The sequence below is a fragment of the Xiphias gladius genome, chromosome 13 (genome assembly GCF_016859285.1).
Source record: "Xiphias gladius isolate SHS-SW01 ecotype Sanya breed wild chromosome 13, ASM1685928v1, whole genome shotgun sequence".
Lineage (NCBI taxonomy): Eukaryota > Metazoa > Chordata > Actinopteri > Istiophoriformes > Xiphiidae > Xiphias > Xiphias gladius.
The window spans coordinates 5,326,059-5,454,144 of NC_053412.1; the positions used below are offsets into that span (position 1 = coordinate 5,326,059).

Here is a 128,086-nt window from a genome sequence, read left to right on the forward strand (position 1 = left end):
AAGCAGGCTTATTTTCTCCCTCCTCCATCTCCTCCATCTTTGTTCCTTATTTCCCCTTTTCATGCCTCTTCCACTATCTTCCTCTTGTTCTAAGCTTTTTTACTCCCTCTCCTCTCTCAGCACTCAACGTTGTTCCCTCCACTCGGCCTCCCCCCCGCTCCTTCCCTCTCCCTCCCCCCTTTTTGTCCCCCTGACTGCGAACCCAAAGGTCACCTCTCCCCTGAGAGCCCTGTGTACCTGAGCTGCTCCCCTCTTTTTGACATTCACCTACTTGGAGATGGAAGGAGAAAAAGGAAGACCGAATTTAGCTACTCCTAGCTTGGAGGTCAGTTCCTGTACAAAGCTGTTACAGGCACAGAAAAACAAAATGTCAGTTTTCTGCAGAAAGCTTTAATCAGTGGCATGTGGCAATTGCACAATGGATCTTAAAATCCTTTCCAAAGTGGCAACTTCTTTTTTGTGCAACAAGTTCAAGTTATTGTTGTCAAAAAGCAGTCAGGGAAATGCAAGAAATTGAGGACCCTTTTTGTCCCTTGAACTTATCGGATATGTGGGCCCAAAACCGATAGCAATTACAAACATGAAATAAACAAAGACAACAAAAAGATCTCAATGCTTTGAACATAAATGAGGTTGAAATTGACTAGTCCTTGAAATGCATGCACCACTCAATAACTGACGCTCCATTTACACATAAGGATTTACATTCTGTGAAACAGTTAACACATGACGCATTTAGCTCCTTGAAAGCCCTTTGCTCTCTTCACTTCCAAAGGGCTTTGCGGTTTTAAGAGGCATGCCATGAAAAAACAAGTGGCCACTTTAAAAAGGATCCAGCCTTGGACAAGAGCATTCAGAGCTACCTACTAGAATGTCATGTGGGTACAGTACGCATCTGCACCTGTGTCCGTCACCATTTTATCGATGAAATGACACTTTAAAGGTCCAACAAGCTTCTTTTTCTAAGAAGTGCTTTTGGCCAAGTGGTTTTATTCTTTTTCTTTGAATACTCAGCAGATATGAACAAATGCATGTATTGGGTGTATGAAAAATGTCATATGATATACTGTAACATAGATGTTTTTAACAGCAGCTTGGAAAAAAACCCAATAATCACAATACTACTCCTCTCTCTCCATCTTTGAAGCTATTTTAATATTGCAGTGTGTGTGATGTTGGCCTCCGTGCTTTCGCTGTCACTTACGCAGCTAACAGTGTGTGTTTATGTTGAGTGTTATGCATGCTGATGGTGACCCAGACACCCACAGGGCCTCCCACCCCTCAGGCCCTCCCTTCCCAGGGTGAGGGCAGCAGGATGGGGTCAAACAGACAAATCTACCCCCCCGCTCCATGGAGGCCTGCCCATGGCCATTAGTATCCATTACCAGGAGGCATGGACACACCACAGCCTGTGGTGCTTGTCCGCACACACACACTCTTGCTTGGGCAGACTTGCAGGAAAAACCAAAGTCCACACACAGTACGTATGCAATAAGACCAAAAGCATAAAAATACAATAAAATCTCTAATTACATATTTACACACGTGGCTACATAAGAAATGCAGGTAATTAACCACTAAAACATTAATTAATATAAAAAACACACATGCACACATTTGCATGCATAGGTATGTAAAAATCCTCACACAGACAAACACACCTGACAGTGAGTCAGGCCTCCAGCAGCTTGCGACAGAGGTCCATACTTCAAACAGACATTCCCAGAGGGGGTGACCTTCCGGGAGTCTGTGGGGTGTGTGTGCATGTGTGTGTGTGTCTGTGTGTGAGTGTGTGTGTGTGGGGGGACATGAGGGCGATGAAGGTCTGAGTTCAATTCAGTACAGTCGGCTCCTTCTGACACTGAGTCACACGCAAATCATGTACCTCTCTACCAAACAGGTGCGAGGTAAATGGTTACGAATGGGCTGCTGGACAATCCAAAGCAAGCTTTTTACGGCATTTTGATAGAAACAAGACATTAATGTCATTTTGATAGAAGAATCTGGAGCAGCAGGCCGACCCATCTGTCTGAGAGAGACACAGAAGTGATAGAGACAGAAAAAATGTAAAAGAGGGATGAGAAGATTCAGAGAAAGGGATCAAATGCCAGAAAAGAAGGAAGAAATAAAGAAAGAGTCAGAGGAAAGAAGATTGAGTCATCATGGCATCCTTATTTGTTCTCCATTCAGTTCTTGGCTCATGCAAACAGTGTGTGTGTGTGTGTGTGTGTGTGTGTGTGTGTGTGTGTGTGTGTGTGTGTGTGTGTGTGTGTGTGTGTGTGTGTGTGTGTGTGCGTGCGTGTCTGGCATGTCAGCTGTAACTGGCTAACAAGCTGCACCCTCAACAGCTTATTATCTAGAGCATGGCAACTGGCCCATACCTGCAAGGTGTGTGTGTGTCTGTGTCTGCATGTGTGTGTGATTCAGAGCGTGGCAGCTGTGTCATACCTACGAGCATCTTTGGGGCGCTCTCCTTGTCTGTAATGGAGCAGAAGGGGAGAATTGTGGGAGCGATGAAGGACAAAACTGATATCTTTTGCCTCCCTCTAGTCTTTTTCTCTCCCTGTCTCCTCCCCCCATGTGAGGAAGGGCGGCGTGGACGTTTCCTTTCTCCTCCTTGGAGGACAGAGAGGAGACGGTGCCAGAGGCCAGAAACACACACATACACACATTCAGAGCACAAACACACATTCACTCGGACAATACACGCATGGTTACATGGATTAATTCGTACAGTTTGCATGAATTAATCCATATGTCAAGGACATTATCACCCCCACAAGCCTTCATGATGCTTTATCAAATAACACATGAAAAACAATCAATCCACAGTGTATACTGTTGATTGACCACAGTGTATACAACAGTGATGAGTGTATACTATACTGTATACTGTAAACTGTATGTTGTATACTAAATAGCAGACAGACGCAGGTAGAGAGCAGCTGGTGAACGTAGTGGAGCTTTTAGCAGCTAAAGAGCCAGATATTTCCCTCGGGATTTGGTAGAGACCAAAAACAAAGATAAAAGAGGATGAATATTGGACTGACGTTTGCCAGGTTAACAAAACACGAATCCAAATGAATGTTGCTCCGTAACTACTGGATGTATAAATACACAACTCTTTGCTAACTAGTTTGCTGTATCAAAGTAAAAGGAGATGATATCGTAATGCTGTCTTCACAACTTGTTTCTGCTCCCCTTCAAGTGGCCAAGAAAATTACGATAGGTTTAAAGTTGCAATACCAAACCTCATTTTTGATACTATTTTCGAATGGCATTTTTCAGCAACAGCAACTGAATGTATTTTCATTTTGAAATGACCACTATGAAGTCATTTTTACAGTTACTGGCGGAGTCCGCCATTCCCAAAAGAATTCAGATTGCTTACTTGCACAGAAGGGGTGGAGGTGCAAATTTCATGTAATTTGCTTGACAAAATTCACTCACGGGTTCACTAGTGTTCCTACTGAAACAACATCATGCGATGAATCCTCTCAGTTCATAGTTTGTTTGGCTCGTAAATGGATACATGAGCTGCTCTTCTTCTGTTGCTTTTCTGACACAGCAGTTGCTCGAGATTTGTTTGCTGGCCCCATTGGTCAATACATGTTTGTTTTTTTAACAGAACTGTTGGACATGTATTATTAAAATACACTCCTCATTACCAGCAGTAATCGCAGGAGTTGCTAAAGTCAACCAAGACTGAAATCTTAAGTTTTATAACTTTTAAGTTAGAGAAAGATTCTGCTTGTATGTCGTAAATAAATTATTATGATGGTATGGCTGGTGTTAACATCAAACTGTTGGTTCAGAAAAGATTGCCAACATAGTTTAAGCAAAAAAAAGAAAAAAGAAAAAACTCAGTTATCATTTATCCTTATTTTGGAGAATGTAATCGATACAAGCCTTGCGCTACAAACTACCAACAACATGCCACATGTAGTTTTGAAGAACCTCAGAGTAAAGTAATGAGAGAAACAAATTATGTAAAACGGTAAATCATTTGTGAGTCATTTGCACAAACATTTAAGAGTCACTGAACCAGACATAGTGTCAAAAAGAATCAAAGTATACGTCATCAAGTAGGTTAGATCTGCTACCGGCAAAAGAACGACCAAAATGTTTGTGAATAATAATTCGAGTGGTGATATTCAGGATAAAAAACACCAAGGTAAAGACAGGTAGCACTTCTCGCCATTCAGCCGTGTTGGATTCATCTACACATTCTCTGTCTCCATCCCTGCTTTCCTTCTCTCTTTTCCCTCCTCCCCTCTTCTCTCACCGTGACCAGAAGAAGTTCTTCTGCACTGGTGCCCCTCCATCCAACCTTCGAAGCAGAAAACCTGCACACACACACACAAACACACAGACGGACACTTCTCCCATCTACCCACACATACCTCCAGCGCACGTACACACACACACACACACACACACACACACACACACACACACACACGCACACACACCCCATGCATACGCACTCAGCACCGGCCACACCAGCGGAGGCCTTAGGGCTCAGCCATCTGCTGCCCACCCAGCCCATCTCCCCCCTCTGTAGTGCCCACCTTCCCAACATATGCAGCCCTTGCCCTGGGTAAGGTGGCAGGGGCACTGGCCCTGGCCCCAGCCAAGAGATAGTGGTGAAGGAGCACATATGTAGCCCAGACGGTGTGTGCGAGAGAGAGGAGGGGGAGAAAAGACACAGAGACAAATTAAGGATTAGATGGCTCTCTCCTTGTACCTCTACATCCATTTCTCGCTCTGTCTCACCCATATGGCCTGTTTCTTGCATGTTCACACCAGCTCAGTGACCACCAAGGTTGCACCCTGCAAAGGGCTACTTAGGCCTCAAGCAAGGCAGTGGAGAGCAGAGCAAAGAGTGGGTGACATGGAGGGAATGAGAGGGGGGGGTGTTGATGGTGGGATTGGCATCATCACTGAGACACCTCCTTTTTTTTTTGCTTCCTTTTTTTCTATCCTTCACTTCCTCTCTCTATCTCTTCCCTCTGTTAAATCTTGCCTCAGGGCATTCCCTGCCACAAAAGGCAGAAAAAAAACGAGTGTGGCACTTTCATCCTCAAATCATCCTTTCCATCCATCTACCCGACCCTCTGTCTCTTCCGGATAAGTTGTGTGTGTGTGTGTGTGTGTGTGTGTGTGTGTGTGTGAAACGAGTGATATGACAGCAGCGGTGGATGTTTTGTTTCAGCGCTTACATTAATTACATTGACTATTCCAAAGTCTTCCATATTTCATGAGTGTTCTTTTGCATGCACAGGCGATGCACCACTCTCCTATTCTCTTTCGTCTTCCTGTGCCTCTTTACACGTTCCAGAAAACCTGGCGCTCATGTCAGTATCAGGTTAGGTTAGAAAGCCAACAGGGAATTTGGCCAGATACACTGGAAAGTTCAGAAAATACAGCTGTAGTAACAATAGTGGTTACTGGTTTGTGCAGCAACTGAGTTCACATCAGTAAAGCCTAGTTTGGTAAACATCTAAAAGAACAAATAAAAAATTGTAAGCGAAACTATAGCCCAGAAAAACAATATTGGTAGCAATATTAATAGGAAAACCTGACTTATCTTTGGATGAACATAGTAAAAACAATATTTGCGCTGGGATGTCCAAAATGTCCTGAATATGTCAGTAAGTGGACAACAAAAGTAGCTGAAGCACACCGTTGGCTGCCAAGCAAACAATAGCAATGTCCTCATTATTCCTTTGCCAAAACAACAAGACTTGTCAAAATTCAAATGTGATGACAATTCCCATAATCCCCACATCCCAGTAAATAAAGAAAATAGTGCTGACAAAGTGTTAGGGGGCCTTCTTTCCACAAATTTCATCTTAATTTGAGGTTATAGTATCTATAAACTACCATTTGTGTTTGAGTGTAACCTATAGTAATGTAATAATACCAACACAGCATATACTCATATTTTTGGGAAGCAAACAATATAAATGCAAATGCTAGAAAATTCATCATAAACGGCATGTAAAATTTCACCAGTCCAGCTGACTGTACTCTAACGCAAACGTGTGATGGACACAACAGTGCTTTGAGCTAAATGCTGAGATCAGCATGCTAATGTGCGCACAAAGTTTCAGTTCTTCATCAGGTTATACTCCCATTACTGAACTGATAAACTCCGTACTCGGCTTCGGCAGGACAAGCTGGCAGTTCCGAGACAAAAATCAATCTCGTGTCTCCTTCATCTTCAGTTTTTTTGTTTTTTTTTATCTGACAGAAGATTAAGCTGTTACGCACGTGTACGTGGGAGAAAAAAAGGTAAGCGGGAGATAATAAGTGTGTGTATGTGAGAGAGAATTTGTGTTTGTGTGTGTGCGCGTGCAGCGTCTGATGGATCAGTGATTAAATAAATCATGCTAACCTTTCCTGTAACCTTTCCCCCCCTCCCCAGCCCCTTTCTGACCTTAGAAGACCCACGTACATTAAAGACTCCTCTCTTCTCCTTCATCTCTCCCCTCTTCCTCACTCCCCTCTCCTTTTTCTTCATCTCTTTTGCATAACTGTAATTCTTTCCGTCCTCCTCCCTTTTCTTCCTCCAGCTTGGAGCCCCACGAGAGGGTAAAAATTCAATCGTTCCGAATTGATTGCAATAAATATTGCAGAAAAAAATGATGAATAAAAATGAATAAAAAATAAGAGATGATTGCCCGAGTAACAGAATTTGGTAAAACACGATTCAATAAAACTGGTGTGTTTTCTGTAATACTTGCCATACTGCTTACAGCGAACATTACCTGAGTACAGAGGAGGCTAGACTACCCGAAATTCTGCTCAAGTAAAAGAATTACTGCTCTATAATAGCAAGTACTCAAATAAAAAGTACTCAAGAAAATACTTACTTGAGTAAAGATATGACAAAGTCTGCTGTATCTACTGTTAAAACTACTGAACTGAGCAACTTCATGGGCAAAAAAGCTAAAACAATGGCAACAAACTTGTTTTTTTTTCACTAAAAATCATCACCGTTATTCCGACTTTCCCTTTTATTTGAACGTGACAGTTCATTCTTGGCGATGGAAACAGCCTGGTCTCAAGCTTTTGGCCATATCACATGGTCCTCGTCAGCAGATGGAGTTTGCTAAGCTGCCGTTTCAAACCTTTGGAAAGCTGCACTGAAAAAAAACAGAATCAACTCACGGCCCGCTTGCTTACATTTCCTCACTTGCTTGTTCCCTGGTTTTGTTCTGCATTAGACCAGGGAGACGTCTCTTTTTGGTTTCCTTTGTCTGAGGAAATGTGGCGATGTAACACCAGTTTTTTAAGGGTAAGAGGGCATGATTGCTCATTTTTTAGATGAACAAAAAAGGAATATAACACGTTTGCAGGGAGAAATAGATAAAGTTATAAAATATTTTCCACATTGAGTCACAAGTCGTTCTTCATTGGCCCAGTACTTTATGGGCCAAGCGCTGGTCAGTATCTTCATTTTTCCTCTTTCCAACCACTGCTCACTATTTTTTTCCATCTTCATCACAGGTGTTAAAACAGCTTGCTCACTTCCTACGGGTCTGTACTTATGTTTTCTCTCGCTTCCCTTCCATCAGGGCAACCTCTGAACCCCACGAGCCTAAAACACGTTCAACTGTTCCCTTCTTCTCGCATTAATCTGTGTGTGTGTGTGTGTGTGGTTGTCAGTGTGTGTGTGTGTGATCTTTAAGATCTGCAGGTTCAAACGACTACGCCCACCACGCCTTGCCACTGAACTCCCCGAGAGGTCGCCGAGACACCACAATGTGCGCACAAGCGTGAATGTATTTGCGATTGTGTGCGTACGCGTGTGTGTGTGCTGAGTCCCTGATCTCCTGCTTTAATACCCTGAGGACCTTTGGTTCCTTAACTATAGGAGGTCCTAAGCAACCAACCCACACACCCACATACAGACACACACATTATTACACACATGCACACACACATCTTCAGAGGATATCAAAGATTCGACATCAATCGCTCTCACCTCTTGAAGTCTTAAAGAACGAGCACCTCATATGAAAGGTCAGCGCACGCCCGGAGAGCTACGACGAAATCAATATGCAATGATGAAGGTGACGATGAGGATGAATAAAAGAAGGTAGAGGATGGTGAAGATGATCAAAACAAAGGGGCGGAGGATAATGATCATAAATATAAGCAGAGGGAAGAGCAGAGCTCGTGATTCCTCCGTAATCTTGCAAAGAGAGATCAATACCTGTTATTTAACCTTCAACGCAAAATAAGACTTTTTTCAATAAATTGGTATCAAGGAAAAAGGACCTCTACTGGCAAACTGGAGGAATTGCAACAATATTGGCACGACTCACTCACACCTTATCCCTTCAGCCCCTTTGGCTATGGTGGCCTGTGACTGACACAATAGTAAAGTGTTTACAGCATAGAAAAAGTACTCAACTATTCTAAAGATCCATCTGAATGTCTTTTTAAGATGCAAGATATCGCAATGCAAAATAACTGGAACAGTACTCATGTTGAACTGATTGTTTGTTTCTAGCTTTATAGCAAAGTTTTCCCGTCTCCGTGCTTTATACGTCATGCCATACTGCTGACTTGTTGCGATGAAAATAATTTCTTTCTTTCTCTGGATCATCTAAATCCATGCATGTAATGTGTTGCAAGCAGATGCGCGATGTCCAATGGGAAGAGCTTTGTGCTTTGTCCTTTCTTGTGGACGAAGCCAAAAATAGCTTTCGGTTGGGTTTGGGTCTCAAATTTGGCAGTAGCACTTTGGTTCAGCAGTGTCAGGTTTTAAAGATGTAGCGCCAGGTTTGGGTCAGTTTTAGGCCTGTTCTGAACTCTTTCCACACAAATCTTAAGACGCATTGTGCTACAGGACAGTAAAAATTTTACTTATTGTCTCTGTTTTCTCCAAGGCCACAAATAACTTTTTTAAATTTGCAGGTGCAAGAATAATTGAGCATTTTCTGAGCTGCTGGTTGGAACCTCCGAGCATTTCAGTTGTGCTGAAGTTTGCTTGGCCCGGAGTGCTGAGTAACTGATTGAGATAGGAGCAGGGAGGCTTATCTCTGAGCGCTTGGTGTTTGGATACGTATGATGTCAGACCAGTTCTCATAATGCTTTCTAGGCTGCGTGCACAGATAAGCTTCGGGATCTGGAGAAGGTAGAGACATATGCAGGTAGCAAACAAGACACAATTGAAATTGGAGCAAGAGAAAGGGTCTGTTTCTGTTTTTTGTTCAAGTGTGTGGTTGTGTTCGTGCAAGTGTGTGTGTGTGTGTGCGTGTGTGTGTGAGTGTGTGATGTGATGTTCTTCTACGCTGAGCTCACTTTAGCTCATCGTACTCCCTGAGCAGTGACTGGAGCAGTGAGCACCCGTCCAAGCACTTGCAATCTGGAACGAGGCGAGGAGAAAGAGAGGATGGATGTGAAAGAAAGAGAGCGATGCGATGGGGGAGAAAAAGGATGGAGCGCAAAGAAAGGGTGGACAGGAGAAGAGTGGAGGCAGAGACAGACAGACAGAGCAGCAGCACATGGAACGGCACAAAACGGAAAGAACTGACGAACGAATGGAACAAAACGAAAGGAGGAGAAGTGTTGGATTGAGGGATGAGAGGGAAGGCAAGGCCACCTCTTCTTCTCCCTCTCCTCCTCTCAGCCCGCCTCTTCCCCCCGTGAGAATGCCGCGCGCGTGTCTATTTTCCTCCTCGTCAGATCTGCCGCGCTTTCATTCGCACACAAAGACGGGGCGTAGACGTACCTGGCACAGGGGGACGTGAAGGAGCTGGCAGAGGTGTGTGCGTGAGAGTGTGTGTGCGTGTGCGTGTGTGTGTGTGTGTGTGTGTGTGTGTGTGTGTGTGTGTGTGTGTGTGTGTGTGTGTGTGTGTGTGTGTGTGTGTGTGTGTGGGTGTGTGTGCGAGAGAGGGAGACCGATAAAGAGACACTGGCTCACCTGCCTGGCAGACAAGGATGGCCTGTCTGTCTGAGATGTCCCACTTAACACTGACTCACACACACTTAACCCGCTCGACACAAGCATGGGCTCACTTTCTTCTTGCTTCCTCTCTCTTTCGCAGCCTGTTTCACACACTCACACATTCAAATACATACTGCCTCTGCTTGACATTGTGTGATTGTGGATATTTAATATTTCAATATTTCATGGAAGAACGGTTGCAATTCAAAGATGAGGTGTAATACCAGACCATTTTTTGACCTACCCTGCCAGTGTGCTTGTGCACACACATTTTTCCTGTGCAATGAGGGATTATTATTGCTGATATGGGTGCTCAGCTTTGGTTTCATCATCTTTTAAAATTACTTAAAAGGTCAGTTCAACCAAATCGTACATATTTTCGGAAAAAACATGACATTTTTCTTCCTCATTAAGTTTTTTTATCGAGCTGGAAGCAAGTCGGCCCACCAGCCCGACATATCTCCAAAACTATTGCATGGCTTGCCAAGAATTTTTTTTACAGACATTCATGTTCTCAAGACGATGAAGCCTACTGACTTTGGTGATCACAGAGCTGCTAGCGTGGCTATAAACTCTTGTTGTCAATGCTGTGAGCATCTACACGGCTGGATGCTACTTCAGTCTTTTCTTTGGAGTTTGGTTGAATTAACCCTTTGACGAGTGATCAGAGGGTCAAATTAAGTAATGCGTGTTGTCGACAGTGATTGCTTGTGCCTGTGGAGTTGCTGCAGTATTATCAAGTATACTTTAATAGTTCATTGCAAGAAAAATACTAGAAATCACTATGGAGTGAATAATTGTAGTATTTAAAGACGAGTACTTTTTTTTCTTATTCAATAACAATTGAGTGTAAAAAGAGTTAATGTATCATTTTCATTGGTAGAGATTTTTTTTTCTTTTTGTTATACAATTCATGTGTAGATAATTTCCTTCCCTTTTTGTTGAGCAGTAGTTTATCTTTGAAAAAAAATGGCTAAAAAGTCAAAATTGCTCTCCAACAGCTGCAGCAGAATGAGTTTTGACGCCGATGTGAAAATGTGTCCATGCTATAGAAATTGGAGGGGTCTGCAATACGACACAAACAAACAATAAACAAGGAAGCAAACAAACTGACACACACACACCCACACACACACACACACACTTACATACACACACAGCAATCCTCTATGCTGCAATTAGCTTGTTTTAAAGGAAACAAATAACTGTAATTTCAACAGAACAGCATCCATAACAATTCACCCCTGGAGGGGATCAGCTATTTGAACACGTGAAACACACACACACACACACACACACACACACACACACACACACACACACACACACACACACACACACACACACACACACAAAGAAAAGGGATACAGATATGCACAAGGACATACACAGTCACATAGTTGGGTATGTGGAAGCAGTCATATTCAAATTCAACAGACAGACACACACACACACAAAGACTGCAAATACATGCTAACACACACACACACGCACACACACACACACACACACACACACACACACACACACACACACACACACACACACACACATCCATTAAGTGTACTTGAGAGCAGCAGAGAGGGTCAGCTCAGTGTCTGAGTTATTATGCTACTTTGTTCTGCATCAGTGGGAAGGCTGCACCCTGCACACACACACACACACACACACACACACACACAAATAGACTGACACAAAGAATTATTATAACCAATCAACACTCAAGGTGCAAATATAAAAGGGTTGGTTTGATAATGGATTGAGAGAGATGAATAAAAGAATAGGTAAAAAGATGGACAGATAAATGGACTGAGAAAGTCTCTGGTCATTGTTTCTTTGCTTGTGTGTAGAAGTTTGCAGCTGGCTGCGAGAACCAGCCTCTGTCTCTCCCCCCTCTTTATATCTCCCCCACCTCTCCGTCCATCTATCCATCCCTTCCTCTCCGTCTGGTTGTTCAACAATGGTGTGAAACATCTGCAGCTACCAGGTAATTATGGTGCAGCCAAAACAGTGCGCAGTGCAGCAACGATGAGCTCCGGCACCCCACAATTAGCCCTGCATCTCCCCCTCCCCCCTCGCTCTGTCGCTCCCCCGATGACCAGCGTATTATCTCTCTGAAGAGTCCTGGGAGATAGAGGAGAGTGGAGAGGGAAAATGGACAGGTGAGTGATCTCAGAGGGACACGAGTGGCGGGAGATGAGGACATTCACTTCGCCAAAACTGTCCATCTGAACAAGTCATGATGTCTTTTCTCATTTTGGATTTCTCTTTAAGCGGTAATTTCACGCAAATTAAACTTTATTTTACTGCTCTTCAACATGTGCCCTGTTCACAGATGTCTGTGAACACCTGGAAGTGCACAGGAAGTGATGTTTCAGGGTTGTGGCAGCAGAAACAGTGCTAGCAATAATGCCTGGATAGTCATGGAAGAGAGGGCCGTATACAGAAACCCCCCATTCATTTTAATTAAGGGGGTGAGATTTGGTAAAACATGGAGTGTTCAGTCCGATTTAACCGTGACACATGAAATTACAAGGTTCTACAATGTCCAGCCAGTTGGAGAGAGGGGATGGGATTGACGATGGTTGGGATTTAAAACTACGGGTTTGATAATTAAAATAATCTGGATGATGTGGATGAGGAGTAAGATACCAGATCTCTGAAACGCGCTCCTCGTCTCTGCTTGACGCTACATTAGCCCCTACTGCCATAAAGACACCCAAATCTCTGATCAAACTGTCAGCGGTTGAGTTGCATTGTTGGTAATGTAGGCGGCAGGTTTTGACAAGGAAGAAGAATGCGCGGAATAAAAAAGACGATGTCTCTGGTTCTGCGGCATCGACTTTTTTTGATCCAGGTGTTTTCATGTGCACTTTGAATTTGATCATAAAAAAGCCTGGGAGTCCTTTTTAAAGGAAGAAGTCACAGCTCCTCCCACGTAGTTTAGTTGACAAGCGACCTATGGAAAGTGCGGTGCTGAAGCGACTGATGATTGTCCGCTTTGCGCTGAAGATAGTTCCACAAGACAAGCGTGGGTTACCACTTGGAGACAAATGCATGGAAACATACGCAAATGCTATTTCTCCCATTTCAGAGAAATTTCTCTAATCACACACTTGTTCTTGGGTAGAGACGGTTGTTTTTAGTTTGCAGAGACTCTCAAAGCCCCCAAGGAAAGATCACATTCCTGGGAGATTCAAAGAAAAACACATTTGAGACCGCAATTTACTGTGTACTATAACCAAATCTGCTTTAATGAGCATAGCAATTAGAGTCTTCTCAAATTGACGTGTGAATTTAAAAATTTTATTCTTTACATTTTCAAAATCATGGAGGGAACTTCAAATGGGTTGTGTGGGCAGGATGTAAGGATTTAGATTTTTATTTCTCACAGTTAACCTACAGAATTTTATACTCAGCTCCATCTTTATACTAAATGCTAGCACTTTTGTGAATGATGAAAGTTACGTTTGGGGCTTTGGAACAAAACAGACTTGATTCATGTTTGACAAGTCAGACGCAGATGTCTGTCTCGTTGTATCAGATTGCATCATCCAGATTTATTCTTGTATCAGTCCCATATCTGATATCTGATCAGCATAGAAAGCTGTCGTAAGTAAAGTTGTGATAGTAAGGAGGACAGGGAGTGCAGCCAGCTGGGCGTTTTGAAGCTCGAAAGTTTAGCAATTCAAATTCAAATCCCAGTTTATTTACTGTTTTCCAAACTTTTCCGTGGGGGCAGCTTCCCTCGCCTTCTCACATTTACCATCTACTGTGTCTTCGTTACATGTGTTTGATTGGTAGGTGCATGAGTGTTTGTGCGCACTCACATCTCCGTGTGTCAGTATGTGTCTATGTAAGCTCTCCTCTGTTTGTGCAATTGTTTACTTATGCATGCGCACCCCGAGAGCGTATGTGTGTTTTCTGACTGCGGGTGCAATTTATGATGTGTACTTTTTTTCTCTTCCTAGTCCAGGAGTCCCCGTCAGGACCCCTAGGCGTCCCTGTGCCTGCCTGCCAAAAACGTCTGCATCTCCTGGACCCCCTCGAGGCAGGGGACAGCCAAATGTCACTTGGACCCTCTACAGAGTGGTGAGAGGAGGACAGGAAGAGGCGAAATGGAGGGAGGGGGGGTAGGGCGGTGGAGGAGGAAGGAGGAGAGGGGGAGGAGACGGGGAATTGAATGAGAGGGAGACCAAAGTTAAAGAGAAGATACAAGGGTATGAGTGGGAAAAGGGTTTGAAACGACAGGTGGATGAAGGAGTGTGAAACTAAATCACATAGAAAATGTTCACAGTCCTGTAGCAAATGTAACCCTGACAAATAATAGTCACTCAGTTTTTCCTTGGCAAGAACTAACATATCTTTCTTTCAATCATCACTTTTTGGCCCAAATCTTGAAGCAAAATTTTACAGTGTATGCTGTTTATTCTTATATTTTATTCCAGCGTTATTGATCCTCAGCTCCTGAAACTTTCCTAGACCTTCTTGTTGGATCCTTGTTCCAGTATATTCCTTCATGCCACTTTTATCACCAAAAGAGATGGATAAAAGTGGTTGTAGACTACTTCAAAGATCATATTGGTGGTCATTTGGGTGCACGATAGTCCCCTAACTACAAATTCATATACTGAACGTTGCTGCTGATCAGTTTCCATAGGTTCTTAGATTGGTTTCCTTCTTCTCGGGCAACCAGAGGATTTGGCAGTCTGTTACAGGCACTACAGTATGAAAATGCACAGACTTCCAACTTGTATGCATAAATGAATCATTACCATTTGAAGCACTTATTTCTTACCAAAACAGTGTTAATGTCGCATAATTGCTAGTGCAAGTGCAATAAGCCGTTTTTGAAGCACTTTTGTCACTGTGCTCAAGGAAGCTCTAAAATCTACAGTAAAATTTGATAATTGGCTCCTAAACATAAAGTAAGTTAATGGAAAAAGCTCCAAAATTAATGTTGTCATTTTTATTTGTTTCTTGTAATTCAGGCTTGATTTTCAGGCATTAATTGACCACTTTGAGACACCGGAGCAAATTAAAAATCACTGCAAGTTGATACCTACTTCATTCTTCTGTTCATTGAAAGGAGTGGCAGCCTGGCAGGTAGGAAGTCCATCTAAAAAAATGATGGTATACCTTGGAAAATGGTTAATAGTAATGTAAATTATAGCCTACTATAACCTTCTGAATCGCCAGGATGGTACTCAGATGAGAAATGTAGAGTTGTTTGTGCTGTTTTTTTGGATGGTACAGTATAGAAAATTGAATCCATAGTAATTCAAATAAGGATTTCAGCACTTCTGCACATTTTCACACTGACTGTTTTGTGGTGAGTAGTCGCTCTTAGACAATGGTTTCCACCGTTTGCTCTACTTTGTTTGGTGTGTAAGGGAAGTCAATGTTAAATGCCGTGTAACATTACATGGGGTAAACACTTGCATCTGTATTACTTTCAGTAATTTTTCTCTGGAAGTCAGTCAGCCATACAAAACCAAAAAAGCCCTCTCACATCATTATAAATGTCTCATGTTTGTTTGTTTTTTATTACCTATTACTTTCTTTGACTCTTTTTTCTCTTGTCCACCTCCCCCATTCATCTCTTCCAGTCCAACTGTGTGTATTAGCGCACTTTGTATGTAAATGTATGTGTGTGTCCCTTGCTCCATGTCCTTACATGGAGGACAAATGGGAGACAAGGCCAAGACATCTCCCTCACAAATGGAACATTTATTCATACAGCAGATGGAGAAAGATATAAATTTAGTCATTTTTAATAGGAAACACTCAGTTCAAGTGTGTGTATGTGCGTGTGTGTGTGTGTGTTTGTGTGTAAGGGGTACATGAGGTAGATAAAGGAATATGAAGGGATAAAAACATGTCTTATTCTGGGTCACAGCTGCTGAGATGAAAACACACGCACACACACACACACACACACGCACACTTGTAACCTTCTGCTTAACCCTAATTCCCAAGAGACCCGCACCCACACACCCAGTGTCTACTTTACAAGTCCCCTGAGTATCCTGGGCACTAGGGGATATACAGTATCGAACATGGACACGCACATGAATAGAAACAATAGAGTGGCCTTCATACTTTTATTCCTGCCTGAAAAAGACTTCAATTGAGAAAGAATTCAAAATGACGAAAACATTCCATTTCACTGTGAAATAATATGAATATTTATTATAGAAAAAACAAAACCTTTTATCGAAATCAAATTGTAAAGAGAGCTTTATCATCGCATGCAGGCAAATGATGTTAACTGCTATGTATTTGTATGTTTTTGTTTCAGTTATTTAAATCACGTTTAGTCCCAGATTGGAGTGTCTTCAGTAGCTAAAGTATGTCTGTTAAAATGCTGGAATAATGCTGCATTCGAAAGGCAGGTAACTTAGAATTAGCAGTAAGACGCGGTGTGTAATTAGACGAGTTGTCACTCGTTTACAGTCCAAAGTATAATTCAAGCAGCCGTGCACATGAGAAAAGAATTAACTGGCTTTAACTAGTAGCTAGCTCCCAAAACAGCACCTACACTGCAATTATGGATGAGAGATAGGTGTGTGTGTGTGTGTGTGTGTGTGTGTGTGTGTGTGTGTGTGTGTGTGTGTGTGTGTGTGTGTGTGTGTGTGTATACATCCACTAAGTTAATGGCCCTGTGGATGTGACGGTCTAAGTGTGTTCATTTGTAACATTTTATCCTGGTTCACTTCACTCAGCCACTGTCGCGCAGCAAGTACACACTCAAACGAACACACACACACACACATACACACACACACACACACACACACACACACACACACAAGCTCACAAAGCAGGAAAGAAGAGAAATGACAGATGGGGAAAAGACGATGCAACACAGAGAGAAATGAGTCCATTTTCCACAGCAGGTAGTTTTCCCAAAACCCCCAAACTTTTTTTTTCAAGATTTCAGGGATTTTTTATTTTTTATTTTTTTCACTTTTTTGACTGTTCTTTGGTCAGGGTACTGTCTTAAAACAAAAAATCAAAAAATGAATGGCCTGCTAACAACTCAGCTGATGTTTGAACTATTGGTGTGGAGCTGGAAAGACTGAACCATGCAGATTGATAAAGACAACATTTCTCTAATCTTATACACGGGTCATTTTCAAGTACAGGCAAGCAGTTAGTTGACTTCACAATGATATTAATAATTGTACTTTATATTTCATTTTTTTCACTTTTTATAATTTATTTTTTTTATACCTCTCCTTCTAATTTAACTTATCTTCCCAGGCTTTAAGGTGTACTCAAGGAAGCCCCTGAAAACTTGGTCTCAAGTCTATACTATTAAATAATCGACAATCAAAATTAGAAGTTTCAAAAAGATCCATAAGTATTATTTATTAATAGTTAAAACAGTAGTATGAACGGATTTTAATTCAAATATAGCTAAATCCTGATTGTTGCACAGGAGTATGTGACATGACCTTTTTTCCAACTGATCCCTCCCCACTAAATATAAGTGAGAAGAGCACAGAGAAAAACACAGAGAGATCTCTCAGGTGAAATAAGTAAAATTGTCAAAACAAAAAAAACAAGAAGTGTGTTCATGTAAGACCCTAGTGATATAGTGAGAAGCTGATTGAGAAAATATTTATTCAAGGCCTCTAAGTTCCGATTTCATTTATTTTTGTTTTGTGGAAAAGGGTCCAACGGCCAAACATGGAAAATAAGGACAATTTTCCAATTGAGCGTCTGCACATTAACCTTGTTCACGCAGACAGATGAATAAACCCAATACAAGCATGCGCTGTAGGGGGGATGCAAGGAACCCACCAGTTCGCCTGACTCCTTTTAAGGGACCACCGATGTGTGGTGCTCGAGCGTGGCCAGTGACCAGGACTGCACAGGAGAAACATGACTTTTAAGTGTATATAATAATTTGATATTTAGAGATCCTCATTAGGCAACTTTTTTCTCGCGACCCCTAAACAGGAGGTCACGGTTTTAAGCTGCAAACTGAAATTCATTCTCTAATACAGATGAGTCGTTCATCTGACGCTTTCTAGTGCCATTTTCCCTCCAGAGTGCCTCATAAAGGCCTTCCTGTAAATACCAACAATGCAGCGATGCAGTACTGAACAACACTGAAAATGAGAGGAATTTTCCCCTTCGGTGTCAGTAAAACCGGATAAAATAAGCTATTTGTGTAGCTATGTAAGGCTGTGACTGAAGATTGACTTGAATCCTTATTCAGTGCAAAATATGTGGGTGTGCTAATGAAGGCTTTAGTGGTGCTCTGCAATTTAATCAATCGGCATTTAGAATATTCTTAAAATTTGAAGAAAAAAAAAACATGCACAGTTAACTAAAAAGGTCCAAAAAAAAGTGCCCATTTTCAACAAGTTTATCAGCTACTAATACTTCATTTATTAAGAAACGGGAGAGCCAGGATTATTATTGGATGTTCTCTTATCGCCACCTTGTGGTCGTTCACTGCCATTACGCCTCAGTCCCAGTTCACGTTGGTTGGTTGCTTTTAAAGGGAAACCCCCTCCGGAAGATGCGATCCCGACCAGTCTTGGACAAGTTGACACCGGATCATGGGGGCCGACCCCGTAGACTTGCAGGGTTCGGTAGAGACATTATAGCCGTTCATTTCTGTGTGCCAATGAAATCACGACGGCTGCTTCGCATTGAGAGAGAGAGAGAGAGAGAGAGAGAGAGAGAGAGAAAGGAAAAGAAGAAAGAAGGAAATCCTCTTTGGAGGTGAAGAAATATGCTTCTCGTGAACTTTGTTTATTGTATACAGAAGTTCAGCGTGCATCTTAAAACGTGATGTTGGTTCGTTACAGCGCAACTAAATACCTGTCTGTTCGAGCAAAATCCGAAAAATCATTAACCTGAGAAGTAAAATAAGTAAATACTAAGTAAATGTATGATTATAATTAAATAAAAAGTAAAATAAACGTTAGGTATAACGTGTCTTTTTTACTTAAAATGCCTTATTACATTAGCAGTTTTACTGCTAATGTATCTTCAATTCCAATTTATTCTAAGTGCTTCAAATGCAGAAGAAAAATCCATAAATTTTTATCCTCACTTAAATCCTCATTGTTAACAAATTATTAAACCTTTTCTTCCTGCAGTAATTCACAAGAACAATAAACTAGGAACTGAAATGGAACGCGACCGGTGTTGGGCTCAGTTCCATTTCGTGTTGCAGGGACCTCAGAAGGACACTACGCAGAGCAGGTGAGAAACTTTCATCAAGTTGCGCTAGACTTTCAGTATAGAATAAGTACTCTTGTGCTACGAAAAAAGCTTAACATTTTGAAATGTAATTACTGTGTAAAGTCAGATGAGATACTGCATTTTGGTTTAGTTTAGAGGTTAATCGGCGGGGATGTGGAATTTGGCGCTGATCGGTTTCGTTGCGTCACACCAAAACAGGAAGTTTTCAGAGTTTGCAGGCTAGTTTGCTATCCTGCGAGATAGCTAGGGAAATTGTCATGGTTTAGCAAACGTTTTAACCGTGTGGACAACCCGTCGCTGCCACTGGTGTCAAAGGATTTACTCAGTTGCAATTGTGAGTAAATATGTTCATCGGTGTATGTTTGTGATATGTAATTTATACGGGCACCTGTGAAGTCTGTGGATTAGCCGACGAGCTAGCTGGCGAGCTAACGTTGGCTGGGTCACGAAGCACACCTGGTAATTTCCGTCCGGATATTGTTTCTGCAGGTTTAGCTACAGGACTTTGGTTCAGAGTTACAGTGCTGACTGTTGTGCCCGGTGTCAGCTTTTCGTGTTTCGCCGTCTAGCTCGCTAGCCAGACAGCACCGTAACATGAAGTTATGGAGGAGCGAAAGCTAAAGAGAAAGAGTCCCAGGACCTCCACCAACTCGGCGGCTCCGACCGGGGGCTCTGGCCGGAAGAGCAGTGCTTCTGCCGGGGGGCGGCACGTCGGATACAGCTACAACATGGGGACTCACTCCAGTCAAAAGAGTAAGAACAGGAGGTAGGAACTGTACAACCACTATTATTTTTTTACTAATAATAGCTTTATATCATCTTGTAATCTTTCCCAGAAACAAAGGATTTGAGGATGCAGTCCCTCATTTCTGACTGTTCTGTGTTGTTGATCTGTTTTCCAGGGGAGTCAGGGATAAACCCAGGTATCAGGTGGGTTTGGGTGGTAAAGCTAATCAGAACCAGGGCCAGGCAGCACCGATCATCCAGCACTCCTTTCTGACCGATGTTTCAGATGTACAGGAGATGGAGAATGGCCTGCTCAGTCTCCTCAACGACTTCCACTCAGGGAAACTACAAGCATTTGGTAATTTAGACAATAGAATAACACTTTACTAGAGCGCACATTGTCTGACAAATGTCTTGAGATTCAAATAAACCCTGTATAACTTAAGATAGACTAGATCCAGATGTGACTTAAACATCTGATATAAATGTCTAATCATGTCTTATTCTTAAACTGAAGAATTTTTGCAACACGTAGAAAAGATTAATCAACGCGGGTTGATTGTGTAGATGAAAGAAGTGAAGGAATCGTATAAAGTATAGCAGATGATTGACAGATTGTAAGGCAAGCAGTGTTTCAAACAATGTAATAGTAAAAAAAAACATCAGCTGAAGCCGACTCTACATGTTTTCTTTCTGTCAGGCAATGAGTGCTCCATTGGCCAGATGGAGCATGTGAGGGAGATGCAGGAGAAGCTGGCCCGTCTGCACTTTGACCTCTATGGTGAGGTGGACGAAATGCCTGAGGACCAGAGGAAAATGGCCTGTGACACCAACATGGACAAGTTACTACTTAATGTAAGACAGCAATAGTATTTGTAAAATTTTCTGACTTTATCCTTGTTTTATTTTTAATTGTGTTTATGTAGTAGCATTCTTTTAAGATACCCAAACTTCATTATGGTATTTTGTCAGACATGACAACAATTTTGCTGAATAACTCTACAAGATAAAAAACAGACTGGGAACAGTTTAGCTCCAGAAATGTTTTTCAAGCAGCACGTTGAGCTCATTATGTTGTATCATCCTGGATAAAGCCGTTCATTGATGGGGTGTAACTATTTAGGATTCCAGCAAGGATTTAGCTGCTCACTTCCCTCACAAGTGCTAAACTCTTAAAGAGTTTAGTTGGCTGCTTGTTGCATGTCTAACAGGATAAAGTCTGTAAAAGGTCCTTTAAAGTGATTTAAGTTTGCCGTACAAAGTGCTGCCATATGTAATAAGACCAAACTATTATTTTTCTTCACAGCTTGAGGAGCTGAGTTCTTCGATGTATCCTTTTGATATTTAACATTCACCAGTCCTCAGGCATCCTATAAGCCCTTAGATGCTTTTTAAAGACTTGAAAGTCAAAGTAAAACTTCTTCCCCTTGAAGTTTTCCTCTCTGTCCAGCACTGATCTTGTTTAAAAACTTGAGATTTTTTCCTGTTTTTTTTTTTTGTTTTTTTTCCTTGACCTTGCTCTTCCAGTCAGAAACTGAATCTAGCTGACACCCAAGAGATCCCGAGGACTGCCAGCATGTGATTTTTCCTTCTCTTTTTTTTTTTTAATTCAACCTCATCTGACCCGACAATTTGCCACCTAGGGATGCTTCAACAGATAAGGTGGAGTTGAAGCAAGCTTGAGTATTATGCCAGAAATGGCAACAAAGCCGTTCATCAGTGTTCCCTTTCTGCACAGGGGGGTGGATGTATTGTAAAATGCCCTAATAAGGATGCCCCAACAGCCTTACTTTTCATTGTTCACAGTATACCAACAGTGAGTGCTAAATACAGTGGCTAACATCAAGTAGAAAATAGCTGTAATCTTATTTTACTAAACAGTAAGATGAAATACTGAGCTACGATTGAATTTCAACACATCCTCTAATAAATCAGATACAGTATCTTTTGTCTCGTAGTCAGAGTTATATAGAGAGAGAGGTACAGTATATTTTACATATTGGCACTGGTGCATCCCTATCATGGCCTGTTTTAAAGTCAAGTTGTAGTCAGTTCACTCATTTCAAAACAGTCTAGATTTGCAATACATTGCTAATCACAGTGATATTGACGTATAGAACTCACCTGGTTTTGTCCAGCAAACGATGAAAGAATATCCTCAGTGTTTGTTCATCAGCTTTGTTGAAAGTGAACTGACTGCAAACTTGCTCCTTTAGGAATTTTCTGGATTTATTTAAACTCATTCTGTTGCACTTTGTCGTATCTATCTAGCTGAATCAGTGCCACAAACTACATCCAGAGCTAGACATTTCAACATATAGATAGAGAAATATGTTTAGAATTGTTTCTCAACATTGAGCTTTAAACACAAGCTTAGACCTTATCTGTGAGACGATAAAACCTAGAAAGTATTTCCTGATTTGATTAAATTATAGTTAGATTCAGTAAATCAGCCAAAAATAACATTAAAACATACAGTAGATTATGACCATAGAAACTGCACTGTATGTTATGAGTGGAGAAAAAAAAAATCAGCGACTCCAGTTTGTAGTTTTTGCATAAATTTTCTTGCTACGTGTAAGTGGCCTGATATCACCTCCAACACATTGTTCAGTGTTGAATAGATTTGCACATATCCATGCAGCATGCAGAACACACTCCCGATCACTGGTGTGTTGCTTTGATGCTGGAAAAGACCGAATAATCCAAATGTTGACATCACAACCATGCCTTAATTTTTTCATTTCATCCTTTTTGCCTTATCGTTTCTAACCTTTCCAATGACTTTCATAGCACACGTTGATTTTAGGTTTGGATTCTGTGTTTAATATATAATCATTTGATGCTGCTTTGATTGTAAATTCTACTTTATTGTCTCCCTTTTTATTTTATTTTAACCAGTGTTGCTGGGGGGATGTGGGATTATTTTGAAGTGTTTTACTGTTTTAAGTTTTGGTGATTTTATTTTTATTGACTTATTAATAAATATGTTGTCTGACTATATTGGCTGCTTTTTTTTTCTTTAAACCTTTTAAGAAAGGAAGAGTTCTGCCGAAATGTAGAAGTTAGAGGGAGAAAGTGTGAGAGAAAAAACAGGAAAGTAGAGCACTGTAAACTAAATTTAACTCACTTATCCTCTTCAGGTTCTCCATTAGATGAAGTGGTAACTCTTCTCGTGCATCACAAGTCCAACCCAAAGTTGTTAACATCATTTTGGAGCATCTCGCTGCGTTCATTTGCTTATTCTTTTCTCTTGAAACTAAAGAGCGATGTAGTGATATATCTTGTGTTTCAGAGGTTTTCTCTCTATCTTTTGTTTTCCTTAAACTGATATTGTGTCTTATTGTGGGCAGCAGGTGTTGGGGGATCGGCTGACAATCCCACAAAAATGTCGGTCCTAGAAAAATATCCATCTATTAATTAAATACAATTGATGAATGGTATTTAAACATTATTGAGAGGTTATTTACATCATGCTTGTTTATGATGACAACCTGCTGTCTGTTTCATGATCACAGACCTTAGCCCTTCTTGTTATTTATGCGCAGGAGGGATGGGATAAGCTGTGCGAAGGAATGCGCTCATCCTTTTTGTTGATGCGTCTCTAAGGTTACTGGGAGCAGAGCAGCACAATGGCAGCCTGTCAGCGGGTATTTCCTTAGAGGAGCGGGAAATCTGACGGTAAAGTAGGAGTTCACTGATTTAAACGGAGCTCCGGGCGTTTTCCCCCAAGTGAGGCGTCGCTCGGTGTGAATGTACATGGAGACGAACCTGAGATCAGGTCTTCACTCGGTGACGCGGTGGCAGCCGAGCCGGGCGGACCGCGAACCGCAGCAAGCGCGCAGCCTGCGGTCCGACACCCGCTTCAGCGCCTGGACTCCCCTGAACAACAAGCAGAGCAACCTGCAGGTCAGAGGAACAAATACCGACAGAACCGGGGGGGTTACAGAATGAACTTTGAGATGATATTAGGTTGCTTTTTTAATAATCGCCACCAGGTGGCAGGGATGGCCAGATCATAGCCCTGTGCGCCACACGAAAACCCGCCGCCCTCTGATACTTCTTTTTAAAAGCCGTATTGTGGTGATGATGTTGTAGATTGCATAAAAAGCCTTAAAACCTTAACACGACGGCCTAATGTTCTGGGTTTTGTATGTGTTGTCAATATTCCTAACGCGCAACAACACTTTGGTCAACTTTGGTTTGGTTAACTGGCCGATTTGGAAGAGGTGCGCAAACTGGCGTCCCTTCTTTGCCTCCAGTCGACCTTGCGCAATTAAAGACATATGGGAAATTAAATTTGTTGATTTATAATTTAACCGACACTGTACCTTACTGTTTGCCTCGAAGTAGTACAAAAAAAAAGACTCTGAGCATGCAGGCCGAAGTCCCTTAATTTGCCTTTATTTGAATACAGATGAAGTAAATGATAATGCCCCTTATTATAGCCACTGTAGCATTTTATGTAAGTGAATGAAGAAAAAAAAAAAATGCAGACCTTCGACGCACAGTCAGGGCTTTATTGTTTATTCCCCTTTGAAAAATGACTCACACAAGCTGTTTACTCAAAAACTATCCTCAAAGTAGATTAACACCATTTGAATGTCAGCAAAAAAAAAAAAAAAAAGATTAACAGCATAAACTAATGCACACAGTGGGGGGACAGAGGCCTTTATCATTTCTTTTTATTTAACTCCTACCCTGCTGCACAAAATATCACTAACATTAACCTTTCAGCGTTATTTGTGTGAGGAAAAGCCATAAGAGGTAGGAGCCAATATTTACCTCAATCTGTAAGAAATAAATGTGAATAAATTGAGATAATGGGGGGGGGGGTTCAGAAAGGCTAACATAAATGGTTTGCAATTCATTACACATGTGTATTGAAAAAGTAAAGCAAGACTTGACTCAGCTCTAGGTTGGTTTTAGTCATGGTCTCATCAGACTAACATTTTTCAGCCGTGATCACACCATTAGTCTTTTTTTTGTTTGTTTTTAATAAGTATCTGGACTTTTGCCTGTCCCATGGTCTTCACCAGTGTTTTTTCGAAAGCCAGTTTGTAGCTTTTGGCAAAGCGGGCCGACTCCTATGCAGCGAGGTGCAGCTTCCTTAAGTTGTCTTAGGCTTGTTGCTGTCACGTCTCCATTTACTCCCAGTTATTTGAGGACAGGATGAACCTTCTGCTCCACTGGTTTGATCTGTGGACTGACAAGCAGAGGAAACACCTGCTGCATTCTCTGCTCACACGCTGCACCAAGTCACAGCTCAAGTAAGGTCATTCCTAACCACTTTCTTTTTTTATGTGTATTTATATCATTACCATTACATGTTATTAATCTCTTGCCACCCTTCACACCTCTTTTTGTTGAGAATTTCTCTGATTACTGTTTTGTTGTGTTTTTTCTCAGCTTCAAACAAAACTTGGTTAATTAAATTAGATTTACGGGCTTTAAAATGAAAATCCTCTGACTATCTGAGCAGGTACTGTAGGGATTTACTGATCGGGATGGTTCCTGTGATTAAAGTGGACTTCACGGTGGTGCTGCCTCGGTTTCTGTCGCTGTATGTGATGTCATTCCTGTCCCCTCGTGATCTCTGCTCCGCTGCCCAAGTCAGCTGGCACTGGAGGGTCCTGGCTGAACAGGTGAGAAGCCCACAAAAAGAGGTATTTGAAATTTAGTTGTGGGCCACTGATCAGGTCTTAATAAAAAGGAATAAACCTTCTGGTCCGTCCTTTCTTCAGGACTGTATCTGGGCAGGTCGATGCATCCGAAGAGGCTGGTTCCTTCCCTACGCCCCTGGAGAAAAAGAGTTTGGAGCATGGAAGAGCCACTATGTCTCCTGCGTCTCCACACTGGACTGGCTCACTCCCCGAGAGGCGGCAGAGCAGTACGGGACCCTCAACCAGCAAAGCACAGGGATGACGGAGGAGGAGGAAGAGAGGAGGCAGGAGAGGAGGATCAGGCAGATGATCAGAGAAAAAATTCAGGAGGAGAAGAGTGAGTGGGAAAGAAAGAAATCAAACGAATCAGCAAGGTCTTAAAATAAACCTAACAAGTTTTTGAAGTGTTATCAAAGTTGTGGGTTTATCTCAAGAACTTTTAAATTACTCATGTTTTGTTTTTACTGCTCTTCTCTTTGTGGTAAGTAAAGCCGAAGTAGCTTATATCTGTGATATTTGCAGGGCTATCTATGAGAACCAGGAGAGCATGGGGCAGCTACACAAAGCAAGAAGGAGTCAGAGGTGGAAGTACCCTCACAGGGAGGAGGCCTAGCTCTGGGATAACATTCAGCTCTTGGCCCTCCCTCTCCTGGCCTCCGAGGACTGTTGGCTCTTCCAGCCTCTGTCTTAACCTGGGCGGGGGACAGTCCATGAGGGAAGCTCAGAGGGTGGAGAGAGTCCAGGCCTCCAGTTCGTTCGGGTGATCGTCTGAAACTGTTTTAGTGATATAACCTTCTATTCAGAACAGATACCTGTGTTTTCAGATACAGTGACCTACACATTTATGAGACAATACAAAACAAGAGCTCTGCAATGATTCCTATCCTTGTGAAGCTGTCAGTTAACCGGACATTTGCCAGGAGAAGCGGGTCATTTTCAAACCTCCATGATTCTGTAAACCAGTGGTAGGCAAACGGCAGCCGTGAGCCAATGGGGCCCTCCAACAAAAATATTTGGCCCCTGAACTTTTCACTTTCATACTTTACATCAAAACCTTTATATTATTTTCCACAAATCTACTATCAGTAGATACAGTCAGTCAATAGTAAATCTCTTATAAATTACATCTCTAGTCTGGTGGTGCAACACAGAGCAAACATTTTCATGTTGAGTTATTTTTTGCAAAATGAGTATTAATATAGATCGCTCTAATTCTGTTTCAGTCCTCTCTCACTAATGGGAAAAATGACACCTGCTGTTTTTATGAATGTTGAACGAGCTAAAAGAAGCAAACCATCGAAACACGTCGAAAGCATACCGTGTATAAGCCTGTGTTTCCACTGCGGCTGTAAAATGGCGACCCCACCACTGAACAGTTATGGCCCATGATGGAACCTATTTCCTCGCCCCTGTTGTAAACTCTTTCTCAGAAAGTGTCTCGGAAATGGCAAGCTTCACAAGACACGCTAATGTATTAAGGTGTGATTTATATTTGAAATCAAACCATATATCCTCTTCTAGCGAAAGACTGAACAAAGCCAGTGCTGCGCTGTCCTCCTTCACCTACGGACCTGCACCACAAAAGACAGTCTCGCCCATCCATCGCACGACTCCTGCCCTCTTATTGCTGATCTCCAACAGAATTCCTGCCTATGAGGTAAGAGGAAAATTTAGGAGTCGTCCCGTCTCTCGGCCTAATCCTCAATCTCTTTTGTACTATGGAATAGAGAGGAAGATAACATTGTAGATGTGGAATTGAACGTTTTTTAAAAATGCATTGGGAAGATTAAAAAAAAAAAAAATTCTCCCTGTCTGCTGTTTCTCTCTTTCCCCATGCTCAATCCAGTTGGTGCTGAGTGGTGTGAAGGCAGGAGTGACTGTGGTTGTGTACGACCACAGAGGGACTCTCTCAGCTCTGTTAACCCAGGTGGAGAGGGCTGTTTTTGGGCAGAGAGCGCAGAGGCTGGGCCTGCTAGCTCCAGGAGGAACGGAAGAAATCCATCTGCTTCACAGTGAGAATTAATAATCCTGTATCCTTAATGCTTGGAAACACTGCCAGGCCTCATTCCAGTCCAACTGGAGCCTACAGTGCTAAAAGTTTATCTCTGAGGATACTGTGAAACACATCTGCTTAAACCATTTCATGGCTTATTCTATTAGGATAGCACCTTTTTTTTCCATGTCCATGGCTATCCTCATCTTTTGGCTAAGTGCTGGCCCAAGACTAATTATCATAAATATTACATTAAAGTTGAATTTTAGTTTACGTAGGGCTCACCTTCTCATCTAAATTTAAAATACCAGATACATACAAAGTACCTTGTGGATTCAACAACATAACTCTGTAGCACGCTGATTAATTTACTTAGTCAGAGTTATCCTTTTTGCCCATGAGGTCATCGTTTGGAAAGCTGATTTTACTGGAACACAAGGTGTATTTTTAGCGTTACTTCATGCCATGAGACTTTCAAGTTTGTCATCTAATGACATCACCTCAACTGGTTACTAATAACAGATCGGAAAAAATAACCAAAACTTGAACCTTAATGTCATGTTTTAAGTTAAATTTAAGGGTAATCTGGTTGTCTGTGGTTTGGGAAAATGCTCTGATCCCTTGGTTTACGAAATCCCCTTCAAACCTGATTGGTTAAAGATGGAAATGCAGGTTCTTTAAACTGAAAACAGTTTCAAGTCTTCGTTTCTGAAAAGTTGACATTTAAAGGAACCTTATTTTCAGACCTTTTTTCAGTTTAATAATCGTCATTGTTTTTTATCTTTGACCCTTCAGGTAGCAGCTTGTCAGAGAGGACTTTACTGACCCCCAACCACAGAGAATTCTGGGAAAAACTGTGTGGCTGGGTGGCACCGACTGAGGACGGAGGAGGGATTGACATCTTCTCCCCACTGGCTGCATCTGGTAGGTAGATGTGGACACACACACGCTTCTCTGTGTTCCTGTCAGTGTTTCTGCTTCTGTGTCACTAACTCCCATTCCCTGTCTCTCTGTCTCTCTCACTTGCTCTCATTCCCACAGCATCAGGAGTGGCTCTCATCCAGACTCTCTCTACTTTGACTGGTCTGGAGGTTTGGGCACCGATGGGTCTTGTCAGCGGAAGTTTCCAGAACAGTGAGTCTCCCATGCACAAGACTTTAACTCAGCTGTGAAACTTCAACTGAAAAATGTTTGCCAAGAGCCCAAAGTTTAGCAATATAGTCATTGTGTCCTCAAAACTACCACTAACACCTCCGAAAATATCCAAGCCAGCAGGCGCCCAATGTGATTCTTGGGCCATTGGGTTATCTTGACTTTCTTGAAATACTTAAAGTTCAAAGTTTTCATGAAATCAAACCCCATTTCTGATACTATTTATGGTTGACATTTTGTTCTGCAAATCTGTGCAATGTATTTACATTCAGTAATTCCTTCTCTGTAGTATAGTATAGTACAGTACTTTTCATTGTTAGTGTCGGGGTCCGCCGTTCCCACGTTGGATCCAAAATGTCTTCACGTGTGTGCATCAGCATAGTTTACTGTTCACTCTCTTTACAATGTATCAGGGCTGCATTAAGTTACTGCTCAGGAAATAAAGGATGGCTTTTATTGTGAAGAAGCAATAGGAAACACATTATATATATTTGGCGCTGTGGTTGGCGCTGGCCTCAATCCGTTATCAAAAACATCTATACAAAACAAGAAGACTCTCATTTTTTGCATTTTTTTGGACAAAGCAGCCTTTCAACCCCTGTTAGCTTTAGTATTAAAACGCCCTTGCTGTCACTATTGTAACCACTATTGTCTCCAAATTAAGCAAGACTGCGTCATGTTAAAGCCACAAGTAACGTGTTTTTGTTTTTTGTGGGGTTTTTTTGTTTTGTTTTTTTTTTCTTTTAATCAACACTTACCCTCTCCCAGTCCTGAGTGAGTGGTCTGACAGCAGTGTGTGCACCGGGCCACCGAACCAGCAACCAGCAGCCCCGGCATTCCAGTACGTGTGTGAGAGTATATTGCAGGGCTGGTGCAGACAGGCCAAGTGGATGGAGGAGGCTCTGGGGGAGCTGAGGAGCTGCCCGGGGCCACAACTACAGCAAGTCAGTCTCCTGGCCAGGGGCCGAGCTCTGGGTGGGTCTCACACACATGTAGATTCAAATACAGGCACACGCAGCACCAATAGCAAGTTGAAACACATGTGTGCATACTCCGTGTCCTGTAAACTTGCTGAAGAATCTCTTAATATATTTATAGGTCATTTTCTGGGGGAGAAAATCTGCCTTGAGGAGCTTTCTGTGTCTAAAGATGTGAGTGAGGCTCTGACTGAGGGACTCACTGCTCTCACCAGACAGGAAGAGGTGGGAATGACTGTACAGGAGTTTTGTAATACGCAATTACCATAAGCCCATGGCAAAAAATATTAGCCATGGATAGCATCCTGTCAGTCCAATTGTCTAATTCCTAATTTCTGCTCTTGCTTCTTCAGACCAGACCGCTGCAGTTTCTTGCCATCTTCCTGTCAAGATGGAGTGAGGAGAAGGAGGGAGAAGACCGTAGTCCAGAGGACAAGGGGAGAACCAAAGAAGCAGATGACTTCTCGTTGGCACCACATAGCTCACAGAGATCCCTACCTGAGCTACCACAAGTGTGTGCACTTTGAATTTGTCCATCCAGAGAAGATGAAAGGAGCACGCTTCATCTTTATGGGTCGTTGTTTTGCCTTTAGGCGGTGTTCGATTGGAGAGGTGTAGTTGCCAGAGAGCTGCACCACAGCGAGTGTCTTTATCTGGGGAGACTGGGCGCTGTGCTGAAGGTATACCTTCCATTTTTTAGCTTGATGATTCGCAGAGTGTAACGTTTCAGGAAATTCGGTGACATTATCACACGTTTAGTTGCCGAGAGGCTATCGCTTGGTGCAGGTGCAGTCCCACTGGACATGACGTTTAATCAGACTTAGAACCATTTCCCCTGAAACTGAATGGATATTAGATAATGCTGTCTAGTCAAGTTCAGAAAACGGATGCAAACTTATAGGAACTCATCCCTTCAGTAAACTGTGGGGAGTATATATAATGCAATTTTAAACGAGGTGTTTCAGATATGAAACAAATCATGGTTCTGCAGCTGCATGGCCTATATATTGTCCCACTTTTTTTTATTAGTCTCCGACATGGGCAGGATAACGTATGTGTTTTCAGAGCCATCACCCACCCAGAAGGTGTTGTGTTTGTTCATTTAGGTGGAGGTGAGAGCAGAAGAGAACAGTCAGTGTTAGAAAACCGAGGTATTTAATTGATACATGTCCATGCTCTGTGGTGAAGGTGTACCAGGAGCCTCTTACAGCAGCTCTGAACTCCAACCGAGCCATTCTCAGCTATGCAGACATCCAGATTATCTTCAACCCTGTCACACAAATACTGGGGCTCAACAGGTACGCTTACACACACACCGAAATATTTGTATGATACTGTCTTGTTTGCATCCGTCTGTCTGGACGTGGCATGATAAGTGTATCTGCGTGTGTGTGTGTGTGTTTGTTGCAGAGTGTTTCAGGTAGATTTACATGCAAGGCTGCAGCAGTGGGGTCCAGAGCAGCGTATTGGAGATGTGTTTGTAAAACTGTGCTCAGGCCTCAGAGTCTACACCAACTACCTTAACAACTACACCACTGCCCTGTGCACCATCGACAAGGTAAAGGCAAACAATGTGTTCGTTGCCACCCATTCATATCAGAGGCACCTCAAGATAGCTAGTTCAACTAGTTCTATTTAAGTTTTAGTTTTGTACAGCACCTTGAGAGAGCCTTTGCCTCTGTCTGATCTCTGCACTGCTTTTATTCTGCATTTGGTCAGTGGTTTTATGAGCTGGAGCTTGTGAAGACAGTTTGAGAGACATCAGCTTTGTGGGTTTTTATAAGATTATAATAATCAAATACACAGTATCTCTGGCTAATTCGGTTAAAGGTATAATATATTATAATTTTATGAACAGCCAGTTCAACAGTTTTGTTATATGATATGTAAGCAAAGAATGGTGTGTGGTTGTGCGTGTGTGTGTGTGTGTGTGTGTGTGTGTGTGTGTGTGTGTGTGTGTGTGTGTGTGTGTGTGTGTGTGTGTGTGTGTGTGTGTGTCAGTGCAGGGAGACAAAACCTGCATTTCGGGCTTTCCTGAAAAGAGCAGACAGAACTCTTGCAACACACATGCTGAGGTAACAGCACACACATATACACTTATATGTTGTGTTTTCCAATCAATATCCATATTTGACCAAAAACAACATGTATACATCAAACCACAGTGTGTGAAAACACGTCTGTATATGTGTGTGTGCGAAGCCTACAGGAGCTGCTGCTGTGCCCAGTGTGGAGAACAGAGGAGTATGTGACTCTGCTTCAAGCTCTGTCTTTACACACACACCCTGGTCACCCTGACCACACACACCTGTCCTCTGCCCTCAGCACAATGCTACGCTACAGAGAATTCATACAAAAGGTATGGCAGCTGAACACGGGATACAGATACTGTACATGCGACTCTAACAATGATTTGAAAATCCACCTGTCATCTTTTAAAAAAATCATTTTTAATCTGTATATAATTTTGTTTTTTGTTTTTTTTTGTTTTGATCATTTAGTGTAAGCTACAAAACTGTTAAAACATTTTTAATGTGTTTAGTTATTTTCACTGTATTGTGTTTATATACCGTAGAAACCATGAGACCCATTGATATTTGCTGTTGATATTTGTTTTATGTCACAACCATCATCACGAGCAGACAACACGAACACCTAACACATGCCGGGTGTGCCAGCTTATAGCCCACTTGAATATGACTCTACTCCACTCTTTTATACAAATACTATAGTTTGTATTAAATGTGCAAAACTGCAATAATTACATAAATGTTTTGGGTTTTTTTTCTTCCCGTTTCAGTTGAAGCGTAACTCAGAGAGAGACAGACTGATGGAGGAAACACAGCAGCTGATTCAAGGCTGTCCGGTAAAAAACACAGCTCCTTACCTCCGTTTTATTCCCTTCCACTCGCTCTTGAAACGCATGCTACTACTGCTGTACTCATAAATAAAAGTTGTAGCATTTTGTTATGACCGTGTTGTGTGTTGCGTATGTGTGTGTAGAAGCTCAATGAGGGAAACCGGCAGCTGATAATAACTCAGGACGCTGCTTTGCTCAGGAGTCCTGATGAACAGATTCCAGACTCTCTCAGGTAGTAGCACGTTCACAGGAAACGCTGCATAACCACACTGAAAATAATGCAAGCCTGCGTGTCTAACTAAATCATAACCTACATTCCTACGTCCATCCTGCGTGTTTGTGTGTACGTGCATGATTAGGACCTACGAGCAGGTGTCTGAGGTGGGCCTCTTCCTGTTTAACGACGCTTTGGTGCTGACACGGCGAAACGTGCATCACACACCTTTCACGTTGGCTCAGAGGAGCACACACACTTTCCTGGCCTCTGTGGCCCTCACCAGCCTGGCTGTCAGAGAGATCACTCACACACGCTGTAAGTTAGGTACCCTATGAAGAATATAGTCAATAACGTTAGCATTTTGGTATTTTTCAGTAATCTCCAGTATATGATTATATAATCTTGGGCCTTCTTCTTGATAAATCCTGAAAGTTCCAGTAACATTAATGTGTCTGTCTGCCTAGATGTGTGCCATGCCTTTGTCCTGGAGGGCCCTTGTCGTTCCTGGGTCTGTGCCACACAAAGAGGTGAGGAGAGAGATCACTTCCTGTCTGTGCTGCGTTCAGCCATCGACTCTGCTCTGACAGGACATCAGTGACGGTGCAGAGGCGACACACCAGCAAGACACCAGGAGGTTTGGACACACTGTTGGTGTTTTGTTTTGTTTTCAGATTACAGAGGTCAGAAGATCTCAAGAGAAAATCTTTTCTACGCAATGACATGATATAAAGACGCAGCACTCCTGCCGCCGTTTACATAGCATTCTGGATGTCTCACTTTCACCTTAAAAGTATTTCCAGACATAATATCTGAGCAGAAAGATTTGTTTTACAAGTTAAAATATTTCTGTCCAACTCTATGTCTTAACTTGGCTTTCACTAAGTGTGCATGTCTTTCTTATTAATGTATGCAGCTTCATAGTATCACTGTGAATTATTCGGGTTTGTCACTTTGTTGCTCTGTTGCGAGTGGTTTTTTTATAATCAGATCAGAGACATTCTCTTGTTCAAGGTATAAAAAGTCTTTATTGATAACCAAAAATAACACAAATGTCACATTTGAGAGATTATCGCTGTCAAGGAGCTGCATTACAACACATCAGTTATACACTTATGTACATTATTGCCGCTTATTTTAAAAATATCTGTGTTCCATCCCTAGAAATGGATAAATGGTTGTTTCATTGTCTGCATCAACTGCAACAGATAAATACATCAAAGATGAACACAAATACTCACAACACAAATAAACATTGATTTTCATTCCACAACATGACAATCTAACACACTTTGTGTTCTAAAATTACTCTTCAGTTCCATTTATTTTGATCACAGTGACATCCTCACACAAATCTGTGTCTGTAAATAATTTACTCTCATTTATTAAATGAATCTACATTGGAACTACTCTCTAAAAATGTTTTTTTAATTTTTTTTTTTTTAAAGTCTGTACACATTGAACATAATATTGACACAACAAACAGTAGCCTTTTGCAGTTTTCAGACCACCGTAGATAAGGATTAGGTTATAGCGGAACAGTTCTTATCTTAAAAGATTAAAAAAGAATAAAGCGGTACTGACAGTTTTCATTTTACTGTTAATTTTCTATTGCATGTAGTCTTTATGCAAAAAAAGACACTAAGAAAATCCCTTGTTTTAGATGTCTAGGAACCATGAGGATGATTTTAGAGTGGGTGAGATATACTGTAAGATGACCTTCTACCTCAAAAGATTAAAAAGAAAAAAAAAAGAATCTTGTTACCAAAAGATGAACAAATTAACAAGTATCACTGATGTCACAGTCTGCGGTTCACTAGATTTGGGTTGTTGTTGTGTGCTCCAGGCACGTGGGCGTGCTGCTCTTTTCCCGTGGTTAGATGCGCCTGTGGCGGCTGATTCTTGTTCTGCAGTGCCAGGTTTGCTGCCGTGCCGTTTGTCCCTTTCTGGGAGCCGTAGCTTTTCGGTTTGGGGATTCTGGTAGGTCCCGGTCGTCGGAATGCTTCTAGAGGTATCTGTGGAAAAACGCAGATAGATAATGAAATAGAGTCTGACATAGAGTGGGGATACTGTTGTTTTAAAGGCTGAGCTTTCAATTATTTGTTTTTAAAATACAACAGAGTAAATGAGGAAGAAGTGGGGAGGAAATGGGGTATACATTATGCAGGAAAGGGTTATAGACACAAAAGGTAGGTTTGCAGTTTTGACCAGACGATGGCGGTGACTTGATCCACGGGCTGAATTGTTTCCAGTAGTTCAGTCAAGATCTGATGCAATACTGATAATGACCACTAGATGATATCAAATCAAACTTTATGAACAGTAAACGACCACAGTGCCAAGCTTTTACTGCATGACTGCTGCACTTTGGCTTTGTCCCTAAAAGAACTCTGTTAGGGACAAAGCCAAAGAAAATAAACTTTGGGGTTTTTTTTTTTTTGGATGATCAAAACAACTATCTCATAGTAACTGGATGAGAGAGTATAATTGTCTCTATATTTTATTGTCTATATATTACAGTTCCACTGTGTAATATTAAAATTGTAACCAGTGTTCCCAGTGACTAGGTGGCTATGGAAATGCATAACATCCTTTTGAGAATGTTGCATATGGTTACATGTTCAGAGTTACATGATTTTACATTGTTGGTTACAATAATTTCTTTTTCAGTTAATGCATCTTTTGTACACTGTTCAGTGTCCTGTAAGTGTGCTTTTCCGGAGAAAAATTCAAATAAGGTAAAATGTGTAAAGCTGCAGCAATTACTCGATGAATCGACGAAAAGAAAATTAATCTGAGACTATTCTGATCATTTATAAAATATAGAGGGAATTTTTCACTATTTTCTGACACTTTATAGACAAAATGAGTGATGGATAAATCAGTAACTCATAATGAAAATAATCATTACTCTCAGCCCTAGAAATGTGTGGGGTTTTTTGTGTAGTTTTTTTTTGTTTAGAATGATTAACCTCCTACACTGCATGGAAAACAACTAATAACCTAGCCCCAGTTGATTCTTATAATAATAACAGTGTGAGTATGTTGCTTAATGTTTGGCCGTTTTTGCGGTACAATCTACAAACAGGAGAAGGAAATATCACGGGAAACATCGCATTTCTCAGATTCTTAAACAACTCACTGCTTTGCTTAGTGTGCAGTCAGGTTTTAATCAGTGTGTTTACATGCGCAGCAGCGTGCCAGGATACTGAGGTACATCACTTTTGGATTGGTGCTTGTACAGTAGAAAACATATCCTGTTTACATTAACTCTGATAAGATGTTTCCACAGTTATGAGAAGACTTCAGCAACAGTTAGCATATTGAGCTCATTCAATTGTTGTATGTTTTGTTTACTTCTTGCAAATTCAGGACCAGGATGCAGTGATTTATATAAACAGCTCATACATTAACTGATACAAGCAATAGTCCAAAGTGCTTTGCACATGTAAACCACACTGGCTATCATCTTCATGTTTCTAGGATTTTGGCCTTTTTCAGAAAATGCTCTTTTTTCTTCCATCAAATTTCATGTTTTTATATGGTAATTGTGTCTCTGTGTGTCTAAATTAGCTATATAATTCATACATCTGACAACTGAACATCCAAACAAATCCAGGCAAATGAACAGTCGGATGTCTGGGTCTTTCTGTTTGCTCCAGAGACTAGATTGGTTAACAAGGGATGCAGTTGGCACATAATGTAATTTTCAATCACATTGTCACAGCTTGGGTCTTCGTTTTTCTCAGCACCTACTTTTGGAAAAGGTAATTATATTCCTAATGCTCTTGTATGCCACCTCAAATAATCCGCTTGAATAGCATTTTAGATATCTGTATGCCTCCTTCCTGTTTGAAACCAAAAAAAAAAACCATTTTGCGACTTTTGAGGCTTATTTAAGATTTCAGGCATGGGGTTTTAGTTACAGTCTCTCTCTTTGACAAGGTATCATCGATCTGATCTAGATTTCTGCATCTGAGTGAAACTGAACGTTTTCGGTATTTCCATGAGTTTCATCATACTTTGTTCCCAAGCAACGCAGGCAACAACAAACCTAACCCGAGAAAAGCACTTGGATATGTTCATGCGTGGCTTGAGGTTTTGAGAATTAACAAAAATCTGCAGTGACCTATATCCTTAAATATTGATACAGGGTATGCATTTCAGAATAAGTAGGGCCTGTGCCTCAACAGAGCCAATGGGCCAAAAAATCTGTACGGGCTCCACGTCATGGGAATGTTGTTGATTTTACATGGAAAGAGACCTTAATGTGCGGCTTTGTTCTCTCGTATATCAGTGGTGCAGCAGGAGTTCAGCTAAGTACTTCCTCTAGCCAGCGCCCTGGAATACCGGCGCGGCTGTTTCCATAGCAACCAAACATGAGGTCTGTTTTGGTGCTTATGATGCAGTGGGAGAGAGGCTACTTTCACAGTGTCTACGCTCTCACACTCGGTATGAAGCCTTTTGTTTAGAGAATGCCCCCACACTGCTGTTTATTGTCCTTCCCCAGTTTTATTGTGCCTGTCGCTCAAGGTGAGCAAATTCCTCAGCGATTATTATCATTGTGGGCTAAAACGAGGAAATCCGCTCTCGCCTGCAGTGTGATACACACCTTGTCTTTCTGGCATGCACGGTGGTAATTTGGCTTTCTTGGCTGCACTTGTCTCAGATCAGTGGCGGGTTGTTTGAAATTACATTAGTATGTTTGTTGTTTTTCGATGTCTTATTATTACGCCAATAATGCCGCCGTTTATCAGCAGTATCACTGTGTGTTTAGTGTGATTACGGCCTCGGTTTCAGCCAACAGAAGCAAGCATCTCTGTAGGCTTTTCAATGAAATACCATTTGGCTTCCAGTGTGTCACTTGATACTCATTTTATCAGTCTGGCCGGGATACCGTGCACAGATCTGTCTTCCTTGGCTGAACCAGATGAGCACAGTTTATGAATCGACTAAGTCTAAAGTGAGTCAGGGGGTAATTGAGGTCGCAGACAGCAATCCCAGCTGCTGGATGCTTTCTCAAGTAGTGGTCTAATGAATAGCATCTTGTTTAGCCCCTGCATCATTTCATCGTGCCCAGACTGATTTGGATCCAGTTTCTCCAGCTGCGCTCCTTCCCACTCATTCAATTTAATGCTTGATTTAATCACCTCCTAGCTGTCACACAGGGTTGTTTGTGTATGTGTGTGTGTGTTTGGGCTGGGTTTGCCACTTTCCTGCAACAGTTGTCTTGCTCCATCTAAATGACACTGATGATTTGGTACTATTTTATAGTATTTTTGGAGATTTTATCAAATCTCAGCTCTGTCCACCACGAACTTACCTGTCTACTTGTCGTCCGTTAGAGAGTATTGTTACATCTAATTCATCCTCCTCTGATTTTGTTAATATGGTTTTTGGAAAATTGAAGAATTTAGGAAAAGAGGAGAGTTGGATGGACCTGGATGGACCAATCAGGATGGACCTAGTTGGTAAGAAGAGGAGTGGATTATCTCAATTCTGTTTTTTACCCTGGAGTACAAGTGAAGTTTTTTTGGATAGTTATACTCAAATGTGTTCTTCTTCACCATGGTGAACTGAGCTTGAAGGCAGTCGTCTTCACTATATAGCCTTGATCCTGAGCTAACTAAGCTTTCTGCATGACTATGAAGCAAAGAATACCAGCTCTTGTTGATCTGTTGATCCGTACCAGCAAGATTTAGGCCTGCAGCCAGTGTCTGTAAATGCACACACATAATCCCAAAATAGACATGCATACGAAGCACCAGTATGGTACATATTAAAACCTCTCGGTGGCTTTAAGCTATCATAGTTACTGTGCAAATTAGATATTCCTATGTTCACTTTACTCTTATTAAGACTTATTAAGACATTCTTACTTTTATTCACATATACAAAAAACTACTGAAAGAAAGGCCTTTTTTATTTGGTAATTCTTCTCTCTGTAAGATGTTTTTTTGCAGTAGCTCTGTTTGGAGACATGACATTAATGAGTGTACCACAACAGATAAAATCATCCCACATCCTCTCCATTTTATCCTCTCTCCCTCATCCCCTTCGCTCCTGTCTTTAAATCTCCATCCGCTCATCATCTTGTTCTGACCTTCAGTACAGATTTTTTTTTAAACAAATCGTGCGTATGCGGTACAATTTCCTCTGTGCAAACATAAAACCACATGTAGAAGAATGCATATACATGGAGGAACATTCATAAGATTTACTGGTGACTCATTTCAAAGCACTTGATTCATGGGAGAAAGAAAAATAAAACAGACGTTTTGGGTTACTTGCCAATGAACAGCAAGCTAAGTGAGACTTTCTGCTAAAAGCCTTCTAAGGTTACGCTATCAACAAATACAGTATAGTTTCAGATCCAAACATCGTATCAGATTTTTGGAAGGGTCTTTTTCGATGTTTACTGGGGTGCTGTGATCTAATCTAATGAACACCCTTTACATTTTCTGGTGCATTCAATCAAGAAGATAATTAAAAGTTTTAAATGTCTTGAATGTTTTCATGGTACACTGAATTGTAACCAAGTTTTACTAATACTGTATATGAAAGTCCACTGGAGAAAAGCAACTGTAATTTTACAAATCTTGCATCGCTTCAAATACAAGATTAAACTCCAACAGCAGCCTTATGGAGCGCCGCTCTAAGGTTTAAAGGTTTTAAGCAGAGTTTCCATTGTATCATTTAAAAGAACTCGAAGTTCACATCACACTGGTTTTCATTCTCGGTCACTGGGTTTCCTTAGCTCTGCATGCAAGAAGAAACTATGACATCAGCCTATGATTTTTACACAAGCAAGCAAACACATGTGAGAATCCCAGAAGGTTTTTTGTCTTGTAATCGGGTAAAGTATGAGTACAAAGGTTTTTCAGACAACTCTTCCACTTGGGTATTATTTAATTGGGTCTAACAAAGTGTTGACAGTTTTCATGCTAAAATCTGAGAAAGTAAATTGCAAGCTTTTGACTACACACTTTGTAACACAAACACATTGGATTTAAAGTGTTAAAAAGTTACTGTGCATGCACCAAAAAATTAAAATCAAACAACTGATTTCAATCTAATTGCATTTTCCTCAGATTATTTTTAATCTTACACAATCAAAACATGCTGAATTTAGTGAATAAATGAAATTGGTAAGCAATGATGACAAACTAAAAGATAACACTTCTTTTTGCACACTTTAATTTTCAGAAAATCAAACAACTTTACCATAATGCACTATGTGTAATATGAAGTATAAAAACTGGTATGATACATCAGTGTGAATAGTCTTACTATATGGCAAATTTGCCATTGAGTACAATACAGTAAGTGCACATAAGTTAAAACCTGGTGTTATGTCAAATTAAAGCAAAATTGCTAGTGCTTTCAAATGGTATTGTTTTCTCATGCAAGCAAACAGTTGTTTGAACTTAATCACACAAAACCAAGCAAACCAACCAAAATATAAAAGGAAAACATTCAAACCTCAGTTTAAGCTCATAAATCAAGTAAAACAGACATGTAAATGTATCAGGGTATAGAGTTGGGGTATGAGAGTCTAAGCTTGTATTGGATCTCATGGGCGGGATTCACTAACAAAGGATGGGATGGAGGGTTTTGGGGGTTATCAGGTCAGTCATAGGCATTACTTACTGTAATTTGTGATGGCCTTTGGATTGGGGTGGAGGTGGGCTTAATCATGATGCTACTTGTGATTTTGCTGTTGCCTTTGACAGTAGGAGTACTGCAATTTGCAAGCACCTGAGTCCTTTGCTCCTGGAGTCCAGGCGTGTGGCATGGACTCAGAGTTTGTGATGGAGTGCTGATGCTCTGAATGAAGGGGCTGCCTAAGTGGATGTGGATTTTGTTGTCCTCTGTGGTGATGACGTTTGGTCCCGAGCTGTTAGACCTCTGGACCTGCCAGTTGCTCTGCCTTTCCGGGGTCACACGGAAGATGGCGTGCCCTCCAACAACCTCCACTGGCTCAGAGGAAAGGGAGCGGTCAGGGGTGCCAGTTGTGACCGACACAATCTGTATAGGTGATATGGCTCTGTCTGGTGTTACAGAGCCACAAGAGTCTGGGGTCATTGCTCTTGAGTATGTAGCCATAGTGAAAGGTGATAGGGCCCTATCTGGCGAACATGGCTCATCAGACATAGGGGAACCTTTAGATTTTGTTGTTGGGGAAATGGATTTTGCTGTAGGAGATATGGAAGCATTCTGGATGATGGTAATTCTCTGTTTGGGTGGACCGCCACTTGTGGGTATGACAGCAGTGCTGGTGAATGACTGGGTGTTTTCTGTGGTTGGGCTGGTGATCTCTAGCATTGCTGTGTTGTGTCCGTGGTCAGGAGTCACTTTAATGTGCAGGGGCTGCCCAGGACTGTGAGTCAACACAACATCTCCAGGCTGGACGAGGTTGCCATTCTGCCGTGACTGCACTTTGCCATTCACCTGAGGAGGGGTGTCTTTGTTTTTAAGGAACGGGACTCGTGCTCTTCTCATGTTGTTGTTTAGGTTATTTACATTATTGATAAGTGAGGGGCTGCATTTGTTGAGCTGAAGCTCGTTGCTGTAATTTGCATTATCTTCAGGTTCACTCTCATCATACAGCTTGCCATTCACCACAGCACGTTCCAGTGGTGCCACTGTCTTGCAGTTTGGAGACATGAGGTCAAGAGGCTCTGTCTGAACTTCCTTTGTGGAAACATGAAGGTCTGAAAAGCGTCTTCCATTCATGCCAGGGCGAAGACTTTTGCTAAATCGTCTGTATCTTTCAAGCTCTCGAGTGAGTGTCTCCATTTCTCTGCCAAGTTCCTTGTTTCTGACCTCCTGCTGGGTCAGTTTTCTTTGCAGTGTAGAGTGGTCAGTTTTCACGCGGCAAATGGATTCTTCTGTTCCCATGTATTCATGAATCTTCTCTTTCAGAGCTGCAACCTCTCTGGTCAAATGACTAGACTTTGCCTCCTCTTCCTTCAAGCGCTTATAAAGAAAATGCTCTTGGTTGCACTCTTTCTTTTCAGCCAGTTGATACTTTGAAAGTTCTTTTCTGGATATTTCCAGCTCTTCCATCAAGGCTTTAGCTTTTTCTTGTTCATTGGTGAATCTTTTCTCCAGTGATTCAAACTCCTCTGTTTTTAATAAATCACTTTCTACCACCTTCATGTCCTTTAATTTACGTCTGAGACGTTCAACCTCCTGCGTCAAATCCTTTACTTTGTTGTCCTCCTGTTGGAAGCGGTTAGCAATAGGTGTTTTGATGTGCTCCTCTTTTGCTTTGTTTCTCAGGTGTTCCCTTTCTATGGTCTCCAGAGATTGCAGCCTTTTCTTCATCATATTGATCTTTGACTCCAAATCATTGCTCTTTTCCTCCTCATCCCTCAACTTAGCCTTCAAGTCATCCCTTTCCTTTGTAGCGCTGCACATTTTCTCCTCCAGCTCAGCCTTTGACCTCAGTGCTTTCTTGCTCTCCTCAATTAGCTTCTCTGTGACAGACGTAACTTTGTCCTGCTCAGCCTGAAGTTTGCCAGTGCTGTTCTGGACCTTGTTCTCCATTTGCTTTAGCTTCTCTGCCATTGCCTTCCTCTCATCCACCAGCATGACTGTCAGAGTCTTTAACTTGGTTAGATCTTCCTTCAATCCCAGTTCTGTCTTTCCCAGTTGGGTTTCAGCTGCCTCCAGTTCCTTGACCCTGACTTTCAAGACTTCCAGCTCACTGGTCAGAACCTTTGACACTGTCCTCTCCTTCTCCAGGTTACTTTTGAGTGAGCTGCATTCTTGTTTGCTCTTGCTGAATGCATCCTCTAATTTTTCTAAGTCCATAATTCTGTGGTTCAGCTTATCGACTTCAGCCTTCAGGCTTCGGCTTTGATTGGCCTCTTTCTCCAGTTTCTTGTTGAGGTCCCTGCAGTGGTCCTCCATTCTGATCAACTCTTCATCCTTTCCCTCCATTTCAAGTACCCTTTTCCGTAACTCTTCAAGCTCAGACATGAGGCTAGAGTTTCCACACTCACCACGGCTAATTTTGTCCCTCAGCTCCTGCAGTTCTTCCTCAGCTCTACGCAAGGTCTTGTTGGTCTCCTCCAGCTCGTCAAGCTGCCTGCTGAGAGTTGACAGTTTCTGGCGCAGCTGCCTGCTTTGGGCATCCTCGCTGGTCAGTTTGGCGGTCATGGTCTCTTGTTCCTGATGGTATCGACAGGCCTGGTCACGCAGCTCAGACTCCAAGCGAAAGACCTTTTGCTCCTCTTCCTGCAGACGGGCATTAGCTGAGCTCAGCTCCTCCTGGGCTTGTGAAGCACTGGCACTCAGTTCTTGGACCTTAGCTGTTTGTTGATTCAGCTGCTCAGTGAGACGCTGCTGTTCATCTACAACCATCAACGCAAATGACTTGAGTTTTGTCAGCTCCTCCTTCAGGCTTGCAACCTTTTTATTGTTCTCTTCGTCTTTTCGTTCTTGGTAGGCCTTTTCCTGATCAATTAACAGCTTCAACCTGTAAAAAACACAAAAACAAGGAAAACATGATCTTCAATCAATCCAATTCAGAATTAGTTATTTACATGTAGATAGTGTAAGAAAATTTGGAACAAGATAAGCAAGATTTTTAGTATTGCAACATTATTTACCCACTGTAGTTGCAAGTCCTCTTTATTTATGGTTGTCAACAGTTTTTGTGAACTTTTTTGATTAACTTCTCAGTAAATCATTGTGAAACTTTTTTGTTTTTGTTTTTTGGCTCATGTTATGTATAAGAAGTGTTTGAGAAACTCTACACCCCCACTGTCATTCCCCATTGGGCCCACTCCAAGCAATGACACATCATAAACACTGTTATTTTCCCTGCAATTCTGAGGAGGACTTAAGGATTTATGTCATGGAAAATTTAACACATCATAAAAAAACATTATTTTAACTCTCTCAGGTTGGTAGTCTGAAATACCTGTGGTTCATTTTTTGTTCCCTTGTTGCCAACTAATTCTCATATGGTTTGGAAACCTGAGTTACTGCTGTAAATATTCGGCTTTGAGTTTAACAATCAGTGAATTTCTAAAAGTTTCCGTCGTATTCAACCGTGTACCATAAAACCTGTTAAGGCCTCTGGGAAATTAGGGGAAAAGACTGACACTCAGCCAAATGGTGACACTGACCTCTGAAAATGGTGTGACATACAATAAGGAAAATACAAGGATGTTTTAGACAAGGATGTATTTTGATTAAGTTATTGGTGTTTCGTGGTAATTTGCAGCATTCTTTCATCAAACACGTACCCATCCTAAACTATTTATTCAATGGGTTAATAAATGCTTGTTGAAGAGAGGAAATGGTCCCAACGTTGTGCAGGAGTAAGTCAAAGCATAGAAATAAAGGGCAAGCCCTTGCTCATGGATAAAAAGCAAGGTAAGACACAGAGTTTAAGTGTATTCATTTCAGACTGAGTGACAGCAATGTTTCTCCTGTGGACATAAACATTTAATAAATAACTGTCAGAACTGATAAAAAAACAATCTACAAAAACCAAAGGCAGTCTGGTAAAAAAAAAAAATCAATTTGACAGTATAGCATATGTAATATTTATTTTTCCACAACTAACTGTGTCTTATATTTCTATACATGAAATCCAGATGGGGTATAAAGCACTCAAATGATGTCAAGGTACATTACATGTGTGCCACTGAATGTAGTTGGAGCGCTTTAAGAACAGTGTGTAGCCAGGGTCAGTGCGTCTGCCATATGCATACATTACCAGGCCAAAGTCTCTGCACCCACAGGGGAAGGGATGTTATGACTGCTGTGTGTGCAGCTGCCAGGCATTTCCACACAGATGGCCCATTGGCATGGAACAATCCTTTAATTAAGGGGTTCCTCTACTAGCAGCCCTCCTCTCCCTTACCAAAACCACCACCACCTACCCTCCCCGTTTCTTCTTATACATTTAAAGGAATTCCCCCTGCTTCGAATGGCAATTACAGTCCCACGGAGTTTATACAGAAATCCCCCCACACACACAGATGCACCCTCTCAGGGATCACCAACTCCACATGTACACCGGGGTTGTGGGCCATGATGTAAGTGTGGTAGGGTGGGTCACTTCCCAGCAATAGAGTATATACCATTTCTTTCCTCAGTAGCCGCTAAAGGGTAGGAGCGGGTTGGGGGACACATGTTGATGGATCCATGTGTTGTACATGAATGCAGACCATACAACACGCAATAAATTATTATAAGCATATGCATAATAAGTAAAAATTAATTATTAGTGTGGTTTGGGTGGATCAGGAGATTTGGGGTTTTTTGTGGCCATGTTTCAAGAAGCAAATAAACTATGATTATTCATCCTGAATTTTGACCTAAATGTTTGGGGTTTTTTTTTTTTTTTTTTTTTTCCTTTTCCATCTCACAAGCATGCGCCATTCAGCCAGGGTATAGTCAGAGTAATTTGGGACAAAATGACAGCCAGCACAGCCTGAAAGATGGAAAGTCAGTAAGTACATTTACTCAATACCGTACTCAAGTACAAGTTTGACGTAATTTTACTTGAGTAAAAGTAATACTTACTTTGCAGTATTAATACAAAATGCAATCAACTGATAAATTATGATGTATTGTTATAAAAACGGCTACCCAGCCGTTTATGAAGTAGTTAAAATCAGCCCCATCCTCACCAGCTCCAACATTAAAGTATTGCCTACACATTAATGCACCAATAATTGTAATCCAATAATATAATATGGATTATTGTGAAATGGGCCATTCTGCATAGTAAGTACTTTTACTTTTGGTACTTTGAGTATATTTTGATGCTTACGTTTATGTACTTTTACTGATGTAAAAATTTTGAATAGATGACTTTTGTAACAGCATTTCTACATTGTGGTGTTGCTACTTTTACTTAAAGTAAAAGGTCTGACTGCCTCTTCCACCACTGACATTTTGTGTCAACAGCCCTGCTATTCCATCATTTAAGGCATAATAGTTTTCAACAGATACTGTAAACCAAGCCCCAATTCCACCAAAAACTACTGTAGAGCCCTTTTTATTTTGAAGTCTGTGAATATTCCAGGTGCTCAGACTTTTTTCTGTCTAGCTTTGTTGACTTAAAGCTTGCCCTTGCTACATCCTGGCTGTTAAAAGTGTTGATAACATATTTTAATCATCTTTTTTTCAAGGACTCTGGATAAGTGTAAGGACTGTTGTTCAAGGAAACATGCTTGCCTTATCTAGAAAAATACATGTGTTGAAAAATTTTCTTCAAGTGGATTGTATATGTAGAAACAGTAAGTTTCTAGCAGACATCTCTCTTGCAAACTAGCCTGTCACATGTAATCACTGTTTATTCAATCTCTTATCTAAGTCCCCACTGTTTTTCTAGTGATGTCATCAGCCAAAATAGAAAGAGAAATGTACTTTGTTCCCTAGTAGGACTGGAAACTTTGCCTATCACACTGTTTTAAAATACGTACAAGTCCTGAGCTGGATATTGTATGCAAGGGCACTTTACATTAATAAGTCCTTTGAGAGGAAACTGCATGGCTCATATACTCAAAAGACCCCTCTCACCTCACACCAGTGAAATCACCTCTAGGTCTTTATGGGACTATTTTACTCTATTCCCAATGCACTTTGTGGTACATAAGGAAATGTTGGTCCAGATCTGTTGTTCCTGATTTTTTTTTTTCTCATTAAGGACATACACATAGATGAGGGTATTTGGCCGACATAGCCACATCTGAGACCATTTTTGTTGTTAGATATAATTTAGTGCAGACTTGCAAGTCTCCATGTTACAGAGAGTGACCTTTGGTGAAAACATGTTACCAAGCACATTTAATGACTCTACTGATCAGCTTTGGCCATGTGATATAAGTCAGTAGAAGCAGCTTTGATATGCTTTCAGGGAACACATAAAGAGTAGGGCTGATCTATTTAGCATTTGTCCACCTTTCTGCCCCCATCATGTTTTATCTCAGTGTCCTTAGAAAGCCGCCCTTTGAAAGAAGATCATTTTGGAGGCATTTAATTGTAAAGTGGTTGCACATAAAGCTGGTGACATAACAGTTTCATGGCTATGGACATTACAAGGCACCTTACCACCCACTCTGCAGCCTGTCCGACTCTTGCAACAGGCACCAATTTCAGACTGGTTTCCCCTGAAAACGGATGAATGACCACCACTGTGGGTTGTTAATGTTTCATGGAAAAATAGGTTGCACGGAGCGATTTGGACGGTTAGAGTGTTCAAATGGATATCTTAACTTTACAGGATTTGTTCTGGCTTTGTTGCAAATATATTTTTGCCTTTCCCTCAAATGTAAGTTAACATAAATGCCATTTTTTTTTAAAAAAAGAAAAGGAAACATCCAGTTGGGAGCAGTCAGCCAAGCCTCCAAGGGAGTCGCAACTAGCCACACCAGCACACTACAGCTTTACAGAGGGCTTCCCTCTCTTTACGTGGCTCCCAAAGCTGGAAACTGTGGCTCATCCACTGCTTAAAGCTCTGTTACATGTTCCATATGTCAGGGCTGCAGTGCCATTTCCTAACCACAGGTGATTAGGTTATATATGTACAGACTGAAGTATCCTGTGCGTACACACATGACCACCTCCGCTTTAACAAACACTGGTGGATGGTGGGCTGAATGCCCCGCTGTGTGACAGAGTTTGAAGGGAGGAAGCTGATTAATGCAGTGCATGCACTGTATTTAAAGTCCGCACAGGCTAAGTGATATGCCCCCAGAGTGCAACCAACATGTGTAAAATATGTAGCACTGATTTTTTATTAACTTCCTGGTGGTGGCAATATGATTAATCGAGTGGTGTGTTACCAAGAGGCCTAGATTTGCCCATCCTAAATCAGTTTGTGTTTTTTTGTGTGGGAATAAATTTGATTATATTTACAAAACCCTGAATACACATTATGCAAATGCTGCTCCCTGAAAGCGCCCATTCAGTATTTTAATACCACCGATAACTCTGCCTTTAAAACACAGCTGCTGTTTTATGCAATGAAGTTCTTGAGACAACTCGTGATTTCAACTGCAATTAATGTAAATAACTTCCATGCAAGCAGTTATGATTACATAGGAGCAAGAGTGACTAATTCTATGTCTCATGCTGAAACAAGGATTTTTGTATCGATTTCCACAAAAACACAGTCAAACACTAAAGAAAAGAACTAGATTCGTCTGACAATATTGAGCCTTGATATGTTTTTAATAGCTTAAAATACCAAATACCGCCTGGTATTTGTAGTAAAAAAAAAAAAAAAAAATTACTGGGATGCACATAGCTACACATTTTACATACAATATATACAGACTTTTTGCTCCTCTTTACTCATGGGATACAGGTATTCTTGTATAATGAATTATTAGTATCTTGTGTGAAACTAAGTTATCCCTTTTTCAGCAATTATGCCCAGTGACAAATTCCTGAACAATGATATTACATGGTCCATAGAGGGCCATATTTCACCTCTTTCCTCTGAGACTCAGAATTAAACCCTTTCTGTTTAAACTTTGACCAAATTTGCAGTGGCAGACCACTGTGTCCGACTTCTCGTTACATTAACCAAAATGTGTTTCAGCATTTCCTGAGGAGTATGTAAAATTTATTTGAATGAAATTGAAATTAAACTAATGTGTTACAGTCCCTTGCTTCGAGACTTTAATGAAGTTCCCACTACAGTTTATATATTATTCTAAAACTTTTTAAAGAATTTGTCATTTTTGTTCAATTAAAGATTTTGTTAAATACCTTTTGATATGCGCACTTTTGGTGACTTGGAGAAACAACATTATTCTACTGAGTGTTATTAACTTCTTAAAACAGTTGTTTTAAACATTCAGAAGTAATTTACAGTAGATACACACAAAAAAAAACCTAACTTTAGAGCCATAGAGAAGTATTATTAAAAACCACTATAAAACTTAGTATTACAAAGTACACAAGAACGCCAGCATGAAATCATACTACTCTGAACATCTCTAGGTTTCCAAGGCAATCAAGAGATCGACAACTCTTAAAAGTTTTGACTTTTTTCTTTTTCCACAAATGCAGAGTTTTGTAGTAATGTTCACTGTGCTTACCTGTGCCAAAGTCTTTCCTAGCTTCACTGCCATGAGATCATTATCTTGCCGTACGACACCCGACCCTCAACTCTTCCTCTGTGTGTGTGTCTCACTCCCTTAGTAGCTGTAATGTGGGCATTCCTGCAGTCAGACCAAACAATAAGGGATGTGCTCCCTGCCTATGGACCATTACATCATCAACATGTCCATATATGGAGCTTTGCATTGCAGAGGCTTGCAAGAAGGGGGTGTGCTTGCTCGTATGTGTTAGTATGTGGTGTGTTCATGTCTGAGTGTTTGAGCAAGTCTCCTGAAGTAACTGTTTAACTAAAGGATGTGGCAGAGCAGAGGGAAAGGTTTTTGTTGACGTATGAAAAGTGTGAAATATCTGCGCGGTCTGTCACTGCTCTGGAGGCAGGGAAGTAGGTGAAGAGAGATGAGGAGTTCAAGTTACAGTATTTCCTTCTGGCTCTTGTCAACTTAAGTCATTTATTCAGCCAAGGAGGGGGGGGAAAATAGAATCAGCTTGCAAAGTTAATAAGAAATCCTTGGTTAAGGATTTGTAATTGAGACCAATGCTGAAGAACAAGACAAGACATGTAACACATATTTTTTACATGGGAAATGTATATTCACAGCCCACACCTAAGAAATCCCCTGACATTTTGACAGTTTTACTGAAATGGTTTGTCAGCAACACTGTTGCTGATCGAAATCATGGATCGTGCCAATGGCTGCTTGATGTCATGTCTATATAGTTTCAGGGAGGAATGCTTGCACTGCTAACATGCTGTTTCAGGGAAAGTCAGGGTAAAAGATATTTGGTCTCAGGCATATTTGAGTAATGAAAAAATAGACAGTGTCAGGTTGTCTCTCTAACAGTTGGTTTTGTGCACATAATGGCTAATTTAGTTGCCAAGAATTTATCTCTTCTCTCAACACGTGTCCTTAAACTATTTCTACTATTTATACCATTAAATCTTCACAGGGAGATTTGACACATTATGTCAATATACGTCAGTGATGGACAAAGTATTGCGATCCTTATTGAGTAAAGGTAGAAAAAAAAAGAATAAAACTCATTACAAGTTAAAGTACCGCGTTAAAAATTGTACTCACTGAAACGAACGTAGCTATTATGGGCAAATATTATTATGATAATGTAATTATCGAAAGTAAAAGTACTCATGATGCCGAATGGCCCATTTAATATTGTTATTATGCATGATGAATTATTATTTATTGTTAGAGGAATAGTTTGACATTTTGGGAAGTAAAAACTACAATCTGTTTTTTTTTTACACATTGATTTTTCTATGAGTTATTGAGCTTTAGAGTGGATTTTTGTTACCTATGGACAGAGCCAGGCTAGCTCTTCCCCCCTGTTTTCAGTCTTTATGCTAAGCTAAGCTGACTTTCTCCTGGCTCCCCTTTCATATTTAAGAGACTGGTATCATATTGAGAGTGGCATCAATCCCCTCATGTAACTCTTTGCAAGAAGGCGAATAAACTTGTTTCCCAAATTATGAACTATGGAATGGAGGTAATTTTAAGTAACCCAATTTGTAACAATTCATCATATTTTATAAAATGATCACATGTTTTGCATATGTATAATCTTCATCTGGTAAGTAAAAAGTTATCAGAATGATCAAACAATCGCAGTGAAGTGTAAACATACAATTTTCCCTCTGAAATGTACTGTGTAACAGTAGAAGTACTTTGTAACTTTCCACTCCTGCAGTACACCTTGCAGTGAACATTGTGAGAATAGGTAGGGTAGGTAGAATAGGTTGAGGCGTGGTTGGGGTAATTAAACATCGTACCTATGGGTGTAAAAGTGGCTTCAAGCTAATGGCTCCGCAAACAAAACAATGGATTTTCATGCAGGAGTGTAATCATAGCTTAAGCCAGCACACATTTTTCTTTATCAGTGGCACATTGTTCAGCTCACAATGCCTCCATCTTTACTTTCATTATCAGATTGCTCTTAGCTAACTCATACATTTCTCCAACTATAGCTGATGACTAAATCCATCTCTGTAAAGTCTCAACATTGTGCGTCACCCAATATCGCATGGTGGGTGCAAATTTTTCAGAGATCTTTCAGGGAGCACCCTGTTTATTCACACAATGGGACCGGTGACACTGCATGGTGCACAAACATACGGGCCAGTGACATAAACACTTCCTGACAAACGTGGTGCAAGAACAACAGGACCTCATGTTCGGTGTGTGTGGCGAAAATCCACGGCATACAATAAGACATATAATAAGACTGCAAATTAGTCACATATACACATCAGTCTGTAAAAACTCAAAGTGTATTCTGTCACTATGTGCTTAAGGCAGTACGTTGCAGTTATAAGTAATCCCAGGAGTGTAAGGGAATAACAAGGGCAAGACTCTTCCTGTCTCCTGCCCGCTAAATAAAATATGTCATGGCTTCACAATGGCTGAGGTCACCCTTACTAAATGTTATGAGCTTTGCCAGCGAAGCTCGGGGAAGCAGAGATTCGCTAGATTAATTTAAAGCTGAACTAGGCAGGACTTTTGAGTAAAAATAAAAACACGTCATACATATTTGAGCAACTCAAGGATGCAGATTAAACATGCATAATAGGTCGATCAGTACACGTCATCCAGTCTGAATTCACAACCCTTCATTTCAGTTGAATACTAGCGGCGTCTGCTACACAATTACAAGTCTCTGGTTGTCTTCTTTGAACTGTCATTAATTTCTGGCTTTAAAGGATGTAATTACACAACAGACTTACAATAATGATAGGAAACAAGGCTAGTATGCTCAGATTGAGTCAACTTCAAGTCCACAAGCATCTACTAACCATCTTCACCAATTTCTGAATTTAAACCCGAAATCTCCCATCTTTGAGCAATGGTGTATTTCCAAGCAAAATTCAATTTGGTGTCTTCTCAAACTGCTGACAAATACAACAAATGCTGGCACACACACTGTGACTTGAAGTGTGTCGGTTTAGTGGCAGATGGAACAGGGTTCGTGAGTCACAGCGGAAGCCGGACAAGATTTGCTAATTCCTAAAAACAGAAAAACAGAAATCATGTGTTCTGATGGCTTATGTTAAAACAAACAAACAAAAAAATGTAATTAATTACGGCGTTTTGGACCAACTGGAGAAGACTGTTGTTGGAAGACAATGAATGAGGCTGTGTGAAAAAGTTTGCATGGCCAGTCTGCGCTCACAGTGCCAACAGAAGCCAAAGATAGCATTTGTTTTTGGTCAGGAACTCAACATGATGCCAGGGCAGAAACACTAAATTTGATTTTGTTTGGAGAATACTGTAAGTCTTCAATTTTTTATTGATTAAACGGAACAGAGTTACGGGGTAGACTTTTCTTTAAGCGCTGTATGGCAATCGTCACATGCATTGTTGACAGATAAAGACAAAGGATCAGAGTCTGGGGGAGTTGGGAGCAAAACCAGAATGGCTTCCTGTTGAAACTGAAGTCTTGACTGTCTCTTGATCTCACTCCTCAGAGAAATTCCTGTGTCCACTTCTGAAAGTATGACAACTTGATTTTTGAGAGAGATTTTTCCCTGAAGCACTCTAAAGTCTTTAAGTAGCGCTTTAATGCTTTGCTACAAGGCTATGGGGAATCGACGAATTGAAGCACACACTTGGGTAAAGCAGGATTGATTGCAGGCAATTTAAAACGCAGTGTTTCGCAATCTGCAAATTCAGTGTCACAGAGTCCAACAACTGCCCACTGAGCCCCAGCTCTAAACTATGATGTATTTGAGTTTTGTGTTTGCTCCGTTTTCCCTCCAACAAACTGTTTGTTCTCAGAACAAACAATTCGGTCATCCAAAATTAAATTCTATTTATGGATCTGGACATAGTCGAGGCCCCGAGTACTGTACACTTGAAACAGATGTCAGGGATCAAACACAAAAACCGACCACACAAACATGTTTGCTGTGACAAGCATCTGCCAAATGACAAATAGTGGGGAGATGAAGATGCATTATGTAACCTCCATGGGATGACTATAGTGCTGACAATACATAAAAGAATGTAGAGGTTTGGGATTTGGTTTGGATGAGTAACGTGTGCGGTTCCGCAGGGCAGTTGTTAAATCCAGAGGCACGATCTTCCGGCATTTCAATATGTTCCTCAGAGCTGGAAAGTCCAACAGTTTACAAATGACAAAACACAAGCTACATAGATGAATGAAAGGATGTATCTACTGTATGAAGCGGCAGGGGTTTGCGATTGGAGAAACTAGTCCTGGTCCAATTGTGACCTGCTCTCTAAGGCTGTGTTCAGACCGACATTATTACTGCGTCAAAAAAAAAAAAAAAGCCGCCTCGGGGCAAGCTTGTGGCCTAGTGGTTAAGATGCCTACCTTATAATTGCAAAGTTTGCAGTTTGACTCTGACTGCGGACCTGTGTTGCATGTCATAACCCTCTCTCTCTCTCTCTCTCTCTCTCTCCCCATGTTTACCGTCTGTATCTACACTGTTGCTGTCCAATAAAGACAAAGTGCCGAAAAACTATTTTAAAGAAAAACACAGGGTTGTCCAAAAGACAAAAACAAAAAAAAAAGTTGAACCAAGATCAGCTTTTACCGCAACATAATACAACATCATCCCAAAATGCACTAAATAGGCCAGTTGAGCACGTGCAGGCCCACATACTTTGTAGATGACTTTGTAACATGAATGAATACTGTCATTTTACAGTTTACCTCATCATCGTCAAGAAAGAGGCTAAAATGAAACCACAATGTGGTGTTTGGGAGAACTCATGGATCTATAACTGTATTTCCATTCAACTGTTTTATGCTCATTTTCAATTTACACTTGAAAAAAACTTAGGGGAAACGCTGGCAATTCAAAAAATATCACAAGAAATCCTGCAAAAAAGTTTGTATCCTTTATGCTACACAGTTGGAAAAGTATCGACAAAGTGCACTGGAAACAGGCTTAGTGAATAAATCACGACTCACACGAAGCATGTGATTTAAACGTCACCCAAGCTTCCGCTACTCTGGAGAGACACAAAACTGGCAGCAGATGAAAATATAAGATCTCTGTGGAGCAATGAGGACTGTAATGAAATATTTCCATCATGTTTTCCACAGTTTTTGGTTGTTTGAGGTTCGACTGGCGCTCTTTTTGTTACATCATCACATTGTGCAGACTTCTTCTGCAGTGGCTTAATATCACCCGCCGCCTAGTATTTGTCGAATAGAAAACGCAAATTAATTTGAATTTTCTTTTCCAGATTTTCTGGAAAACAATTTGAGCTACAATTGGATGGAAACCTGACTTATAACTGAAACTGGACTTTTCTGGATTGTATTTCATCTTCTCACCAGTACCTGTAGCAACATGTTCACACCAATACAAGGGACTACCTTTGGCCTTAATCCTCGCTTAGACTTGAAAGACATGACTTCTACTTTTAAGATTATGTGTGTGAAGACATGATATGGGATATCCCCGATTTCTGTTACTTACACAGTCTCCAACTACACGTGACGAAAAGTACAGCTGGCATATGAGCACATTAAAGGGTTGCCAATGCGTTCAGGCAAAGACACACGTTAGAGTGTACGTTTGTGTGTGTGTGTGTGTGTGTGTGTGTGTGTGTGTGTGTGTGTGTGTGTGTGTGTGTGTGTGTGGCTGGTACCTGATACGAGGCGTGAATCTGAAAAACCGTTAACATCCAAACCAGATGGAAACGCGATATCGCGGAGTGCAATAAGTTTTCCTGCCTGTGTGAGAGTTACAGGAGTGAACATACGTGTGTCTGACAAACATTTGCACATTGGTTTTTTGTTGGGGGTTTTTTTTTTTTTTTTTGCCCTATAGCAATATGTGTGACGTAAGGATCTGATCAACTGTCTGCAGGCTGCGGTACCAGACAAAGTGAGAGACAAAGGCACACAGTCACCCTCTCCACTGAGTGTGATTTGGGGTTTTGCTCTAATTTGCGTTGCACATCAGACAAAGCGCCTCTCTGCAGTCGTCACAGACGAGGCCTGGTCTCGCCCCGTACACTCAGCGCTCTCTGACACGCACATGCTTGTGCGATACGCACAGCCCAGGGGCTGATTACCTGACATACATACATGACATCATCAGCTTGTAATCAAATCCATATGTCTCCCTCCCTTCTCTCTCTCTCTCCGATTCTATCTTTATCTCTCGCTGGAATTCTGTCCCTCTCTTTTAATCCACCCATGACTTTTTCTGTTTGCTTTTCATTTATCCCTTGTCCCCCTCTCTTGTCTTTCTCTCTTTCCTTCAAAGCCTTTCCCTGTCTTTGTCCACCACCTCAGTTTTTTTTTTTTTTTCTTTCTGTCTGTCTTTCTCTTGTTTCTGATCTCAGCCCCGGCCTCAGCATGGGCTTTGCTGTTAAAATGGAACGTGATTTTCACTGCCAGGCTAAAAACTCTCGTGGACATTTGCTGGCCTTTTATGGCCAAATTCAGGTTTTATGGCCGTTCTCTGGCTGACGACCTTTTGTTCATTGTTGCGATGATATGTTGTAGTGTCCAAATAGTTGTAATTGCCTGTTAAATGTGGACTCGACTCATCTGTGTTTGTGTTTTCCCTCTTTAGCTTGCATTCTCTTTTTCTTTATTGTACTGTCTTCGTGATGTCATCTCTTCCCCTTTCTTTATGCAACTTTTCCTTTACTCTAGCTTTAGTTAATTTAGGCAGTGCACCCCGTGTCTGGCACTGGCGCAAGGTGTGTGTACAAGCATGTATTGGTGTGTCTGTCTCTCTAATGAAAAGTGAGATGATGGTAAGTTGGTTTGACCTTGACCTTTCACCTCTCCCTTCTGCTGGCTATAACCCTCGAGGACTTTTTGTAGCACTAAAGACATGTCTGCTACTCGCTCCACTTTTTCTAAACAAAAGAAGTTTTATTGGGTTGTTTTTCTTCTCCAGATAGTTGTCTCTAATTTTCCTTCATTGAAGTTTGATGCTAATGTTAATAAGATATTTAACTTTTATGTTCAGACTCAGAAAATGATGTGGACAAACTTTAACCATAAAAAAAGTAGAACTTACTGGTACATATTTCTGGGGAGATTTTACAGATCAGTCACCTATCATTATTAATATCTGACAAAAGAAAAATCCAAACATGTGTTCTTTCTGTTGAGTCTGAGTGTCTGTACCTGTCTCCATAACTCACTTTTACTGTTACATATCTAGGATTTCACAATCTCATGCAACCTCAAGAAAGCCATAGAGTACGTCACCTTTTTCACTTACATCTCCAGATTTTTATTTGCTCTGTCTGAACAGATGCGCTGAAGGTTTTTATATGATTAGAAAAAAAATTTTGAAACCATTTACAACACATAGAAATGCGTTAATTACACATCCTTCCCCATTTCTGGTGCAACGAATTTCATAGGAGATGTGTTTTTACAATGAAAAACCAGTATCAAAATGTCTGTAAAACCTCTTCTGTTCTCCTTGACAAACATGACTACAACCTTAATCATTGGCCTTTTCAGTCTACATGGGTTGAATAATTGACAGAAACTATTTCGATGTGGTAAAGGTACAGCACAGCTAATTTTTCTCAGTTCTCGAAAGAATAATCCTTTGTTTTTCTTTCTCAGCTCCAGTGACAGGAACAAATAGTTTCCTATACCCAACTACATGACGAATGAAACACGTCAGCCTACCATTTGAATGATATAGGATTATGGGCAGGAATCAATCATGCAGCTTTAGATTGAAGGGTTGGACCCGGCAGACAGGCTGCAATTTACAGACTCACAACAGGTTTTGCCTAACAAAGGATTACACTTGGAGTGAATAATTAAGAGAGGTGTGCAGAAGTATTTGTGTGTGTGTGTGTGTGTGTGTGTGTGTGTGTGTGTGTGTGTGTGTGTGTGTGTGTGTGTGTGTGTGTGTGTGTGTGTGTGTGTGTGTGTGCGCACAGTCGACAAAGCAGGCGTGTGTCTGCTGCCCTCAATTGGTACAGCTGATAATCATTACCCCTCCAGCACTGTGGACTTTGATGTAAATCGCAAACACTTAAGGAGGATGTTGCGATTACTGTTTGCACAAATGTGGTAGATTTTGATGCCCCAGGGCCACACATTAACCACCAGCCACTACACGTACAGTATGGCAAGAACTTGGCACCGGCTGGCTTTACATAATGTATTATAGACTGCAAACACAGAGATCGTCACATGTGGTGAAGGACCATTTCAGATCATAACCTTTTGAGAAACACAAAAGTGCGACCCTGGAACCCTGTCTATGAGAAATTATGTTCCTATACAACAAAGATGCAACAGCAAAAAAATGTTTTCAAATTAGCTTAGTTCTAATCCTTCCATGCCCGCCCCCAGCCACCCACCCACCCAGCCGACAACTGCAGAAGAGCCCCCTGGGGTTCAAGTACCCTTGGCTGGGAATCACTGCCCTGCAGCACTGAAGCAATTTCAGCCTCAGAGCCAGACTCCTGCTATTAAACGTACACAAGTACCCGGTGGTGATTCCATTAGGCTTCACACCCTGCTCTAACAATGACAATAGCTACACATTAGACCATGGATCTTATAACTTGACAGATTCACAGGAAGAACGGAAATGTACACACACACACACACATGTACACACACTAATCTGTACAGCTGTCAGGTGAGCAGGGTGGATCTTCCTCCAGAGACTCTTTAAAGGTTTCCTGATGGATTAGCATTGATTTCAAGTCTGTGGAGGAGTACAAGAGCTGCTCTCTTATCAGATTCCAGGGAGCTGAGCTTTCTCAAATTGTCAAGTCAAAAAGCCTGAAATGCTGGCCGCCAGTTTTCCCACCTGTGTGCTCGTAGATCTACCTGTTAACCAACTATTCTTTTGAGCTATAAAAGCTGTATTTTCAAATCCTGCTCATGAATTTCAGCTTCTACATGGGTTTGCAGAGTAATTAATAAGTAGGATGAAGCTGCCACTTGACTATCAGCGCAACCGCTACCTGGCTAATCTCTTAATCTTTGCCTTCCTGGGGGCAACATCCACACCCCAGCCTCATCTCTGTCCTATTCAGCCCCTCAGCCAGCACCAAAACAAAAGGTTGTATTTACGCAGTTAAAGATAACTGCACTTCAAAGTCTTCTGCGCCGAGGCTGTGTTTGAAAGGGAGCATACGTATCCGAATGCTGCTTCAGCATGGAAAAATTACAGCGTGACCAACAGCCCAGGGAGCAGAGTTTTAAGGAAATGCATGTAGCACTTCATTTAAAGGTTGTCCCACAGCTCATCTCGCTGAGCTAATAGTGTTCAGTTTAACCTCCTACGCTTTCCGACACACATTTTCAGAACAGTTGGGACACACAAACTTCTGTTTAATATTAGCCCTCAGGCAACGGAGGAAATTTGCAAGTCTGCCACATCAGTGCTGTGTATCCAACTCCTACTTAGATCTGTCTCATTTACTCATTCTCTGACTTATCTCCAAACACTGTACAGCATCTTTAAACACAGGAAATGTGTTTCCTAATCTGGTCATACTTTCACAACTGCATTAATGGAACAAGTCCAGAAGCCTCTGCAAAATCCACCCCACTGGTAGGGGTGTCATCACATTGCTATTCTCTGGCCAGATTAAGGGGACACATCCAAAGGCTGTCATAAATCAGGTTTAATTTGAGTCAGAGGAGACACACTTTTGGCATTTGGTTAGGAATCAACATCATGCTGTGTATAAATTTGTATCAATGTAGGGTACTTAGCTGGCCGAGACAAGTTGTTGATCTAGCCTTTTGAGTTGGCACATAACAGTGACTATTAATACGTTTCTTATGTCAGCAGTGGATTTAGTTGCGTTATGTCCTGTTTTCTGATTCCGACACCTTTTGAGGGCAGTGTTCTCCATCTTTATTGTTTTATACCCTGTTGCACCACTGCTGCACGTGGATAGCCACATTTTTCAGAATAGATTGTCGATGATCTGACATGAACCTGGAAATTTGGGTTCCTCAAAGCCGGTTTAAAATTCACCTGAATCTGTTGTCAGAGCAAAGAGTCCTCAAACCCAAACCTTTTCATAATTACCTATACGTAAACATGATCAAATATGCAACAAAATAAAAGTTTGTACAAAAAAAAAAAAAAAAAACAATTCAAGTGTAGTCTTAGAAACTGTGACTAAAAGCACAGTTTAAAACTCAGCTAAAATTTTCTCTCTGTTAAAAGACCAGTGGAACCAGGACATATGGCATTTCATTTGACATGAAAATGGGAATTTGTCATTTGGACACTAAAACTGAAAACTAACATTGCTGAAAACTTTTTTTGCAAATTAAAACACTTTTCAGCCATTCTGAGTAATGTATGTGTTTACTGTTACATGTGAACATCCTTACAGTATGGTACAGTGTGTGTTAGGTTACCTCATTAATAATTCAGCCATCATTGTTTCATCACCTTCGCTGTGCTTTGTTTTTTATTATGGTGAGGATGGCTGTATTGTAAGGCAGCATACAATACCACCCTGCCACTCTGGGACAGGCTCCAACGCCTCTGCAGCCCCTGCACAGAATAGTTGGTATAGATACGGTAACTGATGGATGGTACTTCAATGGGCTGTGTCGCAAGCGTCACATAAAACTTAACCAAGAGTTTTTTTCTGGTGGATTAGGGCTACATCTGTTGATCTTCTGTTTTTAATACCATATGGACGTTTCTTGTTATCACGTCATACCTTTACCATGTTAAAATTAGAAGTTTGTTTTAATGAGATACTATGGTTTTGTGAAACCACAACAGTGTAAGAACATAACAAGATAAAGTAATATGTTGTTACAACAAGAGAAGTTTCATCTAAAAACAGAGTAATTTGGTATCTAGTAAAGACAAGAAAATATGTCATCATAACATGATGTGAAAAGGAAGTTGAACTGATGCCGATGACAATTTTCCATTTCAAGTGAATGCAGCATAAAATCACATTTGTGCCCTTCTCTAATCCAAATAAGTGTAACTGTAGAGCACAATACTGACTATTCATGTCAGTGTAATCAGAAGTGTAAAGAAATGTAGTCGGCCACAGACAGTTTGCTCCCAGTATAGCTGTGTCTTAACTCTACATAAAAAAAAAAAAAAATCTATTTTTTCTTATTTATGGCATAACTTACACATGGCTGGAGCTTTTTGTATCTAAAGTGAGAGCTTAAAGATTTTTGAATGTATGATCTATCCTACTATCTTTTTTTCTGTCTGTTTCTGTCATATTTTCTCCTCCTTCCACCCTGTCCGTTAGTCCGTCCGGTCTTTCTCTCTGTGGCTCTCTCTGTAGATGACCCACCCCTGACAGAACTCGCCAGATGTCCTCATTTCTCATTTATCAGAACCCTTTCATAACGCTTTGGCTCTGTTCAGTTCTGCAGATGAGCAGGACCTCGGGTGATGCGTCATTTTTCAGAAATAATGTCTCACATGTGAGGGGCTTAATGTGATTAGAAGAAATGACATTGGATCTGTTGCTTTATCTGGGGAAATGTAATCAGACTACACCAAACAAAGACATACTTTGGGTAAACTTTTTCTGATCTTGCCAAATCTTTCCAAATACATGTAAAGCCTGATTTATCTTATTCCTCTATACCATAGACCTCTGCTGTTGCCCAACAACTGTTAAAAACACACCAGTGAGCCACACTGTTGCACTGGGTCATATGTTTCCTCACCATGAACTTGGGCACTATAGTTTATTTTAAGTAGATCGCACATACGCCGTCCCGCTGCTGTAAATAAGCAGTAGCCCTTTGTCAAAAAATGAAAACTGTACTTTTGTGACACATTTTTAAACTTATAAGTCTTCATCGGGAACAAAGGGGCTATTGGCTTAGCGCCGCAAACAATGCAGGGAAGTCATAGGGTACTGGCAAATTAAGTCAGCGGTCAGACCAAAAACTGCACTGCGTTAAAAGAAATGGTAGTGGCTGCATTGCTGGGGGAGGTGTTACTTCAGGCATGAGTGATACAGTGATACGTGCCAGGAACCCCTGCCGGACTAAGAGATCCATGAGTTTGAAGACTCATCAGATACCTAAACACTGCATGGTGGTGTATAAAATCAATGAGGAAAGATTTTACTGGTTTGGAAAGTTATGGTAATGGCAATCATTTTATTCGTCTTTATTTTACTTCACGGTGATGGGCAGAGAATCAGTAGAAATACACCATTCACGGTACAAAGTAATCTGGAGCCAGGTTCACCGTTTCGGCCTGACAAGCTCATCTACACCTCATTCGTGTAAATGACTGAAGGATTTACCTTTTTTTTAAGCAGGGGCTAGGGTCGATCTGGGCGCAGTCTAAGGCCGTTTTCAGGAGGTTTATTGACGAAGAGGAAAATACGGCCATTTCTAACATTTAGCTCACACACACAGCAAAGTGGGGACCAATGTGAGCTTCAATGCAAGTCTGTCACACTTAAGACATCTTCTCCAGTACACCATGCTTAATTGACCAGACACCACCTTGTTGAGAGGAAAAATAGACAAGAACGTCCAGTGTCATTGTGTTAAATGTGGCCTTTCCAGTACTGCAATGCTTCAGCAACCACTGCCTATTGTAACAACTTTCTTAAATGGTTTATTAGAAGTATTGTTCCTCCCTCTCTCTTATTCTCTTTGTCTGTGTCTTGTCTTCCCCTCTCTCCCATCCTCTCTTTCCCTCTCCCTCGTCTTATCTTCCTGCTGCTCTCTCACCGTTTTCCGTCACAACCGGCCAGCTGCTCGCTCGCCCTGGATCCTCCCACTCGCTGCTCACCTCTTTGTGTTCGGGAGGAATGTAAATGATAGTGATTCGGGATGTAGGGTGTGACGCTTGAATTTTGCCTCAGCGAGACAGAGCTGTGATGGACTTAGTCTGTGGGTGTCTTTCTGACTCCCCTCCCAGAGTGCGCAGAGGGGATGAGACCCCGGGTGGTCTGCTCACTTCCTGTTCGCGCTCTCGATATGCCAGTTTCTTGGGAATTAAAGTGAGGAAAAGCAGACCTAGACACATGCCCCTTACACAGCGTGTCATTACTACAATTTTCTCATTAATTGTTGTATGTCAGCCCCGCATCTGTATTTGTTGTTGCAACATTTTTATCCTTTATTCTTATCCTTTTTCCTGATGTGATCTCTCAGAAGTCGTAACATAGGAATCTCTCCCATCATTAACTCCCCTCCCACACGATGTGAACGCAGCAATGGCCTAGCTTGCTAGCTTCCACTTTTCAAGTTGATTGCAAACATAGCAGCACAACCGGATCTTCCAAATGTTGAATGTTAAAAAGGGGCCAGATGTTTTAAAGTGCTAACCAGAGCTCTGTGGGCGTGTTGAAAAACTGGAAAAAGTCTTGTATCAACAGTTGTAGGATAGACAGGTCTATAACCTGCTCCGGTCAGTAGTGCACCGAAGAAGTTGACAGCTTGTCTCCTAGGCAACGCCAGCTGTCAGGTGTAAGTCAGCTGTGGCGATGGGAGGAGCCCAAGCAGAGGCTTGAAGATTACACTGTTTTCACATATATGTCCGAAAACCTCCCCTGAAAAATGTACACACAAATTTAGAATTCGAATTTCAATTCGCCAACACTGTGCCTAAAGTAATTAACTGTAAAATATTGTGGTATGGCAAAGGTTGTAGCTGTAAATTAGTAAGCAGATCAGCATGGGAAATGGAGAAAGTCCATCTCAGTATGTCTGTACTGAAGCCAGTAAATGGATATCTTTTCCAAATGTTCTTCCGGTCAGCTTTTATCCTGCAGGCTGGTTTAAATAGGTCAGATTTGCACACTTTTCTAGCGGTTTTAACCATGACTTCATGGCACGCCAGTCCATAAAATTTGAAACCTCTCAGGGAAGTGGAGGAAAAAAAGGGGCATGTCGGGGGATACTGGTGGTACAGTGCAGCCGTGGTGTTTTCAGGTCTCTTGGCTGCATTAGGCTCCCTGCGGCTGAAAACACGTATAATGTTGATTAAGTGCACCGGTGGGATACCTTAGTTCATGTCAAGGGGGCTGCCTGAAAGGCTTGGATCAGCAGCGTTATTAATGAAAGGGCCGAATGTTGGATTTTAACCCCCGTCTCTATTCTGGGTGATGTCACCGTCTGGATAGACACCACCGGTCTCACCTCAGTGACTGAACACAACAGATGGCTCACATCTGGAGGGGTTCCAGAGAGGCATTTTAGCACCGAGGGTTATGAGGTTTAGCTTTGTCCACTGACTTCTAGTGATGATGAGGATTGATGGTGATTTTATTTTTCTTTTAGTGCAATTAGCTCTGGCAGGGTGCCTAGTCTTGAGAGGGGTTTTACAAGATATTTAAGAAAAAAAAATGTAAAAGCATGTCGGCATAGTTGAATGAATCTTTACATACATTTCTGTCTCTTCATTTTGAAACACTAACAATTTCCGAGGCATATTTCTTTCCTCGTAATGTTTACAGATTAATAAAAGCAAACCCAAACAGCTTTTATATCACCCTTACAACATTTACTGGATGATATAACACATTAAAACATATAAAACACTACATGCGCCCTATTTCCTAACATTTTATCCTTTTTTTGGGAGGGGGGGGGTTTCTGTTTAATTTGAAACATAGTTGTCCAATCAGATTAGAATGTTTTGGAAATGCTAAATGACTGTAATTATTTAGCAACAATATATTCCAGGAAGGATTATAATTGTACTTTGTATTAAATATATTAATTTTTGCAGCAAACTGCAATGAAAAATGTAAAAATCCAACGGAGAGCTTGTTAATGCAAGAGCAGTTTCATACTGCTGGCCACACAGCAGCTCTACTTGAGTAGCTCGGCCTTAACTGGGACTCAGTTTTTTGTTTGATCCTTAAAATGCATTTAATTTCACCCTTCCCAGCAAGAGAGAGGCTTCCATTTAAAATGTAATATTAAAAATTGGATGCAGCGCAGTCCCTCTGAAACAACTCCAAGGACTAACAGAGCAAAAGAATAGTTGCTAAATCTGATTTTTATGTTATTTTGGGTTGAGCACAGAACTAGCTGTAATATATGGCTTCTTGAAATGTAAGCTCATAATTTTCTTTGTTTGAAAAAAAAAAAACGAGTGCACCTTGGGAATGAGCTCATGCTATACTTACATTAAATTAGAGAGATCCAAGCATAGCATTTATTCTCTCTTGTGTTTGCTCTTTGTCCAAACCACAGATGCCGTACCTCCCCCTTGGCATGCTTAAACTTTACAAGAACCCTTCTTAAATTGTTAGATGCTTTTAAACAGATTATAGGTGATATGACAAGAGAAGGTTCGGTGATATTCTCTGCGTTGGCACCGAGACACCGTAACACTTGTGGCCCGATAATAAAACAGAATGTGAGTGTTTTTCTGGAGGAATCAGAAAGAGGAACGGTGGTACTTATCCAGATGAAAAAGTATGGAGTTTGAAACATTTTATTTCACACTCTGGACTTTGCAAGAGCCTTGTATGGCTTTAGTATCCAACACTGCTTGTCTCTTTGCTGACATGGATATTTCCTCTTTCTTCCACTTCACTAAGCCTTGAGAGGCTCCTGAAACTGGATAGACCCTTTAAACCATTTTTCCACCCTTTAGTCATACTCCCCACCCACTCACCCACCCTTCACCACCTCTGTCACTGCCAGGAGGATTTGCTCGGTCTCAAGGCCAAAAACATTTGTCCTGAGATATCAGTCCCTGGACTTTGACAAAAGTCTGATTTCATCACTCTAATCTTTTATGGCGAGGGGCACTGGCCATCTTAAATCCTACTGCAACCCCATCAAAATATTATCTCCCGGACGTCTTTATCCTTCACTGCTACAAGAATATTAAACTAGGTGCCAGCCATTTATGGCTCACTAGCTCCTCACCAGGTCAACACAACGTCAGGATAGGAGATTTTTGAGTAAAACTAAATGGACTGCATAATTTAATCTTGGAAAAATACAGTGTAATTGAGGTTTTGGGCTCGCATCAAAAAGGCTGTTTCGCTCTGGAAATGACTTCTAGGAAGAGTGCGGTCCACAGTTTCGGGTGGAGGAAGGTGGATGTTGTTTGTTTTGCTGTTATGACACTGCAGCTCAGACAGTGTATTCCACTACACATTTCTGGGCTCCATAAATATAAGTTATTAACCATAGGAGCCGTTGGGCTTGTTGTACCGGCGCGTTAATCAGATTGGCACCGGTCTTGTCTCCTGCCATAAAAAGACAGAATTTTGTTTTCTGTTAAGTCATGCATCTTATTGAGGGTTAAATTACATTTCTGCAGTGTTTTTGCAGAGACTTGGAGGGCTTGTAAAACATGAAACTGTTGAACATTGCTTCCACATTCTTATATAAAAAGATGTTTCACAGCACATTATTCACAGATACATAATATTTAATTTTTATTAAATTCTCTGAAACATGTTTGAAAACAATAATTATTATTGTTGGAAAAGGTATGTCTGAAATAATATTTACTTTCATATCTCGACCCTGAAACATACCAGTGCCAGCTATTCTCCAGTCTCATAACCCTGCAGGAAAACATTCTTATCAATCATCTCCAGCACCTTGCATCGGATCTGCGAGGAGGGAATTTAAAACCCAACCGTGGCTCTTATTTCTTGGTTTCATGAGAGTCCTGTCAAAGCCCAGGATGAACTTGGACGGGGTGGTCCCTCTGACAGCTCTCTAGTGTTCCCCGCCAAAGAGTCAATCCCCAAAGTTTTAAATGTTGGTTTCCATATCACAGCTTGACACCCGACCACCTCAGTCTCGACAGGTCCTTCTTGAGACCAAGCATACAGCCTTGAGATTTTTTTTACTCCCACAGTAACCACAAACTCACTTCTCACTTTCTTATACAGGGATTTGCAATGTAGGAAACCTGACATCTTAAAATTCCTTTGAGATGGTAAATGCTCCAGATTGTAAGATTACTGAATACATGAAAGTCCAACTCCCTCAGCTACACATAAAGAGCTGTATTCACAAGAAACAAGTAACCAGAACATCAGCTTTGTTTTTTTTCGGTCTCTGTCAGACAAACTTCGTCAAGGAAAAGTAAATTGAACCCTGTTCCTTATAAACATCCCTAATTAACAGTTACCACCAATGAATTAGTTGCTTCCTCACGCCCACAGGAAGTTACAAGAGTTATTTTCAATTTTACACAAATTCCATAAAATCCCAACAGTGGCTGCAAACAGTGACTCATGAAAAGGGGATTTGTTTAATGGACGACAAAATATTTATCTTACAGCACTGTATATCTACAGCTTCTTATACAGGAGGTTTTTTAAGCTTCTTCTGCAAGAAAACACTGAATTAAAGCAGAATCTCCTCTTAGTCCCGAGCCTTTTCTGCACACACCTCAGGGTTTTTCTGATAATACTTTGTGTTAAAGCCTTAGTCTCACAATATAGAGGAATAGTTTGACATTTTGGGAAACACCCTACTGTGCATTCTTGCTGGAATTCTTTTGATCAAAATACCAGTGAATTAATAGTAAATATAATCAATTATCAGCATGTCCCTTGCATGCTTTTTCCAACATTCCCTGCCTGAAATAGGAGTTTCCGTGATGATTTGATTTTGTGGTGAATCTTGTTTGTCGTGCTGTCTTAGCCTGGAGTGTGATTAGAAGAGTTTAAGACGAGGTGAAAAGCAACAACACAGAAAAGTGAAAGCAAAGATTGTGGCATAGATCACTAACCTTGCTACCGCTTGCCAGGATGCTATTATTTGCTGTTTTGTTTACACAGGAAGGTGTCCTTCATCGAGATGAGTGACAAGTGGTGAGATGTGAATTTCTCCAAATGAGAGGAAGGGCTTTTAGGCAAACATGTGCACACTGTAATGCGGTGGGAAGAAAAAAATAACCGAAAGTGCCAAATGCAGTCCCATAGGAGGAGTTTTGTTGCCCAAAGCCTGGCTAAACTGGCTCGTCCTCCCACCGGCTGAAGCAGGATATGAGATCATGAAATGTGTTGAAAGGAACATCCTCATCAAAATCATCTGCCATGGTTTTAGGAATTACTAAAACTTATTATTTTTTTTAGTTTTTAACATTTACATCTACTATATATCTAAAGTAATGATGAAGGGATGCTGTAGTTTTGTATTAAGTCTGTCTCTAAGTCATATCAATGACAAATTATTGGCCAAAATAATAGTTTTGCTTTCAGTGTGTCCCATTCCAATGAAAAAATACCCCATAGCATTTATTAGCAGTATATTAGCAATTAATAATTATTCATAACAACACTGAGATTAAAAACATTTTAAGTTTTTATTAATGTATTTGTCAATAGCTAACTGGTGTATAAACAGTTATGAAGTATATATTTATTATATTTATTAATTAAAGAAGTTTTAAAACTTGCATGTTAATTATTTGTGCATGTGTTATAAAGCAGTTAAATGATTTATAGCACACTGTAAGGTTTTTTTTTCATGTGTGTAGTCATACTGTATATCATTAAATAAGATCATTCATTAACTGTTTTTGCACAGGTTATTGATGCTTCAGAGGAGAAGTTATAATGTTGACATTATAAACTCTTAAAAATGTATGTATACTGTACCTGCTTACGTCTATATCATAGTGTGAAAAAACAAATCTGTATGCTGCCTATAAATGCCAGATAGGGGGTGTTACAGAAACATGAATGTCCTACTTTCCCCTCAAGTTAATGACCTACTAAGGTACAGCAGTAATGTTGTCTTTGTTAAAAATGAAATTGTGTCTTGGGGGGCAGTGGCCATATTGATTCCCTGTTTGCACAATTAATCATGGGCACGTCCTTATAGCCCATCCACCACAACGTGACATTTGAGTTGGCAGATCTAGGCTGGCGCTTTCCTCCCTCCATATTTCAGTCACTATCTCGGCACCGACTTGGCCGGGAGCGCAGGCACAGGCTCATTGTTCAGACACTGCAGCTGCCAGCTACGAGGACGTAATGTGCAAGTTTCTCACTGTCGCTTCCTTCCAGCCTGACAGGACGGGAGCGAAAAATGGCTTCCCATTGCCATGTTTTGCCAAGCTGTAACTCAAGAGGGTGTCTGCTACAACAAATGGGAGAGGAAGGGAAATCAGAGAGATTAGCTGTTGCTGGCGGGAAAATGTATCCTCTTCAATGTCAAGTTCACATGTCATTCTCTGTTGCCCGAGGCAATTTGAGTCTTGCCATCACTCGCCGTCTCCTGCCCTGGCAGAGGCCAAGCACAGTTCACAGCAAGCGTAGAAATGTCATGCTAGCTCTACATTAGCCGCGTTTTTCCCGCTTGACCCCAGCCCTCCACCCATGGTGCTATTTCCTTTCACAAATAGAGGATTAGCTCATACATCACTCCTGCAGATCCCCGGTCACCATAATCATTTGTCAAGCTCTGTTCAGTCGAACATTCACTTCTTCCTGCTCTTATTTTTTAACCCTGTCAGACGCCAGCGGTTACAAATAAGTTGTCAGGCTGCTCTAATAAGAATGCTGCCAAGTTAAATATACTCAAAACTCGATTTCATTTTTATTCAAACTCATGGATGCCATCATGAGAACCTTGTCACCCACTGCTCTCAATGTTTATTCCACTAATAGTCCCAGTTTTCTGCCAACCTGATTGATATACGACCTTTGAATAGACGCCTTTAAGTTCTGTTAACCTTGTCCAAACCCACACATAAACCCAGTAGGTATTCACTATCAGACTTTTACCCCTTTAAAAGAAAAAAGGTCTCCAAAATTAAACAATCTCACAAAAATACTGATTAGAAAAATAACTTTTTCACAATTTTATTGCAGAAATTGATCCTTAATTTGGAGAGAAACCTTCAGCACCTTTTGCAAACACAAACGAAAAGGTGATTACATAGGCTTCTTTTAATTTTTCAACATTTGTTTTACAAAACCAACAAGAAGACTGAAATAGAAAATATGGATATTTCTGTATCAGATGCAAATCATTGCCACAACATTTTTATCTCACGTTTTTGTCAGGTGAACAGTTCTGGATGAAGTCGGACCCTCAAATTCATTACCTGAACTAGAGAAGTAGTGAACATGTAATTTCTATTTTAGGGTTGATTCATCTCCTTTTATAACAAGTCTAAAAAAGAAAGGAAAAGTACGAGCAGTGAGTCTTACGTCCTTGTGGTTGGTGAGGTCTAATCACTGCATTCTGTCAGGGAGATGTAATCGCATTACGCCAGGCAATGACGACTCTCTGGGCCTAATTACCACCCAGTTTACAGATGTAATGCAGCGATATTAAGACAGTCTCACGCATAACTTTAAGGTTAGAGTGCACATTTAAAAATACGCTTTCATGTCAGGGGTAACTGTTTTATGTTACTGGCTCCTGTCCTCTAACACTCTCGCCCTGTTGATGGGTACCTGCACATCCGCAGTACAGAGGCGATCAAAGCATTTGGAGTAAACCGCGCACCTGAGAGTGTTGATGCACCTTGGCTCTCCCGTTTTAAAGATTACCTTCATGCTTTGTCGATGTGATAACAATAATAAATGAAACAACAATGACGAGCAATTGCTCTGCTCACGCAGCAGTGCGCAAACTAGAACAACATAAGCCACTTAACCCCTAGTTCTTTCCATTATATCAGAAGGAAATGCTTTGCTCAAGGGCGCACCAATCCACATCCGCAGCTAATCTTTTTTTCCTGGCCAGAACACAGGTCCTGTTAGGTGCAAACCTACATTATGAGCTCACTTCATTCACCTTTGAGCAAATGGCGCCTCCATTTATTTTCCAAATGTGAGAAAAATCAAGCGGCATTAACTTAAATCAGTGTAATTCCATGCGAGGCAGTGTTGGGAAAACATGAATGCCTTGTCGGTTTTCTCCTCATTAATTGAGACAAAATGAGAAAATGCAGGGTCTGTTTTACTTCAAAGCATAACACAGAAGCCCTACAGGCCAGACACACAGACCATCAGAGGTTTATCAGAAGGTTTATCATAATATCATTCTTCACTCTTAAAATTGATGTTAGACTGAGCAAAACATTATTATCAAAATAAGTCACCCTACAGAAAAAGTCACTTACAGTTTACAGACAACTCAACAGCTTTAATGGTTAAGTGAAAGAAAAGGAGGGTAAGTTCCCTTGTCTTAACACCCATAAACCTTGTTACAGTAGATTAGGACGGATGAGCCTGAGGTTGAGGGGACTGAGGAGCGATCTGTCCGTTATCTGGCCCAAGCAGAAAAGGGAGTGTTGGCTGACCAGCCCGAATTAGGTCAGTAGCCACTCACTTTTTCCTACAATGAGGGAGTGATAGTGATAGTGTCTAGATACACAAATAAAGGTGGTGTGTGACGCACAAAAAATAAATGCATCAGGGTATGGACTCACCTCTCATTTTAGTTTCACATCCACATTTGTCAACAATGACCCGAGATAACCTCAAACTAATTTTTTTATTGAGTTGTTTTTTTTTGTGTTTCTCTCGGCCTGTCATGACACAGTGTGACTTCAGGGTGTTCACGAGATATTTTTAAATGAGAGGCGACATCAGACATTCAGTGTGCTCTAAAAGTATTCAAACTGCCAGACTGCGATTACAGAAGCCACGCTGTAGCGAGCATGGGTGCAAAGGAAACAAAAACAAAAGTTTTGGAACTACAGAAAACACTGAAAAGTACAATGGTATGATCAGTGAAATGTACTCAAAGTATCAAAAATAAAACTACTCATAAGGCAACATTTGTCTTGTGAAGGTTATATAATTATATATTGTAATATTAGATTTTTACTGACGCATTTAATGTGTAAGTAGAATTTTAATGCTGTTGCTGGCCGAGGTGGTGCCAATTTTAATTTTATTTATAGTTAGTTGGGTTTAGTTTAATCAATTGCAACGAATCCTATTTTATAAACTGATTATATACTAAATTTTGCGTGTGAAGCCTTTATCAGTAAAGTAACTACAATTTGTGTCCATGAACTTACAAGGTCCCCCCGGACTTTTTTTTGTCAAAAATGAATCACGCTGTTCTTTGATGATTTTTCTATAATTCAATATAAGGAATGGCTCCGTCTCCAAAGTCGTAATTTAGTTCTATGAGGTTCTAACTGTGAAGCCAATCGGTTCTCAGATTGACGACGGGAGGAGACCACTGCTCTCTGACCGGGGTTAAAGAAGCTGAAACGATTATGAAATGATGCTCAGCAGGATATTTTAAAATGCCAAACTTGATTATTTTATCAAAGACATTATTAATGACACTGTTACAGATGCCAGCAAGTTACCATGACTACTGTAGAGATCAGCCTACAACAATTAAGCTCAAAATTCTGCTGATAAATAAATGTAATAAAATTAAAAAAACACAATACTAGTTTCTGAAACATGGTGAAATAGCATTAAATAGAAGTAGCATACTAAAAACTTTATTAAATAAGTAGAATAAATGTCTCCAACTCTGTCTGCTGATTGAAATAATCCATATCCTCTTTTATGGACACTTAAACTGTGCAAATATCACATTAATCATTTTACTGCAGTGTCTTTTCTGTCTTTATTTCCTTCTTCTGCCCCTCTCTGTCTGGATTTAATTCATCTGTAAATTCACTGTTTAGTTTTATATTTGTCAACAAAACAAGAAGATATTCTCATAAAGTTCTACCAAGCGAAGTGCTGAGAACTCTCAAGCGAAACCCATTTGCTCTTGATTTTCGAGGAAATGAAGCCCAGCGATGTGGTGACGTATTCGGAGACGGAGGCAGAATGTGTTTTGAGAGCCTGGAACGAGGTGGCTGCATGTCATATGTGTGTTTAGAGGGTGTCGCTGAATGTGTCATATTTGTGTGATTCCTGACCTCAACATGGGGGCTCGCTGATGGGGCTTCAAAGAGTACAACTGCAAATATCTGAACAACGTCATGTACTTTACAGTAGTCAGCTTGAGGCATAGCTTTCCTTCCCATAAAAGGAAATGTTTGACACGGAGCTTCAAAAAACACAGTATAGAGATGTGTACGTTCCAGCACCGGCAGATCATAAACAAGACATCACATTTTTTTCCAGAAAGTCTAGAATATCTCATAGCTTAAAACTTACCAGACAATTTCTGCTGTCACATATCTCATCCTCTCATTTATCACATCAAAAGCTCCAACTGGCTTTGAACAGGAATGTATAACAGGCACTAGACTGAAGCACTTCTGGGATGAATGCAGGTGTCCTCAGAGTCAGGAAAGACGGAAGAGTCTTCGCTGAGAGCTCAGCTATCACATGTCACCTACAGTTGATGAATGAGATGGATTTTTGTCTCCTCACCAACAGTTTTGGGAGTACTGATAATATCTTAACAACGCATAGGTGAAGACAGATCATGCTCACACATGCATTGGAATATGTGTACATACAGCGCAGCAGCTGCTTGACAACTTCCTAGAACATGCTGTCATTTGTACAAAACGCTGTCTAGCTTTTTTTTTTTTTTTTTGCCTGCAGAGTTCACAGCCTGCCTCAAATGTGAACTTGAAGACCCAGGAACAGTAATCATTAATAACCAAAAATCCCAGATCGTAAAAAAATTAAAAAACCACCGTGTTCTGTGTCAAAGAACAGGGCAGGTCTGGATAATAAGCATCTCGGTGATGATGAGGGCATCGCTGAAGAATGCTCTCAATCAGATCCACATGAGTGATGTCAACCAGATGCCATGAACATATACTGTGTGCCCTGCAAATCATTAAGAGCAGGAGGAAGGTCACGTGGTGTCGCGTTTGCAGCTACTGTGCTTTTTATCTGCATTAAAGAGCTCAGTAACAGTGCTTATCCCTTACTCTGCCAGTAAGTAACATCAGCAAACATTCACTGATTATCAGCGAGCTGTTTTCCCGTTGCACAGCTTTGTTTCCATGGCAAACTCACAACCGTTGAGCGTCCTCATAAAGACCTAGATGCATTGTGCAAGAATAGTGACTAATACAATACAGAAATGTACAATTTCAACATTTTCAAGAGAAAGAACAAGGACCTAGTTAGTGTGAATCATGAAAAAGTGGGGAGAAGTCTGACCAAAAAGTGATTTTTCTTCTCATTTGAATGATTTTAAGGCATAAATAGGTGAAAGCATCCAATATTTCACAAGAATAAAAGCAAAATGTACAGAAAAGTTTGGAAAAAAAAACATTATTTGGTGTGAGTTGTAGTTTGTATTGTCTCGTGGAAATGTCCCTTTAAGTGAGCCTGTAGAACAGGGCGTGCAGTCCAGCCACAGGGTGACTGTTCCTCCTCTGATTGTCTCATTTAAGCACTTCAGTGTGTAAATGGACAAATGAATCCAGTATTAAGAAGACAAAAAAAAACAGAAACTGCACAAAATTCGTAAAAAAAAAAAAAAAAAGCAGAATTTGGTGAACATTTTTCTCAGGACCCGATCATGTCTTTTTACGGCAAAATTCCCTCTTTACCTCTACTATTCATCCACTCCAGCTCAGCAATTAAACACTGTCCGGGGAATCACAAAGAGGGAATTTTGTACTAAACTGGCTCCGTCTCTTGGAATTGCGTTACAACGTGATCTTTTCAGAGCCCGTATGGACAGCAGGAACAATTAGAGTAAGCAAATCTCAAAATCTTAGTGTTGGGTCAGACTTGAAAAAAAAATGTGAACCTGCCCTTTAAAGTATGTTTTAGTCAGTGGTTATAATTATCTTATTCAGAGCACTTCTCTCCTCTAATAATGTTGTTTTTCTGTTTATGATTTTGTGGCACTGTTTGTAGTGTGTAGCTGCCGAATTAACCTGTGGCCCCCGGTATGTGCTCTTGATCATCCACAAAAAGAAACAATTAAGTATTAAAAACGTACTGAAGGACCCAACTAAACAGCAGCAAGTGAGAATTTCATCCAAAAACAAACTGGGCTCTATAAAACTAAACTTTTTGCCTTTGTTCTCCCCTTTGGTATAAAGTGGTTCCAGACCAGCTGGCTTGGTAAACATGAGGTTACATCACAAGAGTTCAAGGTATACAGGGGTCATGTTTCATGCCGGTTGCTGTCATCTGGAGATGTCAGCGTGTGAAGTTGCCTGGTGGAGATGAAACTGGTAAAGGCAGAGGGGATGAATCCGAGCTTTGACTCTTGGCTCGCACATCCCTACTGGGTTCAGTGCATCACAGGACAACACACTATGTTGCACTGTAACACTATGTTCCAAATGTGAGCCAGGATTTAAGTTGGGTTTTTTTTTTTTTTTTATGCTGAAACCAAAGGATACAGATGGTCATAAAATTCACTCCCTGCCCTTCAGTTCCTTACAAAAGAACAAAGGCGAGCAAAAGGCCTGCCATGGCGTAGCAGTATGCAGTGTGTGTGTATATCTGTGAGCTGAAGTCATGTTGAAAGTAACATCTGTTGATGGTTAGGATGCCGCTCACACCCCTGCTGCTCCTGGAGTACCCGGCGCGCGATGAGGTCATCACTCATGGACGGCTGCTTCGATCGACAATTAATCAGAGGGGGAACCGGGTTCATCCCCGACCCCTGCCCGGATTTACATGCTTTTTAGGGCTTCTAAGGAGGCGGTCAGTCAGCAGTCAGAGGCTTCCTGCTATGAAATAAGGTCAAAATAAAAAATTTTTTAAAAAGGCAGCAGGAGATGAGGAGTTAATAAACGTGTAGCGCGTGAGTGTGTGCATTTAGAGAAAGAAAGAGAGGGGAAAAAAGGTTTGTCCACTCCCAAACCCCAGTGCAAATTACCCCAGGATGCAATCACAACTTGCTGCTTTCCACGGCCCAGTGAACGGAAATGATAACATTCAGCTAAAATGCATCACACAACAATGGATTAACCAGAGTGAAATAAAAGCCCGGTGCAACGTGGTGCCTCTCATACTGTACATGTCAAGCCGTGGCAGCCGCTCTCAAAACACAGAGCGCTGTTTCAGCTCTCCTCAAACAAGTGATAAGTGGCTTTTCCTTTTCGGAGTCAAGGCTTTTTTCGGTTTGCAGTTTTTCTAGCCTCCTTTAACAATGTTTTGGAAAGAGTGCAGAGCAGAACAGAAGCCGCTGAACAAACTGCGTTTTGTGCTTGGGCAAAGGACTAAAATGTCGTTTACTCAAGCTCCTCAGGGATTCTCGGTTTCTTCCTGCTTGAGGCCATCTTGATGACATGTCTACCTCAACATCTTTAGAGGGTCAGTGGACTATTATATGACAGAAATATATTTTCCTCTAAGTAATATTCTTCTCTCCAGTAAAGAACACATCCCTGATTTTATTGACTCTTGGATAAATCTGGTTTATTTGATTTCAACTTGTGTCCAGTTTTGTCATGGTAGCCATTTGTTCATTTAGTTAACCTCGTACTTTCCAAAATGATTCTTATGTTTTGGTCTGCACCAGACTCAATCTTCACAGAACCTCGACAAATTATACACTGTTTGAAAGCTCTAAATCTCCCGATTCTGTCTGCGCCAAGCATTTTAGGATCCCCACATCACTGCAACAGCAAAGTTATAATAAATATCCAGCAGACTGTGCAGGGAAAACTGCTTTTACACGACCTTTACAACTATGCGTAACATCCACTGTTCAGTTAAAGATACAAATACTGCTTGGCCCCCTCATTTATGAACCAAAAAGTAGTTGAGCCCCCTCATGTACACGGACAGCAGTGCCATATAGTACAACTCATAATTATCCGTGTGGCGGCACTGAGAAATATAATGTCTCATGTGAGGATTGTCTGGACAAACAACTCGGGGAGGGAATGAGGTAAGAGGACACCTCCAAACACACACATTTACCTAATAACGTCACACACGCTCGCATCCGCAGCCATAACAGAGCACTCAGCTACATAAACAAGGCTGCCTCCAACCTCTGAAGACAGATGACAACAGCAGATGTTGAACACCACCCCACACACATTTTTACTTGCTTCTATGTACATGCACTAACGCTGAAGTCCAATGGCAAACCCAAGACTGAAAAAATACCCCCACATCAACTATTTCCATAGTAATCTGGCATCTTATTGAACATGCAGTGTGATTGATGCTTCTCAGAGCATTTAGGTTTTTTTTTTTTCTTTTTTTTTTTTTTGTTCTCCTCTCAGTCAAATAAATCTTTTGCCTTTTCTCACGCAGTAATTAGCTCGAGCCTGGACAGAGGCCTGTTTTTCATGGCAGCCCGTCCTTCCTGACATGCTCGGTGACAAAGCGCAGACCGTCGTCACACCGTCCTCTGGTCCAACTCAAACATTCTGCTACGGCTAAAGTGCAAATGATGTGATTGTCCCTAATAGGTCACAGGCCGACGTCCAGCTGTGTTTCCTTTGTGAAATTAATTGCTGAGGGCGCATGTGTGTGTGTGTGTGTGCATGTGTGTGTGCGTGTGCGTGCGGGTGTGTGTGTGTCTGTCTGTGTCTGTATGCGTTTTTTTTTTTATGGACGTGAGTCTGTCTCTGTGTAATGTAGGTGAATGTGTGTGTGTGTGTGTTTGTGTGTGAGATATGTGATATTGCTGAGGAAGCAGTAAACAGAGCACTGCCCAGTAACTGCTCTCTATGTGACAGTTACAGGAGAAAGCGGTCAGACGTGTTTCCACCTAGGGGCTCCAGCCATCTCTGTATTTGCAATGTTAATTCGATCCAGGTTCATCTCACATTACAGCATTTTGTGGATCATGTCTTCACCATTGGAGGCGTTAAGACTTCAGCAACATGCCTGTAAAGTAATCTAAAATAGTTGTAATGTCTCGTAATCCAGCACACTTACAGTATAATGCCTCCCAACATGACACGGATGGAATTACAGTTATGATGAGGCTGTTTACAATTTGCTGCGTGAAGAGACACAGCATGCTTCAGTCCATTATCAGGGCTTCTAAACGAATCGTGCACAGTTGTATTTCACAGCACTTGATAGCGTAAGTAGTTACCAGGATTCCTGTTGTGGTGCAGACTAAGAGTCTAGAGCCACGCCAGCAGCTCTCTGGGGTTGTGTTTGGGCACAGCGATACTTTGAGCTAAATGACATATGCACACAATGAATGGGTAAAAATCTGTTTGTGGTCTTAGGTCAGTGTACAGGACAGAGTAATAACAAGAGTGCAAGCAAAACTCAAAATTCAAGCAATACTAATTTATACCCATGAACTAAAAAAGTTTACAGAAGTACCACATTATGAAACAGCCACAAAAAAACAATCTGATCTTCAAGTGTCCTTCGCTATGAGCTTCAGCATCTGTAGCTGAATGGTGGTTTTCCAGGGTTTTGGTTTTTCACACTGGTTCACAAATATCCACAGTGCTGCCATAAAGCAGAGCTGTAAATGTAAAGCTTACTTGTGTATTTAAGCTCAGGCCTAAATTGTCTGTCGACAAAGTCTTGCCTCCCACTCGCATTCGCTGGATCATCTCCAACAAAACCTCTCGGTTTGCTCCGGGTTTGTGCAGAGTTGTTCAATAAAAGGTGATGATAAAAGTAAAGTACCTGCTCCAGGTCATGGGAAAAACAATAAAGGAATTCTTTAGGGTGGATTTTCCCCTGTAACCCTGAAGTTTCATTTTAATGATAACATGACATTCAATTCATTCATTCAATTTGAGTGGCTGGAGTTTGACCACTCTTTCATTAGCTGACAAACTACTCTTGAGCAAGGCACTCAAGTCTCAGCATTGTTCAAGAGCCACTATTCTTATCCTCCATCGCAAGGTGGTGGGCAAAGGAAAAAAATGTTTGATCCCTCTACTTCCACTCTGTCTGCTGAAACGGTTCAAGAGGCCCTCTAACTCTCAAGGACATGCTGAAATTGACTCGTAAAGGCACTGCTACCGCAGGGACAGTGAGGCAATTAGAGATGACAGATATTGCTAAAATAAGAAAGCTGCATCAGCTGTAATTCTGGGTTCAGTTTGATACTGCACTTAGCAGCCGAATTCGTGCGTGGACTGTAAAGTGTGTGGCGGTGTTGTCACTTGAGTGTCACTTTACGTAGTTGTGCTTTTAGTGTTCTGCCTGTTGGATCTTAATGGAACATGCAGTGCACGTCACTGTGGTTGTTCTGTAGGAGTGTTCTGTTACTTTTACTATTGAAATGTAATACAAGTGACGCTAGGTTCCATTCAGGAAGAAGACGAGGCTTTGAAAAACAGGAATCAAAGGCCTAATCCACATTGACACCCTATTTTCCAAAAACAAGCAACAGGACGTCAGCACATGCAATTTGCTTTAACGTAGCTGAAGGGCATCCAAAAATTAGCATTTAAATCAGATATGAGAAACTAGAAAGTGTGAGTTCTCCCCTGAAACCAGAACGAGATTTTCTGTAATTGCTTTCAAATCAGAGCTGTCCTCTGTGACTAGCTGAGCTCTGGTGTTAATGCACACACTGACCTCTCGCGCTCCTGCTCCAGCAGGTTGGTGAACTCGTCGCTCTTTTTCATGAACTCTCCGTGGTTCCTCTTCTCGTCCTGCAGCTTGTACAGGGCCTGTTTATGTGCCTGTTCCACCATCAGCAGCTGCTCTAGCATCCGCCGGTATGTCTCCCTCTGCTTCTCCACTAACTTATCCAGCTGTGGAGTAAGGACACAGCAAACCTCTGTCACACATGGACTGCTGTGTTAGTCAGTCACAGTCATATTTTAGACTAAATAGTTTTTTTTTTCTTTAGTTATAATTGAGGGTTGGTGTTACCTCTACCATTGGCTTCTCATAAATGTCCTCCTGGAAGACGTCAGACTTGCCCTGGATGGCGTCTCTCTGCAGGGCCTGTAGAACTTTTTGTGGTGTGACAAAGCCGTATTTGGCCTCCAGCAGGGCCAAGTCGATTTTCTCAGCCTTCAGCACTGTGATCACCTCATCTCTGGCCTGCAGTTGGAGAGGAACGTGAATTTGCTTAGATCCAGGTGGCAGCAAGTAATTCCTTTCATCAGACATCTTTACATACTATCAAAATTGCCTCAGAAAAGGTACCATTTTCTCTGTCTTTATTTACTTCTTTTCACCATTTATTACGGTACAGCAGGGGTTCTTAACCAGGAGTATGTGTTCTCAAGGAGGTACTTCTGCAGTTACTAGGGGCTACACTGAAACATTGTGGAGCTGCTCAATTAATTTGAGGCATAGAAATTATGATTCGGTCAAAAAAAAAAAAAAAAAATATATATATATATATATATATATATAAAATATATATTTTCACATATTTGTGTGAGAAAAATTAACACGCAAACATGATTACAAATTGGTGTGAGGCTGATCTTATAGTATACAGTTACAATAACCAATAACATGAAAAGGAGTGAGCAGGCTATCAGAAAAGTCCAAATTAATTCTAAAAGTATCCAAAAAGTAAGTAATACGAACGCAAAATTAACCAAATCTACTGCAAGAAAGAAAGAGCGAAGAAAAACTATCAAAATGTTTCTCACAGCTGTCCCCACTACGGAAAGGGCAGGATGAGAGGCTGATAAAGTTTGCAGGAGAGGCCTTTCTGAATTTAATTCCACTTTTGTAGGTTGGTATATTATCTACAAAAGACAGTCCGGTGCTGTGGAAAAGATTCTTCTATCTCTGCTCTGCTGTTTGTTTTTGTCTGCTTTGTTTCCTTGTGCTGTATCTACCCCCTTCAACTCCAGCAGTTAGGCAGACTTTGCCTTGTTGATATCATACAACAACACTGCCAGGGGATTCCTGGATCCCGAGTGACAGGAAGTCGCCTCAGCTGTTAGCTCTCCATTAACACGGGCTTTTAGACCATCTTGAGTGCCCACTGCCCGCTGAGCCACCGTGTCTGACTATATGTCCAACTGGGGTCAGTGCCATGTCTGCTGGCCTGTCTGCTGCTGTATTGGCTAAACGTTCCCAGGGCTGAATCCAAGTTTGCTAATCTCTGCAGTTTAGATTACCTGCAGCTCTCCTTCCAGCAAGCTCAGTAGAAAGACGAGGTCATCTCGGGAAAGGTCCCTGCCTTTCTCCCTCCGACCGCCCTTTGCAGCACCAGTGGTGCTGCCACTCCCACCGGCACAGTTGCTGTTCTTGTCCATCTTGAGATTCCGCTGAATGGTGCCGGTGTCGTCCGGCGGCTCACGGTGTCGGCTGCGGCGCTCGGCCCTTCCTGAGGGCTCTTCTCGTTCTGTTGATCGTTTGCGTGCCTCCGCCTGCTGCTGCTGCTGCATTGGCTTGGCCTTGGTTACGTCCTCCAGACTGTTGCTGCGGGATCGCATGTTCCTCTACCTGTGGAATGAATGGAAGATGAAAGGAAAGGGATGTGTTTTAATATCCTGCACACAGACATGCGCATGCATTTTCTTCACCATGTGTCCCGTGTGTGTGTGTGTGTGTGTATCTGAGTGTCTTTGTGTATCTTTTACATCATTTATCTTTGCATTAATTCACAAAAAACAACAAGAATACATAATGTGCCAAATTTGAATCCATGACCTTGACTTCACTTAGAGCACAAAACACTCCGATGCTTTTACACTGTCATATGCAATCAATCCATGATGTTTAGTGCACAGTCACTCTGTGACGTTGTAATTCAAATTTTTTCTGTCCGGAGGATTTGTGCATTGGTGGGCATGGATGCCACTTTGACTCAACATGCCTCGAGTGCCGCGCTCACTGATGTCCTACATATCCCAGACTGCCTTTGAACAATCCCTAGACACAAGTTAATTCCAGAAAATAAGAAAATACTGCACAAAATAACACAGAGAGCACAAAAATGCAAGGTACTGTACATAACCAATAGCAGTAGAAATGTTTACTTTTGGACTTTCCTTTAATCGTCCTTTTGAGAGTGTGCATGTCTAAATATGATTTCTGTTTATTTCATATCAGACTGTCCAGATATCACCTTTTCTGTCATCATACTGTAAGCGGGTCGTAAACCAGACCTTCATCCTACATCCAGTCCACATTTGTCTTCTGTGCAGCTTAACAGCATGTCGTCATTGCCTTCCATAACATTATTAGCCACTCAGAGGAATAGAGTCATCATCACCACGTCGTACCACCGGCCACAAAGCACGATTATGCTACAAATTCTTTGACAGTTCCAGAACTTATTTGGACCCCGGAGCTTCGGTCCTGTTGCAATGAATTACCCAAAGCTGCTGACCGTCATTCACGGCTGATGAATTTCCCCACAATGTGAAATTTTTTTCTAGAAAAAGGTGCCCAAATCAGTCTGCCAGAGGATTCAGGCAACGGAACACTGTGGTCTTCTTGTGTACCTACTTAGTCTTTTTTACAGATGTTGATAGGTGGCCTGATGTGTTTGGGCCTGGAGAGTGATCGGAAAAAGGGGTAACTTCAGCGTGGATGACTCGGTGAGCTATGAATAAAAAAGCATCGTGGCTACCTACCAAGGTCTGTTTGGAGTATAGAGTGTGTCTTTGTGACATCTGGTTTATGAATGGGCCATTCAGGGACTCACTGACGATGATAAATCAAGCTATGATAAATAGATGAATGCCGTAAGCTGCAAACTCAAAGGGAAAAGAACTGTGAGCTCCTTTGCCAAGTAATTTATTACTTTTCAGCATTATGTTCAGCTAAAGTAAATATATCCAAAAGGCAAACCAGAACTGAAACAAAAGCATGCTGGGACTCATTTCAGAGTGTTTGATGTGAGAGAGAACAATCTGCCCAAAGGCATTACATCATCATCCATCCAGCTCGACTCACATCAAAATGTTTCCAACTAACTGAGCCTGAGACTTGCAGTTCCAGCTAAAGACATTATTTCACAACAATATGCTCACTCTTATTTTGTCCTTTGTAACTGGGCAACACTCAATGATGGTGCCAGTTTAAACAGTGTGATCCTGATAACTTTTCTAACATTCGAGGCTTCCTGGTAGCTCAGAAAAGGGTCGTCGTATCACCTTTTATCTGCACTCAGGCTTTAGTAGTACATCCACCGTAGTGCATCCACTCAGACCACAGAGATATTTTTAGTCATTTAGAGAACAATTGATCAACTTGTATTTATTCATATAAAAAGGAGGATTGCAAAATACTGAATAAAATCGACTGATAAGTCAATGAAATTGTCTTAGACAAGGGCATTTTTAAGAGTGGCACTGCAAGGATAGAGCTGTTTTCAATTTATATCCTGAATTACCTGTTGGTCCCTATTTACTTTTCCACGTGCCAACTACATTATGATTTACATGGCACTTAACTACTGCTACCAAACTATTTATTCATGATTCTTTACAACTCTACTCCACTACTTTTCAGTGGCAAATCACTCTGTTTATTGAGGGTTATTAAGCGGATTGAGATTTTACAAACAAAGCATAGGACTGCAATAGCTCCACCTTGACCAGCTATAAAAGTAAAGATTTTTCCCTATACATCCTTGCATCAGTAATAATCATTGTAACCAGAGCAAGAGACGTTTTTCCTGAACGCCTGCAATGTGAACTTTAATACTTATTTTTGCTGATAATACATCCGTTTTCTTTTATCTTAGTAGAATATTGGATGCAGGACTTTTATTTGTAAGTGTTTTTACACTGTGGTCTTGCTATTTTTACTTAAGTGAAAGATTGTAATACCACTTACATCCACTAGCCAAACTTAAATTATTTAAATAATTCAAAGGCACCTCAAAAGAAGAGCAAACCTCCAACCAAAACTACGAAAGAAATGTCACTAAAATTAGTCTGAGTTTATCCCTTTTTTCAAGTGGGATACAATAATAGCTCACATTGGTGGCCACCTAAACTTAGCGGTCTGTACTTGTGTTCACCCCGTTCCAAGTTTTTCCGTTTATTTTCTGTCCTATAAAACAAGGAAAACAAAGTTATTTTTAGTTAAGTTTAAAACAATATTTTTCAGCATCCGTCCAGAGTTGCCACTGAGACATGAAGACTGAGAGATGAAAATCTCACCATTCCAAGTGAATTTGCCTGAGACGGCCTAATTGGAGCTCAGAAACAATGTGTTCGAGACTCCTGAAATGTGCGTCCAGCCTCTGTGTGAGGCCCTCTGACAGTTTATGAGTAAGAAAGATGGCTGGGTGATTGCATTGTGCACACTCTAGGCAAGGCGCCACATGATTCAGAGCTGAGGTAATTCCCTGCAGTCTAAGACAGACTCCACATCAACGTACTCAGAGATTTGGGCTACAGGCGATAGACCAAACTGCTCAAAATGTGAGTGCGCGCAAGTGTGTGTGTTTGTACAGATTTATGTAATGTCCATGCCTTTCTGTACAATATGTGACGGATACAGTACAGTTTGTGTGTTTGTAACCCTACCCAGAGCTTCATAACAACCTTTCCTCATGAGGAACTGTACTACATGCACATTGAACTCTGATTAAACTCAGCTATTAGTCTCTTCAGCACAAGTGCAGGCTTCTTATATTTACAAACCCATGATGCAACAAACACAAAAATGCTCACACGAACACACGCTTGCATGAAAAGCTTAAGGAAACAGATTTGAGCTGAGATTGTGCAACAAATCCAAGGGTCAGACATGTAACGCAGCCCCGCTGGGATTCCTACATGTGCAAGTATCACGTATCTGCAAAATCTCCAAGATGGATCAGAAATATATCACATAGTTCATAAAAAGGTTCACTGAGGGGATGGGAAAAAAGCTTCACATTGGATCTGACATATCTCCAAATTGGTCCCTTACTGTCGTGGTGGGAGTCGAATAAATGAGTTTTGAGACCAGGGTTGCATCTCTGGTGAGTAATGGTCCTGATTTTTTTTGTAAACTGTGTTATTGGTTACTGGAAACTTGGAGCAAATGCAGTCAAAACTGGGAACACTGGAATGGTTAGCAAAAGCACAAAAGAGCTGTCCAAAAACTGTGCCGATCTTTGTTCGCGGATTGATGTGAAAATAATTTGTTGAACTGTAGTTACACTGCTCATATACCCATCTTTCATTATCCAAATACTGATTCCATTCAGGGACTTGTCCTTAGATTATTTAGAATGAGATCAGCAATGCCTAAAGTCCACTAAATGTACTAAAATTAATAGATGAACCTAATGCTTTGAACATCAAGCGCTCACCGATTTAAAGTTTTTAAATGTGAAAAAAACAAGACAAACTTTTAATTTTTATCGAGTAGACTTAAGCTGATTCACCTACAGTAGATATGATGAAACCAGAGTCAATGAAGTTTCCTTCATTATTAAGTATTAAGATTCAAAATCCCATCAGTTGCTATCAGTTTTACAGCGACACAGTCCAGATCTAAATAAACACAGGGTGTAAATAGACGCTTGAAGGCAGCAGGGCCTAATGAAAACACAGTGTAAAAAAAGATGCTGTTTGGACATTTCCTTTTGGCCTTCCTTCACTGGAGAAGGAGAAAAACACTGGCTCTTAAAATGCTTGTGTACACTGTGCGCGCACATATTTTCTCCATGACCGTGTTGTCTTGTGTTAGAGAAGGTGTGAAGACAAAGCTGCCAAAACACAAAGTTAATAAGCCACCATCTGTGGCATGAGATATCGGATGACCCTGTCAGAGCCAATTTTATCAGATTAAATCAGAATTATCGGAATCTATGACCAGTGATATTTGAATAAATTCAGGTGAAGAGATCTTTTTACTAGGAGACCTGATATAAACATCAACATTTCAAATGAAGTCACAGTATTACCCAATTTTCAAGCGACAGTTGTCTTGTTTGTACCTGTGCTTCTAATGCAATAATAATACATCATGATTTCCATCTGCTTAAGTACTCATTGACAATAACAGCATGAATGGATGGGTGTGTGACATGTGTAAAACTGCCCAGAGATTACTTAACCGCGCTTTGTCCTCTTACTAATTCCATCCAGCCAGTGTCAGGAGTTTTTGTCAGAGCAGCTTGAATAAAGTCCAATCATTTTTCATTTTGTGAGCGGGATCGGTGCCAGAAGGTGATGCTATGATTAACAGGTGCTCAGATCTTATGCAACGGACTTGGCTGCTTGGTTTGGTTTTGGCAATAAAGGCAACACACTGAAAATAATAATTTGAGCACAAGCACGATTATACGCGGAAGGAGAATTAATGAATGTATTTTTTTTTTTTGGTTTAACAGTCTATGACTTTTCTTGTCAGGTATGCATGCGTTTATATATGGATGGATAACATGAGGATCAAGGTTGGAGTGAGTGGACATGCATCCACGCTCACACAGCCAAAAGCAACGCTTGTTTTCCATCCAGAAAAAGAGCTGAATAGACACGCTGATCTGAAGCAGGTATGCCATGTTTCACACGTTACCGATCTTTGTTTAGCATGTCAATGTCTGCTAATTAGCACTGAACTCAACTGTGGTGATGGGGCTCGATTAAAAATCGGGAGATCACCAAAGTGATCACAATTCATCCTGACAGTAACATGAACGTCTATACCACATTTCATAGCATAGTTGTTGAGAAATTTCACTTAAAACCACAATCAGGATGGCACAAGAAGAACATCCATCAATCACTGAGGGCCGTAGGATTCATCCTTTGAGCACCTTGGATAACTATAAAAAATTTCATGGCAATCCATCCAATACTTTTTGAACTATTTCAGCCACACCGCTAGCATGGCTCAAAATTAGCAATATTAATAAAAACAGCTTGCTTATTCATTCATAAGTTTTCTTTCTCTCTTCCCCTCCTTCCCTGGGGCCCTTCCATTACCTCGTGCTCTCATTAAGCAATGAGGACAATGTCCGAAGCCAAAAGCAAAGCTGTTACTGGAAACAGTTGGCAGTTTGGACAAGTCTAGCCGGGACCACCAAGGTTTCTTCAACTAGCTACCAGGTCAAAAGGCCTATTCATTCAAAGAGTTTTTACGAAATGAACTCACGAAGCCACCCAGCCAGTGACTAACTCATAAACCCCATAGACTCCATATTTGTAATGGCCATCAGATAATTTTATCACACATCTGAACACTTCAAAAAGTGATTAAGCTTATTATCTTGGGGCTTTATGATTGTGGATCTTTTCTATGACTGCTGGGACTCACAATCTAATCCAACACCACACCCCTGCCACACGCACACACTTAAAAACCTTTTCCCAGGTGCTTCCCCAAATTTGCCAGTATACCGTACACCCTCACCCAGGACATCAGGATGAACACTTACTATCTGTGAAAGCCAAGAAAAGGAGGGCTTTCTAGTGATGACTTCACTTTTCATGTGAGCTGGAATTAAAGCGGAGGGGGGTTAAAGTCAAGAGGGTGAAAGGTGAGGAAACAGGTGTTCTACAAAAGCTATACCTCTCCGCTCTTTTATCGCTCTCACGCACACGCACACGCGCAAACGGCAGCCAGTGTGGACGGTTGGCATGCGAGTAGTAACGCGCAGGCACGCACGGAACATATGCACGCATGTACACACCCACCGCCGCACAGGCAAACACAAATCACAGAGTAAATTCCTGCAGCCTGACATCACGCTCCTGTCAGTATGATTGAGGGGAAGAGAAATGCAGATCAAAGGGAGCAAGGGAAAGATATAGCAAAAAAGTTTTGTTGCTGTGGCCTTTTCAAATTCTGTGAATTATTTTACAGCTACAGGAGCCGTCTTCCCACACAATCTGTTTGTGGCCCATGAAAAAATTGATCATGTGGAGGGCAAAGCTGGTTTCCGTAGAGAGGAAGGTGTGACAAATCAGGTCTGAAATGCTCATTTTCATCTCAGCATGGATTGACTCAAAGCAACGCTGTAGCGTCATGCATCATTACCAGAGGTAACTGTGTAAAGCAGTAGGTGAGCGGCTGAGAATGCGCTGAAGTCCGATCCGTATTTATCTCTTTGTTGCTGTCACTTCACTGCCGGTGAGGAGTTTAGATCCAGGTTGATTTTGCAGGCACTGCAAGCTACTGTCAAAGTCTCCGGTCCGTCAGTTATTTGTACCGTCCTTTGCAGCAAATATACCACACGTGCCTGCATAGTGCATTAGTTACTCATGATATCAATTATTTTTCCATCATTCTTAAGTCATTCCTGCTGAATAATGTCACGGAATCTTCATTTTCTTCCGTGTACATCGTTATTCACAACCATAATTATGTGTAAGCATGTATGCAAGGCCATGCACTGAAAGAGCCAAAAAAGAAGAAGAAAAAAAAAGAAAAAGAGCAGCAATTAAAGATTAAAGCAAGTGAAACTGAGTGTCAATGATGATTAAACTACAAACTTACAGAGCCGGAGGAGGTAAGAAAGCCCAGATATACAAAATCACACCGTTTCCTTTTGGCTCAGTGGGATGTTCAAGTTTATTTGGCAGGGCAGAGTGAAAACATCTTGGAATAAGCTTGATAAGAATGTAAAAGAGTTCACGTAAAACATCTTCTAGTTTTTATAGTGCAGGAGTCCGCTGTTTTGCATTTACCTATTAGACTTATATACTATAGAGTTAAGACAGTAACCTTCCTTGTACTGTGTAGCGTTTTAGAAACCCATTAATATAACAATGCCTAGATGTCTTAATGACATGCAGACAGATATACTGTGTGTGAGTGGGTTCAGTAATACCTTTACGTGGCAATACATACGTGCCCCTAGAGAGCACAATGACAGTTTTCGACAAATACTTTTGAAAAACGTGTGGGTCCTCTTGAGAATGTTTTTATCCATTGCAAAAAATAAATATGGTTCTTGTGTCTCTTCTTGTATTGCGGCATTTAAAGTGTCGCTAAGCAGTGTCAAATGCATCAGTAAGGCTACCAGCACCCAAAGAATGACTGTCAGGGAGCAGCACGCTGTGCCGGAGGAGTTTCGATCATCAAGCCAAAAAAAACGGGTGAAATGTTTACAAACAGTGCGAGTGTTGCTGCGGCAACAGGTAGCGTTCAGCATCCAGGTCTCAAGGTTGAGTGAAGCGCCATAAAACTGTCGGAGATGTTTCCTGCGAGCATTAGTGCCGCTGGACTGTTAAGCAGCGAGAGAAGTGATTTGGGAATTCCTCTGCACTGAAGTCGTGCACGGCTCAAGGCACGGGCCGGTAATTCCTCCGCAACGGCTGGGGAGGAATTCTTAGAGACGATCAGGCAGACAAACAGAGATGTTTCAGCTCACATATAGGCACGCTGTTATTTAAAGCTGCAGGATATATGACAGTGACCCGCTGCCTCAGGGCTTATGGCTGTCAAAATGCCTGTCTGGTGAAAAAGAACACTGCTGCACTTTTTTTTTTTTTTTAACGTCAAGGCCTCCTCTCTGCTAGATGATGCAATCCCAGGAAATCTTTGGACTGGCCTGAAACTGTAACAGTGTCAGCTCCACTTATTCCCCTGCAAGCAAGTCTCAGAGACAAGGGATCATTTTCAGTTGCAGCGTAGTTCCACTGTGCATTTCTAAATCCGATTATATGAAATAAGCCCATCGCTCTGGTAGGGACAGTCTTCCAGTTGGAAACGGAGCAGTGATAATAAATCTCACCTGTATCTTCTGGAGGCAAGAACACTGAATTTACCCGTTGCCCTGAAATACTGTGCTGCGCATATCAGGGGGGAATATCTGTTATTTAGTTGTCACTTGCCGTCGGTTCTTGCAGGACTGATGAAAATTTACTGCTACACAATGAGCAGAGGAGGAGCGTCTGTTTTTCAGCAGGGGGCGCCATGTTGCCATTAAAATTTCAATCTTCCAGACTCTCTTAGGTCAGTAAAGGTTTTCTAGGCGCAAATCTCAATAAAACAACATAAATATAGTCCTTACATGTGAAGTGGCAGAGAGTAAGGAAAAAAAGTCTTGGATTTTACCTGAAACTAATTCACAGATTCTGCTTAATATTTACTGAATGTTTCGTCTTATGTGTTTTATTTACTTAGACATGTTTGAAGACATAAAAAAAACACTCTGCTTGGAATTTAAAAAAGAAATGACCTTAATAAAAATTCTTCCAATTAATTCTACTCCTTCTCCATCAATGAATATACAAACATTCCCCTTTGCAAAAGTGTAACTACTGGAAACAAGATGTCTGTACTTCACTGAAAGGTCCATTTGTCAGTGTGTGTGCGGTGACGGTTTCAAGTTTCCAATCCACACTTGTGTAAGTCTGATACTGGAGCATGACTAACGCTCAAGCTAGTTGTAATGCCCCAAAATCCGGCTCATGCATACACATCTTAAAGTCAGACTTAAGGCCCAGAGAAACTTCCCATCTGGAGCAGATGAATGTGAAAACTGCACAAACTTCACTCTGCACAGTGAAGGTCAAACATTCAAGTGATTATAACAATAAGCCAAACATATTTTTTTAATATTGCCTTTATGATTCTCTGAGACTTGTCTCTACTTTGACACATATTACACGTTTGTCCATCCTGGCACAGTGATCCCTCCTCTGCTGCTTCTTCCTGGTGTTTCTGCCTTTTTTGTGAAAAGGCTTTTTAATTTTCTTCTGTGGATTGTTTTCCATATTCGACTCGTGATTGTACGGATTGAGGGTGTCGTATGGAGCTGAAACGATTAGTCAGTTAGTCAGACGGAAAATTAATTGACAACTAATCAAGCAGAAATGCATAGAAATATCTTCTTGCGGCTTCTCAAATGTTAGAATTTGCTGCTTTTTTGTGTCTTAAATGATAATAAACTGAATCTCTTTGGGTTTTGGACCGTTGGTCAGACAAAACATGCAACTTGCAGATGTCATCCTGAGCTCTGAGAGTGTTTTAGGACATTTTTTTAGACCAAACATTTAATTGAGAAAATAATTGGCAGATTAATTGATAACAGTTGCAGCTCTACTGACTTGCAAAACACGCATAGACATATATGTGATTTTGACCTGTATAAATTAAACTGACTTGACCTGACCTGAGAGAGACGACCCTTTTTACAGACTGACAAGAAACACTAATGGATCTGTTTACCATCTCTGAGCTTATCCGGGTAACACGACATCAAGTTGCCGACTGTAAGGACAATGTGGGTCTCCTGTCCTCTGGGAGAAGGCAAGACGGAGCATGGATGGGGACTCGTGCTTCCTCTGCTAGGTTTACATTTGAAGGAGTTTCAGGCTGGGAGAAGGGCCAAGTCTGATGTTAAACCATGAAATGTGGCCAAGCATACGTGCACTTAGTCTTACTTGCTGCGCTGAATGTTTAAATGAACGCACACACACACACACACACACACACACACACACACGCACATATGCTGTCTGCTTGTTTGTCCGCTTTTGAGTAATAGTGTTGCCATGAGAATATCTTTCTCATGATCTCATGACTGGCTCCAAGTGTTGCATTTGACAGTGTGTGTGTGTGTGTGTGTGTGTGTGTGTGTGTGTGTGTGTGTGTGTGTGTGTGTGTGTGTGTGTGTGTGTGTGTGTGTGTGTGTGTGTGTGTTAGTGTGTGTGTGCTTCCTGTGCATGTGTAATATATTTAACTGTTTAGATCTTCACTGTGTATTAGAGATTTTGTTATTTGTCCCACCTAGAGCCAAGGTCCTCACATTAACAAGTTGAAAACAAAAACAGACAGCAGTACAGAAGTTCAGCAACCTTCCAACCTGAACTGAGACCAGATGATTTTTTAATGCGACCAGTCATGCTGTTTTGATTCAAGCATCAGCGCAACAGAACATGACGCACATGACGGAGACTTTCTGTTGCTCTTTAGAGCCACAAAACCTGACTCTATGTTTAGCCCCGCGGACCGCCATGTTCCACTATACATGTTCTAAACACGCCCAGTATATTTAATATCCTGTATTGGCTTTCACATCCTGGCAGGTGCCCCATGCTCAGTGTCGTCAGACTGTAACCTTTGTCGATTCTGGAGCAGGTGATTATGAGAAAGAGAAGCCTGGGGACTGATGGGGTTTGAGTTGGCCAGTAGCTGCTGGGCGGTGATAATATCACCCCACTGGATGTCGCACTGAACAAGCCAAAAGTGAGGGGTCACCCAGGTCAGTGGCAGACTGGCTGGTGTGTTTCAGATGGTGGCAGGACTTTGCAAGGCTGGATACTAAACTTTAAAGCTGCACTAATCAGTATTTTATATGAACAATGGAAAAAATGCATAACGTGTCATTTGTATTGAAGAACTGACGGAGACCTCAGCTGTACGGAGCATTCTAGCGCCTTTCAGCTCATTGTTTTGGTCTCTCGTCCCCCAGCTGAACTGAACTGAACTGAACTGAACTGAAGATAGCTGTGGAGTCTGCAGAAATGCAGTGTTTCATCAAAATCATCGTCACTAACCTAGTCCTTGATCAGTCTCTGCATTTTCAGATCGATGGACCTCATCTGAGGTGTAAATGCTGCTGGTGCAGATGAAAAAAAAGCTTTTACCATAAATATTGCATCTGATTCTTCTTTTGCTTTCACTGATAAAGCATTCCCTGAAATAATATTCAGCATCTGTAATACATAGTTAGGCAATGTATGAAATGTAAATTTTTTTTACCTAAACCTGTGACCTGGCAGATAGAGGACAAGAGGAACAGAAAATAAATTGTACCTCCTACACTGCTGACAGGAAAAAGCTCTGCAATCAGTTAAAATGGAGCAACACATGAAACAAATTAGCATCTTATTCACATGACCACTGTGCAAAAGCCGCCAGAGCTGCTAAATGTGTTCACTGTGAAGTTGAATTGTTAAAGCATGCCACTGGTTTGGTGTTCAGTGGTAGAAAGCGGTGCAATTTATGTTTGGACCACTTTTCACATTTTGAATTTTCCCTGGTTAGGCAACATTTTAAAAGCATCCAGATTTCTTTCCCAATTTTACATTGCGACCCTCTGTTCCTCCTCCCCCTCCACCCCCTCTGAAGAGCGCCGTGTGCCCAGCATGACAGAGCAGTTCCAGACGGATCCAATGGTAGGAAGGTGCGAATAGCTGAAATGATCTGTCACCACAAAGGGCCACCAGGGAAGAAGACGAATCACCAACAAGCCCCAGCATCCTGACACCGTGATCCTCTCTGCTTAATCCCGGACATATACGCACGGATAAACACGTGCACCCCTGACCAGCAAATTCACAGTCAGATCAAGATAATGTTTGATCATAAATGAGTAACGGCAATATGAAGCGCATAAACTTTTGCTTTTTCAACAAATGGTGTCATCAAAACCCACACCACTTGACATGACTTCTTCCTAATATGGAGTTTTTCCCTGCAAGTGACTGTTTGTGCTGCTGTAAGTCTGTTCGACATCACTCTTATGGGAACTGATTCACATCTGCAAACACATTACCAATGGTACTACAACTATTTATAGGCCATAAATGACACTTTCAGAACTATTACAAGCTTCTCGAGTTAAACATGCTGGATCTTGAGGCCTTTTTTTCTGTATATCATCTAGGTGCTTTGCTCTGCGGGAACACTGAGCAGATTAATCCATCTGGTGTCGATACCGGGAGATTTGGGGCTCATTACTGTATTATACTTATTATAGTGAGCACGCCTTGCACACTAGCCCAACAGGAAACAGATTGTTGCACCCTCTCTTTGGTCATTTACAGTAGGCTGCTTCGCACCACGGGGAGCGGAAATGATCCCCTGAGCAAGAAGTTGGGGTTTTGTGGTACAAATTCAGTGCAAACGTTTTTACTTTTCAACATAGGTTTAGATTTTTGAGTTTATTTTTGTACCTTTATACCTTTAGTATCATATGATATTTCATTTCAGTTTAGTTTTTATTTAGGGTGTGTTTTGTAGTGTCCGAGCAGGTATTTTGCAGATTCTACTTGTGCAACCTTTATCGTGTAATCATGTTTTAGATTATAGTTGATGATATTTTTTCCCCGTCACCAAAAGGCAGTAAGGTTTAAATTAATCTATTTAACACTGGACATAAACAACAAGATTTCAAGATTATAAGCATTTGACAGACATTTATGTCTTTTAACACAAATACTCTACTGTTTTACTACAGTTTATGGCAGTTCAAGCTAGTATGTCTTAATTTTAGGTTGTAATAATAACCTTGCTGTGGTTTTCAGTGTTATTCGGAGGTTACAGGTCTTCATTGGGGCCCTTTGCTCTTTTCAGCCAGCAGAGGGCAGCACTTTCTTATTTTTGGGAGTAGCCTTTTTTTTTTTTTTTTTTTTTTTTTGAATGATGCTGCTCAGTTTTCTCAGAAATGTCCACATTGCATATTTATACAGTTATTTTTTGACAACTCGTGTACACAGAACTTTTGGCGCTGGTTTGGATTAAATGCAGGTAGACCACCTACACCTGTACTGTATAGCACAGAGGAACCATCAGGAGGAACACAAGGGTCGTGACAATATGACTGATGCAAAACTGGTTGGAAAGCTACAGTAGGTTGGAGGCAGCTCGCTACAGTGGCCAAGAAGTAAAAAACACACTGCTAAAGAAAAACAAATTTCTCACAGTTTGCTTCCAAAGTAGGAAACTGATTTGCAATTCACAAAATTAAAGACAAGCTCTGTAATACTTACTTTCCTGTTTTGACACTTTTGGGCGCTTGGTTTTGCTGTTGTGCTTTTGTTTTTGTTTGGCTGCTTATGTAATTGAGTCATTTGTTTCTGTTTTGGGAATGTGGTGTGGGTGGGTTTTGCTCTTCCAGTCTGCCATAGTGTAGTTTACTGGTTGTTAAATGGACCATTGTGTTGGCCTGCAGACAGCTTGCGTCGTCAAACACCTTTAAGGAACTGGATGGTTTTGTTTTTAGATCATCTTACGGTCACAATCGAAAGAGGGCAATGGATTTTTGATCAGTAACATAACTTCCACCAGCAAACAGACACTTTAACTGAAGAATCACCTTGCCTAGTGTTTTGTCGGGGGGGGGGGAGAACATGCAGGTACCTCTCATTTCATGCAGTGGACCCAACTGCTTTCAAGTGAAGTTTCTGCATTAGTCCCCTGACTGAGGACTGACAGGAGATCAGAGTCACAGGTTCAGCAGGCTGTCACTTTGTCTGTAGTAAGTCAGTCTATAGCTATACGGTCCTAGAAGTCACGTAAATGTGTCCGTCTGTCTCACCAGCAGGTATAGAAATGATTAGAACTGAGCATGCCTTTTTCTTCTGTGTCTGTTCAGCTTGAGCCTCTGGTCACTCAGACAAGCAGTGACTTTAACAATGCTCCCCTTTCATTCAGGTTTTAATTATTATAAAAACCAAAGTTTCCGAATGAAGTGTAGGGGTAAAAGAGCATCCAGCTGAAAGAACGGGGAGACAGATGGGGACAGAAAAAAAAAAACTGAAGATAAGAAGAAACAAACAGGAAAAAATAAACAACAAACTCCAGGCATCAGCAGGCAGCAGGCACTCATTCATTCACCTTTACATTCCCTGTCTGTCCATCCATCTGTATAGTGACAGAGGATTGACAGAAGAGGATTACAGGGTCACAGCATCCATCAGCTGGCCCACATGCTGTCACTTTGCCCTCACCCCACACACACACACACACACACACACACACACACACACACACACACACACACACACACACACACGCGTACTGCCATTTACTGGAAGATTAACTCCACTCAAGAGGTTGCGTTTCAAGTGTCAGTCAAGTTCTCACTGATTCATGTATTGGCTCAAAGCGTGTCATTCTCTCGGGAACGTGAATTCAAGAGTATAATCCTGCTCCTGTCACTGTCACCTCGGTTTTGTACCCAAATCGTATAGAATATAACCATTTACATTTAACAGTACAATGACATTTTGCTTTTCCTTTTTTTTTATTTTATATTATTGTAAACTGAATATTTGGGGGTTTCGGGCTGTTGATTGGACAAAAGAAGACTAAAGACCAAACAACCAATCATCTAGTTCATTGGGAAAATCATCAGCAGATTAATCGTTAATGAGAACGATGGTTAGTTGTGGCCCTATACACCCTATATACATCCCGAACCAAGATGGCAAACACGGTAAATGTTATATACCTGCTAAAAAGCATGTTAGCATTGTCATTGTGAGCATGTTAGTGTGCAGCGTTTTAAACCTGCTACAAGTGATTTTAATGATACAAATAGTGTCATAACACAGTCCAATGAGAACAGTTTAATATGTATCACATCACGATATTCCTCATTATCTCCCCAGCTAATGACTGCTACCACCCCCCCCCCTTTTTTTTTGCCTGTAATCTAAACTGTCCAGGAGCCGACAAACACCGCGCTAAAATTAGAGGTCATCCAATCCCCTGCACAGTAGAAGCGAGGAGGAGGCCAGAACTGTCCGGTGGTTTTGGACCACATCCTGCTAAGCAACTGCACTGTAGTCTGCTCCCGTTTTCCTTCGGCGGCCAAGGTTTAATTTATCGAGTGTTAAAGGTAGTTTCCGCCCATCAGCCTAAATCGCAAAGCAGCGTAGGCTATTTGAGAGGCTGCATATTTGTCCTGTCTTCCAAAATGAAGTGTTTAAATGAAGTTAAGTGGGAAATTTCAAGGCTGTCGCTTTAACAGCAGGATATGTGAGCACAGCGTTCAGAGGAAGCCTGAGTCAGCAAGGACGGCTGGGTCTCTGCACCACCTGCAGCCACTAACGCATTAACGTCCGAGCAAGTAGAGAGTTTAATGTGGTTTCTGGGTGATGAAGTTTATGGAAAGTTTAGAAATTTAAACTGGTGTGTATGGCTGCCACCTGTGTATCTTAAATTGTTAAAATGTGTTGTACATGTATGTGTATGCAATGTGTGTTTTGTAGTCACAACTATATGCATGGCCTCATTGGAATATCTCTGGATGACATTTTTGTCTTTAAATTTAAAAAAAAAAAATTTTTTGTGTATTTGGAACTAGATGGAAACCTACAAATTCGAAAATAGATGATTTGCTGATTTTGCCTATTTATTCTATTAAATTTGAATAATGCAGAGTGGGTGTTTCATACTTGTACTTTCTAATGCTTCATTTTGTCACTTTCCTGATTTGAACAAACTATATACTCAAAAACCTATTTAGCATTAGTGTGCAAAATGGATTTAGGACACAGTTAAAGACTCCTTAATATCCCGTTAAACGTCGTCATCCAGTGGACAGTTCTCGCAAATCAAGCGAGACTTTGCTCTGATTTTAGGACACAGTTAAGAAGACTTATTCATCCAGTGGACAGTTCTCTGTGGTTGCAACTTCCGTATTTAACTTATAAAAAAATATCAAACGTGCAAATCAACCGTAGACTTTGCTCTGCTTCCTTCCCTCTTTCTGTCCCTGTCGGCCTATCTCCAGCCCAGTTCCCCAGCAACCTCCTCAACAAGCTGTCTGATGAGTCTTGGGCTGTTTACAAGTCAAATGTCTCAGCTGTAATTAGAGCATCGACTTTATGACAGCGTGCTATTGGGTCCTATTGTCTCCGGGATGATGCAAATCAATTAGGTGGACTATATCTGATTGACGAAGAAAAAGGTAGATGCGATTTTGTTTATAGTGAGCAATTACTGGGGTCTGAGCATCCAAAATGTAATGAAGGATCTTGTTGGCTCACTATCATGGGGGATTAAGATCCCATTATCCATCAGGAGTGAATTTCTCTAGAGGAGGTGCAATGACCTGCGCTGGTCAGCGATTTTAATCCCCCGCCTCACTTATAATTTTAGCTGCAGATTCCTGCTTCGTCAGTTCATGACAGCTGAAGAGGTAGAAAACGATTTTTGCTCGTTAGAGTAAAGAGACCAAGTCCTCACGAGCTCGTCAGTTGTCCTGTTACAGGTGATTTTGGTTTGGCTCTGGTTTGGTAATTGTGTCCAAATCTGGCTTTAGACTGAAGCCTCGTAGTAGAAAGAATGAATTCCTGTATGTTTTATTAAGCTACTGAAATGCCCATGGTACACCGACACAGGTGTTTTCACTTATTTACCATGATTTTATTTTCCCACTTCACACCTTTATCATTATTATTAGTATATAGAAAGAAGTGACATGATGTAAGTCCCAGTTTACAGTAGCTCCAACCCATCATCCACCTGAGCAGTGGTCTCGTTTGCCCCAAATACTGAAAACACCTTTGTGGGAGCACAGGACCTTTTACAAATCCAGTAGTTACAGAGCAACATTATCATCCATTCGTAGTCGTTTGTCCGACAACTGATGAATGTAAGTCCGATATTTATTCTCTATTTTTAGCTTTGTTGTTAGCAGTAAAATCTTCCATAGAGCAGAGGGGAATTGCAGAGTTGGGTTATATTTCCCTGCTGGTTCACCCCTTTCACATATAGGTTGTTATGTGATCCATTGTTAATATGAAAATATTAATTATAATCAATTTAAGGGCTGTACATCTTTATTCGGTGATTGAAGCTGAAAAAACACTTTTGATCAAAAACTTTTGAAGACTATAAACTACAATCCAACCTAAATAGACCTAATCAGAGAGGAGTAGGAAGTCAAATCCCAAAATATGACCAACTACAAGACTACTATTATCAAAGCATTGGCCTGATGCATAGACTTCCCAAGGTGACCCTGTGAAAATAGAGGATAATAAAGCAGTTGTCTGGCTCTTTCTCAAGCTTTCTTAATATTCAGTGGTTGTGTTACCTCCAAGCAGCAAACCAGCACTTCTCAGTGAGCTGAGTCATGTTTTTTCATTTTCAAAAAAATCGGTGTGCTTCATTTGTACAAGCAGTGCTATGACTCTGTTTTTTGGCTGAGTATCGGTGCATTGTCTCTTACTAAGTTGCAGTATGAGTCATTACTGCACAGTGTACATCAGGGGGAAAAAAATACATTTCCTTCAAGTCAGCTCCTGCAGAATTACTAATTCGATAAGTTTTTTGCTCTGTACATAACAGCTGACTTAGTCTTTGTATCTAGATTATGTAGCATATTGTGCATAAACGTCTCTGCAGACCCCCGACTTAGGTAGAAAGATGAAAACGGCTAAAGAGAGGATGCAAGGTTGTTTTGAAATGAAAAGATGAGCTGCCCAAAGCCGCAGTTCATCCGTCACAACTTGGACACCAACCTCTGAAGCACTATTATTGGCTTTGGCCCCCGGTGCTCAACCTCACTGACACTATGTGCTGTCGACCTGTGGGCCTCTCTGTACAAATCATGCCAATTTAAGACAGTCTGTCCAGGGTTGGGCTAAAGTGAGTAAGTTAGCCATCACAGGGCGTGACGGTGACATTTCTTACCACACTGACACTCCCCTTCTTTCCTCCTCTTTTCCTATTTGCAGACAACATGCCTCACTACTCTTAAATAAGAGGGAGAAGGGGAAATGTTAGTGGGTCGTCAGAAAATAGCCCAATAATTGACCCTTGTCATTTAGCGAATGCAAAAGCCACGCGAAGTCGCACAGCCACGCTAAGCCCACTCATCTCAGCTGAGTTCATTTCTATAGCAACAGCAAACATGGAGGGGAAACAATGGAGGCTTACGCTCAAAGAGGAGCGCTCGCAGCAGGGCTCCTTGGGGCGCTTCATTTATTTCTGCGGCGCATATTTAGCACCGGGCTGCCACCTGTGTCGCTTTATCCAATCATGCTACATATGCCAAGAATTTCACGACCACAGGCCGAGGTCCCTGGTGGGAATTTGATGCAGAAATAGCGGTGAGACGTGAACTGGTTCGCGTTGAGGTTGGCAGGACATAGAGCTCTGTAAAGATTTTGTTTACATAATGTACGGCTACAAAGGAAGCTGAGCTTAGCTGTACCCATGGAGAACAAGCTGCTCTTTGCTTGGGTTCAATTGTAGCAAACTGGTAGTGTTAGATCTAGCGCGGTAAGATGGGGACAATAGCGTGTTAGTGTACCTGTCGATGCTTTACATTCTAACATCCTTATGTAAGATGATTTTACTCCCCGTCCAAGATTTTACCGAAGGAATAAAGAGGCAACTCACAAAACTCAGTAAATGATGATTACACCCTCAAACACGTCTCTTACTTTATCCATAATTGATACTGTTTAAATGCCAGATCTGTTTTTCTCTACCTGGTAATCTGTCTGACACGCAGACCAGGCGACAGCGGCTGCGGACTTCATTGTCCGCGTGGCCATGGCAGTTTCTGCCGCGACGTGGAAAGCGCTGGCCCTGTCCAACGGCTCGAAGTTGGAATCTGAGTTCAGTGGACCCTCGTTGTATATTTAACATAGAACATAGGCACTAAATAAAGTAAAGGCGATGACACGCTGACAAATCCGAGCAATGTAGATGGCTTACAGTAATAGCATCAGGAAATGAAGACTGCCAGGATTAAAAATCTATTCTGGTGGTAAATATTTCCAATAACAAGTTTCTTCTTTATAATTAGTTTCAACGTGTATCACTTTCAGTCAGGAGTCGTTCTGTAGTTTTCGTTATGTTCTGCATCATTACTCTAAGTAGCAACATCATCGGAGTATTTCCAAGATGTTTTTTGATGAGTAATAGTGTAATATGGACTGTTTTCTCGCCCATTAACTCGAGTGAGTGCGATTTCTTTATTGTTGCAGTGACATAAAGTTTGACTTTTTACTCCATTACCAAGTTGTAACCACACGCATTATAAATGCCACAATGCCATTAACTTGTACCTGTTTTTTTAATGACATGAAGCCAAAAAGTTTGTCTTTATTGTTTTTTTGTTTTTTTTTGTAACTTTATTTTTATTGATATTTTCAAGCTAAATTAGTGGGTTGACATAAGTGGCACGATACTTACACAGGAGCAGGGTGTTTCAATGGCATATGTAGTCAGTTACATCTGATAGGCGAATAAAAGTAGTCCTTTCTCCCCCAGTATTTTATGTATTACTCATATCATAGACTGAAAATCTCCACACAGTTTTTAATTGACAATTTTTTTGCAGTCCAGTTGTCCTTTGTTGGAGGATTTGTCCAGTATTCGCTCTAAAAAGTTCAATTTTAGACTCACAAAGTATCATGTTACAGTCTCGCAGGGACCTTGCGTTGACCTCTTATTTACTTGAGATTTTCAAAAAACCCCTTTGGTAAGTCTGATCTTCAAAGGCTTACTGTTCACACTATAATTTACAAGTATCCAGATCATTGTAAGGAACCATCATGTCCTTTCAAATTTACTTGTGGCACATTTTCTGTTCTGGAAAAAAGCTGGAAACTTCTATCATCTCCTTTCTAATTGTGATGCAGAACAGCCTCATGAGAGGAGTCACAAACCCTTTTTATTTGTTCTGCTTCTGATATTCCCCTGCTGGCTCTCTCCCTTTTTCGTTTTTCTTGTCACAGCGTGTGATGTGCCATGTGGTGAGAGAAAATAGTAAATGCAGACGTAATGGAAACCTCATTTCAAATGATTCTAAAAATTGACGTGAGAAGAATAGATTCTCTAAATTTATAAAAAATATTTCCCATATATGAAAATTGTCTGACTCAAATTAAGTAGACTATCATTATTATTATTTTTGTTGTCATTATCATCAGATTTGACTACGCATCTAATGGATAAAAGTAAACTTCAAAGCTTCAAAGTTGGTTTTCTCATTTCGGATTTCACCAGGTTGCATTTTCCCACATAAAAGTAGCAGCCTCCAGCTATCATTCCCTGCTGGTAGATTTTAATGCAGCGCGGTCAGCCATCCATCACTAATGCTCCGTGGTGTACTGGTGCAGCACAAGCATTACTCACTCTTACACTTTTGCACTCACAGAGATGAGCAGCGACCGTGTCTGCTGCAGTAAATCACACCGTTACCCTTTTTATACTTCAAAATTAAGTGCTACCAGCCTTTCTTCCTAATACAGACTTTTCCCTTTTTATAGTCGTCTGTCCCTGAGCCACTTCTGTTTCTGTGTCCTCACTTGCTCACATGGGAACAGCTTCTGCGAAAGCACCTTCCAGCTGGTCTTTCAATGCCCACCCAAACTGGTCTCAGCTGACTTATTTTGATTTCATTTGACAGCAGAGCGCTGCACGTCAGGCTGCGAGAGATAGAGAGAGACTAATATTGGACAACATTGGCCTTTCTCTCTTGGTATATATAGTGCTCTTTTCCCAGAGCTCTGAGCGGTTGGTATTCGGTGAGCGAAACAGGACCCCCACCACTGAAACAAGCCACTGTCCCTGCAGCCAAACGCCATGTGTCCCTCAGTCCGCACTCTTCTTGTACTGGTCGACCCCGCTTCAGTCAGTCACTGCCCCAATGCTGCAGCATTTAATGAAAAACCAGCAAGGACCATAATTCTGTATGCTGTCCTTGAGAGACACTTGTTTTCATTGTCACACTAATCTACTCTGAGCAAGCAAAGGTTTGGATATGCTGGCGTGTCCATGTCCGCAGCCAAAAGTGTTGCCGTATCTGTTCGGCACGGCCACACACATTTTCAGAGAGTCTGTCATTCATACAGTCCAACCATCGCTTTGCTTGAAGACATATGGACCCCTTAAGGGTACCATGTGGAGTTGCTGATCATGGAGCAATGTTCTTCCAAGTGCGAACCGCGATTCACATCTTGGTTTCATGCTATTCAGCCGATTGACAGACGGTGACTGTAACACGGCAAGAAATGTAGCAATGTGCCGACAAAGGCAGTGGATAAGAAAACTACTGGGAACAGAACATGGACATACAGCATGTGCAATTTTCTTTAAACCCCAAGGATATGCAAAGTGCCCTTTGGAAAGACGCAACACTGACTCTTTGAATCAGTCCGCAACAACACATCGTTGCTCTCAAGTTCAAAATTCAAAATACTGTCAAGACAGTACAAAAGTGCATCATATCTCCAAATTTAAACAAAATCAGGCTGGTGGCATCTGGATTATCATGTGTTTTTATTTGAAACTAAACACTAATCTAATTTAAACCGAGCCGGGAAATGTTTTTTTTGTTACAACAAGTAAAGCTGTAGCTGTAACTTTAAATTAGCATTTAATAAGATACAGTAGTATTTGTCAACAAATTATGAAAGGTACTTTTTAAACTTTTAAAATATGTATCATGCACAGTGTTCGTTATAGCAGGTCTTTGGTAGGTATGAGGGGCCGCCAATAGCCACCACACGTCCACCAGACAGAAACACAGTTACGACCCACGAACCTCTCACCAACCGCCTCATCATGTTATGCGACCAGGTGCTGTGTCAAGACGTGCTGGGAATATGAGAACAATAAACCGTGGGAAAGCTCTGGTAATCCGCACTTGAGGCATCAAAATTCCGTCCTGTTATGTAGCGAGATCTTTCCAGTGATTTACTTACTAGAAAACTACTTGAAACTTATTGAGTATCCAGGGGGGATGAAAAGGGATTTAAGGTCAAACTTGCACGCATGTTTGATCTGTTTTTAAGGGCTAATCAGGAAGAGATTTGCTTTGATTCTTTCACGCACCCACTCCCAGCGTGGAATACAGCACCAGGCTCTTCCCCATTGATGAATCAAACACCTTCAATAAAGCCTCCGAGCCAGGCCATTTAATCCAACCCTACAGCTGGTGGAGCTCAAGGGGCAAGGAGGTTTGCCTTAATGCCTGCCTTGTTTAATGATGTCTGCCCCACTGCCCTCAAACTGTCAATCATGCTGAAAGAGAAGGGGTGTGCAGCAAGGTGCTCTGCTGCAGAAAAAGACAAAATATTATCGAGATGAAAACATTTGCTGTAATGCAGTAGTTCTAGTAGTCAGACTCAATGTTTAACGGTGATGCCTCAACAGAAGTTGCACACTTTTTGTCAATTACCCTTTATACACCAAAATGAGTGCGTATATGCAGGGTTTTTTTAAAGGCAGGTAAATCTGCTGAAAAAGGTGATCGACTCCTTTCCCATTGCCGGTAGACGATTTTGCCTCTCTGTTTTTCTGTTTTTATTTTTTTGTTCGGGTGTGTCACGTTCAACATCACGAATGCACCAGAAAACAGGGTTGGTAAACGTGCAAGATCCACCAAGATCTCTATAAAATAAAAAATAAAAATGAAAAGCAAAAGTTAAAGGTGGACACGTTTAAAGATTGCAGGCATCATATTCTGATGATAGTAGTAACACGAGAAGAAAAAAACAATTAAAATGGAATAAATGTTAATGTTGCTGTTCATTTACTAAGAATCATATGAGCTTCATCTAAAACTGGATCAATCTAGTGCAAAGATTAGAAATATGAGGAGCTTGCGAGTGCATTCCCATCATGTTTAACATCCATTGTTATGACATTAGATGAATTCATAGACAATACAGCCAGGTGAAACAGTCACACTCCACCCTCAAGCCCATACAAACACCATTCCCTCTAAACCCGTTGGTCAAATCCGTTGAGTCGTCGCCTCCCTGTTGGCTTACGGCAGATTGCCTGCGCCAGAAGGCTGTGGCTCCACGTTCCACTATCGTACGTACTTAAACAGATTAACCTGTCACTTCTAGTGACATGCCAAATCCCAAGCCTTTTGAAGCTGCATCTGGAGCGTGCTGGGGTGTCCTTCTGTCAGCCCAAATATTTTCTCACAGGAGGTAGGTTTGTGGGAGTCTTGGAGGAATGCTTCAACACTTGTTGATTCATTTTATGTATATTGCAGTCTACTAAATGTCAGAAAAAAAGAGCGAAAAATGGCCAAGTACTCCCCAGAGCCCACGGTGACATACTCAGAATGATTATGGTTTCTAAAAAAACAGCCCAAAATCAAAATATGCAATTTATAAAACAGAGAAAAGCAGAGAGAAGCCAAATGGGTTTATGCGGCCACAAGTTTTCTTTATTCATAACCTGTTACCGCAAACTTTATTGCTTGCTGATGCTCTTTGAGAGCCATGCTAATCCTTTTTCTTGGTAACATCCCTCATTTACTATGTCGACCACCACATACCAACACATCATCAAACTATGGATGCCAGCGCAGGACATCCCGTCTGAGCACGTGATAATAGCTTTGGCATTTTTTTTCAGCCAAAGTGGGAAATTATGACGTCTGTGTCTAAACTCAGTTAGTGTCAAACTCAGCCCAAGTGAAAATGCTTTATCAGCCTGACATTTCACTGTTGTCTCTCTCTCCCACTCCTCTCAGTAGGTTTCCAAACTGAGACATGAGTGCAGGCCTGGTAACTTGACCCCTTCCCCTCCCTCACCCTTCCTCCCTGCACATAGATACTGTATGAGACTGTTGCGGGTTCTCATGGACACGCTGCCCTTTGGAAATTCCCTGGCTGCAACTATTACGACCCGTTGGGTAACACCAGGGTCCAGTGGATGAATTATCACCGCAGCTTTGATTTGATGGGCAAAATTGACAACTGGGTGCGTTACAACCCCCGGGGCAATGTCATGTTTTGCCCTCATCAGCACATTGAATTGTAGAGCATTGGGTGATTTACTGCAAATAACGGAAAATTAAACCTATGTCTTTGCAACAAAATCAAATAGTTTGGATCATTTGTCTCCTGGCATAATAAATTCAAACCAATTAGATTCAATTAGGATGAGCAGACATTCCCTGTGATCCCCCCAGAGCCTCCAGGAGTCTCTCTCCTCTGGCCTCTGATCTGTGTATCTGTCTAATTAGCAACAATCTAGCAGAAAAGCTGCCACGACGCAGATTAGGTCCCGCTCTCTAAGTGGTCTGCAAATCCACTCAAGTTAGACATTTCCGTGCTTCTGTGATTTAAGCTTCTGTACATAACAATTAGCTGTGTCATTGCAGAAATGCAGAAAAATATAATGAAATCCAGAAAACTTTTTAATGAAATGCATTATTAATTAATGGATATACAGTATTTAAAACATTTATGATGCCAGGCTAAGCAGCAGTGATTAATAAGAAATATTCCAAATATTTTGCAAATGGAATTTCTACATTTACCAGGAAGGTGAGACCCCCAACCAATCACACTGGCATGCAACCATTTGCATTCGCATATTTGCCTCCAAATGAAAGAGATGAATGTTGGGTCTGTCAGGGTTTGGGCTCACACGTCCCCAGACACACACACACAGCCCCTCTAAACCAAGCTCCAGTCTTACCTCTAGCAGCGAAGCTTTAGCCCACTGTGCTGTTGTGCCTCTGCAGTGCCACTGGCTGTGCCTTCAGCCTGCCGGCTCAGACGAAGTGTTATCCTCAGTGTGAATTTTTGATCTGCGGTCCCTCCCGACGGTGAGCGTCCCTTTTCTCTCCTCCGTCGCGTCCTCAGCTGGCCTCTCGTACAATCCAGGTGGTCTGATAGGTGGGAGAGAAGAAATGGAGGAAGAGGAACGTCTCCTGACAGACTCAGGGAGCTGCTGCTGTGTGCGTACGTGCGTGCGTGCGTGTGTGTGTGTGTGTGTGTGTGTGTGTGAGAGAGAGAGAGAGAGGGAGTGGGGGGGGGGCAGGACCTGCCATGTAGATATCAGCCCTGTTGCAGTTAAATTTAAACCAACCTCCCTTCTGACACCTTGAGTCATGGCTGCCCTCCCTCTCCAGCACACACACACACACACACACACACACACACACACACAGGGCTCTGACGGTACCATATGGTCCTTGGCAGACTGAGCCCTTGGGAGTCTGTAACTGTCCCTGAGGAGTGAAAGAGTGATGGGCTGACAGGGGCAATATCGAGAGATCGATTTACTTATCTTTTTTCAGTTGTTGGTGGGAAAATTAAAGAAGAAAATGGCACCAAAACTGCTACATCATGCATTCTTTTTACCCCACAGTCCACTGCTGGCACTGGTGACAAATACAGTGTGTCGCATAACATGCTTTATGTGAAAAACAAATGCATCTGATGAATGCGATTGCCAAGGTCATGCATCTCCTGATGCATGTTCTTGGTTGTTTTTGGATGATTCTCGATATTAAAAGAGTACTCCTCAGGTTTAGCACTGTACCCCAATTCATTTTATGTAGTAGTACTCTCCAAGACCCGTAAACAGACAGTGATGTTTGAAATTGGTGGAGTTCCCCTTTGACAAAGCCCCCCTCAGGTGTTTGTTTTTTTTTCTCTCCCTCTCACCTTGGAGTGGGGGTGAGGTTGCGCCAAAGATAGGCACTTTAAGCGACAACCCCTCCGCTGGTTTAAAAAAACCCGGTTACTTTCTGATGCAGTCTGAGGCAGGAGGGTCACAGACGGTTGAGTCACAGCAGTCGCGCCGCAGACGTCAGAGCGGTAATAGAGTTATGGGAATTGTTGGGCTTTAGATGCCATGCACAGCTAAAATAAACTGCTTTTAAATGAATTAGTTTTCTATTAAAAGTCTGAACACGAAAAACACCGGAGCAAGGTAATCAAGTGTGAACGTTTGTTTCTTTATGTGTGTGTGTGTGTGTGTGTGTGTGTGTGTGAGAGAGAGAGAGAGAGGGAGTGGGGGGGGGGCAGGACCTGCCATGTAGATATCAGCCCTGTTGCAGTTAAATTTAAACCAACCTCCCTTCTGACACCTTGAGTCATGGCTGCCCTCCCTCTCCAGCACACACACACACAGGGCTCTGACGGTACCATATGGTCCTTGGCAGACTGAGCCCTTGGGAGTCTGTAACTGTCCCTGAGGAGTGAAAGAGTGATGGGCTGACAGGGGCAATATCGAGAGATCGATTTACTTATCTTTTTTCAGTTGTTGGTGGGAAAATTAAAGAAGAAAATGGCACCAAAACTGCTACATCATGCATTCTTTTTACCCCACAGTCCACTGCTGGCACTGGTGACAAATACAGTGTGTCGCATAACATGCTTTATCTGAAAAACAAATGCATCTGATGCATGCGATTGCCAAGGTCATGCATCTCCTGATGCATGTTCTTGGTTGTTTTTGGATGATTCGCGATATTAAAAGAGTACTCCTCAGGTTTAGCACTGTACCTCAATTCATTTTATGTAGTAGTACTCTCCAAGACCCGTAAACAGACAGTGATGTTTGAAATTGGTGGAGTTCCCCTTTAACAAAGCCCCCCTCAGGTGTTTTTTTTTTTTTTCTCTCCCTCTCACCTTGGAGTGGGGGTGAGGTTGCGCCAAAGATAGGCACTTTAAGCGACAACCCCTCCGCTGGTTTAAAAAAACCCGGTTACTTTCTGATGCAGTCTGAGGCAGGAGGGTCACAGACGGTTGAGTCACAGCAGTCGCGCCGCAGACGTCAGAGCGGTAATAGAGTTATGGGAATTGTTGGGCTTTAGATGCCATGCAGAGCTAAAATAAACTGCTTTTAAATGAATTAGTTTTCTATTAAAAGTCTGAACACGAAAAACACCGGAGCAAGGTAATCAAGTGTGAACGTTTGTTTCTTTATGTGTGTGTGTGTTCGTGACCCGAATTGTGCCAAGACTCAGCCAGAGTCCTCCAGCTGTCAGTGGCTCATCTCCTTCACACACGGCCATAAATTTCCCAACTCTCTTTTTTTTCACCTTTATTTACCCAGGTGTGTGTGTGTGTGTGTGTGTGTGTGTGTGTGTTCTTTACAATCACCCTTTACACTATAAACTCCCCTCATACCACCTTTCAGTTAACTTTTTATCTTATTATTTCTTAACTCGGTCTCCCCATATTCTCGTGGCACATTCAAGAAGTGAAGCCTCGAAATTTTTCAGCAATAAGCTCACTTCTGACTTTTCACTTCAATCCACAGCGCAGCACTGGTCACTGCGTTTGAACGTTGCTTTGGACAAAGGTTTTTGACAAAGGCATACGTGTTAAATGTACATGTTTATTGTTGATAAATCTGCTGATTATTTTCTTAATTAATCTTTTTGTCTGTACACTGTCAGAAAATTGTGAAAAAATGCCTGTTATACATTCCCTTAGCCCAAGGTAACATCTTCAAATGTCTTGTTTTGTCTGACAAATAGTCCAACACTCAGTTTAGTTTACTTTCATATATGACAAAGAAAAGCATCAAATCTTCAAATGTCAGAAGCTAGAACCAACAATTTTTTTGCATTTTTGCTTAAAAAGACAATTTGATTTTGAAAACAGTTGCTAATTAACTGTTTGTTGATCGACTAATGGTTGCAGCTGTCGGCAGTTGTCAGCCATTTTACCTGATTCTTTGCAATCCAGAGTATCAAACATGTAACTCACGTCTCTACATCTGTTTACATCGAAGGCTTGTAGATGAAATGTGCAGTGGGTGCAGAACAGTAGATGGGTGCGGGAAATATTTTCTACGCTCTTAGTCGAGTAGATGAGTGGGGGAATGATTCAGTGAGGAGAAAATGATGTGAGATACTCGTAAAAAAAAACAAAACAAAAAAAAACCCTGGGGTTTCCAGCCTTCAGTGGGATATGGGAAGTGACTCAGCTGGTCTGGCTGCAGCTTTTTTGAAACGGCGCGCACACCTACACAAAAATTTAGCCTCGCTGTTAAAACAACATATTGGATATGATTATCATAAGCTCAAGTAGACGGCTGGCTCAACATGCTTGAATCCGCATTCCAAAGACTACATTGTATCAGCAAATTAAAGCACGTAAAGAAAATATAACAGCAACAAATGGTATATGAGGGTTTGCAAAGCTTAATGATTTTAATGATATAAAATTGCTGCATGCTCTGTGTGTGTGAAACTGTAGACTAACAAGAGATGATAATATGCCACAGAGGGCCGAGAGTATGCAGGGTTTTTGTCAATCCTTGTTATACTGTATACGTTGCCATTCTGTAGTGATTATAGGATTCCAGTAAAAAATAAAAGTTATTTAAGCCCCTGAGAGCTCCCGAGGTGAAGAACTCCTGAAAAAATGGAGGTAGACTTTTATGAGGTTTTTAGGACAAGAAAATGGCCACAGAAGAAGAAAAAGTGTTCTCCAAACGCTAAATAACAAGGATTTGGTAACGTATTACAGATTATATTGTGAATGGCTGGTATTTATGGCTGATCTTAACCTCAGTAGAGCCGTTAATTTTTTATTTCCCACCCAATGAATCAAAGCAGTATGCCACTAAATGTAGTCCACTGTGTCACTGGCAGGCTAATGAATTTCGTGTTATATTCTGACAGTGCGTGGTCTAACAGCCAAAATCGAATCAAACTGTGTATGAATTTATATACTCGTTCTGTAAATCAGTGCATATCGCTATGAGCTCGTCAGTGTTTTGTTTCTCCACACACATTTGGCACGGGACTGTCCACTGAAGAATTAGGTTCGAGGCTTGGGTATGCTAAATGCTGTGCTGGTGTATTTCATTCAGCAGCTCTGTCAAGCATCTTAAAAGCTATGTGAAGTAATGTAAGTATGTATGGAATGAAACTACAGGCACATGTGGTGAAGTTTAATATGCAATGTAGTCAAAATTACATTCGGTACCATTCAAAAGCACATGAACCAACCTGAACTCAGAGACTTTATAAGCAGGAACATTTGAGTGTGAAACACCGGAAGGGAAGTGGAATTTGTAGTTTTAAGTGCAGAAATCTATCTTTCATATACTAGCAAAGGCGTCTGGATATAAACAGAAAGACTGACACCTGAGATGAGACACTTGATTGAGGGCAAATTTCTGGAAATTTGAGCACACACATACACACACACACACACACACACACACACACACACACACACACACACACACACACACACAGAAAGAACCTTATTGTAAAGTCCAGACATTTTACAGTGTGAGTCCCGGGCTGGTCTGAGGCATTCAGGAACTTTACACTGGTCACTAATCCCAAGCATCACAAAATTAACCTCACTGACAGCTCGGAGAGCGGCACGACAGAAAGTGCAGGCCTAGAGGTTTCTGACTGGTCATCTCTCATCAAGAGCGTGTGCGTGTGTGTGTGTGTTTATGATTTGGACATGTATATGGCACGTGTAAGTTAGAAAGCTATATATATATATATATAAATGGTACAGTACCCTGGACCAATATGCACAAGTTTCCCAGTTGTCCTAATCTGCAGAGGAAGATTTGTGATATAGTTAAAAGCTCCAGAACGGCTACTGAATGGACCAAGATAATGTCATTATCTAATAATGTGCATATAAGTGCGAGTTTACTCACCAATTTTTGGCAGTGGCAGCATTATCATCCAATGTAACTGCAAAGCTTTTCAACGGAAAAGTGTTCACATCGCTTCCGGTTTCCAAACTGGAAAACCAACCACTTTAAGTTTTGCCAGAAATCTTGGCTGTTTTCTAGTCAGACACTGGATGATTTACCTCTTCAGGCTTCTAAAAATAAGGGGGAGGGAAAAAACAACCAGTGATGAGGTATCACAGGTAGACATTGCTTTGTTTTAAGGGGTCACAAGATGAAAAGAATGGACTCCTTAAATTCCAGCGATTGGTCTGGTAAATATTAGATGATACTCAGTCGTCCAGTTGGATTTTTTTTTCAGGCCTAAATCTTGCAGTGAAAACTGTAAAAATCTTCTGTGATCTGTTTTTGTGAGTCAAACCATCAACGTTATTATAAAGACAATAAAGCTGATTTTCATATGCAACATGTGCCACAATTTGTTCAATCAGTGAGCGAAGACACGGACGCAATCACTGTTAGCAGTCTCGTGGTGGCTTTCCATGCCAAACTGCAGTAGAATCATTTTGTTTTGTTTCTTGGGGTAAAAGGCAAAAAAAAAAACCTCCCTGTGGTTCTCACAGTAATAGCTGTCACCCATTTCCATTAGTCTCTCACTAAGTCAGAGCACCTGTGTCTGCCCAGTCCTCACTCTGTCTTACATCAACAGCCACCAGGGAGCTGTTCTATCAGTCCCTTTACGACCTGTCTGCTTGGCCTGTTCAATACGCTACAGGATGGAGCAGCTGTAAATGGCCTTTTAGGACACTTCTCTCGACACTAGAGAGCTTTTACAAGACATAGCCCCCAGTGTAGATTTGTTTATGATTTTCTTTTGTCTTTGTTTTTTGAGTATGTGATGGTCCGAGTGATGCCTAAGAGGCTTTGGATGTAAATGGAGGTTTGGTGGAGTCTGTTTTTCCGTGTACAAACCATTCTCTTTGAAATTGCGTTTCTGTATTGCGTAATTCTTTTCCCAATGATGTTCGGAAACAAATTACGCAAGTGTTGTCTCATCGCTGGCTTGGTTATCTTCAGAGGCAACTTTTTGAATGAGTGAATCCCACATTTATGTACCACACCAGCTTTTCTGTGTTACAGTTTGCCACGTGTCCTCAAGGACAAGAACATGAGTGATTTTAAGGGCACTCAGAGCATTTTTAAACACACATCGTGCTTCATCTGTGAGGAAATTGCTGTAAAGTTTCAGCAAAGTAACAGTTGACCCTCTGCCCAACATTCCCTCCCACTGAAATAACAAATTGACGGTAGACGGAGATCCTTACACCAGACAGGAACTGTCATTATGAAGAAGATGAGAAGAGTAATTTTGCATTTGATTTTTATTGAAGAATGATTTGTTAGCTGCAATGTAAAACCATGCAAATATTTTCCGCTTGGCTATGCCAAGACAGTGTCATAAAGCACCAATTTATCTGACCCTCTTCGTCCTCCTCTCCGCCTGGGCATTATGGGAGCGGGCAGTTTAAAAACAGAGGTATTTACGACTCAGCACTCTCCTCTACATTTCCTGGAGCTCCACAAAACACATGGGACTGGCAGTGTGACACCACCAGTTTAAAGATAGACAGGGTTCTGGCTACTTTATATCAGGATCCATCTGTCTGTCTGCACACCTGTCTGTCTATCTGTCTGTCTGACTTGTGCAGTTAAAGCAGGACTGAATATTGTAGAGAAGAACTGGGAATGTGAAACTGTTGTGCCATGTCTACTGGTGCATCTGTGCAGTATATCTGACTAAGTGAAGGTGATTCCTTTCGCCGTGGAGCCAAAAGTAACAGTAAAACAATGTGAAAATACTCAGTTACAAGTAAAAGTCCTGAATCTTTTGCGCAGGAGTGAATCTAAATTAATTTATACTATTTAATACAAATATTTTATAAGAGGATCATATTTTGTGCATATAAAATCTAAATCTGCAGAGTAACTATTAACTCTAGCCTTCAAATCTGTCAAATAATGGTAGTGAAGTCCAGTATAAAGAACAATATCTGCCTCTAAAATATAGTAAAGATGCATAAAATAACACAAAATGGAAATACTCAAGTACTTTGAAGTACAAGTATTAACTGCACTTGAGTAAATGCACTGAGTTACTTTCCACCACTGTCCTTTTGTATTTTATTTATCTAAAAATACATTATTAAAATGTATTTGAAAAAGACTTTAGTAATTCATTATTAACTCACAACTGTTTAAATTATTCATAAAGTGCTGTTATCTCTGAAACACTACTTCCATCAACTTACCTGTGCATCAAAACTAAAAGAACCTGTCGCCATCTACTGGTCAAAGGGAGTAATCAGCCAACTTTCAGCCACAGGTGAAAACAATGATGACGCAGTGATGATTAAAACACCTGTTCAAACAAAAAGGGATTGTGGGGGAAACAAACAGCAGAACTCTGCACCGAGACTTGTACTCAGGACCTGCAGCTTTTTGCTTTTTCATTAGGTCTTTTCGAAGTCAAGAGAACCGCAGACATGTCAGTCAGATATTTTGAAATTCTGAAGGAAAGCGGTCATAAGGGGAACTACATCCCATCAGGCCGACAGCTCCCCAGGACTCCTCCCCTGACAGATGTAAAGAGACACCTGGATTTTGGTAATGACGATCCAAAGGGGGACCGCGAGGAACCACGGCAGAACACGGAGGTACACGCAGAGAGTGTGCATCGTTTCACTGCCCCTTCTTTATCGAACCGTATCTTTATCGGCATGACACATCATCACATCTGTTACCCTCATACTTATCAACAGGCAGGTACCAGAGATCAAGATAACGATGTCCAGAACGGGACGTTTGATTTCAATACTCCAGAACCAAAAACAGGTACAAATTTAGTGATCAGTAGAATAGAGTCTGCTGCTATTAGTTGACCTGTTCAGTGAGCCGCTTTTAAGCTCCCTTCCATCTCCCATGGGGAATAAAAGCATTCTTGGAAACACATAGTTTGGGTTTAACCAGATATCAAGTGTTGAAATAATATTGAACAGAATTTATTTACTCAGTGGGCTTAGTTTAGCAGGAAAATGGCCTCCACTGATTTTTATCTTTTGGTTCTAAGTGAAAGTCTCTTAAAGCTGCAGTTTTAATTGCAAGGTTGTTTCCCTGTACTTAATGGTTTCCTTCCTTTTTGTTTTTTTTTTGTTTTTTTTTGGTTCAGAAAACACTTTGGAAACTGATAACCCTAATTCCATGCTGAAAGGGATGAAGGGATATCAGCTGACAGCAGGTGACTTGGAGTTTATTAAAAATATGAATGAAGAAAAAGTTATTAAAAAACTGCAGGTAATTCTGGCTTTCTCACTCCCTGCTGCTTGATGTTAAATCATGCTCTTTGTTGCACCTTAATTGCAATAATTCTTGTAGTGTTTTTTTTTTTTTTTTTAAACTAAGATGACAGTTTACTGTTGAAATGGGATATTTTCACTGTCCTCAGGGAGACCTGGAAGAGGTGCAGAGGCTATGGAAAAAGGAAACGATGGCCTTGGAGCTAGCGTGTGCTTCCAGGGAGAAAGCACAGGCTGAACTCAACAAGGTGATGCTCTCTTCAATTACAATAAGCAGGGAAGGCGATTTAGAAGATGACAAACACTCGTGCAAGATGCCCTTTTTATCTTGCGGAAACCTTATCTCCAAAATGCCAAGTTTTCAGTAAAATAAACCAATTTAGTTTTTCAGTAGAAGTTTGGCAATAAAAAAATCTTAGTTTTAAAAGTAACAGTATAGATATTAGGGCAAATCTGACAGTCTTTATCACGATAGTAACTGAATGTTCAAGCCCATGTCTGTTACAGGACTTTTACTGGCAATTTTATATTGCCATTAAAATAGCATTATTTTCCGAAAAATGTCTCCCCCTTGAAGGTCGATGGTGTAAAAGATGTTAAAGACGGTGGATCCTTTGAGGTCATTCCTCTGGCATTTACAGTCTTTTAGATAACATTCAGTGGAAATTCATAAAAAATGGAAGGTGATGGCGTCCAACAAAGGTTATAAGGGGCGCATTGGATCTACAACTTCAAACACAAGACGACAGAGCCTGCAGAATCCCTCATTTCTTTTTTTTTTTTTTTTTTTTTTTTTTAATTCCATGAAACCATAGCACATACCAATAAAAGTGTGCAGGTTCCTTGCACATGAAATGTAGTTGGAAAGAAAACAAAAACCTATCCCGCTGATCCTGATGCATGATGTTATTTCTGTCAGTTCCCATCCTTCGAAGAGCTCACCGAGTGGACGCAGGCGGTCCTCAAAATGACATCGCCGTTGACCGAGTTGACAGGCCTAGACACCAAGTCTCTCCTGGCCATGGTAACGATAGAAAGCATCCAGAAAGCCACGGACGAGAAGAGGCTTGAACTCGCTCGCATGGGGAAGGCGGTGGAAATCAAGTAATCAAAAGCTTGCCCAGATGCAGCTGGGTACCACATTTCGAGTCACTCAATGCTGCCAATGTTTCATGTATTAGACTGTTCACAAGGTATTTTGCTCTTTAAATACAAAACAACAAACCTGAGAGTGGTATCAGTCTTCTCATCTAACTTTCAGAAAATAAGCAAAATTCACCAAATGTCAAACTATTCCTTTAGATACTCCTGTGAAGGCATTATCATGCTCACTTTTGTCAGTTACTTTAAGGTACATCAATACCTTGAACAAATAGGTGTGTAGTCTTCTATTTCGGTGCATTCATGTGCTCATGGAAAGGTCAAACACACAACATGATGGCTTATGGCAACTTTTTTTTTTAAATTGCAAGAGGCCCCCCAAACTTCATTCTTACTTTCACAACACTGATTGCTTATTGATTGTCTACTGGATTCAAATTTTCCATCAGTGTAGCGCATGAATGCTGTTCAGTCTCTTGACTACTGTGGGCAAAATTGTCCATCTAAAAAAAAAATAAATAAAAAATGTAGTGTAAACATCCATGGAGAATATAGGGTCAAATACTAATGTGGATTCCTCAAACATCTGTGATAGGAGGAAGAAAGAGGCTAAAGAGAGAGGTCAGCTTGAAAAACAAATTGCCACTGAACAGGTAAGAGCAGCTCCAGTTTGCTTAATATTTCATTGCTGATAAAACAATTTGACTTTTTTCTTTTTCTTTCAGCTGAATATACAGGGGTTGATGAAACAGTTATCTGACCTGACATCTGAACTTAAACAAGAGGAGGTGAGAATCTGATTTGAGGTTGCATCATACTCATTGATTCTTGGTCTTAACACTTGCTGTTTGGCTGAGTGGGCAAAAACAAAGACTGTATGGGAGGGAAAACAAATGTTGCATCCAGTACTCTAAAGAGGAAAATATGGTTTCACAGGAAGCCTATAAAGCTCTTCAGATGCAGATCAAGACTCGAGAAGAAATCAAAGTGGAAGCTGAAGTAGAAGATACCTCTGAGGAACTACAAGCAGCCAAAAGCCAGGTGAAACGTCATGGAAAGGAAAGAAAAAAGACTGTTAAATCTACGGAAAAGTTGCAAGACACTACAAACCAAAGTAAATCAATACGGAGTAAACGCACAGACAGTAAAAAAGCCAGTCAGACCAGTGTGGAAGATGAACATGCAAATAAGAACAACAGTGAAACTTTGAAGACCTCAACAACTAAGCAAACAAAACAGAAGTCGGAAGCTGTGACGGAAAAGCTGACAAAGTCAGTTAAAGCAGCCACAGGGCCACAGAAGAAAGTCGAGGAGCAAGAGTCTAATTCAAAAGAGTCTTTGCAAGCTGTGAAAGAGAGGAGGAAGCCTCCTGGGACCACACAGACCACAGCTTCACAACCGAAAAATCAAACCAAAATGAAAACTGGGGAAGCTCAGTCCACGTCACAGCAGGCCACTCCCTCACGCAGCAGAAGGAAAGCTGCTGTGGCTCCAAATGATGCTGGAGAGGAGGCACAAAACACTGGTCTGAGAAGATCCAAGAGGATAGCAAGCAGGAGGTGAAGGTGTTTGGCAGCTCCACAGGCCTGGTTTGGCTCAAAGACACCAGGCATGACTCTGGGGATGGCAGTGATGGCTGGCCCACCACTTTGGTCCAGACTGAAATATCTCAATTGAATGGATAGCCATGAAATTTTTTGCACAAACATCAGTGGTTTTTATTGGATGAATCCTTACAAGTTTGGGGATCCAGACTTTTCCTCCGTCAACACCATGAGGTTAAAATCTATGGTTGGTCCTCTTTTACTTTTCATCTAGCCCCTTCCTCAGGTCAATTTGTCCAGTACTCTGCTTTATGACCAAATACCTGCAAAACAGATGACATTCCCATCAATCACATCACTGAGTGCTGATTGGGAGCTATTAGCATGCTAACACGCTAAACTAAGGTGTCATTGTGAGTATGTTGTCATGCTAGTTTTTTTTTTTTTTTTTTTTTTTCTTTTAAGTTTCATTTTCTGTATGTTTTGTTTTTAATTTTGAGAATCTATTGGCCTTTTCATTTTTATTAGGAAAAAAAATAAAATCTTTCACAAGACTAGATTAACATCTGTGCGTGATGCTTAGAAGCTGTTGCCGCTGAAGGTTTACAATAAAGTAAAAATATGACTTAAGAGAGAAATTACTGCAGACACGAAGTTGTTTGCTAACAAATTAAGCTTAAATAATATCATTGTAGAAAAATCTCTCCCAGTCTATAAAGAGGGGTCAAAGGTCAGTCAGCTACAGAGCAACAGCATAACCTCTGACTCGAGGTTTAACGTTTGATTAAGGACACTTAAGATTGAATGCTTGTCAGCACATGGGACTGAGGCGCAAACCCTCACGACAAACTGAATTAAATGTGATATGTTTAAATTGTGGTGAAATGGGAATTCAGTTCCTCCGTGCTGTTTTTACAAATTGACCCCAGGAGCACATGTTTAAAAAGTGGCTCCCTGGTGTCTGTCTCTTTCTGTGGATTAGCAATCCAAATCTAATCATAGATCAGTATGTGCTAATGCAGAGAATATTTTGATTATTCGAGTTGAGGTGTTTCCAAAGCTAAACCCAGTTTCTCTGAGCCAGTTGACATTTTATCCCACCTCATCGCTCTCTCATGCTATCACATTTGGAAATGAGTCACAAGCTGTAATTTTCCTCTAGTAATTCTTGGACAGCCGAGTGGCATTTTGGGTGTAACATTGCTAATCTGACATTAACTCCTAATCAATTGGTCTGAGCAGGGGGAAAAAAAAGAAATCGCCCCACATTCACTGTCTGAGTCTGGTGTGGGGGGAAAAAATTGTGCTGACAGTTGGAATGCTTCGAGGCACCTTGTCCGTTTGAACTGAGGATCAAATTTTGTCTGTCATTTGCCCAAATTTGTTTCACGAACGCCTGGAGTAACATCTATTTTAGCAACAAAAGTTCGGTTACATTTTGTTTTTTTTTTTTTGTTTTGTTTTTTCAACTTGGGTCTTGATCCTTGACTTTTCCTGCAATCTGGGCGGCTTCTTTTCCTTCTGACTTTAATCCACAGAACCTGACGAGAGGTTTCCCTATTTCCCCTCACAGCTATGCGTACGCACAGATATTTGTCTGGTCAAGCACAACGACGCAGCCAAGACCAAAGTAATACAAGCACAGGGCAGGACCCATATCCTGCTATTAAGTTTAATAGTCTAATATCAATAAAGTCACTTTACAGCTCAAAAACTCATTGTGGGCAATGAGTTTATTCTGAAAATGGGTTTAGTTTTGGCTGCAGGGAGTTAATGTTTTTTTTAATTTTCTGTTATTCCTGCATTATTTCCGTTTTCTTCTCGGTGGCTCCAAGCTTCTCTGCTCGTGTTTGCCAAACCTGGAACCTTGAACTGCTTTTCAAAATTGAGGCATGGGAATGTTACCTCAAATACGTCAATTTCAGAAATCAGATCTTATTTACGGACGGAGTCCAAGCAGACAGCCGGGATCCCGGGCCAAGGAATTGTGGGACATGGATTATATACAAATTGCTCACGTCTTTCGCCTTGTGGCTGGATAAACTTCCCTTTGTATTTAGGCACTTATGAGTTGACCTCTCAATATGTTTCCTATTTACAAAATAGGCATACACAGCAGCTATTGTAGCAGCGGCCTCATTATATTACTGTGAAGTTTAAAGGCAATAAATACAGAAGTTAAAAGGTTCACACAAGTGTGTGATGATTTATAACGATCTGTATGTGCCGAGGCTGACTAACTGCCCACCCAACTTTTGGCACATTTAACTCTGCATTGATAACTTCTACGTGTAGAGCATGGTACATTATGAATTTAGCAATTATTCTTTTTTTTTTTTTTTTCCATGGGTGCATTAAATGTAAGACACCACCAGGGGGCAATGCTATGGACGTTTACCCTCTACTCCGAACCATTGCAGTCTCTGTGGTCATCTTGGCCTCCCCTTTAGGAATACTGTGATTAAATTCTCACGTCTTGTAAAAGCTGATGACGTGTTTCTGATGAATCAAATGAGCGGGTGGGCTGAGGAAAATGGTGCATTTTTGGCTTTTTCACACCTTTAAATCGAACTAACTTAAAAATACAAGCATTTAAAAAAAAAAAAAAAAAAAAAAAAGCACATCTGAAGGTGGTTAGTTTCTGGTCTGAAGGTATATTTTCTTCAGTGATGAAATGTAAGTACATTGAACTAAGTACCTAGGTAGAAATTTGAGGTACTTGCACATTACTTGAGTGGTTTCTTTTCAAGCTACTTTATACTAATACTGGGAAATACTGTACTTTTTACCTGACTAGTTATTTGACAGCTTTAGTTACTTTACAAATTAAGATTCTTGCAAAATGATGCTTTGTTATAAATAAAACGATTCATGAGTGTATATACAAGAAGAGCTGAAATGATTAGTTGCTTGACAGAAAATTGGCAACTATTTTGATAATCTGAGTTATTTATTTTCATACAAAATACCAAACATTTCATGGTTCCAGCTTCTCAAATGTGTGGATTTACTACTTTTCCTTCGTCTATCGTTTTAATAGTTTCAGACTGTTTTTAATCATTTTCAAGTTTGACCTGTTGCAACATGCAGTATGAAGGTGTCACTTTGGGCTTTGGGTAATTGTAATGAGCATTTCTCACTATTTTCAAAATTTTTTTTCAAACCACACAATCGATTGAGAAAATAATCAACAGATTAATCCATAATGAAAATAATCATTAGTTGCAGCCCTTTATAAAATTTACTCAAACAGTAAAATTGTTTGTGAAGTTCGGCTCCTTGTTAAGAATATATCGTGCTCAATGCTAGCGATGTATTATGATGTAGGACGATGACCTTGGTTAGTGTTTTCTGCCATAATACTCACTGGATGTAATGGACACAGGTACGTCTTAGGGCCTAAAGGGGTAAAAGGAATCTGAGTGAGTGGTTGGGGTGTTTTTCCCGCTGATAATGAGGACAATGAGGGAGAATGGATCCAACTTAGCATTTTGCGAAGTGCGGTGGAATAGGGTCAGTTTTGGAAGAAGTACACAGATCTTTTACTTGAGTAACAGTAGATATGACATAGTGTAGAAATACTCTATGAAAAGACGAAATTGTTGGAAAAAAAAAAGTATAATTCATGTAATAGAGGGCTAACATCTGTTAAAACACTAGTGTCAAGGTTCAAGAGCAAAGTAGCAGACTGTCTTTGGTGTGACAAAGTTATTTAATTTCAGACTCTTTTCATGCCACCGCAGACAATCAGTCCTCCCTTCTAACATTTTTCTGTTTGGCTTGGACACCAAAACAAGACTGTCCCCACTCCCCTGCCAAGGAAAATCCTGTAAAAGTATATTAGTTAGAGCAAAGGCTGAGACCAGAGGAGGTGAGGCCCGTGACATGTAGGAGCCTCCGTGCCAAGTCTAGCATAGGCAGGAACACACTTGTGCTCATTGAATGCATCCAAATCTCAGTGTGGAGGCAAAGTGTGAATCCTGCTGGTCAGGTCCTGTGCCAGTTGCACCAAAACCCCAAACCGAGAGAGCACTTCTCGAGAGGATGTCTCTCTTTACTGTGGTTTCTGAAATGCTAGAGATGACCGCAGACACCAAAGAGCTTTGGTTCAATCATCGGAGTGAAGGGCCTGAAATAATGTGAATGGCGTGGAAGAACATTGGCGGGCGTAGAAATCTATAACTACATCTAAACTCCTCATTAATTCGGAGGTGCAGCTGTAGTGAGACCAAAAAGAGCGAAGCAGTTCGTTACTGAAGTCATTTGTTTTGCTCCGTTGCATGGAATCCACCAGGAAAGGAGAAGACAGGAAGGAAGGATGTCTTGTAGTCGTTCGGAAACCAAAATAAAATGCATTAGACTAAACATTTGGACAATCCCCACATATTCAGAGGATAGTGAACATATGAGAACAATCTTGAGCTTTGTTCAAGCCCCCAAACCCCTTCTGTCAAACAGGCATCCACCATTAATAAATTCCTGCTGACCTTTCTCACCAAGGGTGAAGTTCTCCACCGGGATCATTATAATCACATTAAAGGAATCCTCCACCACAGAATTCCACCATCGGTTTGCGGGGTCTGTAACAGGGAGCAGAGTCCAAAATCCATTCATTTAATTATAATGAATCTTAAAAAAAATCCTAAAAGGAGAAATAGACCTTTAGGAAAATGCACTTATTCCCTTTCTTGTAGAGTTAAATCAGAAGATCAATATCAATAAGAAATGAATAAATAAATCATATTTACAAAGGTTATATACTGCTATGTATATACATGCATATATGTGTATATACACAAAATATGTACAATATGTGCAATATTACTGTAACATTTAAATTATAGCGCAGAGTCTTGAGGTAGTGGAATTGAGGGAGTGATATGGTAAGGTGCAAAAAAAAACAAAAACAAAAAAAACAGACCAACAGTACACAGATCTCAAATTTACAGTGCAATGTACAGTACGTTGTGCAATCTATAACATTTATCTATGATGTTAACTTTAAACAAAGACAGACAGAGCCGGTCTAGCAGTTTCCAGTCTTTATGCTAAGCTAAGCTAACCACTGCAGGATGTGGTTTCGTATTTACTGTACAGGTATGAGGATGGTATCACGCTTCCCATCCAAACGTATTTCCCAAAAATGGCGTGACCACTAATTTAACAGTGCAGGTAACAAGACAAACGTGCAGATGTTTGACCTTAGATGCCAACATTTTTGCTTGATGGTCTGACTGAGGCCTTAGACTGTATCCTGACAGACATTAAGATATCCCCAGCAGGCCAGCAGGTTTTTTTTTTTTTTTTTTTGAACAGCTCATGTGAAAAATGCTATAAATACCAGTATCCCAAATAAGGAGGTAAACTGCCGCCACACACACCTGTAGCCAATTAGTCCCTCTGCCCGCTCTATCTCATGTATCAGACTCAAATTCACTTCAATCAGTTGAGCGTGAATTCTCACACGCAGGATTACTTGAATCTACTGTCCAAGGCAACCCATGCAGTGTGTGTCTCAATTTGTGTGGTTCCCACCGTAGAAACCATCGAATCTATTTTTTTATTTTTTATTTGTCAGATGTTGCATTTTAACACTTTTACTAAGGAATAGAATTATTTCGTATTTTGGATTTGCATTAAGATTTTGCTTGTCAGCCCCTCTCTCTCTCTCTTCCCCAGAAGAAAACCTGCAACACTAAACTCTGGTGTTTTTAATTAATTTATAAATACTTATATAACTAGTTACAGTTTATAATTGGTAGCAGATGTCATTTATCGGCAATACGGCAGCTGGAGCCCAACACAAACTTAATGAGAACTATTAGATATCCCAAGAGAGCAAGTAAAAGTGCTCCACACACTTCCAAAACAAACACATAATATTATGGTCTGGGAAGGTAAAAACTCTGAGCTTTAGAATCAGTTTGAACCTGATATCAGCAAGATATTCACATACACACTTTACAAAACATTTCAGGTACAGCTGTAGGTGCAGCTGTTGACAGATGTTTTTTTTTTACAGTCGATGTGTTTTGAGTACCTTTTCGTTCCATGGTTGTGGACTGTTGAACACAATTTCAGTGCTCTCGATTAACCAAATTTAAAGAGGAACTTCATGTTTTGTGCATAAGTGCGAGAAGTATTTAATAGAGTTACTTAAATGTTCAGCGGTGGAACTGCTGACAACTCACCGACACGTCCCAGTGACAACAGGCCCCGAGGAGACGTTATCATAGTTTGAGGGGTCATAAGGTAAACAGTTGCTGAATACAAAGCCCATTGTCCAAAGGCAGGCAGAAAACGCCGTGATTTCCTGGATTTATCAGCTGTAAAACTTTTTCACACCCCCATCATGAATCCTCCGGCAGCGACTTCTTTCTCAGTCAACACAGTCTGTGTGTAATCTCACTGCAAGTGATTAGGCTCAGCCAAAATAAAAACTTGTCTTCCTGGCAAATGAAGAGAGAGCACGCTCAGTCCGTCAAAGCTGGACAAACAGGACCCAGAACTGAGCTGCTGAGGAGGCACAGACCCACAGCAAAGACCAACAGTAGCCTCCTGCCTTTAGGTTTTCCTTTTCTGGTCTGGCTACGTTCTTATTATTATTCTGTCTCTGTTTTGACTCTGTCTTTCTCCCTCTCACTCTCACTCTCCATTCTCATCTCTATTCCCAGTCTCGGAAATTACATATGTCTTTCAGACGCTCCGTGACGCTGCCAGAATCCTCTCGACACCGGTATGATGTGAGGCAGGTCCGGATGAATACATCAAAACTGTGGCATTGAGTTGTGAGGCCTAAAGGGGTTGATAAAGTCTCCCGGAGATGGCTCACTTCTTCTTCTTCTCTTCTTTCCACCTCTGTAAGTCATTTTGCTGGATTATAAAGACCAGTAAAATGTCAGCGGAAGCTTTAGTTATATATTTCATTGCAATTAAGGGATACAAGGTGTCCTGTGTGAATTTAATGCCCCTTAAATATCCACATCTCCTACTGCACACACATCTAGCAGAGCCAACCCACCAACGACACCTCTTTGGGCTACACTGACCTATTACTGACATCAATTTAAGTCACATTTTCATTCTAAAGATTAAATACTTATATATTACTGCTTTCTGCTTTCTGATTTGTGGTTTTGGCTTTGGAAGAGACCCTTTTGCACCGGCTCCCCACACTCGGCGTGTGGGGGGAGCTGTGCACAGCAGGTCAGCAGTTGAAAGCGGCGCAGCAGCAGCGGGTGTGATGAGTCGCTGGAGGTGAGACGACTGGGAGGGTTTCTCTTCCCAAACAAAAGCCAGAACAACAGAGAGGCAGGGCTACTGGTGAGTGAGCGAAAGAGTGTGAGTGGGCAGAATTTTTTCAATCGTGAGTGTTCATCAGCAGCCAGGAGGCGGCCCGGTGAGGTCATATGTTTACATTGAAGCGACCCATAGCGAATCATGACTTGTGTGTCGGAGGCAACAGAGGAAATAATGTGAAACTTAACCAAATGTCACACTTTGACACAGGAGACCGCTGTTTGTTTTCCATCTCCCAGTGACAGTGAACGTTTCTTACTTGTAATCACGACCGCAGTCGTTCCCTAACCTTTACCAAATTGGGTTTAATCTTAAGTATTTTTAGGCCCATTTTTATCCCCATATCAGTAAAATGACACTTCAATGAGGAGAGATTCAATGGAAGTGTGACAGAGAAAAGCTTTTGGCGGTTAGACTCCAAGAAGTGTGGAAAGAGCGAGTTCGGGATCCCTCAGGAGGCTAGACCCAGGTGGAAGTTTTCAGTTAAGACTCCCCGGACACCCTGGAGGTCAAGGGTGTCCAGCATGTTATGGGGCTACTTTTATATATATGGAAGAGTGTAGCTTCATCAGTAGTAAAGCAAACATAAAACAGACTAGAACACATCATTGTGTGTCACTCGAGAAAATGGCCTTAAAATTAAACACTTTAACAGGTACACTAACTTGCAGAGGTAGCAAGAGCAACTTTAGCGTAACAGATATGCAGAATTTATTTCATAAGCTGACATTTAGACACTTTTTAGTGCTTAAAAGAGTCAGATTCAGGGAATAAATATCACTTCCAGGGCCTCCAGATGTGCAATTATCCAAAGAAAAACAACTCGTTTGTTTAGATAGAAATACAAACAAAATATGTATTTATACAAAATATTGAATGAGCCCCAAATCTCAATGCATTCAACCCTGTGTCAGTGGTAGTTAAGTGCAGTTTTTGGGTTAATTTACCCTGCTAGTAGAAGTAGGCAGGACATAGGAGACTCACAGGGTCAACAGGATAAAATTACCTGTTGCATGTTATGGGGTAATCTTCAACTTCAATACATGTCTTGAGGTTGAAATACAAAAGCTGTAACGGCAACTATGACAACTTGAGACACATCTCCATGCTTGTTATTAATAGGCTTCTTACTTGGAGGCCATACCACCACCCAACACCCTCACTCAGCCATCATTGTCTCAGCCTGTGTGGCAAAAGGGGGCCAGGGTCAGTTTACTCTGCTCCTCAGAGGAATGCTGGGAATTGTTTGCACTGTCTGCTTCAACTTCTGCTTTTTCTAACCTGGCCTAGTTTTGCTGTTTCTGGATGCGCACGCACAAACACGAATGCATAAACTCCGGTTTTTGACTGTCAAGACGTTGATACATCTGTGTTTTATGCTGTAAAAGGCAGACAGGCTTTGGTGTTATGGATTTGTCTGACAAAACTTTGGATAGACTTCCAATTGTTTGTATGTGTGAGAATTTCCCAGTATAAACCTGTAATAGGCAGGATCTGGGCTCAACACGCAGTTTCTGATGCTGGCGAACGCAGCATCCCGGTCTGGTTGGCGAGGCGTAAAAGTGAGCCTGTTTTGAAGATATTAACGCAAATATTTTGCCAAGTGCAGAGATAAAACAGGGCTTTGCGGCACCATCTGACACACAAGCAGGAAGGAATTCAGCTTTTTTTTTTGCCTCATACACATGCACGAAAAAGTATTTCTGTTCAACATCACGCTCCCCCACTTGACAAATGTTCCTGAAAACACATGACAAGGCTCTCTAATGATACTTCGTTCAACTGTTTCACAACATGGGACCGAAATGCCTGTGGTTCGGTGCTCTTCATAGTTCAGAATAGGTGTGGGGAAAAATGAAATCCATCATTTACTTGAAAATGACCTTTTAATTAGCCTGGACAGCTCTGACAGTCGTGTTTCATGGAAAATAGGCACGAGTTTTGGCTCATTAGCTGTCTGACATTTTGCTCATGTCAGACAGCTGCCATTCCTGACTCCAGAGGAACAACATGAGCTTATTCACAGTAGAAAATGACAGGAGGTAGGCACACATACACAAATATCCAGGTCATTAAAGTACTGTATTTAAAGGATTAAACACTGGACATGATGTGTCCTGTATGTGTCTTTCTAGAGGGCATCTAAAAGCAACATTTTTTGTTTTTGTTTTGAGGACTTACACCGATCGCAGCGATTCCGTTGACATGTATCTAATGTTGTTTAAAATTTGGCTGTGTTTAAATGCTGGATTGGCCAAAGACTTTACTCAGACTTGTTGGTTCGAGGTCCACTGAGACCGGCTAGCAATGAGGCCAAGTCGCAGACATACCGGTGGTATTCATTCTCAGGTCAATCTGCTGTGTATCATTCAGTCAGTAAAAAAAACAAACATTGTGTGCGTCTAACGTAGCCCACCTATTGGCGGGTATGTCAGCTGCAGGTATTTCAAACATGACCCCGAACATATTAGACAAGGCAAAGCAGGTTTATTTGTATAGCACCTTTCATCCACAAGGCTAGTCAGTCTTTTACATAATTTTAGAACACAATGACTTTAATATTTAATATTTAATCATTTTTTATTTAAAAATAAGATCAAATATATAAACATATGCACTTACCCTGAACGTACAGTATATTACGAATTAAACATATTGTTAGTCATATTTTTAGCCATATTAAGGTTATCTGAGTGTGAGAAAGGAGAGTATGACACAGCCAATATTTATTTGGTCCCCTGGACATGAGTTCTTGTTGCAGCCTAATTCCTGAATCCACACTGTACTGTACTGCTCGGCTACTACTCCCAAAGCAACTGCTGCTAAACTCATGTTTGTGTTCTACTTCATGCCGTCGGGATCCTTTTATAATTTCATTTGTGTTGAAACCTTGAATACTGAATACTCTCCAGTCTCTTGCTTATAATGTGCCAAATATGCTCAGTGTAACCCTCCTCGCTCATTTTAGTAACAGTAAAACCTGCAGGAGAAGTGCATGCAAAAATAAGCTCTGTGTTTTGTGGCATTACATTTTTAATATTTTTGCATTTGGTTGGACTAAACAAACAGTTTGAAAATGTCACTCTCAACTCTAGGAAATTACAACACATTTCACTGAGAAAATAATTGAGAAAATAAAAATAAGATTAATCAATAATGAACATAATCGTAGGCGCAGACACTGAAGGATAGCCATTCACTATTATGGAGATTTAAATACCCCTAAAGCTGTGTTAAAAATGACAAAACCACCATTTACCACTGATAATAAAGGGTTCATATTCAGTACTGAGGCTTAGGAATAGCTTTATTTGAATGGAAATGACTTCCTGTTTAGTTCTGTCTCATTCTCAAACGAGCTTCACTTTTGCGCAAACTCAAACATTTCCCCCGAACCCAGTGGGCCCGGACACTGGCCCAATTTGCAGACCAGATAAAACAGACAATGACTGTGCAAAGCCGTGAATGAGCTCTTTTTTTTTGGATTCACCTGAAACTGATTAATTTACTTGCCACCATCAAGGACCGGGGGTTTCCGGTCCACACATATCTGGCCCCCATTCCAAGGGCAGCAGAGGGAATGAAATGCAAACCAAAGCATTTGGATCAAACTTACAGCCAAATAAATAAAACATTCTAAAGCCGCGGTGTTCTCTCGTATACATGCAGTAATCTTGACGGACAGAGATTACCTTCATGTCCAAGGCCGACGGAGTCTGCTCAGGGTCAGATGATAGCATAGTTGACATAATGTGGGTGAAAGCGGGGGAAGTACTATAATTCTGTGCATATGCCATGGAAAAGATGGTAGCCAGAGTTTTATCTCCGGTATAGGTTACGTAGTATACGCTGAAGAGAGGAAATCGTCAAATCCAAACTGATTCGAAGGCTCGGAAAAGACGAGATATCTCTCTTCAATCTGTCATTAATTCTTGGTATTCCGGCTAAAATACACCGTTAAGACTAAATGTCCTCATCCTACAATTACATTTATTTTATATATATAGGGTAAATATAAATTTATATATTATTTATTTAGCCTCCTAAATATGTAAAGTAGACAGTAATATGGACTTAATTTCATTATAATGTCATCTTCTCCAATAAAAATATAGCATTGACAAATGTCTAAAATTATGTATGTAAGTACTTTCTTTTCTTTAAATATATGCAGATGAGTTATACTGAAAGTGACCCATTTTCCTGCTACTTATAATATAATTACCATCTAGTCCAGTCAAATTTCTTCATAAAGGGTTTTTTGGCATGCAGGTGTGTTCAGGTGCGTGTGTCTGCGTGTGCGCCCGGGACGTATAAGCAGCCAGGCGGTGAGTAGGAGTTGGTGACTGACAGGCGGTAGAGAAGAAGAAAAAGTAACAAGTTCTGGATCATATTCAGCAGTTTCCTAATGTAATTGCTTTGACCCTGCTTTAGGCAACCCATTACACGCCTGCCCAGAACCACATGGACATGAGGCCATAAAAGTGTACTCAGAAGCTCTATTGATGGAGAGCTTTTGAGACGTCTGAAGGAACTGTGTGGGTGTTCTCTCTTTGTAAGAAAAAGAAATTCAAGTGAAACTCGATCGATTATACACATCATTCTCCTGATTATAGAGAGCTCTGCCCAGCCTGTGGAAACAGTTGTGCTATGTCTCCTGTGGCTCTGGAGGAGCTTTGTCACATCTGAGAAAAAAACCCCAACGATGTTGTGATCGTTGTTATCTCGACTCAAGTTCGCGGTCTTCGGTTATTTTTGCTGAGAGCCTTGTGTTACGAACTGTTAAGTTTGTCAGGCATTTACAGGAAGCAAGGTTTAAACTAATGTGCATTGATAATATAATCCTATGTCCATCAAAATGTGTGTTTAATCAGCCCGAATGACGTGAGGTGATGTTAGGCATATTCGTTGGCCTTTTCAGGTGCTACCATATTATTTGGCACCATGTCAGATGTACTGGAGTTTTCAGAACAAGCCAAGTTTCAGAGCTGTAACCAGGACTTTGGACCTTGACGTGAATGCTTCTGTACTTACAAGTCAGAAGCTGGTCATTTCTGTATGCGGTATAACAACAGATCCTATCAGGTGGAAGTATGGGGAATGTAGGATCTAGTGTTTTTGGAGCTTGCCCCATATTAGAGCCTTAAAGTCAAGATGTCTCAGCCTCTGATGAACTGATTTAGGCCATT

General features: G+C 41.1%; 4 protein-coding genes across 6 annotated transcripts; 3 read left to right on the plus strand and 1 right to left on the minus strand.

Annotated features, from left to right (window-relative positions):
* Positions 1–19,767: 19,767 nt before the first annotated feature.
* Positions 19,768–22,911, plus strand: ccdc28a (coiled-coil domain containing 28A). The gene is made up of 5 exons (XM_040141972.1): positions 19,768–19,958; positions 20,095–20,276; positions 20,619–20,773; positions 21,225–21,247; positions 21,446–22,911. The coding sequence occupies exons 1-5, from the start codon at positions 19,795–19,797 to the stop codon at positions 21,498–21,500; spliced, it is 579 nt and encodes a 192-aa protein (XP_039997906.1). The 5' UTR covers positions 19,768–19,794; the 3' UTR covers positions 21,501–22,911.
* A 766-nt stretch (positions 22,912–23,677) lies between these two features.
* LOC120798034 (epithelial cell-transforming sequence 2 oncogene-like) lies at positions 23,678–33,863 on the plus strand. Its single transcript, XM_040141971.1, has 21 exons — positions 23,678–23,827; positions 25,076–25,188; positions 25,401–25,563; positions 25,663–25,918; positions 26,104–26,341; positions 27,103–27,238; positions 27,428–27,593; positions 28,370–28,498; positions 28,616–28,708; positions 29,495–29,701; positions 29,825–29,928; positions 30,057–30,215; positions 30,297–30,383; positions 30,892–31,001; positions 31,114–31,261; positions 31,705–31,778; positions 31,906–32,062; positions 32,504–32,569; positions 32,707–32,795; positions 32,923–33,095; positions 33,245–33,863. Exons 1-21 carry the CDS (start codon positions 23,678–23,680, stop codon positions 33,376–33,378), a joined length of 2,952 nt encoding a protein of 983 aa, XP_039997905.1. The 3' UTR covers positions 33,379–33,863.
* A 277-nt stretch (positions 33,864–34,140) lies between these two features.
* filip1l (filamin A interacting protein 1-like) lies at positions 34,141–104,923 on the minus strand. Of its 3 annotated transcripts, XM_040141970.1 has the most exons (6): positions 104,669–104,923; positions 79,738–80,065; positions 78,524–78,697; positions 78,224–78,402; positions 40,428–43,263; positions 34,141–34,792 (listed from the first exon to the last, which is right to left on the minus strand). In XM_040141970.1, exons 2-6 carry the CDS (start codon positions 80,053–80,055, stop codon positions 34,577–34,579), a joined length of 3,723 nt encoding a protein of 1,240 aa, XP_039997904.1. In that variant the 5' UTR covers positions 80,056–80,065; positions 104,669–104,923; the 3' UTR covers positions 34,141–34,576. The 3 variants fall into 3 exon arrangements, with proteins under 3 accessions (XP_039997904.1, XP_039997901.1, XP_039997903.1); XM_040141967.1 differs by lacking the exon at positions 34,141–34,792 and having other exon boundaries at positions 39,654–43,263; positions 104,669–104,922; XM_040141969.1 differs by lacking the exons at positions 34,141–34,792; positions 78,224–78,402; positions 78,524–78,697; positions 79,738–80,065; positions 104,669–104,923 and adding an exon at positions 48,857–49,102 and having other exon boundaries at positions 39,654–43,263.
* Positions 104,924–112,027: 7,104 nt separating this feature from the next.
* si:dkeyp-34c12.1 (uncharacterized protein LOC570187 homolog) lies at positions 112,028–116,054 on the plus strand. The gene is made up of 8 exons (XM_040141722.1): positions 112,028–112,314; positions 112,420–112,492; positions 112,827–112,951; positions 113,103–113,201; positions 113,873–114,057; positions 114,650–114,707; positions 114,780–114,842; positions 114,991–116,054. Exons 1-8 carry the CDS (start codon positions 112,144–112,146, stop codon positions 115,615–115,617), a joined length of 1,401 nt encoding a protein of 466 aa, XP_039997656.1. The 5' UTR covers positions 112,028–112,143; the 3' UTR covers positions 115,618–116,054.
* Positions 116,055–128,086: the final 12,032 nt, after the last annotated feature.

Coding starts and splice junctions, on each gene's coding strand:
- LOC120798034 (XM_040141971.1), top strand. CDS start 23,678: ATGGAGACGAACCTGAGATCAGGTCTTCACTCGGTGACGCGGTGGCAG. Junction 32,570..32,706: donor AGCTGATTCAAGGCTGTCCG/GTAAAAAACACA, acceptor ATGTGTGTGTAG/AAGCTCAATGAGGGAAACCG. Junction 32,796..32,922: donor CAGATTCCAGACTCTCTCAG/GTAGTAGCACGT, acceptor GTGCATGATTAG/GACCTACGAGCAGGTGTCTG.
- si:dkeyp-34c12.1 (XM_040141722.1), top strand. CDS start 112,144: ATGTCAGTCAGATATTTTGAAATTCTGAAGGAAAGCGGTCATAAGGGG. Junction 112,493..112,826: donor TACTCCAGAACCAAAAACAG/GTACAAATTTAG, acceptor TTTTTGGTTCAG/AAAACACTTTGGAAACTGAT. Junction 112,952..113,102: donor AAGTTATTAAAAAACTGCAG/GTAATTCTGGCT, acceptor CACTGTCCTCAG/GGAGACCTGGAAGAGGTGCA.
- ccdc28a (XM_040141972.1), top strand. CDS start 19,795: ATGGAGGAGCGAAAGCTAAAGAGAAAGAGTCCCAGGACCTCCACCAAC. Junction 19,959..20,094: donor CAAAAGAGTAAGAACAGGAG/GTAGGAACTGTA, acceptor TCTGTTTTCCAG/GGGAGTCAGGGATAAACCCA. Junction 20,277..20,618: donor AGGGAAACTACAAGCATTTG/GTAATTTAGACA, acceptor TCTTTCTGTCAG/GCAATGAGTGCTCCATTGGC.
- filip1l (XM_040141970.1), bottom strand. CDS start 80,055: ATGCGATCCCGCAGCAACAGTCTGGAGGACGTAACCAAGGCCAAGCCA. Junction 78,403..78,523: donor ATGAGAAGCCAATGGTAGAG/GTAACACCAACC, acceptor CTTACTCCACAG/CTGGATAAGTTAGTGGAGAA. Junction 34,793..40,427: donor AAAGGCCATCACAAATTACA/GTAAGTAATGCC, acceptor GTTTTTCCACAG/ATACCTCTAGAAGCATTCCG.